This window comes from Panthera leo, chromosome C1 (genome assembly GCF_018350215.1).
Source record: "Panthera leo isolate Ple1 chromosome C1, P.leo_Ple1_pat1.1, whole genome shotgun sequence".
NCBI classification, from domain to species: Eukaryota; Metazoa; Chordata; class Mammalia; order Carnivora; family Felidae; genus Panthera; species Panthera leo.
In genome coordinates, this window is record NC_056686.1 from 211,664,602 (window position 1) to 211,808,083 (window position 143,482).

The 143,482-nt window shown below is 44.9% G+C and overlaps 3 protein-coding genes across 8 annotated transcripts in view; 2 read left to right on the forward strand and 1 right to left on the reverse strand.

Moving 5' to 3' along the window:
* Window positions 1-6,931: 6,931 nt before the first annotated feature.
* LOC122226091 (translation initiation factor IF-2-like) lies at window positions 6,932-55,454 on the reverse strand. Its single transcript, XM_042948716.1, has 4 exons — window positions 55,387-55,454; window positions 17,708-18,675; window positions 10,850-10,994; window positions 6,932-7,255 (listed from the first exon to the last, which is right to left on the reverse strand). Exons 1-3 carry the CDS (start codon window positions 55,452-55,454, stop codon window positions 10,885-10,887), a joined length of 1,146 nt encoding a protein of 381 aa, XP_042804650.1. The 3' UTR covers window positions 6,932-7,255; window positions 10,850-10,884.
* Window positions 18,142-105,777, forward strand: CAB39 (calcium binding protein 39). Of its 6 annotated transcripts, none has more exons than XM_042950454.1 (9): window positions 18,142-18,271; window positions 55,411-55,566; window positions 80,923-81,087; window positions 83,231-83,349; window positions 88,276-88,444; window positions 95,522-95,581; window positions 98,409-98,474; window positions 102,462-102,605; window positions 103,206-105,777. In XM_042950454.1, exons 2-9 carry the CDS (start codon window positions 55,453-55,455, stop codon window positions 103,392-103,394), a joined length of 1,026 nt encoding a protein of 341 aa, XP_042806388.1. In that variant the 5' UTR covers window positions 18,142-18,271; window positions 55,411-55,452; the 3' UTR covers window positions 103,395-105,777. The 6 variants fall into 6 exon arrangements, with proteins under 6 accessions (XP_042806388.1, XP_042806389.1, XP_042806390.1 ...); XM_042950455.1 differs by lacking the exon at window positions 18,142-18,271 and adding an exon at window positions 26,073-27,589; XM_042950456.1 differs by lacking the exon at window positions 18,142-18,271 and adding an exon at window positions 36,891-37,042.
* Window positions 105,778-134,143: 28,366 nt separating this feature from the next.
* Window positions 134,144-143,482, forward strand: part of ITM2C (integral membrane protein 2C) — a 13,602-nt gene continuing 4,263 nt past the window's right edge. Inside the window, exons 1-2 of the mRNA XM_042950461.1 lie at window positions 134,144-134,355; window positions 142,029-142,169. Coding sequence (XP_042806395.1) covers window positions 134,230-134,355; window positions 142,029-142,169 — 267 coding nt within the window. The 5' untranslated portion in view covers window positions 134,144-134,229. The remainder of the gene's footprint in view (window positions 134,356-142,028; window positions 142,170-143,482) is intronic.

A 143,482-nucleotide genomic window follows, 5' to 3' on the forward strand; every position in this document is an offset into this window, starting at 1 on the left:
AGGCTGTGTGTATCAAAACGCAGAGGCATGAGGCATCACGCCATGTGCTGGGAAGCCCAGAGGGTCTGGAATGACTAGGCAGGGAGTAAGACAAAAGAAAGAGCAGGAACTGAGACCCGAGGGCACATATGTCATCCCGAGGAACTTGGCTTTGGTGGCCAGCCATGCGGCCATGTTCATGGGCAGCTAGAGATATAATCTACAGGTGATAGAATAATTTTTTAAACCTTAGAAGCAGTAAGTATCAGGGCTGAAGATATATATCAAAGCACTGACACCAAAGAGGTCATAGAAATTCTAACGTGGATGAGAAAGGAGGCAGGGTGTGAAAGAAAAGAGTACCACACTGAACACAGAACCCTGAGGAGTCAAGACTCAGGTCTCAAGACCCTGAGCCTCCATGAAGGAGTCTCAGAAGCACCGGTTAATGAGTAGAAGGACTGCCAGACAAGAGAGAGGCTATCTTGGAAGCCAAGGAAGTGGGAAGCCCCAAGAATGAGATCATGGTCACCATGTCGAATCAACAAAGCAGTCCAGAGAGAGAGGGAATGAAATGTGTCCAGTGGGCTTGATAATCTGGAACTCATTGGAGACTTCTGTAAACAGTCATAGAGGCAGAGTGGATGGGGAGCGACTGAGTGGTGAGGGACTTCTACCCAGTGAAGATGGCTGTTCTATTAAGCTCAGGGCAAAAGGAGAGGAAAGAGGAAGTACAAGGTCAAAGGAAGGTGCTTGTGGGGGGTGGGCGGGGGCTTGGGCCTGTTTCCAGGTGGAGGGTAAGTGGGGAGAGGTTGAAGACATCAGAGGGCAATAAGAGTGGATGGGGTAAATTCTGGAGGCACCAGAGGAAACAGGATCGAGTGTGTTGGTAGAAGGGCTGGACTTGACCAGAGACAAGGGGGGGGGGGGGGGGGCCTGTGTGAAACACAGGGGAAACACATAGTTCATAGTAGGGTGAACACCAGAGAGAAATATTAATAAGAACTGGCCTGAAGAACCTGACCCTTTCCACAAGGAGCCCAAAATAACTGCCCAATTCCAAATCAATGGCTCCCTCTTACCATCACCCCAGGAATGAGGAAGGATCAGGGTTGGGCTCAGAATATGAGCAGTTTGTATCAGATATTTCAGGCATGGAATAGTTCTAGGTGACGACCAGATATTTGGGGCATGGACAGTTCTAGGCCCAAGCTTTGGAGATGGTATGGTGCTGAAATGGGGCAGAGGTAAGTGTCATTGGAATTGAGGAGATCAAAGAAATCTGAGGCTAGGCTCCTGAATAGGCGTACCGGGTAGGAATGATATTCAGCTGCAAGCAATAGAAAATGACTACAGAGGCTTACGTGAATACAGGATATACATAACAGGAAGTCCAGAAATGGACAGTTGTTAATGATGACAGGGTGATCTTGGTCATTTATTTCCTCATGGTTCAAAGGTGGCTGCCCCTGCCCCAGCCTTCACATGTGCAGTCAAGAAGAGAAGAAAGAGAAAAGGTGGTACCAGCCATAACAATGATAGGTGTTCCCTGTTATTAGGAAAGCAAAAGCATTTCCAGAAGACATTGCTTCACCCCACCCCACCCCCGCCCCCCGGAGATCCCCGCCTAGCTCTCCTTGAGAAAACAGTCACATGGTCTTCCCTGGCTACAAGAGAACTGAGCCAACTGGGAATGAGACTGCCATGATAGATTTAAATCCTGGGGGCTGGGCACACGGCTGCATGGAACTAAATTCAAGGAAGAAGCAGGGACTGGATATTGGTTAGGCAAGGGTGAGCTCCGTTGCAACGGGTCTCGTCCTGCTCCAGAGGGGTAGGACTCAGGCCAGTGAGGGGCAGGATCAGAAGGAGAGTAACAGGAAGGTAGTCAGAGGCCAGAGCTTCAGGGTCCTTGGACTCCATGCCCAAGTTTACTTTGTGCTCGAGGGGGAGCTCTCAGCAGGTGCACTCAGGGAGATGGACGAGCCAGCCTCGGTAGATGTAGTGGGGTGGGGGAGGGGGGTGGGAACGATCATGGCACCAGTTTGGGTGCCAAACTGCCCTGTCCCCCGTACTCTCTTTAGGCCTCTGGGCCCCCCAGAGATGGGCAACCCAGGATGCGTGTTATACTGCTCTGTGCGTGAGCGAAGTCAAGACCCTGTGGCATACCATGGGAGGGGGCTCGGGTCAGATCAGTCCTCCGCAGGCTTCAGCGTCCCATCCCTCCAGCCTCTTCTGCATGCCTTGTGGTCCTCACCATGGTCCTCTCATTGGATGCTGGGCTTCTTGCCCAGCTACCCTGAGGCTCCTGTAACAGTATTCAGGTTCCATGCCCTAGCAATGCTGAGTAAGAGCTTCCCAGGACTCCTGCCTCCACCCCGTCCCCGGGGCCCTCGGGTCCCACTAGAAGAATAGACACAGCAACAGAGGGAAAGACCACGGGCGAGACACTGGCCATGAGGGGCCAACGAGGGTGGGAGGGCAAAGCTGACCCCGTTTCCAGCCTGGGTGACCCATCCTGCAGGCCATGGCAGTCCAGGGGAGTTGGGAAGCGTTGGCATCCCAGTGTGTGGCCTGGACGTGAGGCTTTGTCTCAGATCAGCCTGATAGCGAGTAGATGAGCCCCTCTTACTGAGCTCCTCCTGCCCCTCTGCCCTGTATCCATTTCACCAAATGTGTCCTGCACCCTCTAGCCACAGGACCTTTGTACAAGCTGTCTGTCAGTCTTCCTGGAATACTCCTCCCCACACTGTTTTCCAAGTTAACTCCCACTCTTCCTTTTGACCCTGCTTAAATATCTCTTCCTAAGAATGTCTCTCCTGACCCTTTGATCAGTTCTTTCTCTGTTTTCCCTCATAGGAACATGTGATTCTATATTGGTTAAGGGAATTACCATCAGCTGCTGAGTCAAATCTGAGGTCTCAGTGAGCAAGCACAACAGAGATTTATTTCTCCTAACCATAAAGTTCCATGTGGGGCGGGTAGCCCTCCTTGATCCTGTAGCTATGCCATTTGGAACACCCGGTGCCCAAGGTCATCAAGCAGAGCAAAGAGAGTTGAAACTGACATCCCAGCTCTCAAAGTCTTTCCACGGAGGCCCCACACAGCACATCTATTGAAGGTTCTTGACCAGCATTAATCACATGGCCCCAACCTAAACTGTAAAGGGGCTGGGAAAAGGAGGGGAAAACACAGAATATTTGGTGAACACTGTCTCTGTGCAGCTTTTTCTGAGAAGCATTTTTTTAATGTTTATTTATTTTTGAGAGAGAGAGAGAGAGAGAGAGAGAGAGAGACGGAGCATGAGTGGGGGAGGGGCAGAGAGAGAGGAAAACACAATCCGAAGCAGGATCCAGGCTCTGAGCTGCCTGCACAGAGCCCGACGCGGGGCTCAAACCCACAAACCATGAAATCATGACCTGAGCCGAAGTCAGATGCTTAACGGAATGAACTACCCAGGTGCTCCTTCCTGAGAAATTTTTATTTATTATTTTTATTTTTTTAATCCTTATTTATTTGACAGAGAGAAAGAGAGCAAGCACATAGGGGAGGGGCAGAGAGAGAGGGAGAGAGAGAATCCCAAGCAAGCTCTGCACTTCAAGCCCAACACGGGGCTCGAACTCACGAACTGTGAGATCATGACCGAGCCGAATTCAAGAGTCGGACGCTTACCTGACTGAGCCATCCCCCAAAATTCCTGAGAATCTTTTATTACCGTTGTCATTTCACATCTGGCTGCAAGCTTCTGAGATGCCATCGGTGGCCCTTGCTAGGCTATGAACCCCACGAAGGCAGGAACTGTGTGTGTTGATTGCCGTTCGTCTTCAGAGCACCTGGACAGAGTAGCTGTTCACTAAATACGAATGAACAAATGGATGAATAAAGCCAGACAAGCAGACGACGTGCGCCGCAGATGGGCGTTCGCATCTGGAGACACTGAGCCTCGGCTCGCAGGGGTGAAGTTGAGGTAGGGAGCGGAGCAGCAGCTCATTGAGACAGAGAGGAGCAGGGAGATCTGATAAGCAGAGGCGTGAGTAGATTATCCCGGCAGCTTCCAGCTCCCTAAATCCGATTTGGTTAATCTCCTTGCTGTGCTGTGGCCCCTGGCTGCCTGGGAGCTGGGAAAGTTTGCGTGGCCTTTGCCGACACCCACTCCTTCCCCTCCGACCCAACGCCACCAAAAATAATGTAGCCACGGCCGCGGAATGGTCTCTATAATTAGGCTCCATGCAGAGGGGAAGCGGTCACCGAAAGCCGGTTAGTTGTTTCAGCTCAGTTAGCTGTCAGGCCAACTTAAAGGGGAGACTCTGTTTTCCAGGACAGGTGGCTTAGACCCCGGTCCCTGACTACTGGCAGGCAGGGGTTGGGGGGAGGAAACTGCTCAGGGAAACAAAGCCTGCAAACCTCTGGAGAGGCAGTGAACCCTAGAACAATCTGAACTCAGCTCTGCCTCTTGTTAGCTCTGTGGTTCTGGCCACCTTACCCATCGTCTCTGAAAAATTCTTTGTCATCAGTTTGAACATGTACTCCTCCCCTCCCCCCGCCCCACACTTTAACACCTCTGAAATTCAGATGCAATTTGCAATCAGTGACAGGTTACCCTAGAGTTGATTGTGGGTTGTTCTTTTTTTTTTTTTTTTAATGTTACATAAAGTAATGGTGAGTCTAACGACCGAAGTGTGCTGGATTTAATGAAATATGGTATTTCCGTTTTATTTTTGGATCAACAAGCACATAGGTAAAGCCTCTGGCACGGGACCTGAACATACTAGAGACTCAAGAAAAATTTGCTATTTTAACCCTATTACTTCAACATCTGTAAAACGTCTTCGGGGGCACCTGCGTGGCTCAGTCGGTTAACTCTTGATTTTGGCTCAGGTCGTGATCTTGCAGTTCATGAGATCAAGTCCCACGTCGGGTTCTGTGCTGACAGTGCAGAGCCTGCTTGGGATTCTCTCTCTTCCTCTCTCTGCCCTTCTCTCACTCTCTCTCTCTCTCAAAATAAATTAACTTAAAAAAAAAAGTCTTCCAAGTCTCTGTGAATTGTTTGACTCCTAGCCTCAGGCCCTGTATGAGCCTTAGGAGGTATCCTTGCAAGACTTGGGTGATGTGCTCTGACTTTGCAGGTGAGACTAGAGTAAAGGCTGGAAGATTGAGGGAGGGGAAGGGCAGAGAGAATTTAGCAAGAGGAAATACTAAAGGTGAAATATTAATCAATCCCCTCATTGAAACCCTACAATGGCAATTTAAATGTAAAAGATGCTGGTTCCAAGCCCGGGAATGGCAAAGAATGAAGCCTGGTGACTGACTCAGCCAGGGGCAAAGAACATCTAGAACAATAATCCTCAGCCTCAGAGAGCCAGTCCTGAAAGAATCAAGAAACCATGAACTTTGATTATTGTAAAGTTGGCAGCTGAAAACATACGACCTTTTCTTTTCTTGTTTCCTTTTAATGGGAAAGCTAGAGCCCATTGCTTGGTACAAAGCTCCCGACTGATTCTCAAAGAAATGAAAAAACACTGTTAGGTTTATAGCAGTAGATCTGGAAAGAATGCCTGAATTTACCTCAGCTTAGAATCCAGCCGGTTCCCCCACTTACTGCCACCCCACCCCCCTCCACAAGTGATTTGTTCAATTTGGGTTGTATCAATTTTATTGTTTTAATGTTTATTTATTTTTGCGAAAGAGTGAGAGAGAGGGCACACGTGGGTTAGGGGCAGAGAAGGAGACACAGAATCCGAAGCAGGCTCCAGGTTCTGAACTGTCAGCACAGAGCGCGACGCGGGGCTTGAACCCACGAATGTGAGATCGTGACCTGAGCCGAAGTCCAACGCTCAACCGAGCCACTCAGGTGCCCCTGTATCAATTCTGTTAAAATTTTGTTAGTGTGTGAATAGCTGGGTATTTGTACTTGAGTTGAACGTTTGAACGTTTCATTTGGTTTTTGAAACGCTTTTTACAAAAAGATTTCATTTCTTAATGCGGTGGGGTAATATTTAGAGTAAAATCAAGGTCTGATCTGTATGCATCTGGAGAAGTTCTCTGCAGGATGCAAAGTGTTTACGGTTTTGCAGGTCTCAGTTACAAGAATCAGGGGAGGACGTTAGAATATCAAGATAAATAAGCTTACCAAGAAATTCGTGTAAGTAGTGACTCAGGATGCTCATTATTTGGAGGAAAGGGAATTATTAATGAATCACTCTAGGGGTAGAACTGCCAATTGTTACGTTACCTTTGTGGCTGAACAGAGCCCAGTGAAAATGCTCGGTTTTGTACATAATTCACCATACAGTTATGTAAGTGGGGCCAATTCTGCTCAAGGAAAGTATAAAGTTGTATGACAGGATGATACTCAGAAAAGACAGATCACACAAAAATGCAGAACTGAGTTTCTGATCATAAGATAGCTTGGCAAGTAACAACATGTTTATAAATATTTTCTATGATGTAACATGTGCTTTAATTTAATCAAGATGCCTTTTCTTTGGAGATAATTTGTGTTAAAACAGTCAGGCATGGAACTTACGTTTGAAATGCTGAGATGGAAAATGGGCTGTTTTAATGTAATTTTAATTGAAAACATTCCATGTTAGGGTTAATTTCCTTGGTAACTTTGATGGGCACACGCAATGATTATTGGTGAACTCAATGGGATTTTACGTTTTTAGCTGTATCTCATCTACCCACAACCTGGCCTGTCTTCTGGGGTGGTTTGTGGTGAAATCACCATAAAATAGGCCAGGCCATCTGAACCCTTGGGATCAACCCAAGCTTACAAACAGACAACAGACACTTTTTAAAAACATTTTTTAACGTTTATTTATTTTTTGAGCGAGAGACAGAGTGTGAGCGGGGGAGGGGCAGAGAGAGAGGGAGACACAGAATCCGAAGCAGACTCCAAGCTCTGAGCTGTCAGTACAGAGCCCGATGCGGGGTTCGAACTCACGAACTGCAAGACCATGACCTGAGCCAAAGTCTGCTACTTAACCGACTGAGCCACCCAGACGCCCCGACAATAGACACTTTTAATGAACATGTTACATTGTTGATACTTTATATATTTTGAAAGTAATTTTTATCTCCTTTAATCTGAAACTTGCTTCCTGCTTAGTCAGTAGCTCTCCCTCAGCTGGTTCCTGTAATGGCTGGAAATGTACTGGCGAGATCCTGGGGGTGGCTGGGAAAGCGCGCAGAGAATTTGGAATTGCTCGGGCTGGATGCGCTGGGGTGTGCAGAAGCTGCGTGGAGACTGTGACTATATACGTGGATCCTCAGCCTGGAAGAAATCAAGCTCCAGTTTGATCAGTTTGATCTGGGCCATCTCCAGCGCATTTTACGCACCTTATATACTGTTACGTCCTCTTCCTCAGCCACTGTGGCGATCCAAATAACATCTCCTGCATGATCTTAAAATAGCTGAAGAGATTCCGCTCCCTCTTGGGGGTCCTGCTGGCAGGTGGGGGCCGGATGCCAAGTCTATGAGCTGCGTCCTCACTGCACCAATCCAGGCATGTGCCACGGTGCACTGTCATCCAGACTGCCTGAATGGGGAAGAGCCTGTCTTCTGCACCATTCTAGGTCTGAACGATCCTTTCTGGAAGAAGTGAGCCTAACCCACAGTGGCTGGCAGCTTCCCCGGGCTCTCTCCCTGAGAAGGCTGAACTCCAGCCAAGGCTTCTGCTTGAGTGTGGGCCTGGATGGCCCTGATCCCTGATGCTTCTTCTCCTTCCAGAAGGTAAGCCAGGACTCACACTGGGAGAAGTCACTGATCGCCCTTCCATGGGAGGTCGGGTATGCCTCCACTGGGGCTTGCCTCACCTGACACACTCAACTCATTGTTTTTGGTAGGGGATGGACGAGGCGGAAGACGGCAGGTTGATGGAGAGCTACACCTTCTTGCATTCCTGACCAGCCCAGCATGAACTGGCTGGGAAGGGGCAGTGTTTTCTTACGGAAGTATTATAGGCCACCTCCTGCTGTACCTTGCTCACATTTCCACACATTCACGCTTACTCTCACACATGCTCATTCACCTGTATGCGCTGCACACTCACACGTCCTCACCACCGAATGGGCAAGCCGCCCAAGGGAACCACGCATGGCACATTCCTCAGCTTAATAGATGCTCCTTTGCATCGATCCCCTGTTAGCCCCCAAGGATAATATCATTCGTCAGGCATTAAGACCCATCCCTCTAACCTTAAAACCCAGGGCAGAAAGGATCTGGCTACCTCTGGAATTGCAGGTAACTATAATCTTTGTCGTGACGGATGGCAGGGTGTCAAAGAGACTTCTGAACTCTGGTCCACACCAATACGGGCAGACAGACAGCACAGATGAGTCCTTGCGACTGGAGGCCCCACTGCTCCTGGCCCCATCTAACCATGAACCCCTGGCCAGTGCCCTCTCCCCCACATATATATTCAAAATACTTGAGGTCACCACAACCAGGTTTCTTCAGGCAAATAGCAAACCCAGGAATAATAAAAATTCTCTGTTTACTATAGGTATCCAAAAACCCACTTTTCCATTACCACCCTGTCAATGGACCTTCTCAAAATAAAAGGAAAATTATTTGGACCCCAAAGTGAGCCAAAATTCCTCAGGAAACCATGAGCCTGCTCTCCTCTGTCCTCAAGACTGCCCCAACTCAGGGGTGCCTGGGTGGCTCAGTCCGTTAAGCATCCGACTTTGGCTCAGGTCATGACCTCATGGTTTATGGGTTCGAGCCCCCACGTGGGGCTCTGTGCTGACAGCTCAGAGCCTGGAACATGCTTGGGATTCTGTATCTCCCTCTCTCTCTGCCCCTCCCCTGCTTGTGCTCTGTCTTTCTCTCTCTCCTTCTCTCTCTCTCTCTCTCTCAAAAATAAATAACCATTAAAAAAATAAAAAAAGACGGTCCTAACTCAGCCCACCCATGTCTGCCTGACTTAGAAGCTTCCCAACCATGTATTTGGGGCCACCATGTTGCTAGAGAACTTTTGCTCTTATGCCTGTTTTTTGAAGACTCTAGTTCTATACGTGCAGCCAATTTGTGTCCTGGGGCTTTACGGCTTGGAGAGGTGAACTCAGTGGAAACTGGCATTGGTGGGCCTTGAAGGCTGACCACTGTGGCTTGAAACAACTCTAAGAGGCAGGCAAACTTAGCCCTGGCCACTTGGAGTGGGCACATGACTTTCAGTGATGGGCAAACAACTAGCCTAGGCTATCACTCAACGAAAACCTTGTGGTACCATCCCAAACAACAGGAACCAGCTGAGGGTACCCTAACTTGAAAAGATCCTCTGTTGTGGAAAAAAAAGTTGTGGCTAAGCACTCTTAGAACATGATCAGGCACCAGCAACAGAGTGTTGCCTTCAGCAGCCCCTGGACAAGGTCCTGCAATACAGAATTCCAAGGTGCAGGGGATATGGGAAGTTTCCTCTGCCATTGCTACCCTTCCAGCATGTTCCTTGGGGAACAGAGCACAAGTATGTGTTGCTGCCAGGACACCATCCCAGAAGGACCCAGATGTCAGGTCTTCTGGCAGAATATACTTAGGTCAAGGTGAGGCCCAGAAAGCCCCTAAAGCCTCCTTTATCCATCTCAGATGCCACAGGCCCCAAAAACCTGAACCCCCATAATGTCTCAGGCTCTTGAATTGCTGGTGTTATGGGTGACATCATCAAATAATGAGCACAATCTCTAGGACCAGAGCCCCATTTCCAGCCATCATAGCCCTGCTCATCAAGGTTGAGTTCCAGTCCACGGGGCCTCAGTGGGCACCTCAATTCTGGAGGCATAGGTCAAAGCCTAATATGTGCCAATCCATTCCTCTGTCCCTCACTTTTGTTAAAAGAATAAGTGAGCCAGACCCCAGAGAGGTCCTACCATTGTTCTATACAGGCCTGATTTTCAGCCAGATTCCATTCTGCTCAGTGTGTGTTTGTGTGGTTCTAGTTATTAAATAGTTTTAATATGACCACTGGCTACATGTCATATGGTCAAGCATGACCCATTCTCCTACCCTGCCTCTGGTGAGTTTTCTGGCTCTGCCTGTCTCTATATAATACAGAACACACTCTGCCCAGTGAGTATAGATTCTCTAGTACTGTGAGATGCCTCCTGAGCACAAAGAATATGCAAGGGCCCCGAAAATTCTCAGGGGCTCCCTGGATATCACTGGCCCCGGGACCTCACTCCAGACATGCTCCCTTCACTGAGGGGAGTCCGATATCTGACACGTCAAAGAAAAAACCACCATACATGTCTAGAGCCTTCAGGCTACTAGAGAGATGATTCCAGAACGGTGGCTTCTAACCCTTCTCTGCGACATGCCCCTGCTGAAATTGGGAAGGCCACTTTCTGATTCCTGTAAAGTTGCAGAGGTGGCGAATCCTGTCGCATGCTGCCTTCAAACACCCCTGACTATGCACATTCTACCCAGGGAAGTGGAGCCTTCCCCGCCTGCCCCCATCCCCCAACAAGAAGAGGAATGGGAGGGGTTGGGGCTTGTTAAAGGCTTGCATTTTATTTACTTTTTTGGCCAGTCTTATCCCCTGGACTTTCCCTCTTTGGGGCTTCCACTCCCCCCAGCTTATAGAGCTGCCCCCTGGTATTTGTGTGTTTCAGGGTCACCCCTGACCTTCATACTGGCCACCATGACAGCTTCCCAGACTCGAGTGGCTCTGCGCTCTGTCGGGCACCTGTCTGGACTGCGACCTCAGCTGCCTCAATGTCATTTCCTCTTTCCTTTAAAGGCGTAACTGGGTGTGTCTGCCCCTGGCTCAGCTCAGAAGCATGTCAAACTGATTTCTTTCTGTCTCCCTTCTACAACTCCACCGGGACCCAAAGTATCTAGGGCCATGCATCCTTTTCTCAGCTTACTCACATCTTGAACTGTTGAAAGGGTGGTTGTCAACAGGGTTAAGTCACAGTGGGGCTGAGTAGAGTCTCGGGGGTAGTCGCAGTAGTTGCTTCAGTGGGACAGTCAGGGGTAAGGCGCAGGCTGCCACCAAAGGGAGGTCTTCCTGGGGCTGCAACAGAGAGAAGTCACCTGATAATTAAGAAGATGTTTTTTATTCTGGCTATTGCAGTAAAAAGCACATTAACGAGGAACATCTCAAAGAAAAGGAAGGAGGCCTAGAATTTTATAGAGACAGGCAAAAGAGGGGTCATCTTGGAATCTTATGGGAATCACAAGGAAGGATGGAGATGAGACCCTTTTGGAAATTCTGAGGGGAGTGTGGCCCTTTGTGGTCAGCTGGTTCGCCATTTCCAAAACACAAAAGGTTGGGGGGTGGGGTGGGGGCAGGGATCTCTTAACCATCATGGCTGAGGGTACACCCGGGCTCAGATAAAGTTCAACCTTGTCAGAACCACCTTTTGATCAAGATGAAAGTCATTTGGCACTGAATAACTCAGTAATCATACACCTCCCAAGCGGGATGAAGCAAGGCCTAAGAAATAGTTCCTCCGAGACTCTTGCCGGGGTTGTTCCTGTAAAATCAGTGAGCCGTCTCTTGAGAGGTGGGGCAAATTGGGTCAATGGTTTTAGAGTCCTAGAGATCAGACATCTTCAAAGAGGGATGCCCCCAAAAGAGAAATAATACTATAGTAGTCCTATTAGAGTTAGGAGCCAGGAGTTAAATCTTGAGAATTAACCAGTCCAGTGGACTCCGGGGGTCAACAGAAGAAAATCTAGCAATATCCCTTCTTGAGTTTCTCAAAGCTAAGATGTTCATAGTCTTCAAAAGCACATGGGACCCAAGCGTTTTGTCAGACTTCCCTCGCGGCTCAGCAGCAGCTTGTCAAGGGACAATTCCAGCCCGGGCATGGTCTGCTGCGGTGTGCTGGACCCCTTGAGGTTGATGCCAAGTTATGGGGCTTTAGCTCACAGGCCTTCTTCAGATTCTGGAGGAAAGGCCAGCTACAAGGCAACCTAACGTGCCTCGAGGACATTCGCCCTACAATGCAGCTGATTGCAAGTACTTTCGGGGAAGCATCAGAGAAAACAAAAAACAAAAAACTATCTGCGATGACAAAATAAAATGTCTGTAGTTAACCTATTACTGACAATTTTCAAAAGTGTACTATCTCTTGGGAGTTCATAACAAGAACAGTACAACAGACAAGGACATTGGCTGTTGATGTGGCATGCAAACCAAAATAATAAACTCAATCCAGACAAACTTGTAGACAAAATATGTCAATTAACATAATGCCTTACTGTATTTTCAAAAAGGAGCAGATGTTGTATCTAATTCATAAAAATGGAAGACCATCATCTTCACAGAGAAAATAAATCTTCAGATATAACACTGAATAATCCTGACATAATATTCCATGAGTTTACTCAACATACAGATAGAATACACTAAGAACATATAAAGAATGTCAAGTAGAGATACTCTGGAAATCTGGAATAAGTTCTAAACACTGGCCTGCGAATATAACTCCACAGTTAAGTGATGTGAGTTCCTGTTGGAAACCGCCACCAGAAGAGATACTAGATTCAAATTAAGCAAGTTGTAAGCAAATCACCATTTGGAGAAATATCTGAAATTGTAACTGACCACATCGACCTTGGTTGTCTACTATCAGCTACAGCAGCACCAAAAATGTCAGGGCCAGCAAGGCCGTGGGTAAAGCTCTGGGAATTTCCCGCACAACATACGGTTCTAGAAATCTGACCATACCGATTTAACCCAGGACAGGCTAAGCAGCATCTCTTCCTATACAACTCATCAAGAGCAAGCATCAAGTAAACCCAACTCTCCCTAGCATCTCTCTTCTTAAGAACAAATAGAAGAACAAATCATTTGTGATTTTTCCCTTGGGAAAGCTCAAAAGACCGTTTTAGGTGCAAAAGGTATCACTTAGATTCAACTTGGGGAAGGCAAAATATTAAACGTCGTCAGGAGATTTGAACACCTGAATAAGGTAGGATCATGCATTCCTAAGAAATAAGACCGTGGTGATCATTTTGCCACATGCACATGTATCTAATCACATTGTACCCCTTAAACTTATGTATATGTCAATAATATCTTAATAAAGCTGAGGAAAAATCGCAGTGAAAAAATTCTCTTCTAAACCTCTAAGCTCTTGCTAAGTGAAATTAGTCAGAGAAAGACAAATATCATATGACTTCACTCATATGAGGACTTGAAGATACAAAACAGATGAACATAAGGGAAGGGAAGCAAAACTAATATAAAAACAGGGAGGGGGACAAAACAGAAGAGACTCTTAAATATAGAGAACAAACAGGGTTGCTGGAGGGGTTGTAGGAGGGGGGATGGGCTAAATGGATAAGGGGCATTAAGGAATGAATCTACCCCTGAAATCATTGTTGCACCATATGCTAACTAATCTGCATGTAAATTTTTAAAAAAGCATAAAAAAGTAAAACTCTAAGCTCTGTATACTGAGCTATTCATATGCACTTCCCCAAATTCACTGTGCTTTCCTGCTTTCATGGTATTTGCATGATTTTCCTGGAACATTCACCCCCATCTTCAACTGCCTAGATCTTATTTATGCTTCAGGTCTCAGCCTACTGTAATTGCCAGTTTTCTTGTGTGTCTCTCCTGGACTATAAGCTCATTGAGAGCAGGGACCATGGATGGTTCAGTGTTTCATTCCCATTGCTTATGCTCAGTAATTATATGCTTCCAAAAAGTCTTTGTTGAATAACTAAGGTTTCATTGAGATTTAGAGCAGGTTTTCTGGGTGTGAGGGTGTGGAGAGGGTGGGTGGATGGGAGGAGCAGTTACCCAGGAAAGTCACAGAGTTCAAGTCTCAAAGGGAGAGTCTGGCCGCTGCAGAGACTATGGTAGGGCCAATCAAGCAGTTGTTGAAGTGGAAGGGAAGTGAAGGTCACCGGGGCGGACCATACGAGGAGACTATGATCCAACATATTTAGATGAGTGGCACTTATGTTGCCCAGGAGAAGTCAGGCATGGGGTGGGGTGGAGAGGAAGCTGTGAGTCAGGCTCCAAAGTCCTTTCACAGATGATATGATGAAGGCTAGGGAGGTGCCTTCATCTGATGGCCCAGCTTCAACAGAGAGGAAGGGAAATGAAAGTGACAAGACATTTACACAGGACCATCACTGACTGATTCTCCTTGAACATGATGACCCTGCCTTATGATCCTGAGATCTGTAGACACTGCACAGGAAGGTAGGGGTGGGGAGGGGGAGGGGAGGGGGGGGGCTGTGAACAGGGTTTCAAGATGAAGACATAGAAGAATTTCCCAGAAAGAGGTTGTGCCTACAAAGAAATATATTCATAGAAAGGGCTTTCCAGAAGGCTCTATGGAAGGATTGAGAAGGTGTCTCCCAGCTAAATTCAAGCAGTCAAATGACATGACTCCTTCCACCTGGGCTTCAGAATTTGTTACAAACCCCTGCTCCAGAAATATGTGCCATCTTGCCACTGCAGTGGGTTTATTCCAGTTAAGAGATTAATCCGGAACCCTGCTCTGACCCTTGAAACAAAGGAATCAAACCCCTTCATATGGGATTATCCACCCCCCTACATTCTTTTATTCTGTGGGAAGTTGGGTCTTGAGTTGTTTTTGCAGAATGTGAGGACACCAAAGGCCTTCCTTTGGGACTACAGTTAAAAACGCAAACAAACAAACAAATAAAAATGCTATGGGGGTAAAGTCCTCATGCAACAAAGTTTCAAAATTAGATAAAACTTGAGACTGCTGGATACCTCCCTCCCACTGTTACCAGAGCAAAGCAAAGAGAGAGCTCCGGGCACCGGCCACTCCCCAGGTCCAGGGCTTGCTCTGGACTGCTTGTCAGCTTATTTCTCTGTGAGCAGAGACAGTCCCTAGACAGCTATGGCCTTTCTAAGGGCTTCTCAATTGTCTTTGGTTGGTGTGGACTTTGCTTTTAACATACTGTCATTGTACTTCTATTTCATAGCTCTTTGTTTAGATTTTTCATATATATTTTTCACTAGCAAGATTAGTATAGTTTTCGTGTGTGTGTGTGTGTGTGTGTGTGTGTGTGTGTGTGTGTTGCATTAACGGAGGTTTGGGTATCAAGACTATGAACAAGAGTAAAAATAATCGGCATCTTCACCCATTCTACCCCCAACTTGTTTGAAATGTAGGCTCATGGTCCCCACCCTAGACCAATGGAATCAGTGTGCATTTTGCCAAGATCTCCTGAGAATGCGCGTGGACATTACTGTTTGAGAAGCTGTCCCAGGCCTTTTGCATGTACTCAAAATTGTCCCTCACACGATCTCAGTGCAAGCAATCTGGCTTCTCAACCAGTACCTCCTTCTTTCCGGTTCACTCCCCTTACTGTGCTGATTCCAACAATCCTTTCATCCATCATTCCATTGATCCGACCACTTTTACAGGGTCCCTCCCCTACCACTGCCCCTGCCACCCCCACCCCAGTTTTCTCACTCCCCTCTTATCTGGTTTGGATTCAACGGCTGGCCATTGTCGCTATTACTTCTTTACATATATCCTCTCCTTTCTCTCCCTTTCTCTCTCCATGGAGTTAGCTGACGAAAACAACCCTGGTTGAATCCTACTCCCCACCTTCCTGTGCCTGCACCTTCCCAGCACAACGTGGCTGGTGAAAAACACAGAATAACCCTGCCGTCTGATCCTTGTTTACACCTTCTCCTCTTCCCTCCAGTTTCCAACACCTCCTCCCTCTCCACACTCCAAGCTGATGACCTTGCTTCCTGTTTCCCTGAGAAAAGAGAAGCTCTTAGAAGGACAAGTCCACATGTTCTGGCACTTTGTCCAACTGGCTCCCTGCCCTTGGGCCCACACTCTGCCTGCCCTCTGTTACTGCCAGTGAACACCTGTCTCGCTGGGATCCAAGGCCAGAACTTCTCTTCTTGCTCGCTCAAGAAAGCTCTCCAGAAAATGCCCCCTGTCCCACATACTTGCATTACCAAGTTTTCCCTCACTACCAAATCATTCCCATCAGCACGCAAACAGGTTAAATGAATTATGCAAAATGAAATAAAACAACAACAAAATCTGCTTTGATCCTGTATTCCCTTCCAACTATCACCCTAATTCTCTGCTCATCCTCGGGGGAAAAACTTCATGGAAAAGTTGTCTATACGCGTGATCCCTTTCTACAGTCCCATTCTTTCTAGAGATCTTCCTAGATCTCATTCTTCCTGGAAACCACTCCAGTCAGACTTTCCCACCCATCTCTGCTTCAAGAGTGCTTACCAAGGCCACTAGTTACCTCTGTGGTGCTGATACCCATGTCCAAATCACCAACACTAACCTTACTTGAACCATTAGCTGCTATGGCAGCATTAATCCGTCCTCTATCCTTGGACTTCTAGCACATGATGCTTTCCTCAGTCTCCCATGGCACCCTTGCTCCTTTCTTCAGAATCCTTTGCTGGTTCCTTGTTATCTCCCCGACTGACCTCTCAGCGTTGGGGGCCTCAGGCTCATCCCTGACCTTACGCTTCATTAACACTTCCCAAATGTTCTCATTGAGTCCTCAGATTTTACCTATTCCGAGGACTCCCAAAATTCTATTTCCAGCCTGGACCTCTCCCCCAGGCCCCAGACTTCTATATCCGGTTCCAACTTGGGTGTCTAACAGGCAGCTCAAAGTTAACATGCCCCCAAATGGATTCCCAAGTTCCTCCCTTCCCGTCTGCTTTTATTTAAGTCTTCCTCACTTTACCAATTGCATCTTCCAGTTGCTTGAGAAAAGAAAAAAACTTTAGGAATCAGCAAATATCTGTCAGTGCTCCCTTCTAAATGTGTCTAGAACCGGACTACTTTATTTTTTCAGTGCTACCACCCTGGACTGAGCCTGTCTTCTCTCTCTCTCTTAATATTTATTAATTTTCAGAGAGAGAGAGAGAGAGAGAGAGAGAGAGAGAGAGAGAATCCCAAGCAGGCTCTGTGCTGTCAGCACAGAGACTGGATGCAGGGCTCCAACCCACAAACCGTGAGATCATGACCTGAGCCAAAATCAAGAGTCAGATGCTTAACCGACCCAGCCACCCAGGTGCCCCCTGTCTTCTCTTGACTAGACTATTTCAAAAGCCTTCTAACCAGTCTCTTGAAGTGCGCAAAATGAAATAAAACTTAAAAAAAAAAATCTGCTTTGGCCCTATCAACTATCACCCCAATTCAGTCTCTTGGCTGAAACCCTCGGGCCCTTTAGGCTAGTCTCTACAGCCGTCTGAAATGTCAGATCATGACTTTCTCTGCTGAAAACCCTTCAAATAGTTTCACATCTCCAGTAGAGTAAAAACCAAAGTCCTCACTGTGTTCTATTTGGCCCCCATTCTCTCCTTCTCTCTCCCCTGTCCCCTCCCTCAGTGCATTTGCCTTGCTGGACTCCCTGTTGTCCCACCTCAGGGCCTTCATCCTTGCTGTTCCCTCTGCCTTTCCATAACACGAAGCCCACAGCACGCTCTTTCTTCAAGCAGCTTCTCCTTGCAGGAGTGCTGTAACAACATCTTCCGTTCTCTCCCCTCCTTAGCTTCTCCATAGCACTGGAAACATCCAATGACATATATGTGCTGGTTTCTTTGTTTATTGGTTGTCTCAGGAGCAGGGACTGTTTCGTTCACTGGCCACCACCGAGAATAGCGAGTAACAAAAATAAAGCTTTTAGCAGAAACAAGGCTTTGTGAAGAGTTGAGGAAGTGGTCGTAGAAAGCAGACGTAGGGTTCCTCCGGGAAGAGAGCCGAGACCGACAAAGAAGGGCTGAGCACCAACATTTAAAGTGGCAGGGGCAAGACCTCGCGTCCTCCGCTGCTGCTGTTTTTTCTCGGCGTCCCCCTCTGCTTCGGCCTAGGGGCCGACTCCGGTGGCTCGAGTCCGCCCGGCCGCCCGGGGGCGCCCGAGGCTGAAGGGGGCGTTGCGGCACCGCCCGACGTCGCGCCCTCGGCGGCTGCGCAGTGCGTACGTCAAAGCCGGGCTCGGGCCGGGAGCGGGGAGCGGCGCGGCCTGGGAGAGACTGAGCTTCCAGAAGCCGGCTGAAAGGCGAAGGCGAAGGCGGCGCCGGGCCCCGCAGCAGCAGCCGCAGCCGCAGCCCGAGCGAGCGAGCGCAGCAGTGCGGCGGCCGCCGCGGGAGCCCCTGGGCCGCCGTCCGCCCGCTCAGCCGCCGCCGCCGCTGCCGCGGGAGCCCGTCGCCGGGAGCAGGAGCAGGCGGAAGACAACGGAGGGGCCGAGCGCCCGTGCCACCCCGCGGGGACCGAGCGAGCAGCCCGAGGCGGCGGCGGCCGAGGACGGGGACGGCGACGACGCGGAGGCGGAGAGGGAGCCGCCCGGCCCAGCCCCGTGAGTGACCCCCGGCCCGGCCCTGCTCGCGGCGCGGACGCCCGCCCGGCTTCCGCCTGCCCCGGCCCGTCACCGGCCCCGGGCTGCCTCCATTTTCTCGGGTGGCGGAGGCGGCGGGCCCGGCTCGGCCCGCCCTCCCGGCTGGGCTCGGCTCGGCTCGGCCCGGCCCGGCCCGGGCCCCTCGCGGAGCCTTCCCTCCCTTGCTCTCGCCGTCGCCGGCGCGGCGCCCAGAGGCCTGCGGCCGGAGCTCTGGGAGCCCGGTGCTCTCCTGCCACCCCTCCGCGGTTCTCTGGCAGGGATGGCGGGTGGGGGCGGCCGCGGCCGGAGTCGGGAGGGCAGGGAGGTGCGGGCCGGGCCAGCTGTCACTCCCACCGCGCACGGGCTCCTGGCCCCTGGTAAACTTCCTGTTATGGGGCGGCAGGCAGCATCTTTGTGATCTTCATTTCGGGAAAATGCCTAACTGACTTCTGGTTAGGAATTGTGCGGCCAGAGCGTTCCCGAGTTCGGTCGAACCAGGCTGACCGCTGCACTGCGTGCAGGTGCCTTAGTCGGTCCGCGCCGGAGGGATTCAAAGGTGAACAGGGGCCCACGGTCCCCTCCCCCGAGGAGCTCACTTTCTGGTGTGGGAGATAAGACCAGTACACAAATAACCTCGGTACCAGGAAGGAGGTGATAAGTCCTGTGAAAGAACTACAAAGTGCTAGGAAGGCACCCAGGGATGACCGAACCGATCGATCACTTCCGCCTAGCAGAAATCTGGAAGGCTTCCTGGGCGAGGTGGTGCTAAGCGGAGTCTTGAAGGCTTATGGGGTTTAGGAGAGGACGGCTGGGCAAGAGACGGTATGTGGAGGGGCAGCAAACTAGAGGACAAAGATAAAAAGGCATAGTCTAGAAGTAGTGGATAATTAAGTTGCCTATGACCATGTTGGGCAGTTAAGGGTAGGCTAAAGAGGTATTTGGGGGCCAGATCCATGAATACTGTAGAGGAGCTGTTTGAACGGCATTCTAAGGTAAACCTGGAGCTCATTTCTCAGTGACTCATGGGCCCGGAAATGTAAGCTAGGAGATACTAAAGGCGTTCTTGTGAAAGAAAGAGGAGGCCCAGTAAAGAGTTGACATTCTGCGCCTTGAATATAATGCAGTTTGAGATCGATTTTGACAGCTACAAATAAATTCATGTTCAAGCTAAGAGAAGTACCTTTTGCAAAAAGCTTCACTAGATATCAGGTGCTTAAGAGGTATTGGAAAGATGTGTATAAAATAAGGTTGTCTGCACCTAGGCATTTCTGTAGGCAGTTCACTAAGATGCATCAAAACTTCTTCCACTGTGTATTATGAGGTGGCTACGCTTTGGAATTACTGAGCTGATCATAACGTCTTTGAAGTGGCATTTGTGTAAAGCAATCTAAATTGATATTTAAAAAAAAAATCAGATTGTTACTAATATTCTGGGATGGCAAGTTGGACATAGAACCTATTTAGAAAAAGGTAAACATTCCTTTATTAGTTTTTAGTTATGAAAATGTAGGAGAGTGAGACGTGAAAATCTAGTGTGATTGTGTACATTTTTTTCCCAAATTACTGGCAAATAGCTGTATTTGAAGTCTGGAATATGATCTGTTGAAGAAGCTTAGGACCCGTGTTGGTTTTGTAAACACTTACTTGTTTGCTTATATGACAATTGAATGTCAACTTTTTCAGTTAAAAAAACTTGTAAAATGCAGTTAAGTACTAGAAAATTTTTTAAAATTATCTTCTGTAATCTTAACCATTTAGATTTGGTTACTGTTAACATTTTTGCATATTTTCTTTTCAGTCTTTTTGTGCTTGTTTTTTCTTTGTGTGATGAAATAAAAACTGCATATATATATATAGAGAGAGAGAGACAGAGAGAGATTTTATTAAAATTTTTTGTCATTAAATATCTTTATGTAAAAATATTTTTACCCAAGTAAGGGAAGTCTTAAATGTATTTTTTTTTTTTTCTGACAAGTTTCATTATTTATCTCAGATCAAATGCAGTAGTCATGCTTAATAACTGCTACTGTGGGCAGAACTTTTTCTAAAGGCGTTTTGTTTGGAGTATATTTATTAACTTCTTTGTAGGATTTGGATCCTATTGTTGAATAAAGAAAGATTTTATTATTTGGGGTGTGTGTTGTCGTCAGATATGGAAGAGATCACACATTTCTGCTGTATGAGTGTATGAATTTTTTTAAAAGGCACTATAAAAAGATTATTTTCTTAGCTGGTATAATATCTCCCTTACACAGTGATACACTCCCCATCCCAGCACTGCCCCCCCCCCAATAGTCTTTATGCTAGGTGTGTCCATATAAGTTAACTACTTTTTGATCATGATATCACAGAGATTTAGTCTGTATATATTTAGTTCTTCTGTTGGTGTTCTTTAGTAAAATACAGAATTTGGTGAAATAATTTGCTGCTATAACAAAAGGGACTTTTTTTTTTTTTTTTTTTTTTTTTTCAAGACCCTTCAAGTTAGTTCCTTTGCATTTCAGACTGCAGGTTCTCATTTAAAACAGTTTTTTTTTTTCCCCCTTTTGCTTTACATTCTAAAATGTATTAATGAGGACTCTGCTTCTGTTTCATATAAAGTGAGATGTTGAGTTGGGTTTTATAAATTTTCATAAAGTTAATATAAAAATAGTTTAAAAAGTCTAATGTAAGTATGGGGTTTTGTTTTATAACTTGGTTTTATTTGAATCTTTATTTTTATATTCCAAATGTATATACCACAAAGCACCCTTTATTACTTTTGAATATTTACTAAAGTTTTTTTCTTTTGATCAACTTTGGTAAGTTGCAGATTTCTGTAATTACTGCCACGCTTACCAAAGAGTCTTTTTTCCAGGAGGGATTGATTTCTGATCATTCCCGGTTTTGCCATCTGCCGTAAAAATACAGACAAATCCAAATCCACACCCAGCACACAGAATATAAAATCCAGTATAGGGTAAAATTTCACTTCAGGAAGTGTCTTCTGGTTACCTTTCTGGTGGTATTTCTGTTTTAAAAATCCATTTTCTTTTTTTCCATGGCTCCTTTTGATTTGGAATTTCATGGATGTTGTCTGGTGTTACAGAAATAGGAATGTGTTAGGTGGATTAGTATGGATCATAGCAAAATGGTAAAACTTTGTTGTGTTATCAGATTGTGGGAAAGAGCAAATCTCTGAACCTCCAGGTGAGGTTGCTTGTGACTTGTTTTATTATTACTGAGGTGTGAAGATCTTGTATTTGTGTGAATGCAGATCAAGCCAAGTAGCCTAAAAATGGCATAAAGATTTAGTCATCAGTCTATAGTTTGGTTGTTACTGGAGAGAAGCCTGGTGTCGGGGCCATCCTTAATTAAAGGAGGAACTGAGCTGTACGAGCGCTCTTCCTTTGTGTGTCTCACCCTTCGATGCTATCTGACTGGACCCTCGTCACTGCCTTTATCAGTCCAGAGCATGGCGGCAGAGCAAAGTGAGTCAAGCGTTTCCACCGCCAGCGTTTGTGGAGTAGACCCGTCCGGTGGTAAGCGTGAAATGTTTGTTCTGCTTCTGGTTCTCAGGCCTTCCAAGGATTGGGAGCAGAGTTACTATAGAATGGGTGACAGATGCTAGACTGATAGTGATAAAATGAAGCTTAACAGGTGGTTGCCATTAGCATTTTGTTTTGGGATTTGTGTGTGTGCATATGTGTATGCGTCCTTCTCTACCTTCCTGAGCTTCCTGGCTCCACTGTGCTGTTAACTTCTCTCTTGAGATACAAGGGGTGAGGGGATGGAGGAGTTGTGCCTTATTAGCATCTGTGATGTTAAGCTGGCAGAGGAAGGAAGAATGGCATGCGGAGAATTGCAAGAGGTCAGTCAGGTGTAAAGTGGCCCCAGAGGAGGGAGGTAGACGCTCTGGCCATTTAATTGGCAGCGTCCGGTACATACCTATTTGCATGATTCTTAATACACAGTGTCTAACTTCACACTTTGATACTGAAAGTATAGTGTTGTATATTTGGGTTTGTTTGTTTGTATGTATATATGCATTTCCATATGCGTAGTTACAAAGACTGAGAAAATCTAGTTAACCAATGTTTAGTGGCAGTCTCATTTTTTTTTTTTTTTAGAATTGTTCCCTGTGAACATTACTCAGAAGATCAATTGTTGATGACTAAGGAAGTATGATCATGTTAAAGCATCACATTGCTTTGACTATTTTGATGAAATGTTTGAGAAACAAAATATACATTTTGTTGCTTGATCTTAATTAAGTTGCTACTTTATAACTTCGTCTAATAGCTTGGTCTTATAGTACCGTTAACGTGTTACTCATGGTTCTCTCCCTCCACAGTGGGTTCTGTATCAGCTGTATCTGGGCATGAGGAAGAAATAGCATGAGCACATTTCTTTTTACATGCCTATAGTTAAGGCCCACTCTGGGATTTATGGAATTCTGAGAGGCGGTATTACTAGTGGTTAAAAGCACTAACAGACTCCCTGCAACCAGACTCCCTGGATTGTTGAACCCTCGCCCATCCTGCGGGCTCTGTAACTTTAGGCAAGTTCCTTGACTTCTCTGTAGCTTAGATTTCTTGGACAGGTGTAATATAGCCCATGCGTGAGAAAACCATAGGGGGATTAAATTAGGTACTGCATCTCAAGTGCTCAGAACAGGGCCTGGCGAATAAAAAGCACTGGACACAATAAGTTTTGTGATGATGCTGATGCCAAACTTGTTGCAGGGGGAAGAAACCTGAGCATTTTAGAGACCCTGCGGTCAGAATAGTTCTTTCTGCAGACGGGAACACAGGCCCACTATAACTAGAGTCGTGTGTGGCTAACTTTGAGCAGTAACCCGTGGGGCTTTCTGCAAAGTGGAGTCACTTGCTCAGGGTCCTGTGACTTACTAGACACAGGGCTGATCCTGGAGCCTGGCTCTGTTCATTCTTTATCCAGTTTGCTTGAAAGAAACTAAGTTTTATACTTTATGCAGCACTGTCTTCTTTAAACCTTTTCACTAACATTTACAAAGATTGTATTCACATATTACATGCTCTTTGGCACGTAATCCCTTTTAAAAGGTGTGTGTTCATGTTTAAAATTGTGATGCAGCTGGCAAGTCTTAGGGGGTGGTTGTATGAAGTTAAAAGTTGGAATAGACGACGAATCAAGGGAGATGGACAAAATAGATCAGGGGAGAAAATTACCATTTGAGTACCATTGAGTGTTGCACAAACCTCTGAGGTAGGTAGTGTTGTCCCCTAGCATCATTACAGATGGGAAGTGAAAGTTGAGGGCCTTGTCCAAGGTCGCACAGGCACTGCACAGTTGAGCTAGCATTCAAACCTAGATTTGCCTCACTTCAAAATGTGTGCTCCTTGGAATGCGGTATGACTCTCAGTTTTATTTTCTTCTACAGAGTCTTAGTTTTTTTGCTGACCATTCTTGATTTAGTACTTTAGAATTAAGTTTGTAAATATAGCCTAATGAGGCTTTTAATAGGTTTCCAGACAGTAGCCACCTGTTATAATACAAAATGAGATGGTTTGTTCTACATGCTCTGGTTGTATGGAGTTGTGAGTTGATTAGTGGTTTCTAGTTTTAGTTAGGCCAGTAGGTGGTGTTTATTTTTCATGGTAGCCTTGTAGAGAGATGGGAGGCCCTTGTTACAGCGGGCAACACAGAAGCCTGGGCATTGGAAGGCCTGGGCTGGGTCCTGACTCAGTGTCTAATCAGTTCACTCTGGGCAAGTGATTCCACCTCTCGGCCTTTCCAGTCATGCCATTGTTACGCTAAGAGGATCAGACTGAGAACCCCTTGTCTCTTTTGCTCTTTTTTTTTTTTCCCCCCTCTTCATTTTAGTGAGAGGGTGGTAGGGAGCGGGGCAGAGGGACAGGGAGAGAGAGAGACAGAGAATGAGAATGTTAAGCAGGCTCCACACTGAGCGTGGAGCTTGATCCCGCAAAATCAGATGGATACTCAACCGACTGAGACACCCAGGTGCCCCTCTTTGGCCCTTATTTTCAGTGATCCTATGTGTAAACTTTCTGACTTGCCTTTTTTTCCTGTACCAGGTACCTCTCCTTTTGCCTTTGGTCTTGAAGTCGGTTTCTTTATGAGGGCTTTATGGCATGTAACCACGCTTTAACATTTTTCTCTTCTGGTTGGTCAGGTGCCTAGTGTTATTTCACAGTACGGTAGTTCTCTGCTTCAGGTAATGTAACATCACAATATGTGTTTTCAAATTTTCTACTTTTGTACTTACAAATAAATGGCTGAGAACTAATGTTATCTGGTGGTAAAATACAAACTTAATAAGTCTAACTAATGATTAACAAATTCTCAAGCGCTTCACATCAGATTTTATAGTCAGCTTTTAAATATATATGCTGTGGAGTTCTAGGAGCTCTTTGCTTTGGGAAAAAGAAAAATATTAGTCAGAGACCATGGAGGTGGAAAAGAAAGGACCAAAATGTAGAATCAAATTTGAAGATGTGAAGAACATGCTTAAGATAGTATTCTTTGGCTATAATTGATACTAAAGATAATATTCTTTGGCTATAATTGATACTAATCCTCTACGAAAGGTGGTGTGCCGGTTTAGATCAGGGGATTACTTCCAGCCCAGGGTTCTATCATTGGCAGGAGATGGCAGACATATTTGCCACCCCTGAGCATTCATAACTCCTGAACATCTGTTATGAACTAATTTGTTCCACAAGAAGTTTCTGTAGCCCATTATGCTGGGTCCTGTTCTATATACCAGTCTCAAAGTGTTCCTAGTCTAGGTAAACAACTCTTCCCCTCTTTGCTGGCATGTTATCAGCCAGTTCGTTTACTTCCAGATTCTCTAAGTCGTGAGACAGAAACTCAGGTCACTATCAAGACTTTTGCAGATCTGGGCTGTGTCTTCACAGTATGGTTTTATTCTCTACTCGGTGTTCGTGTGTGAGTTTTAAGTTTTTCCTATGTATGTAAGTTTTGTACAATAGATTGTAATTTATTTGAATTGCAGATTTTTAAAATCTCTTTTCATATCTCGTTTCTTCCTTCTTCCCCCACCCTGTGTTTTCATAGTGTAACACATTATTTGGTAATGTTTATTAAATGATACAGCTGTGTGATATTCTGATAAAACTGCTCAGAGAAGAAAGATTAACCAAAACACAATTTTCTGTGTGTTTTATTTATCTCTGCTATATTTGTGCTTATTTTTGAAGGTTTATGTACTATAACAACTGAACTTTCTTAGAGATCGATCTCCCTTTTCCAGATCAGCTCACTTAAAACAGCGTTTCCCAAATTCTGTTTTGTAGAACACTAGTCTTATGAGAGAGTAGTAGTTGGGAGAAGTTTCAGAATGAAGTTTAAGTTTGGGAAAACACCAGGTTAAAAACAGTTATTCGGATTTTAATTTTTGGTAGTAATTGTGTTACTGTTTTCTGCAGAGCTTGTCAGAGTTTTTAGTAATGTGCATTGTGGCTGTCCACAAAGGAAATATAATGTGCAGTATTTCCCAATTTGCCAAATTTGTTTACAAGAACACCCCCCCCCCCCCACCTCCTAGGAAATACTCCCCTCAAAGTCTTGAAGGAGGGTTCTTTTGGAACACAATTTGAGAAAGCTTCTTATTTACATACTTTTTACATATCCATACATAGTATGGAATTCAAAGCATTTACTTTTTGATTGGGATGATTACTTATATCAGGTTTGGAATCCAACTAAGATTGGAATAATTTGATTTTCAGTTTTGTTAAGTAAAAGAATGAACACTCTAGATAAGTTTTTTTTTTTTTTTTTTAAACCTCAACCCATGTGAGAAATTACATGTTCAATCAGTGACCCAGCATCATACATGAACACACTGTCAAAACTGAGAAGGAAGTTTCATGAAACAATACTTAGGCCTTCCTGTGTATGATGTGTTCGAATACTTCTCATTCTGCTTTGTTTTTTAATGTATGCTATGAGCTACTAAAATAATGCACCATGTAATTTGAGAAACACTGTGAAATTACATGAGTTTATAAATGCCTCAGATGCTATTGTGAGAAGGCAGTGGAGAGACTTAAAACACTAAAGCTCGGCGTAGAGATAAGAAGAGGGTCTCTAGCCTTGGAATTCCTGGGTTGAGATTCTGGTTGTGTTTTCTTGGGCGGGTGTTTAATCCCCATGCCGCTTCAGCTTTCTCCTCTGTAAAGTAGCGAGAATAGAACGAACCTGTGCATTCAGTAGTTGTGAAGATTCAGGGAGAAATGCTCCGCATCATGAGTTTGATGTGCTCCGAGCGCCCAGTCCATTTAGCTTTTATGATGACCAAAGCTCTGAGACTCTGCTACAACATGCGCGTTCTCACAAATATTTTAAGCCTTTGAACGTGTTAAAGCGGACTCTATGTGAACATCGACTCTTTTGATCTGTAGCTAGATGTATCATTCATTGTGATATCAACCTTCTGGAATAGTTTTAAAGTAGTCAAAAGGACCCACTTAGAGTTGTTTTGTCTCATAGTTGCAAATGGACTCATAATTGCTGAACTTTATGCTATATTACTGTTATTGTTTAAACCATTCTTTTTAAACAATATCTTAAAGGTAGAATAATTTCTCTTTATAACAGGTCATCAAATAGAAATATGTACATACCCACATCAATGATTAATTTAGCATTCCTGTAATTTTGGTCACTAAAGGAAGAACAAGGCAAGGCAAAAGTTGCCTTTTCTTGTTTTATGCCAGTTTTTAAAATTCTCCATCCTCGATATTTTACATTGCTATTGGGAGTTTAATTTTGTGTCCTGACCTAAGAAAAGGGGCATTTATAGGAGATTAACAATGGTGGGTGCCAGATCTAGTTTGCAGACTGTTCACTGTTCTTAACATAGCTGGCTGCCTCCTACATTTATGTAACCTGCTGAGACATCTGCATTGTCTGTCCCTGTTTCTTTTATTGCCTATTTGTCCTGAGTAGGGCCTGGAGTTGCTGAAATGAGAGGTTCTGATTGGCGTCGTTGAGGTATACCACCAGTTCAGTGTTAGGCAGCATAAAGATTATCTACTTGTGTAAGCAAAAACGAAGTAAAAAGAATAAATAATTGCTAACATAACACACTTATGTTACCTGCTGCTATCACGTTGACCTCTCTGTTAACCTAATTTAATCCCGTAATAACCCTGTTTTCATCCCCATATTTTCAGGTGAGTAAATGGAGAAAAAAGAAGCTAGATAATTGACCTGAAGTCCTACATCTAGGTTTGAAACCCTGGTCCCAGAGTGTGCACTTGTAACCCACCACTATGTTGCCTCCACCACAAGGTACTGGAATGTAGAATTATCCTGGAACACAGGAAATTTCTGTAACAGAAACATGAGGTCAAATCTTCTGGTCAGGATGTGTGAGATCCTAGGACGCTGAGAGAATGTTCACATCACTGATTGGCTGTCAGTTGTCTTTTTTTTTTTTTTTTTTTTTTATGTTTTATTTATTGAGAGAGAGAAAGAGAGAGGCAGAGGCAGAGAGAATCCCAGGCTGGCTCCAGGCTGTCAGCACAGAGCCTGACACAGGGCTCAATGACCTGAGCTGAAGTCAAGAGTCGGATGCTTAACTGACTGAACCACGCAGGTGCCCCTGCCTGTCAGTGACCTTTGAGGGAGTCACTCAAGGTCAAGACTCACTCAAGACAGGGAGATTAGAGAGAGGAAGATTAGAGACACTAATGTACTGTTTTTCCAAAAAAGGGAAAGGTGGAATCCACAAATCATAGAGACTGAAATTGATGTTGATTGCTGACATATTCCAGAAGGGAGTGAGTCATTAGCAAAGTGTTGATTTCTAGAAGCTACAAAACAGTTTATTAACTATTTCCTTTTGTAATAGAATTCTAAGTGTCTTGGATAAGGATGTAGGCAGGATACAGATGTCTGTAAAGATAGTTTCATTCATATTTGAGATTATCTGAAAAATGTACAAGTGTGTAAGTTGGAATATTTTCTAGGATTTGAAGTCATTTTGATGTTTTTCCAAGATCATTTTACTTCTGTTCGTTGCATTGGAATGTAAGCTGTATATTATGCTCTTCCGAAGTACTGTAGAGCACATTAGACACAAATTCAGTGGCCCACATCCTCTGTGCCTTGCCTTCTCAAGTAGACACAAAGGAGCTAGAACTGGTAGCAGCTTCCTGGGATGTGCACACAGCAAAGTAAATACTTTCTAGCTTTATATTGTTAAAATTATTCATCCCTGTTCTTTACAGTTGGTCATAACCCATTTGTTTACTCAAGAGCTTGTCTTGCCCTTATTCCTGAACACTAACTACATGGTGTGTGATTAGAAGCTGCCTCCTTGGGAAGAGGGCTGGACAATAGAGTGCATTCCTCCTCCACACAAGGCAAAACCTTATGGGGGATGGTGGTGAGGGTGAGGCATGTTAGTTTTTCCTTGTTTATCTTATTTTACACTTAAATATAGTGAAAGGAAGACAGAGAGATGAGGGTGCTTAGCATAGGATGTTGTATACAGACGCTCTGTGGGTGTGTGCAAAGGGCAAAACTCTCTTCTACAGAGGCTTTCGTTGTTAAGAGGAGGAAGAAATAAATAGGAGAAACAAGACAGAGGAGTGCCTCCAGAAAGAATTGACCAGAGAAACACTGGCTCTCAGTGAATGTGTCATGTATGACTTTGAAAGATCTAACGATGAAGGTGGAACTGGTTGCTTTTCAGAACTGTCTTGAGAAGTAGAGCACTTGAAAAGGTTATTAACCATGGAATGTATTAGATACAGGTTAAAAGGCCATGGCCTCCGAACCAAAAAAGTGAGTGGAGCTCTGGACCTGGATGATACAGAAAGTATAAGTTCTCTTTAAAATTTTAAAGAGATTTTTCAATAAATGATCTCATTTATTCTAGATCCTAGAAGAATAATACCAAAAGATAAAGAAGTCATGTTTCAAAACTGGCAAAAACTCTTACAAACCTGATAGAATATAAGAATGGCAACTTGGTAAGACATTACAAAGGAAGGATACTATGTTTCAATTTCACCTAGGAAAGTAGTCATGAAAATCCTAAGTAAAACACCAGCAAATAATTAAATAGGCAGTTCTCTTCCTTTAAGAAGATAGGTAACAGGTAACGCTTGCTATTTACTGCGCGCCAGGCATTTTTCTAATTATTTCAGTCCTCCCAACAGCCCTGACAAAGAGGTGGTTATTAGTGTTATTAGCCTCATTTTACAGATGAAGGAATTTAGACCAAGAGGTAAAATAATCTGCCCGAGGATAAATGGGTAGTAAGTCACACGGCCTGGGGTTTCAAACCCTCGGGGTACGTTGGGGTCCAGCACCAGTGTATATGGCACCCTTGTGCTGTGTCATCTCAGTATGCGCCAAGATAACAGTGCTAATTTACCAGTTCTTGATTATGAGCTCTTCAAAAGCTGGTAGGAGATTAAAGAGTATCTGTCTTAAACCAACAGCAAACAACCTGCCAATGGGAAAACTGTGGTAGAATTCCCCTTGAAATAAGAAGGTGAAATAGGCATGTCCAGTAACACTTCTGATGCTCAGTATCAACCTGGCCGATGCTAGAAAACATCAAGTAGAATGTATAACTGTTAGGAAAAACCGGCAGAAAATAGCAATACGTGCAGATGTTACAGTCTTAAACCTAGGAAAACCAGAATCAACTGAAAAACTAAGTTTGGTAAGGTAGCCATATACCACATAAAGGTATTTAAAATTGGTAGCATTTGTTTTTCTTTCCTGCAGTATCCAGTTGTAAAAATATTAGGGGGCTCCTGGGTGGCTCAGTCGCTTAAGCATCCGACTCTTGATCTTGGCTCAAGTCATGATCTCATGGTTGCGGGATTGAGCCCAGTATCGGGCTCCACACTGGGCATGGATTGCTTAGGATTTGCTTAGGATTCTCTCTCCTTCTGCCCCTCCCCTTCTTGTGTATATTATATATTAGGAGAAAAATCTCATACAACAAACAATGAAATGCCTAAGATGGGCAGGATCTCTATGAAGAAAACTACAAACTTAATTGAGTGGAAAGAAGATGTAAGAATGGAGAGTTACCATGTTTTTGAATGTGAAGACTGAATGAATGTTAGGAAGCAAGAAAATTGCCCAAGTTAGCTTACTGTTGGCCAGAGAGTAAAGTCATATTTAAAAAGTTAACTTAGGGAGCTTAGTGAAAGGTATATATGTACCTACTAGGTGAGTGAGATCACACATCAGTGGGGAAAGAGGAAGGATTATTTAGCAGAAGATTTTTCGATAATTGGTTATTCTTTGGGAAAATCAATTCAGAAAATTAATTTGATGGAAGAATGAGTTTAAAAACATAAATTAGAAGAACATTTATGTGAATATTTATAGACCTTTGGATGAGGAAGTAGGCTTATTTCCATTGCTATCAAGTGATCAAAAGGCAAAAAAGCAAACAAACAAACAAAAAAGATAAATGTGTGAAAAAAAGTTTGCATGATCATAGACAAAGGGTTAATATTTAGCTCAGTATAGCAAAAGCTTGTTCAAACTGGCAACTGCTGTTTATTAGTAAATGCTACCTTGGATGTTTAATCATGTTAAAATTTTAAGTCATGCTATCATTTTATAATCAGGTAAATGTTTTGCCCAAGAGGTATATACCTCTCTTCTAAATGGCAGAACTGGGGTTCCAACTTGGGTCTGGTAAGAGCTTATCCTCTTAACCCTTGAAACGTGCTGTTTTTCAAACATGTCAAAGACTCAAACACTGGATAAATAAACAGCCAATTCAGGTAGTGGCTAAATAAAAGAAATACAAATAAACAATGAGGGGGATGTTAATTGAGATTTTTTTTTTAAGTGGTAATGCTTATGTTAGTAGGGATGCATTGAGAGGGAGAGTAAGGCAATTTCATATGCTGCCCATTTGGCTTTTCTGTGAAATATTTTGGTCCAGCATATATCCAGATTCTTAAGATATTCCTTTCATGTAAGCCAGAAGATAAAATAACACGCATTTGTTTTTCATCCTCACGGCAAGTGATCTCCAGCGTCTCAAAACAAACAAAAAAATCCAGGTTATTTTATTGGTTGTGGTGATGGCTGCACAACTCTGAACTATTGAAACTATTGAATTGTATACTTCAAGCGAATTGTGTGGTATGTAAATTATTGTCAGTAAAGCTGTTATTTTAAATTAGCTATTGGGTGAAGGAAGAAAATGGAGTTTGCTTCTCTGAATCATTGAATTGTTAAAGATATTCAAAATTAGATTCTTCCAGTTGATGTTGCACGGATTTATTGGAATGCCCTATCTGATGCAGCACCATAAACCTAAAGAAGGTGAAATTAGTGCTGAGGATATCCTCCTAGTGGTCAAAGTAGAGACAGCTGGAAGCCTAGTGAAGTCATCTCTTAGCAGGGAGCTCAGAAGGTTTATGGTTTCAGGTTTATCAAAGTCATTCCTAAGATCACGTGCTTGGATGTTAGGAGACACATTACACCCAACCTTTATTTAAAACTCATGTGTGTGCACAAACGCACCTCTCACTGTTGATTTTCCTTTAGTATCCTACCTTGTGAAGATGGTGTGAAGATGGCCCTTGTTCCGTAGGGGCAAACATGAAATGTATTTCTTGTAATTTTCCAATACAAGGGTACATAAGCCAGGGTAAAATAGCTCAGAGGTTTGGGCAAGGGTATGGAGATGGGGAGCTGGGCTCTTGCGGAAATTAGATCAGTTAGATCAGCCTGTTGTGATCCCTTCAGCAATGACAGCATGGTGGGGTGAATCAGACTAATATTTCAGCTTATAAGGGAACTGGCAACTTGTTGACCACCTGGCCTGGAGCCAAGAGTGTTTGGTGGGAAGTGGAGAGTTACAGTTACTCTGTGCCATGGGCGTATTCCTTCATCAACCTAGTGAATTTTGACGTTTACTGATTTCAAATACCAAATATTGCCAAGGGAGACATATTTTTATCACCACTAATAAATTATTTATGTGCAGGTGACTCTGCTAAGCCCTGCTGTAAGTGGAGGGTGCTTTCCTTAATCGGGGGAAATGAAATAGAAAAGTTGGGTGGTCATAGGGGAGGCACGGTAGCCACAATTTAGTATTTGGTGACCAAATGTCCTGTTCGCCAGGGAAAGTCCAGGTTTATGCCTCTGGTCCCCACATAATTATTCATTGCATCCCCCTTCATTCCCCAAATTGTCCTGGTTTGGATGATAAATTATGTCATCTAACATATAGCAGTTGCAAAAGTAGTTGTTTCTTGACACACCCCCCCCCCCCCCCCCCCCATTTTTGGTGCTTAGAGTACAAGGCTGTCCATCAGATCCTTAAATAGCTTGATTTCGAAGCACTAGTTCTGGAGCATAGCAGCTACGTAGTCCCTCTGGAACCCAGAGGACTTTTCACTGGATTGGCTTGGCTTCTCTTTGAATGAGAGCTGTGATGTTCTAACTCTAAAATGTTCTGCTTTGCCTCAGGTCAGACACTGAGACACTCGAAATGTAAACACCTTGTTTTCACCCAGATTCCCTCATCTGCTCTCCCTCCAGTTCTCAGGAACTGCTCAATAAGAAGAGAAGGTGTGGAGTCCTAGTTTTTAAATGGTTGTTCTTGGGTGCCATATAACAGTTTAGGGGGATGATATACCACTATTCATACACTTTAATTTATGTAATTTTGTAGTCTTTATACCTGTCCGTATTTCTTCCAAGTTTTAGAGCATCAGTACCTGAAGGGAAAGATCAGGAGTTTTGCAAGATCATCCTGAGAGTTCAGTTTAGGATGGCTGGGAAAAAAAACTGCATTTCATTTACATTTGCTTGTATAATCTTGAGCTTTATTCTCAATTTGTGATAATAAACAGACCTATTTTCACATTTTTTCATGTTTCTTCCACTGTCATTTAATGACGCATTTCAGATATTCAGCTCTGAATGGAGGTGTGTAGGGTACATACAGGAATAAAAGTGCCACTCTCAGTCTTCACTAGGTGGGTTCCGGTCCAGTTAAGAGGAGAAATGTCTGAGCCCTCCCTCTGTTAGAGCTGCCTTTTTGGGGCACAGGACTGGAGCAGCGATACCTAGGAGGTAGCCCCTATGCTACTTGGAACTCTCTTGTTTCTTCCAACAAGGCAGGGATTCGGTGGAAGCTTATTTCAGGAGGAGTATGGGAAAAGGCAGTAACGCACCCGGGCCTTCAGCAGTCGGAACCTGGAACGCAGACTTTATTATGAGTCTCCATTTGCTGCTGCGTTTCTCTGCTCTGCTTGCTCACCACATCCTCTGCGCAGACCAGCCTTCTCCACCTGAGAGCCTGGCCACCTGCACTTCGTAAAAGTCCTTTCACGGAGCTTCAGCCCTGCAGTTGAGATTTTCACTGAGAGGTCTGCCTGCCCCTCTACGTTACTTTGCTAGGGCCAGGGGGAGTATGGTTCTTCCAGCACTTGGAGCACCTCCCCTTGGAGCCGTGTTAATGGTGGGGGCGGAGAGGGGGAGCAGTTGCCAGAAGGAGATGGGGGGGGCATCTTCAGAGTGACCCTGTGACCTTCCCAGCCAGGAGGATTGTTAGGGCTCTTATCCTCCTGTCTGCTTTGTTCAGGTGACCAAGAATAAGTTCAGGTGAACTGCTTGGTTATTTGTCTGCCCTGAGGCCACATAACCCCTTCCTGTTCTCATTTTGTCCTCACATTTTAGTCTGAAAAGCAGGCTCCTTTGTAGCTCCTCTGCCCTTAGATATCCTCAGGGCCCAGAGGAGTCTATAAAGGACTGGATCACAGAATCCCAAAGGAATTCCAGCCCTGACTGAAAGCTACTGCACTGACACTCAGCAGTCCCAGAAATACACAAGGAGGGACTGGAATGTTTGCTCCCCAAGGGTGGAATGTTCCGCTTTGTTAATCTGCTTTAGTCTAAAACACCAGTATTTGACTAGGTGGCGTTTTGCTTTCTCTCCTTATTTGCAGTTTGTTTACATTTTTACCTTGTGCCCTTTGCCTGTCCCCTCCCCGCAAGTTGTAATCTTACTGCTTTTACTAATTTATGTGAGAAGAGAGTGGAATAGAGTATAAAAGTTTGAAAGTACAGCTCACCCATTTAAGTGGTATTTTATACACTAGTTGAATAGAATACATTTTGTATAAGTGGTTTTAAAAAGTATTTTTCTAGAAAGGCAGCCACTTAGACCTTAATGTCTGCGATGCCTCACACATAATAGAGACTTGAAAAATATGTCGAATAAACTTGGAAATATTTTTATTCATCCTTACTTCCCAGAAAGGAGAATGACAGGGCCTAAATAGGCGTTGCACACCGGAGAAGGTGCTGTTTGAGAGATGAGCTTGTTCCGACCACCTCTCGAATTACAGGGACGCCTGGGCCATTGTAATCACAGATAGGAATTATTTGACTCTGAAGAAAAATGATACGAGTACCTTATTTTAACGTACCCCATACCCGTTGATTGCCTTGATACACTTTACCTGTTTGACTTAATTTAGTCATCTCTCCCAGACAGGATGTCCCCTTAGCAGCCTTACCTATTTTCACTTGAACGAGAAAATCGACACACTAGATCTTGCAGTATTTACCCAAATTATCCTGTTGTTGGTAAGGTTAAAAGCCACACCCTCGTGCTAAAATTAGCTGTTCTTTCATGTTCCTTGCCTTCTAATTTAGGGAAATGGAAAAAGTTAGGGGTGTGTTTTCTTCTCTTTTCTTTCCCCTCGTGTCCCTTCCCCCTCCTCCACCATCACCCAAAGATTTACATAAGGAGCCAAGGAAAAATAAAGAAAGGCAAATAGAATGATTCTTGGGGCAGGGTAAGTACACAAATAAGTGCATGTCTTTTACACTACGTACTTAGGCACCAGACCTGTGGCTCTTAAGTTTTAGTGGCCAGAACAAAGAAGAAAACAAGATCAATTGCAAGACTGTTCCTGAGATAAAAAACAAACCAGCTGCTTAGGACAAGTGTAATCTTTCCAGGAATGGAGACCCTGTGGATCCTTTATTAGCAGGCTCTGAGTCCATACTACATTTCTCTCAATTCTCTACAGTGTCTGTAAAACCCAAGTTCAAGTTTAACGTATCTTAGTATAAAAACATAAAGAATAATATTAGGCCAGAGTACAGTTCAGTTAAATCATTATTTTTCTGATGCTCTGGAGCTTTGGGAGCAGCCCTCTGTAATCGTTCATACCACTGAACTTTTTATTAAAATTGGGTAGCAGAGAAGTCCAAGGTTGTAACTTTCTAGTAACCACTCTGCCTTAACAGTTGGCTAAGCTGGCCAGCAGTACCAGTATCAGCCTTTGAAAATTAAAGAGCTTACGGGCACCTGGGTGGCTTAGTCAGTTAAGCTTCCGACTTTGGCTCAGGTCATGATCTCCTGGTTCACAAGTTCAGGCCCTGCGTTGGGCTCTGTGCTGACAGCTCAGAGCCTGGAGTCCACTTCAGATTCTGTGCCACCCCCCACTCTGCCCCTCTCGCACCCTGTCGCTCTCTCTCAAAAATAAATAAACGTTAAAACATTTTTTTAAGTAAAAGTGAAAAAAAGAAAGCTTAACCGGGACTTGATTTCAAATCTAGTTATATAAATTGACTTGGAGGCTAGGTCAGTGTTTTTTCTCAGAAAATAGTTCTGTGTTCAACGTGCAGACATGTTTATTATAAAGTAGTAGTTTAAAAATTTTTGTTAAATTTCTGACACTGAAGTTCCGTATAAAAAGCCGATAGGAATGAGGTGTTTGGGCTGGAGAAGAGATGGCCCGTCACCTGCCTTCCTTGGACCTTAGAGTTAGGTTTAGAAGCCACTGTCCGACTCATGACTAATGTCATTTTAGTCTGGAAAAATTAAAAAGCCTGCATCGTCAAGCACCCACCGGAATAGGCTCACCCTGTGCAACCTCCTACTCCCAGGAACACCTGTGGAAAGCCCAGTTTTCATTAACATTAACTTCCTGTTTGAACCACTAAAATTTTGACAGATTGGCGATATGGTTAGCAATAATCTAAGCATTTGGGAGATAAAGTTAAAAACCGGGAATGTTAGGGTATCTGGTGGCTCAGTTGGTTAAACGTCCAACTCTTGATTTCGGCTCAGATCATGATCTCACGGTTCGTGGGATCGAGCCCCATGTCAGACACTGCGCTACAAGTGAGGAGCCTGCTTGGGATATTCTCTCTCTCTCTGTCCCCCTCTCCCGCCCCTCCTCCTGCCTCCACCCTCTCCCTCTGCCCCTCTTGCATGCACGGGAATCTCTCTCAAATAAACATTAAAAACAAACAAACAAACAAACAAAAAACCCAAGAAAGTAGCTTTTGAAGCTTGCACAGAAGGGATAATCTCCGTATGGGTTTTTTTGCAGATTGTATAGCACTTAAACGAATACTTTAGTCTCCACATTCACTTGAGTTAGTAGATTCTTCTGCTGAAATAGTAAAGGAAACATGGAATCCCATATTCAGAACTTTTGTAGAAGAAAATATGTTTTCAGTGTTAAGTAATTGCATCCATCATAGCTCTTCCTGGATGCGTGGGATCTCTACCTAAAACTTAACTTTTTGTACTCCCTTGGATATAAGATGTTTTTGTTGTGTATTTTAGATACAGCTTTCAGATTAAAAAGCAGTTTTCCATTGTGACTGTATTGTGATGTCAACACTCACCTGGAAAGCACCACTCCATCAAGTGTGGAATGTTCTTTGGGCAATAAAAGAAGGCATGTGATTACTCTGTAAACAGCACTTGGGTTTACCGTGAGTTTTTTACCTTCTGCCTTCCTCTTCACTTGATACTTTATTTCCTGTCAGAGCTTGATGAAATTACAAAATAATTTTTGTTTTCTTACCATAATTCAGATTGCTGCATAAAGCCTTCCAGTATATTGTAATACATTTTCTGACTCTTACCCAATTTTATCCTGTCTACAGAACACAGCTCAAGAAACATCCCCTCAGTTGAAGTCTGAGGTCTTCAGCACAGGGTGCTGTGTCTGTCCTCTGAACTTGCTGCTCATGTCACGTATCTGGGTTTTTCATACAGGGTCTGATGGTGTCTGTTAGTCCTCCATAGGTTTCGGTCATCCCATGTGGGTGTGCCGTGGCTCCCCAGTGGTAAACGGAGTCCTGGAACAACAACTAGTGAATGTGCACCACAGGAGGAGGCATGACTACATCTTTTGGTCCATGAGCTGAGTCTGGGCTCTAGGATCAGGAGCTTTTTCCCAAGAGTTTTTCTAGTTCATCGTGCCAGTCAGTTGACAAATGACCTCCAGTTACTTCCTCTGAAATGAATTGTTTTTTAGCTTCATTATCTCACCTAGAATTTTTCTCCCAACCCAGGATCAGACATCTGCGTGCCAGCCACTTAGTATGTTGATATGGAGGGCTGGAAGGGATCTGCTGACTGGTTCGGAGAGATCCTCCTTGAGTATAAAATGTCCTACACCATCCTCTGAAGGGCCATGGAACTATATATTCTGTGGCTCCAAATACTTGTGCTGGAAAAAGCCTGTTTACACTAAATACCACTATACGGTGGTTTAAAAAGGAAATAAACCTTCAAATCCCCAACTATGGTGCTTCGGCTCAGGCTGGTTTTGTGGCATGTTTGTGCTTTCATGGGCATTTGGCCAGAACAAAAATAGCAGTGCTGGACCCTGAAGGAAAGTGATTTTCCAGGTTTATATCTGATCCTTTAGATAGAAGTTTGAAGGGTGTAAATTTTCAAAAGGAAATTGTTTTTTTCGAAATATAGGAAATTGTTTTCTCAAAAGAGAAAAATGAACATTTCACCCCTCTCAGGTATACCTTTTTAGAACCACAGCATTTTTTAAATTTTTTTTAAAAAATCTCTCTTTTCTTTGACACAAAAATAATTTTCTAAAAGGCTTTTTTCTTCATATTTGAACTTTGTTTCATATTCTCCCACTTGTTTACAGTTCCAGTTTGAATTATACATTCTTTTTAAGGAATTGCCAGCTTTTTAAAAGAGCAGGATTGGCTGTTTGCTTTTCTCGTTTACTAAAATATGGGTGAAGCCATGATGTTTGCCCATGATCAGATGGACTATATTTACACAACCCTGCAGCAAAGGGAGTAGTAAATTTAACTAGAAGAAAAATGGATTTGTGATTTCATGCTTGAGGACGAGTGGTGTCACATTTTAAAACGTGAACATTGATTAACCTCTATTATTGAAATACAGTGCTAGGTTGTAAAGAAATAGTTGTGCAGTTCACATTTTCTGGAACGAATTCTCAAACTGTAACAATGTAACTCCTAATTCCTTAAGACTATCTGTAAATGAGGGGTGCCTGGGTGGCTCAGTTGGTTAAGCGTCTGACTCTTGGTTTAAGCTCAGGTACATGATCTCCTGGTTCTTGAGATCTAGCCCTGCGTCTGGCTCTGTGCTGAGTGCGGAGCCTGCTTAGGATTCTCTGTCTCTCTCTCTCTCTGCTCCTCCCCCACTAGCACACCTTCTCTCTCTCTCTCTCTCTCTCTCTCTCTCTCAATAAGTAAACGTTAAAAAAAAAACAAAGCAGGCTAACATTAAAAAAAAAGACTATCTGTATATGAATCAATGTAGATAAAATTAAAGATAACAGATCATATTGATAAAAGGCCTTTAACATATTCATGGAATCAGTCATGTATTACAGATGTTTCTAGATAAGGCTTTGTAATATGTAATTGTAATTTCAAGTCTTAAACCAAGTCATGAAATCTTTTTGCCATATTATGATAATTTGAGAAGTTCAACATTGTAAATAAGTTAGCTGTCATTAGTAAAAGAGTGACCCTAATTGATTAGAAGTCTGTTTTACAGACTGCAGGTTCCATCCTGTCATTTGTTTGTGAAATCGGCTCAGAGGGCTCTGAGTAGCATTTTAAAGGGAGGAAGGGAGCAAGGGACTAGGATGGAATGAAATAGAAGAGAGAATATCATTGCAATCTTAGTTCTTAAGGATAAGTACTGTTCGCTCATACTGTGTGTGTGATACTTTTTTAACGTGTGAATATATGTGTGTTATAAGGTCAGAGAAATCTGTAAGCCATCACCACTAGTGGTAATACAGTTAGGTGGCCTGATGGCCTGGTGGTTGTTTAAACTTATAATGCAGTTTGGTGGCCTGCTTTATTTGGAAAGCTTCAGTATACGTACTTTTAATAAGTAAAGAAAGACCTGTGTGACTTACTGATCAGGTTTGTAGTTGACAGGAATCTGGTAGGGAGAAGTAATAAGATGGGGAACATGTGGAGAAGACCTAGGTCAATTAAATTGCTTAATAGAAAACAGCCATGTATGTTACTATCAAAGCTCTTCATGGAGTCCAAGATTATGTTTATGAAATACATGGCTGGGTGATGTTAGCCAGTCAGAGCACATGTGGAATGCAGGGTTCAGTCTGAAACACTGCATTTTTTGTGGGTGAAATTTTGTTTCAAATTTTTATTTAAATTCTAGTTAACATATAGTGCAATACTGGTTTCAGGTATAGAATTTAGTGATTCATCACTTCCATATAACACCCAGTGCTCAGCAGAACAAGTGCCCTCCTTAGTACACATCACCCATTTAGCCCATCCCCCTCCCACCTCCTTCCGTCCACTCTCAGTTCTCTATCATTAAGAGTCTCTTATGGTTTGCTTCCCTGTCTCTCTCTTCCTTTTTCTTCTCCTTCCCATATGTTCCTCTGATTTGTGAAACACTGCACTGTTAAGGACAGTGACAGGCTGGAATGCTGGAGAATACCTGAGGGGGTCCTCTGAGTCACCTCCCCCACAGTTCTCTGTAACAAAACCAAAACCGGATAAATTTTATAGGAATTTGATTGCCACCTGTGCTTAATGTAGTGCAGATTGGACGTGGATCTATGGCTTTTGCACACATACAGCTCACAGGCTAGTGTGGTGATGGTAATTTACATAGCAACATGTCTGATTAGGCTGCTCAAAAAGCTTTGAGTTTCTTCTACAGGAATCTCTCACTTTCCTTTTACTCTAGTCCTGGATGCGTCAGTCCCTAGGACACGAGGATACATGTCTACTACAAAATATTCCTACCTGGTGCTCACTGAAATTGCTACCGCGGTTTGATGGCATATTGTCAATTTCCTTCTAATCCTGGTATTTGCCTCGGGCTTGCTTAGACTGGGATAAAGTGTAGGAAAAGGAAGTTCATCACATCATGTTGGAATCCATGTCTAAAAGGCATGTCTATAGATTCATCTTAAAATATTCTCAAGCCATACATCTATAATTTTGAAAAATACCAACTTTCGTGTTTATTTAACATTGTACTTAACATGCGTTTTAGTATAGTTATGTATAAAGAATGCATTCTGTGCGCCCTCCCTCCCAACTAACTTAATTAGTTGGTGATTAACTGGAGAAAGGTCATGAATTCATGTTATAGTAGATTTCTTGACCTTTTCCCCACTGCTAAGCAGTGCTAATGTAAAAGTTAACATGCCTTGTCAAACTGGATAATGTAGTGAGGTTTGTCAGATTAGATTCTCATAGAACATTATTTCAGAAAAGGATATTCATTGTTTAATGTCTGATACCTGTAAATATGGAATCTTACATTCGTATTCAGCATGCAGTTATAAGTCTGGTAGAAGCTCTGGAATTCATAAAGAGAAAGGTTGTCGATAAAGCTGTAAGAAAATGATTTGTGCATTAAATTTAAAAAGTTAAAATGAAAATGACAAAGTAGGATAACATATTTGCAAAAAAATAACAGCCAAAGGGATAATATTCATAATTATACACTATCCTACAAATCAGTAGGAAAAAGACATACTCCGTACCCAGTAGACTGACGGGCAGTAGAGATGTACAGTTTTACTAAGAAAGTACACGTGGACAGTAGGCATGCAAATGTGTTCATTGTTATCAGTTATCAGCAATTCAAATAAAAAGAATTGCACTGATGAGAGGGGAAGGGAGAGGAGGAGGTCAAGAAAATAGCATTTTCAATCTGACAAAAGAAATCAGAAGGATTACTAGAGCCTGCTGTCAGTGAGCTGGTACACTGTTGATGGCAGTGTAAATTGGCATCCGCTTTTGGTACAAGTTAACAATCTTCATGTTTTGACTCAGACTGCTGCCTTACCTGAGTCCCTCAGAATCTCCTTGGCTTGTTTTACTCTGGTACAGAACATTGTGTGGTCTTTTTGTGGCCAGAGAAACCCATTATTTACTTGTTCTTTATGAGACATCGCCTTCTTTTTTTGGTAACTTTTTGTTAATGCTTTTATTTATTTTTGAGACAGGGAGAGACAGAGCATGAGCAGGGAAGGGGCAGAGAGAGAGAGGAAGACACAGAATGCGAAGCAGGCTCCAGGCTCTGAGCTGTCAGCACAGAGCCCAACGCGGGGCTCGAGCTCACGGACTGTGAGATCATGACCTGAGCTGAAGTCGGCCACTTAACCGACTGAGCCACCCAGGCGCCCCATATGAGACATTGCCTTCTAAGGTGGGTAGGTCAAGGATCATTTCTTCAGAGTTGATAAAGATGAAGAACTGACACTTAATGCTCAGTGTCAGTCCTGAGTCCAGTACGTCTGGCTAGGAGAGGGAAGACAAGGAGTTTCTTTACCGTCACTCGTTTTACGTGACTTCCAGGGACAACTGGCCCCGGTACCTTAATACAAAGTAAAGCTGGGCAGATCTGAACACAATGGGGGGGACATACAGGTGCCCAATAGAAATAAGACCTAAAGGCTGTGACATGAGTATTTCTGCTGAAATAGTTACAAACCAGCCTGTCCTTTGGAGAAATGCGACAGTGGCACCCTGCTGACTCAGTAAAGAGTGTGTTGATCGAACAATTTCAGCTTTGAAATGTGTGTTTACTTTCATGATGAATTTAAAAGACATTGTTAAAGGTGTATTTTGCATGGAATTATTTATATAAAATATTAAGTTTTGCGAAGCTGTGTTCATGCAGAAAATTGAAACAAAAAGACATGGACCTTAATTTTTAAAACTCAACTTTATTTGTAATATTACTAAGCTGAGTTAGAATTTGATATTCATTTAGTCACAAGTAGAAGAAAAACATTTTTTTTCACTCTTTATTTTTGAGAGAGAGAGGGAGAGAGCATGAACAGGGGAGGGGCAGAGAGAGAGAGAGAGAGAGAGAGGGAGACAGAGAGGGAGATGCAGGGCTTGAGCTCAGGAGCTGTGAGATCATGACCTGAGCTGAAATCAAGAGTTGACACTCAACCAACTGAGCAACCCAGGCGCCTCTAGAAAAAAAAACGTTAAAAAAAAATTTTTTTTTTGTTTAAGTTTATTTTGAGAGAGAGAGGAAAGCAGGGAGGGTCAGAGAGAGAGGAAAAAAGAGAGGAGAGAGAGAAAGAGAAGAGAGAATCCCAAGCAGGCTCTACACTGTCAGTGCAGAGCCTGACATGGGGCTTCAACCCACGAACCATGAGGCCATGACCTAAGCGGAAACCAAGAGTCAGATGCTTAACTGACTGAGCCCCCCCGCCCCCCCAGGCATCTAAGGAAGAAAACCATTTTTAAGAATACTCCCATTCATGGCATCTTGCTTTAGTCCTGAGCAAACCACGTTTCTTTTAATCAACAAAAGACATTTGAAAACTGCTACTGAGGCCAATATTCAACTGGGGCAAAGAACAAATATGTATTCAAAGAGCAAACTTTTTTCTGCAGAAGTGAAGTTACTAGTGTGTGTGCTGAAGGAAGTCCCAGAGCTCTGATCCGTGATACATTCTTAACTCCTAAGAGTTAATTTAGCTGTGTTCAGTTAAAATACTTCCCACTCTTTTAAGTGAATCCTGGAACTGTTTGAGTGATGTTCCTATATGCCCCGCCTTTGTTTCAGAAAGGATTTAGCTTGAAATATTCTATTGTACTTAGTTGTCTTACTTTAGTTATCTTATTTTAGTCTTGAAAGTCCATGTTGACTGTATGCTACTCTGGAATTACCACAGTACAACTTAACACAAGTAGTATGATTCTTTCAAGAAGTGTTTGAAATTTACCATGAGGTTCCTCTTTGCAAAATTAACACAGAGCTCTGTTGTTTTGTTTTTTTTTTTTAAATAAGATCTCATACTTTAAAGCAAGTTCTTGTAAAATTACTTTTCTAAAAATCAGCTACTTAAAGCAGAGCCCTCTCCTAGAAGTACGTGTCTCTTGCTTTGTTACTCAAATATAGGATGAATTTTACCATTAGAGAATATTTCATAAGCATTCATAATTTGACATTTCCATGTTTAGTATAAAAGAAATTCTCAAGGATTAACAGCCTGTTTTAGAAGAACACAAAAGTGAAATTATTCCTAAACATCACTTTTACTAAGCCCATTTCATTAAGTACTCATTGTATAATTTACTTAGAATGAAGGATGAGTGGATGGAGAAGCACGTGATCACTCAGACGGATGCATGTGTTTGAGATACTAGTTCAAACTGGAGAGGAGTATACAGTTTTCATAGCCTGGCTCTCTATGCAGTGCATTTCTGATATTTAATAGAAAAGGAACTTGGGTTTTCAGTAACGAGTAGTAAAAATCTTTTCCAAACCAAGTGATACAGAGATATGGACCAGTTTTCATTTTGTGTGTTTTTTAGGGCTAGGGGACATTCAGGGGTATTCTTTTCACATTTATTTAACTCCATAATCTTAGAGATTGCCTTTTGCCTATTTGATCAGAATTTTAAAAATCAATATTTTGTAAAAAGTGACTTGGTGAACATTTATTTCTAGATACTTATTAATTTATTACCGTTATGTTGTACATTTTTGTAATACTTCATCTGTATGTAAGATGAAAGGACAGATAGGGGTGCCTAGGTGGCTCAGTCAGTTAAGCGTCCGACTGGCTCAGGTTGTGATCTCATGGTTCATGAGTTCAAGCCCCAAGTGCTGATAGCTCAGAGCCTGGAGCCTGCTTCGGATTCTATGTCTACCTCTCTCACTGCCACTCCCCTGCTCATGCTCGCTCTCTCTCTCTCTCTCACTCACTCTCTCTCTCAAATAAATAAACATTAACAAAAATTTTTTAAAGATGAAAGGACAGGTAAATACAAAGAGAATTTGGAGTCAAGACACTTGCCTTGTATCCTGACTGACACACTCATTATAGGATCTCAGGGATAGCCTTTTCTGTGACTCGAAAGATGTATAAAAGTATTTACCGTAGGATTCAAGAAGGTGGGAATGGATAAAGTGTTTGTAGTAAGAATACAAAAACACTGATTCGAAGGAATAGATGCACCCCTGTTTATTGCAGTGTTGTTTACAATAGCCAAATTATGGAAGCAGCACAAGTTTCCATTGATAGATGAATGGATAAAGATCTGGTATATATGTACAATGGAATATTATTCAGCCATAAAAAAGAATGAAATCTTGCCACTTGCAACGATATGGATGGAGCTAGAGAGTATAATGCTAAAGCAAAATGCTTAAGCCAGTCAGAGAAAGACAAATACCATATGATTTTACCCATATGTGGAATTTAAGAAACAAAACAATTGAACAAAGGGGAAAGGAGAGAAAAACCAAAAACCAGACCCTTAACTATACAAACTGGTGGTTACCAGAGAGGAGGTTGGTGGGGGGATGGGGGTAATTAGGCGAAGGGGATTAAGAGTACACTTGATGAGCAGTGAGTAATACATGAAATTGTTGAATTGCTATCTTGTACACCTGATATAACACTGCATGTTAACTACACTTGAATTAAGGAAAAAAATGTTTTGGAGAGCCTGGCTGGCTCAGTCGGTTAAGCATCCAGCTTCAGCCCGGGTCATAATCTTGCAGTTCGTGAGTTCGAGCCCCATATCAGGCTCTGTGCTGATTAGCTCAGAGCCTGGAGCTGCTTCTGATTCTGTGTCTCCCTCTCTCTCTGCCCCTCCCCTACTGGCCCTCTGTCTCTGTCTCCCAAAAATAAATAAACATGAAAAAAAAGTGTAGACATTGGATTAGAGAATATATATACATCACAGTATAATGCACAAGTGATCAGTGCTGTTAAGTTCATTCTAGTTTAATGTTAAAGAAGCAATCCATGCAAAAAAAGTTGTGCGAATCAAAACAAGATAGTTCTACAGTTGTATCACCATCTTGGGAACCCAGCAGTATTCCATGTTGGTTAATTATACCTTAATCCGTCACACTTTAATCAGAATTTTGCCATGTTTATATGGTAAATTAGAGTTGCTCAGTAAGTAGGGGTCCAGCTTTGTGCATAGCAACAGGTAAATTATAGGGACTTTCCTAGGATTTCCTGCTCACTTGACCTCCCAAACTATTTAGGTGGTGGCCCCTAACCCCTTTCAGGCTGGGTTTCAAATTAAAATTTTTTAGTTAACTCCTGGTTATTTATGTATCAGTCATTTCTGTGGCCTTATTTGTTTTTGTTTTGAGAAGTGTTTTTTCGGTTCCCTGTCAATAAATTTATCTGGAGTCTTGTACAAAGCATGTAACATGATGGGTAATACTCAGTTGGCCACCACAGGGGTTCCTGACTCTTTGGAGGTGATACATATATAAATAACAACAGCACAGCATCATCCGGATTTTAAAAGCTTAGAGTGTGAGAAGGGTGGGGACCTCTACTGTGGGATCTTCCTGGAGCGACTGGCATTTATCTGTGGTAGGGGGAGGGGCCAGGTTTGGGGCAAGTAGAGAAGTAACTGTGCTCCCAAGGAGGGACTGCCCATGGTGGTATCGCTGTAGTTTTCCAAGGATTATTTCAAGGAAGGACACTGCATGTCAGCTTTTGAAGTCATTGCCCATGTACTTACTCTCTGTGAATGTTCTTCCTCCTCCTAGCTGCCTTCAACAGGAAAGTTTACTTATTGAACTGCAGGGGACAAAATGAACACGTGTAGATGGGAACAGTGCAGTAAGAGAGCTCTGAGGCTCTGTAAAGGAGAATGTGTTGTTTTTAAGTCAGAAACATGGATTAAGGTGGTCGTCTGCAGTTAACACATACGTTTTGGATGTTTTGGCAAATAAGAGGGGAAAAGCAAAGCACAGTAGACAGGCCAGTTCTTCAGAATAGGAACTTTTCCTTATTACTCATCTTTTTAAAATTATGAAAATGTTCAAGCATATACAAATAGGCTGTAGTATAATGAATCTCCTGTTTCAACAGTGATTAATACTTCGCTAGCCTTGTTTCCTCTATCTGCCCCCCCCCCCCCACCTTACTCTTAGGGAATATTTTAAAGGAAATCTCAAATCACTCAAACTTTGGTATGTGTGTCTAACTGAGGATATTTTTTCCTATCTACTCTTGTCTACTGTACACAAACAAGATGAGCCTGGGACATGTTGGTTAGACTGTCTACTATAGTCCAGTATGATACCTGACAGAATTAACAGTGATTCCTTAATTATGTCCAGTGTATAATTTTTCTGATTGCCAATATATCATTTTTAAAAGTTGGTTTATTTGAATCAGGGTCCAGAGAAGGTCCATATATTTGACGATGTCTTGTGAGTGTCTCACTATTTAATATTCTCTGCTTCTCACCTCACCCTGCCTTATGCCCTTTGATCTGTTGGAGAAAACCAGTTATTTGACTTGTCCCTTGTTCTGGGCTTGACTTACTGCTTCCTAGTGATGTTGTTCAACTTGTTCCTTTAGGCTGGTAGCTCTAGAAACTTGGTTATTCAGATTTTTTGTTTCTAGTAGGGGAAAGGAAATCAGATTTTTATAGATGGAACTTTGTATTTCCTATTGCATTATGTCATGAGACAGATTGATGTCTGGTTGTCCTATTTTTAGCAATAGATGAGTGTTTTCCAGTGTATCCATTATGAAGTTCTCCCTCACCCTTTCACTTGTGATTTTAATGGCCATTGATGTTTGTTGCCTAGATCCATTATTTCATAAGGATTACAAAATGGTAATTTTCAATTTTTCTTCCTACATTTAGTACGTTTATGTGAATCTTCTATAAAGAACTTTTCCTTGCCACCTATTTGGTTACCCTCAAATACAGGCTATATAGAAGAGACAGGATAAATGCGCCGTTCCCTTCATTTACCAGTTTTGAGGGTATTGTGGTGTTGCTCTCACAGGCTCTAAGGTGACTACTAAATTTTCTTTTTTAGTACCATAATTTTCATAGATTTTAATGTTTTACTTCTATTAATTATATATACTTATATTACTACTAAATATATACGCAAAGGTTCAATTTGTGTGCCAATTCATTGTAGTCATTTTCCCTTTTTATGCCCCAATTGTATCATCTTTGGCCTGTGGAAGCCTACTCAGATTGGCTCCTGTGTCTTTTTTTGTATGAACCCATTCATTCATCTATGCTTTCTGAAGTAACTAACATGTCCCAGGCTCCTCTTGTGTATTTCCTGCTCCTTCATGGAGACCTGATTCCTCTATGAGAAATGATCTTGTATTAATTTTTTTTTTTTTTTTTAATTTTAGAGAGCGTAAGTGAGGGAAAAAGGGCAGAGCGGGGAGAGAGAGAGAGAATCTTAAGCAGGCTCTATTCTCACTGCAGAGCCCAATGTGGGGCTCGATCCCACAACCCCGGGATCATGACCTGAGCTGAAATCAAGAGTTTCTGGGTATACAGCAATGAATGAGTGAAACCAGTGAAGTCCTTGTTTTCATAGGACTTATTTTAACAGAAAGGAGCAGATAAACATATGTCAGTTTATGGTGATAAGTACTGGAAGAGCAATGAAGCAAGATAAGGAGATGAAAGTAGGGGAGAGGTGCTATTTTGGAAACAGTGGTCTGGGAAGGCCCTATTCATATGGTGTCATTTGAGTAGAAGTGTGGGTAAAATGAGGGAGAGAGCCACAGGGATTTGAGCTGAAAGCTCTCCTTAGACAGTGTGGGGAATGTACATAGGCCTGGCCCAGGAATTGAAGCCAGGGAGTGTAGCTAACGTCTGGGGTGTAAGAGACAAGAATAGAAAGGCGTGGATCACAATGAGCCTTATATGCCTTGGTCAGGAGTTTGGATTTTATTCTGAGTGAAATGGGAAGTCATCGGGGGAGGTATTGAACAGAGAAGCGACAGTGCTTTATAAACTGTGACGTGCATGAGAGATCATACAAATAATTTAAATACTACTATTACAACTACAACCCTCTGGTTTACCATCTAGGCTATAAAAGAGTATCAGTTTGACTCCTGAATAGTACCCAGTTTTGAACACTGTTGGCCCCTGCAAGGTATATTAATTGCAAAACACACTCCAAAGTCTTGTATCTCTTGGACACTTAATTTTGGTTTTGATATAGTTAATGATGATCTATGTATGTATTTGGTGGCTTTGGTAATTAACCAAAGGTCCAAATGCTTCTTAAAGCTATTCATGGTTTATTTTAATGGAGGTAAGTTATTGCATCTTATTTACAGCTAAGAAGGGCATGTAGCCTTTTCATCCAAAAGCTGAATTAAAACTTGGAAGATGCAGGTTTAAAAAGACGAATAAGGGGGCGCCTGGGTGGCTTGGTCGGTTGAGCGTCCGACTTCGGCTCAGGTCATGATCTCACGGTCTGTGAGTTCGAGCCCCGCGTCGGGCTCTGTGCTGACAGCTCAGAGCCTGGAGCCTGTTTCAGATTCTGTGTCTCCCTCTCTCTTTGCTCCTCCCCTGTTCATGCTCTGTCTCTCTCTGTCTCAAAAATAAATAAACGTTAAAAAAAAAAAAAATTAAAAAGACGAATAAGATCACTCATTTTATATTGCTGTCCAATCTGTGTAGATACCTTTTTTTTTTTTTTACCCATTTTTCATTCTAGAAATGATCACAAATCAGATTTTATTTATTTTTAAATTTTTTTAAAAATGTTTGTTTATTTTTGGCGGGGGGGGGGGGGGGGGGGGGGGGGAGACACAGAATCCAAAGCAGGCTCCAGGCTCTGAGCTGTCAGCACAGAGCCTGATGCAGGGCTCAAACTCATGAACTGCGAGATCATGACCCGAGCCCAAGTCAGACACTTAACCAACTAAGCCACCCAGACACCCCACAAATCAGATGTTAGGAGAAACAAAAAACCCCGCATAACTATCCTTTATTACTATTTATTCAAATTTTACCATATGCAGATGCTGTGCTAATAAGCATGTTCAAACATATAATTTAATTCTTGTGCTAAGTTGTAAGGTAAGCTATTTTTCTCATTTTAGAGATGTGGAAAAGGGTCTCAAAAGTCTAAGCTAAGGCATGAGGCAGTCAGGATCTGAACCCAGGTTATCTTTAAAGCTGTGTAATTATGCAAGCTGGTGCAGCCACTTTAGAAAACAGTGTGGAGGTTCTTCAAAAAATTAAAAATAGGGGCGCCTGGGTGGCTCAGTCGGTTAAGCGTCTGACTTCGGCTCAGGTCACGATCTCGCGGTCCGTGAGTTCGAGCCCCGCGTCAGGCTCTGGGCAGATGGCTCAGAGCCTGGAGCCTGTTTCCAATTCTGTGTCTCCCTCTCTCTCTGCCCCTCCCCCGTTCATGCTCTGTCTCTCTCTGTCTCAAAAATAAATAAACGTTAAAAAAAAAATTAAAAAAAAAAAAATTAAAAATAGAACCAACTACCCTACGACCCCAGCAATAACACTAATAGGAATTTATCCAAGGGATACAGGAGTGCTGGTTCATAGGGGCACGTGTACCCCAATGTTTGTAGCAGCACTTTCAACAATAGCCAAAGTATGGAAAGAGCCTAAATATCCATCAGCTGATAAATGAATAAAGCAGATGTGGTTTATATATACAAGGGAATACTACTTGGCAGTGAGAAAGAATGAAATCATGCCATTTGCAGCAACATGGATGGAACTGGAAGGTACTATGCTGAGTGAAATAAGTCAGAGAAGGACGGATATCGTATGTTCTCAATTCATATGTGGATCTTGAGAAACTTAACAGAAGACCATGGGGGAAGGGAAGGGGGGAAAAAGTTACAACAGAGAGGGAGGGAGGCAAACCGTAAGAGACTCTTGAATACAGAGAACAAACTGAGGGTGAATGTAGGGGTGGGGGAGAGGGGAAAATGAGTGATGGGCATTGAAGAGGGCACTTGTTGTTGGGATGAGCACTGGGCATTGTAGGTAAGCAGTGAACCACGGGAATCTACCCCAAAACCAAGAGCACACCTTACACACTATATGTTAGCCAATTTGACAATAAATTATGTTAAAAAATTAAAAAAAAATAAAGCTGTGTAATTAACCACTGTGCTTTATATACTTGCCCCACACTACTATATGGATAGTCTGGCATGTTTTAGATATTGAGTATTAATTTGAAGTAAGTCACACTAACTGTAGAAGCAGGAGGTGAGGTCTCAGAGCCAGCTGTCTAAAAATGGGTTTAAGTGTGCAGTACATTCCACACTTCTCATGACTGCTTGATTTACCTTAGCAGCCGTGTGTGCAAGTCTTATTATTGTATGTGGGACTATTTGTCAATTTTCAGTTTTTGCATTTGACCACCAAGTGTTTATGAGTCAGATCTAACAGTATGTTAGTATAGAATCCCATTAACTCAGCTGTCTAGGAATGTGTTGTCATTCAGCAGCTTCTCATTATTGTCTCTAAACACATACACCCACATCCATACACACCAGAATGCTGTCTTCTGTAGAGCAGGTGCCCTTGATGCCTTTAGCTTGTGGCATATTGTGAGTGCATAGTTGGTATTTAAATGAATGGATGTCCTAATCAGTGGCTTATGGACCATTTGACTACTTTTCGGTATTTGTCAATACACAGGTGAATAGAGTTAGCTACAGTTAGGAGGGTGTCCGCACAAGCCAAAACAGATTGCCTAAGAAGGGCAGTGCCCAGCAATGCTAACTCTAATTATGTTAGACTTTTATTTTCCCAGTAGGTGTTCTGTATGTTCTCCAGCACTTTCTTGGGGGTGGAACATTGTACTTTTCAGAGCATTCACATAACAGAACAGTGATGTGCAGTTTTTGTTCTTTGTAAGAAATTAAGTGACCGTTTCTAGTATCACCTGGTCTCTGTTTGAAGAAGAGAATAGACTCCCAGTACGAACGACCACAGACATGGAGCAAGTAATAAAAAGGAGAATGTACGACAGACTGTTAATACCTGTTGTCTCTATAGGCTTTGCAGGTGATTTTCACTGTCTGCCTTGTGTAGTGCTTCAGTGTTTGCATTTTGCTAATGAATAATGTAACCATTTCTTAAAAACTATTAAGTTTGACTCTCGGTGGCTGACATAGATGCAGAAGTAGATAGAAAGACTTTCATTATTCTGATCCCTAGCCGAACCCCACAGCCCCAAGAATATATAGAATCTAGCTGAAGGCTATGCTTATGTGAACAACAGCACAGAAATTGTTTTTGGTTTTGTTTTTTTTTTGTTGTTGTTGTTATTTTGTGTGTGTGTGTGTGTGTGTGTGAGAGAGAGAGAGAGAGAGAGTGATTTGTGGTCCCAATCATTGTGTGAACGAGATTTCCCAAAACATCCCCTAAAAGTCATATATTGGCCCCATTGACAACCACTGCCCTATGTGGAGAATAGTGAAGATCCACATTTGGTGTCTGTAGGATAGAGATTTAGAAAGTAGAATTGACCGAAACTGTGAATTGATCACATATGGAAGAGTTAACAAGTGGAAAGAGGGGTATGATGACTGGGTTTTGTGATTGGGTGAACGATGGATTCATTCACTGTGAAGGGGAACTTAGAAACAGGACTTGGGGTGAGGTTTGAGTTGCCTGGAAGACATTTATAGAGAATAGTAGTTGGAAATGTAGTCCATTTGGTTGGAGCAGGAAATGGGTTTCAGGTTATTGAAACCATGGGTAGGTGAGATCAATCAGAGAATGCAGAGTAAGAACACAGCTGAGGGTGGAACCCTGAAGGACATCAACATTGGAGTAGAGATGAGGCACTGAATTAAATGCAGAAAGAAAGGGCATTCGGAGAGAAAGGAAAACAACAACTAAGGGAGAGCAGTGCATGGAAGCTAAGGGGTATGCAGTGCTACATGTTCACATAGATTCCTTTCGTGCAGCTTTAGTGTGCAATTCCATAAATGTTAATTTTAATATGAAACTAGTATGTTTCATTATTTCCCACCCCACCCTTCCCCCAATCCCTCAAAATTTCAAGCTAAATTTCCCCTCCAAGTCTTCTTTATCTTTGGGATTCAAGCATATACTGCTGTTTGTTTACCATCAGGAGCAGACTTATCTCCACTTTGAGATTTGTAGGTATGGGTTTCCACAGCCCTCTTTAGAATCCTAACAGTGGTCGGTTTTCTCCCAATCGCAATAATAATTTTGACTCAGTCCAAAGAATCCTGCTGAGGTATATTATGAGCCAAAAACATACATACACATATATATGTATTTTTTTTTTTTGAGGGACAGAGGAAATTTGTATTTGAAAGCTAAATGATTTTTCAATTGTAATATATATTTTTGTCTATCTTGTTCATGATCTCCAGTTATGTCCAAAACATAGTTTAGGCAGTTTTGAAACAGTATTAAGAAATACTTTGAACATACACAAAAGCTGAGTAACAATGAAAATCCATATATCCACCATCTAGATTTAAAAATTAAGATTCTTACCATATTTGCAAATGTGGCACTCGGGCTTAGTAGTAGTTGGCATCTTCTGGGAACAGAAAGGACCTCAGTGTGGCTGGACCTCTATGATAAAGGTCGGGATGCTGGGCCATGTGTTGGAGATGGGCAAAGTCTAGGAGGGCCATGGTAGGAATTTGTATTTTATTATAAGCGCGGTGAAGAGTTATCGAAGGGCCTTCGCCAGTGGGCTCTTGTTATTAGTCCCTAAAACTCCCTCAGATATTTGTAATGAAATACTGCTGATGATAAAGGAGGAAGAAGGAAAACAGGGAAGATAGGTAGATTGTTATGGTGAAAGGTGTCTCTTAACCATGTTAATGCTTGTTTAACCATTGCTGCTTCCAGCCTGGTTATGTCCATACTCTTGGGATTGTCAGTTCCAAAACTCAGACATACGCCTGTGTGTTTCACATCCTTCAAGGATCTTGCTGAGGAGTGTCCACTTCTTGTTTTTAGTACAGGAAATACTAACTGTATTTCCTCAAAGCACAGTCTTACTAGTATATATGTTCTGCAAAATCTTGGCTGCATAGGTATACTAATTAAAAAAGGAATGATTGTGTCATGCTTCCTCTTTCCCTCACAGAAGCACTTTATATGTGTTATCTTCACCAGCTGTACTCTTTCTGCTATGACGAGTATCTGGTTTATGGTAGAACCTTTTAAAACCCCCTTTGCCCTGGAAAGTCACTTCTTCCACCATTGAGCCCAAGCTGAAAATATCTCTGTTGCATAGCACCATAACACTTCCTGCAAAATACCATTAAACTCTTCCCACCCTCCACCCAACATTGACTTGTAGCATCGTTGCTATTATTTGCAGAGTACAAATAGGAAAGATTGCATTTTCAGAGGATTTACTGTGATTCTGAGTCCACTGTGTTTATGGAAAAGCATCTGCATTACTCCCTACCCCCTCAAAAAACAAAAGGTTAAAAAGAAAATAATGGAAAAGAGTGACCACGATTTATGTACCATCTAGCCAGGTAATCAGATAATGTAACAGCCACTTGGGATAACTCACCTATAAAATCCAAACTTCTTATCATAGAAAAGATATTTAGAAACGAATGTATTCATCTTTGGTTTTTGAAAACCTGTGTTTGAGGACATATCTCTTTTGTTAATGGAGATGTGGTTTTAATGCGATCAAAGAAGGATTTACAGTCTAGTAGGAAGTGAGCTATATAGGTGATATTTGGGTGTAAAGATTGGTCAGGACAGATCATATCAAAACATGTCAAGAATTAACATACATGCTCATGATTTAATTGTAGGCTTAACATTGACCTTCATTTGCATGCTGTTTCCCCCTATATGTTTATTTGTAAACAGGTCACTGTATCTCAAACCCTGGAGAAAAAACCTTTAAATACTTTATTCAAATAAAGTCTTAGGCAAAGCTCAAAAGAAGTGTTACTGATGCTGTGCAGTGGAGATATTTCATGTTCACATGTGGGAAAAAAAGTTATCTTTTGGTATCTCCATGAGGTCGTTTAATGTCTGTGAATATAGCTTCTTTCCATTTAGTAAAAGAAGTTGTAAGTTCTGACTGGTTCCCGAGTTACTTTCCATTGTTTGTCTTGTTAACTTTGTTTTTTCATGGTGACTTCTAGTGGATGTCCTCCTTTTACATGATATAATATTGTGGTTTATGTGGTTGGAATGTTGTTTTCTGCTGCCCATAAGAAATTAAGAACTTCCAGAAGTTCATTACCCCAAGGGTTTTATCCAGTGAGTTCCTTCACAGGAGATAGTCCTATCCAGGCAGAAAGAGTACATGATGAAACTGTCACATAAGGGACTTGAGGATCCGCTGGGAGCTTTGCCCAAGGCTCTGTCCAAGATTCTCCAACTCAGAGACCCTGACTGACTGAAGAGAAGGTGGTGGGTGCCCCCGGGGTGCTTAGGAGGAAACAGCATGAACACAGGCCAGGGCATATCTGGAGAGACTTAGATAGTGAGCCTGTTGCTAGTGCTGTTTGGCTAAGCTCCTTACCTAGCTCTTTGCCTCAGTTTCCTCAACCGTAAGAGATACCTGTTAATTAGAGGTACCGTGTGGTAATTAAGGACACTTTGGATTGAGATAGACCTGAGCTGGTTTTACAGCTTGGTACCTTGAGCCAGTTTCTTGACCTCATTAAAGTTCACCTGTAAATGGGAGTAATAATGTCCCTCGGGGAATTGTTTGAAAAGATCCCATAAGATGATGAATTAAAGTGCTTAGCGTGGGGCCTGGCAGTGCGAGTTGCCCTGCTCACCAGCACCAGCATGTTCCTCCTCAAATGGGTGGTTAGGGGTGCAGGTGATAAAAAAGGTGTTTCGAGAGGTACGAAACATTCTGTAATTCTAAGATCTCTCTGCATTATCATTTCCTGTGTATATTTGTAGGTTTCCTCGTTCCTACTCACTTTGCAAGTCTTGTCATAAAATGACTCTCTCAGACAGTGGGTTTCTTCCCAGATTAGGGTTTAGAAAGTATGTCTTCTGTTGACCCCACTTCTTCTCACTTGTGCCTTGTGCTGTGCCCCCAGGTGAAGCAGGCAGAGCGCAGCGAGGCATCTGTCGCTGCCGCCATGCCGTTCCCATTTGGGAAGTCTCACAAATCCCCAGCAGACATTGTGAAGAACCTGAAGGAGAGCATGGCTGTTCTGGAAAAGCAAGACATTTCTGACAAAAAAGCAGAAAAGGTATGCATTTGGTTTTATGTTATATTTTCAATCTTTTGATTAGGAGCAAATGTAAGACAGATTATGAAGTGATTTTAAAAGATCAGTAAATCCCAATTTGGGTTTATTTGGGGTTTTAAAATAGAGTCCTCAAATGGCATTTGCTGCTGCCTAGACACCACATACTTTCTTCCATACTGCCATCCAACAGATCGCTTTCTCACTTTTCTCTCAGTTTTTCATTTCAGGTTCTCAAATTTATTTAATTTGGTGGGGAGGGGGGTTCATTGTTGAAGTGGTTTATCTGATCAGTGTTTCCACCTGTGGTCTTCTTGGAGTGGCATCTCTCCCAGTTTCCTTTCTGTGTTCCTTGTATCAATGACAAGTGTCTCCCTCTGTCCAGTCACCATAGTCCAAAACCTGGCTTTCATCCTGATCTGTCTCCTTCCTTTTTTTTTTTTTTTTTTTTTTTATGTTTGTTTATTTTTGAGAGAGAGAGAGACAGAGCACGAGCCGGGGATGGGCAGAGAGAGAGGGAGACACAGAATCTGAAGCAGGATCCAGGCTCTGAGCTGTCAGCACAGAGTCCGATGTGGTACTTGAACTCACAGACCATGAGATCATGACCTGAGCCGAAGTCAGATAAACCAACTGAGTCACCCAGGCACCCCTTCTCCTCCTTCTTTAAAATGTCATCTTCGTGAAATACTATGAATCCTACTTCCTAAGGGATTAGGAATTGATCCTGACTGCCATTCCCACTTGATGAAGATCCTCATGACCTCTCTTATGGATCTTAGCAGTAGCCTCCTTAATGCTCTTTCTAAAATATCTCCCCTGCTTTAAACCTTCAGTGCAGACTCCTCACATAGCACACAAGACCCTTCATGACCTGGTCTCTGCTTTTCTAGGCAGTTTTCAACCCTTCTCCCCACTATTCTGTGAGCTCTAGCAATCTCAGCTTGCCTCTGTCCACTAGAGCAACTAAAGCAAATGATCAGCTATACCATTTTTAATGCCTTTGTCTTGTCCACCCCCTTGGATTTTCACCCCAGCCCCCATTCATCTTTCAGAACCACCCCATACCTCTCTTTTTCCTAGATGGCTTCCCAGAATACTCCCTTTGCTTCCTCATGCTTGCCCCCTAAAACAAATCTCTACCTTTTGGTCACCTCCTTTGGAAATGCCAGCACTGCCTCCATCTTTGAACATGATTTTATTTGTGTTGGATTTTTTCTCTCTTATTAGAACATGAGCTCTTTGATTCCAGTGTTATTTCTGGCCCACCTGTGCCCTCCACAGTACCTGTCTACCATGGGCTGGATACCTGCTGTCTCTTGAATGAGTATTTGACTGGAATGACCACTTCCACCCTATTGTTTACTTTAGGAGGTTGTTTCCTCTCTTGGGTTGAATAGTAGACTGCTTAACTACTACCATCTTTTTAAGATGTGGTTTACCTGTGTTCCTATAAAAAAACGAAGTTCACACCCATGGGATTAAGATTTGTTACAGGCTATTGAATTAATCTATCTTTCTGTCATTGGAAGCAATCTAGGAGTGCCTGGGTGGCTCAGTCAGTTAAGCATCTGACTTGGGCTCAAGTCATGATCTCATGGTTCATGAGTTTGAGCCCTGCATCGGGCTCTGTGCTGTCAGTGCAGAGCCTGCTTCAGATCCTCTGTCTCTCTCAACCCTTGCCCCCACCCCCAAATAAATATTTAAAACCAAAGAAGCAATCTAAAATTAGTAAAATTTTTTTATAATTCAACTTTAGATCTTTCATGGAAATTCTAGAGTTTCTTGCATTCCCGTTGTAAGATAATAGATAAATGTTTATGATATGATAAAACTTTTTAAAAAATTTGGGTATAACAGATGATAGCTAGATTTTCATATTTGTGTTTGCATTCACTCTGATGTCATATGTTCCTTGGTTGAAGTTATAAAGTCTGGCCTTATACAGATGTATGGGTGGAAAAAGGAGGTGTGTTTTAATAGCCTTTCAGATAATTCTGAATATTTTTGATAGCCACACCAAAATTCAACAATTGATAGTTCCTTGGGGCACCTGGGTGGCCTAGTTGGTTAAGCTTACGATTCTTGGTTTCATCTCAGATCATGATCTCACGGTTTCATGAGTTCAAGCCCCACCTCAGGCTCTGAACTGGCAGCACAGAGCCTGCTTGGGATTCTCTCTCTCCCTCTGTCTCTTCCCCTCCCCCACACGTGCTGTCTCTGTCTCTCTCAAAATAAATAAACAAAAATCTTTAATAAAAAAGGAAAAAAGCCCAATTGATAGCTCCTTGATTGTAATAGAATCTGAGAGTATATAAATAAACTTTTCATACTCTGCATTTTGAAAAGATTTTTTTTTTTTGAGAGAGGGCGCAAGTGAGCAAGGGGCAGAGAGAGAGAGAGGGAGAATTCCAGGAGAGAAAGAGAGAGGGGGGAGTGGGAGACAGAAGCAGGGCTCACCCTAAGCTGGGTTTGAGCTCACCGGAAGCAGGGCTCACCCACTGTGGGACTCGAACTCAGGAACCGTGGGATCATGACCTAAGCCAAAGTCAGATGTTTCACTGAGCCACTCAGGCACCCTGAAAAGATCTTTTATCCATGCATGATGTTGTAACATGCATTGATCATTTAGAAAGTGTTGGATCACTGATGTATACACATCTTCCAAATATTGACACATTATACAATTTCAAAAATTCACATTTTTAAGTATTACCACTAATCCCATCAGAAAAGTCTGGAAGTACTGGGAAGTGGTCAGACTTATGCAAGTTGTATTCAGATTTCAGAATTCAAATTGGGCAGCAGATACTATAGGGTGTTTTCCTTAAAGTGACAAGCTCTCACTTCATTCATTTTTGAGAAAATGTCTGCCAAATATCTAAGCCTGAATGATTCGTCAGTTTTTCTTTCACGTTAAAATGATGTTCCATTAAAAAAGTGGCTTATTCAGCTTGTAGCTCTGTCATACAATTACTTTTCCTTAAGACAACCCATTTACTTTAATAAGGGGCAGAAGGTGTTTTACGTATACCCCCTGTATTTATCACACCAAATGTTAAAAAGATGTGTACTCAAATATCAAAATATAATAAAATGAATATTTTTTTCTGCTTTCCCATGACATTCTTAAGCAAAATGGCATTTTTTTTTTTTTTTTTTTAAACTGAGTACACGGTGATGAAGATGGCAATGATGGCCGGTACAGTTTGTTGTCCCCGCCTTGACTCAGGCTAGAGGGTCAGCACTGTCAGTGCAAATGGCAATTCGGCAGAAAAAGGCAAATGTGTTTGTATTGATTGAAAACAGTTCTGACCTCCTGGGCCTCTTGAAAGGGTCTCAAGGGTCCACAGGAGTCCATGCTTTGACATCTGTGGTAGTCGACTGAAGGTGTGTGGGTGTGTGGGGGGTGGCAGCAGGTAGGGGGAGTGTCCTAACTTAGATGGGCTATATGAGGAGGTGGCACTGGAGGTGAGTCCTGTAAGTTATAGAAAGCATGCTTAGTCTCCGTTAGAATCCATATCATCTACTTGACTAAACCAGTGGTTGTCAACCAGGGGCAGTTTGCCTTCTGTGGGACATTTGGCAATGTCTAAAGACATTGTTGGTTTTAATCTGTGTTGGAGCACAGGCTGCTACTGGCATCTAGTTAGGAAAGGCCAGAGATGCTGCTAAACGTGGGACAGCCTCCCACAACAAGGAGTTACCTGGCCCCAGATATCCATAACACCAAGGTTGAGAGCTATTTCTTTAAACCTTAGCAAGAATAGACCTCCTGCTATTAGGGTAAACAAAGCAAAGGAAAATAGTTGAATTTATGAAAAATAAATTTCATTTCAGTGGAAAGGGACAACTCTGAAAGGCAACTTGTAGAAATTACTTTTTCTGAAATAGATTAAGAAGAGGGAGGAGAACCCTGCAATTTCCCAATTCACCTTGTTATCAACATTCAAAAGGTAGTAGCAACTGATGCAAATGGCAAAAAAGGGAACAGAGACCTGAAAATACATGGAAAGGTGAAAATCTAACCACTAAATTAAAAACCGTGAAAAACAACTTTGACCTCATACTTAAGACTGAAAGCTTGAAGGTAGTCCCATAAAACCAGAGTGCTTGCTATGACTTATTTAGCCTTGTTCTGGAAATCCAGCCAGTGCATAAAGAAATGGTTTAGAAAAAGAAAGGAAGGAAGGAAGGAAGGAAGAAATGGTTTAGAAATAAAAAATACAGCTATTGCAAATAAACAGGGAGAATTACATTATTGACATTCTCATATATCTGTACAAAACACAAGCAAATCAACGTAAAAATGAGTTTATTTACAAGGCAGCTAAATCCATAGCCTCCCTAAATACCAATCAAAACTATCTAGAAATTGTAGTTTTTTTAAGCAAGTATTTCATTTACAATAACAACAACAACAAATAAGATGTTTGAGAATACTTTCATCAGGAAGGATGCAGAACCTGTTTGAAGAAAACTATAAAACCTTGTTCAGAGGCACCAAAGAATACCTGGTCCACTCTATCAGATGGAATATAGTTAAGATGTCGTTTCTTTTCAAATTAATGTTTAAGCTTAAAGTGATTTCATTCAAATCAGAGCAGGATCTTTTTGTAAGTTGACAAGTAATTAATTATTCTGAAGCTTTAGAAGAATAAATAAATGAGCCACAAAGTTGTAGCCGGATTGAAGAAATATAAATTCTACTTTGGAAGCAAAACACCCACTTCACACATCCATTCACAGTCTTTCCAAGCATGGTTAATGAAATTTGGTCCTTCTGTCCTTGTTGTTCAGGCCAAAAGTCTTGTGTTATCCATGACTCCTTTCACACTTCCCAAATCCAATTCATGAGCAAATCCATTCACTTTGGTTGGGGGGATTTAAAAGCCAGACTCTAACCGTGTCTCCCATTTTGCTACACACTCTGGTGTGGTCTCCCCTTGTCTTCTGCTCTGAAATACCATAGTGTCCTTTGAACTGGTGTCTCTTGCCTCCCTACGGCCATATTCGTTCCTTCAAAACATGACTCAAATGGGACACCTGGGTGGCTCAGTTGGTCAAGTGTCCACCTGTTGATTTTGGCTCAGGTCATGATCCCAGGGTTGTGGGATTGAACCTTGCATCGGGCTCTGCACTGAGCATGGAGGCTGCTTAAGATTCTTTCTCTCTCTGCTCCCTTTCCCCTGGTTGCGCGCGCACTCTCTCTCTCTCTCTCTCTCTAAAAAATAAAAACGAAATTAAAAAAAAAACATGAGTCAAACAATATTTCCCTTAGAGTAAAAGTCAGAGTCCTTACAAGGACCTGAACTAAGTTCTACAGACCAAATCTTTGCTTAGGCCTGTTTTTGTAAGGCTCGTGAGCTAAGAATGATTTTTACTGGGACGCCTGGGTGGCTCAGTCGGTTGGGTGTCCAGCTTCAGCTCGGGTCGTGATCTCACTGTTCATGAGTTCGAGCCCTGCATTGGGCTCTGTGCCGACAGCTGGGAACCTGGAGCTTGCTTCAGATTCTGTGGTCTCCCTCTCTCTCTGCCCCTCCTCCATTCATATCCTGTCTCTCTCTCTTTCTCAAAAATAAACATTAAAAAAAAAATGGTCTTTACATTTTTAAAGGGTTGGTTTAAAAAGCAAATAAGAATATGCAGCAGAGACCTTATGTGGCCTGCGAAGCTTAAAATATTTACTATCTGCCCTTCAGCAAAAAAATAAACAATGACCCTTGCCCTGGACAGTCAGACCCAGGGCTTCAATGGGCCTTTCTCCAAGTGCTCCCCCCACATCGACTTCCTTTCCTGATATACTTCAGTCATGCTTTTGCCTTTAGGCCTTTGCATTTGGCTGTTGCTTTTGCCTAGAATGTTCTTCCCCCAGCTCTCTGCTTGGCTTACTCCCTTATCACCTTCAAATCTTTGCTCAAATGTCACTTTTCACCCAACCGCCTGTTTAAAATGCAGCTCTCCTCCCTGGCTTTCCTGTTCCCCTTGATCTTATTCTATTTTCCTTTGTAGCACTTAACATTTTTAATATACTAATGATGTTTGTTTACTTTTTCTTCCTCCTGTTAGAATATAAACCTTCCAAAGACAGCTCAATAACTATTTGGATTTATTGAAAATGGAATACAAAGCAGAGTTCACTTGAAATACTGTCACCTTATGACTCTTCTGAACTCTTAATTCCTACTTAATAGGATAAAACAGGTATTACTGAGAGTATGTAACAATTTGTATTTTGAGTTTGTGACCGATAAGAGGGTATAATAGCCAGGTATCTTATAGATTTTATGATGGTGGCCAAGGATCACATTCCCTTTAAAGCTACCACACACAGAAGTAGTGAGATAAATGACCCTTCTTGGGAGATCTACCCTGTTGGGCCTAGTATCTTCCACATAGGTTTATGTTCATTAATTAGTTCAGGATACTCAGAGGACATTTTTAATGATTGGATGAATAATTATACCTAGTACATGATTAGTGGATCACTCTAAGCTTCTAGGCAGGGTTCTAGTGATCTGTTGTAAGATACTGTCCTCAACTCTAAACTGTGACATTTATTGTTACTGATTTATATGAAGAGAATTAAAGGGATTATTAGCAGAGTCTGTGAATTACAAATATTGTAGAAGGATAGTAAACTCTATAGGTAACTGAATCAGGCACCAGAGGGTTAGCTGTTAGGGTCGGTAGGGTAAGGCTTGAAGGAAGGGCGTGATCCTAACTGATAAAATGCAGTACAGATCAAAGTATAGCTTTGTACTAGAATCTTAAAAACAACAACAACAATACAACAGACTAGATTCCAAAGGAGAAAATAAAATATTTGATTAAGCCAAAAAAAGGCAGAAAAAGAGGAAAAGATTAAAGAACAGATGGGACAAATGGAAAACAAACAGTAAGTTGATAGACTCAGATGTACCATATCAATAATCACATTAAATATAAATGGGCTGAATAACCTAGTTAAAAGGCAGAGATCATCAGATTGAATGAAAAAGCCCTAACTTTATGTGCCTATGTGAAATGAACTTTAAAGATAATGACACATTTAGATTACAAAGATGAAAAAAGATATACCATGCTAATACTTGTGAAAAGAAAGCTGGAGTGCCTCTATTAATATCAGACACAAGTAGATTTTAGAACAATGAATATCACCAGGGATAAAATCATTTCATGATAAAATAGAGTTCAACTAATCCAAGGGACATAACAATCCTAAATATTTATGCACCTGGTAACAGAGCCTTAAAGCAAAATAAAACAAAGCAAAAACTGATAAAACTGCAAGATGAAACTGTCAAATCCACAATTATAATTGGAGATTTTAGTGCCCCAATCTCAATAATTGATAGAACAAAACAGAAAATCAGCAAGGATCTTCTAGTAGGCCAGAATGATACTGTCAACCAATTTGACCTAATTGATATTTATAGAACACTGTATCCAACAACAGCAGAACACTCCTACACCCTTTTGACATATGACACATTGTTAGTAAATGTAGACTATATTTTGGGCCTTAAAAGAAGGTCCAATACTTTAAAAAGATAAATTTACATAACATATGTTCTGTGACTACAATAGAATTAAATTAGACATCGATAACAGAGCCTGGGAAAAATTCCTAAATATTTGGAAACTAAACATCATACTTCTGAATAATGCATGGATCAGAGAAATTAGAAAATTATTTGAGTGAAATAAAAATAACACAACATCTGAATCAGTGTGATGTTGCTAAAGCATTACTTGGGGAAATTTTATAGCACTAAGTGCAAATACTAGAAGAGAAGAAAAGTCTTAGTGTTTACCTTAAGACACTAGAAAAAAAAAAGCAAATTAAACATCAAGAAATAAAGATCAAAGCAGAAATCTGTCAAATAAAAATCAGGAAAACCAAAACCAAACAAAACAATCAGAACCAAAACTGGTTCTTTGAGGTGAATAAAATTTGTAAACTCTAGCTAGGACTGATCAGGAGAAAAGACAAATGACCAGTATGTGGAACAAAAGAGTTGACATCACTACAGATTCTACAGATATTAAAAGGGTAATAAAAGGATATTGTGAGTTGAGCATCGTTATACCAATAAATTTGACAACTAGATGAAATGGGCAAATTTTTTGAAAGACACAGCATCCTGAAACTCACTCAAGAAAAAAGTGTGTAACTTTAGTAGCCGTATATCCATTAAAATAATTCAAAATTTAGTTAACAGTTTTCTCACAAAGAAAAATCTAGGCACAGATGGTTTCACTAACGATCTCTACCAAACATTTAAAGAGGAAATGACACAATTTCTGCACAAACTTTTTTAGAAAAGTTAAGAAGAAATAGTTCTTAACTCATTCTGTGAGGCCAGGATTATCCTGATACCAAAGGCAAAGACATTACAAGAAAACTATAGACTAATATCCCTTATGAGCATAGATGCATAAATTATAAACTAAATTTTAGCAAATTGAATCTAATAGTAGGACAATGCATCATGACCAGGCGATGTATTATTTCCAGAACCCATGGCTGGTTTAACATTCAAAAAACAATCAGTGTAATTCATTGTATTGACAAACTCATGTCAGTACATGAAAAGAAAGAAAAAGAGGAAGAGGGAAAAACAAAAAAACCAGCCTCTGATCCTGATAAAACTCTCAGCGAATTAGGAATAGAAATTCCACAGTCTACAAAGGGCATCCACGAAAACCCTCCAGCTAGCACTACATATAATGGCGAAAGGCTGAATCATGTATGTCTAAGATCAAAAATAAGAAAGGAGTAAAAAAAGAAAACAGGATGTCTGTTTAGTTTCTGTTAAATAAAAGTACCACTTCTGTTTAACTTTGTGCTTGGAGTTTTTAGCCTATAAGTCAGGTAAGAAAAAAATAAAAAGCATGGAAAGGAAGAAGTAAAACTGTCTTTATGTATGGATGACACAACCTAGAAAAGCTGAAGGAATTTACAAAAATGCTAGTAGAACTAATACATAAGTTCAGCAAAGTTACAGGTTACAAAATCAAAATGAAAAAAATCATTTGGAGTAGTATCAAAAATATGAAACACTAGGGATAATCTTACAAATCAAATGAAAGATCTGTGCATTTGAAAACTACAGTATATTGCTAAGAGTTGAAAGACCTAAATAAGTGAGAGATATATACCTTGTTCATGGAAGCCTCAGTATTGTTAAAATGTCAGTTCTTCCCAAATTGATTTATAGATTCATTGCAATCCTAACAGGCTTTTTATAGAAATTGGCAGCCTGGTTCTAAATTTGTGTGGAAAGTAAAGGACTTCGAATAATCAAAACAAGTTGGAACAAAAACAAAGTTGGAAGGTTCACACCATCTAATACCAATAATTCTAAAGATACAATAATCAAAATAGTGTAGCATCAACATAGACAAATAGGACAAGGAAGCAGAACAGGATCTAGAAATAAATCTACACATATGGAAAGTTTTTGACAAAGGAGCAAATGCAGTTCAATGGAGAAAGGGTTGTTGTTTCAACAGTTGGTACTGAAACAATTTGATAGCCACATATGCAAAAAAATGTTGAACCCATAACCTATGCCATATACAAAAATTAACTCAAGATGGATCACACAACTAAATGTAAAACCTAAAACCATAAAGCTTCTAAACGAAAACAAAATCTTTGTGACCTTGAGCTAGGCACAGCATTCTTAGATGTGACACCAAAAGCATACTCTATTAAAAGAAAAAATAAATTGAAATTTATCAACATGAAAACTTTTTGCTCTTCAAAGGACACTGTTAAAAGACTGAAAAGCCACAGAATGGTGGAAGATCTTTGCAAAGCATATATCTGATGAAAGATTGCATCCGGAATATGTAAAGAACTCTGAAAACTTAACAATATGGAAACAAACAATCCAGTAAAAACCAGGCAAGAAATCTGAATATACACTTCATCAAAGAAAATATACAGATTTCAGATAAGCACTTGAAAAGATGTTTATCATTAGGGAATTGCAAAGTAAAACCATGAGAAGATGCCACTACACACCTATTAAAATGGCAAAAATTGAAAACTTGGGCTGTAGCAAATGTAGATTATTATGTAGAACATCTGGAAGTGGTGAGAATGTAAGATGATAAACCACTTCTGAAAGCAGTTTGACGGTTTCTTAAAAAGCTAAACTTACATCTAGCCATCCCGTTCGTAGGTATTTGCGCAAGAGAACAAGAAATCTACGTCCACACAAAGACTTGTGTCTAACTGTTCATAGCGACGTTATCTGTAATAGTCTAAAACAGGAAACAGCCTAGGTGTGTAAATAAGCCAGTTGTGGTGCTTCCATACAATGGAATACTACTCAGCAACAAAAAAGAAGGAACTGTTGCTGTATACAACAACATGAACAAATCTCAAAATAATGAGGTCGAGTGAAAGAAACCAGACTATAAAGAGTACATAATGTATGCTTCTATTTATACAATACTCTATGGATAGCCATAATGACAGAAAGCAGATCAGTGGTTGCTTTGGGATTGGCAGGGATGTGGAGGGTTAGAGTGAGGTTGGCAAAGTATGGGACTACAGAGGAATCTTAGTGGTGATGGATATGTTTACTGTCTTGATGGTTTCATGGGTGTATACGTAAGTCCAAACTTACCAAATTGTACACTTTAAATCTTTGTGGTTTGTTGCATGTCAGTTATAAGTCAGTAAAGAGTAAGAAAAGACTATCCATGGACCAACTGAGATAGAGTTGGCTTACAAACCACATATGTTTGCCCTGAGCATAGATCATGTCATAGAATACCCAGAAAGACTGTTGAAAGCCTAGGTGGCAATAATAGAAATACACTGTTTAAATTCAAAGTGATCATCTGCTCTGAGTAGACAAATCCTTACTTGAAAATGTAGAGAAACTAGAATGTGTTGAGAGAGGAGTGACCAGCTGACACAGAAATTGAGAACTCTGCCATGAGGAATAATCGAATGAACTGGAGATGTGAAGTAGAGAAAGAATAAAATGTGGGCCCTAGGCTCTTAGTAAAATGTTTTTAAGGGAATATCTCGTATGAGGAAAGGGAAGGTTCTAGATGGTCGCAGGAGATAGAACTAAGACCTGTAAGTGGAAGTAAAACAGGGAGTCCAATTTCATCTTGCCGTGAGGAAAAATAATAGGTGGAAATTGTCTTCCTTATGAGATAGCAGATTTCTGTCTCCTAAGGAATGGGAAAGGGTATGTATTTGGTGTGGGCTAAGAGCCCACTTAGTTCTTGTAAAAGGAATACAGGCTTTCATGGTTGACACATCCTTATGTGCATACAGCACTGTATTTTGCAACGTGCCTTCGTAAGAATAGGCATCCATCTTATTTCGAGGTAGAGCAGTTTCCTGTTGTTATTCTCATGATCCACATGAAGAAAGCTATTGTTTCTAATACAACCCATTGTATTGGAGTCAGAGATGGAATTCACTCCCAGTTCTGCCAAACCCATTGTGAAATTATGCCTGTTTCTGATTTACTCATTACATCCATGTGCATTTTCTCATTCATTTCTTGTGATCTTGTGGACAAAAGATAAATACAACATTTGAGTGCTTATTCCCTATTTGTAACATGTTGGTATTTTATAATATGTACACAGTTGCCATATTATGAATTGTGTATAATACAAATAGATTAATCCCTTAGGACCCGTGTCACACCTTTTTAAAAGAATTTAAAAACTACTCTCCTTATACCTTTAGGAAAAAAATGGTTTATCTTACCATCCTTATTTTTAGGTAACTAGGGCATGGGGGTGGAGTGGGATGGAGTGGAATTTTTTCTTTCATTGCTAACAGCCACATAAATCTGTGTATGTAATGACTATTTACATACTCTTTGCCCACAGCATGCTATATAAAGAAGGTATGACTGCCTCGTTCAGCTTATACTTGGGTCCCTTCATCGCTGTGAATGCATGTGTTCACGGTGTTGAATAGCTATATTCACTCATTTCATGAGAGGAATAAGTTTGCTCTATGTTGGCATATTTAAGAGGGGCAGAGGGAGTAGCCTTTCCTAGCATGGCCATTTAATAGTGACTCATGGTTACTAAACTTGTTTAGAGTAATCTTTGACACCATAAGGTTATTAATAGGTTATTCTTAGCCCATGATCTTTCCGCTTAGAAGACTCAGACATTTTCTTTAGTAGAGAGGTGCATGTGTGTGTGTGTGTGTTTATAGGAGTTTTTTTTTTTTAATTAACACAAGAATTACTGTGAAAATAGAATTGCTTTTATCAATGGCATCAACATGTTTCAGTTTACTTTTAGATTTCATCTCATCCTTTATCTTAATTTACTTTGCTTTAAGAACTTACTGTTTTTCAATGAGGTCATTTAATAGATCCCTTTTTGAGAATGAATTGATATTTAAGGTATTAAATATAGATTGCTACGTGTTTAGAAGACTCTGGTTTGCTAAATGATTTTTTTTTTTTTTTTTGCTAAAATGGGTATAAAGAAATGCAAAAATATAAAAATATAAGACAAAATAATAAACTATTTAAGCCTCCCTCCCCAGTCCCCCAAAAATCTGGGCTCTTTTGAGACATTTCTCAATAAAAACTAGTCACATGTAAATTATAATAAACTCGATTATATAAACTAATGGTGAACAGAAGCATGGAAAATTCTGCTTAATAGATCATTTCAAAATTGTTTCTAAAAAAGAATGCTTTATAAACAATGATTCCCATCTGAATTATGTTTCCTTATGCCAAGTTTCATGTGCACAGTGGTTGGAAGGACAGTCTCTGGCAAAAGGTGACTTCATTACCTCCATTGTCATCTTCTGCAAAAGATGATTCCCAACTTGATTGAATCCACAGACATTTTAGTGCCCTCATATATGTGGGCAGATAGATGGGCACATGGATCAAATTTTATCCCCATTCTTAAGGAGTTTATAATCTACTAGATGAAATAGGTATATAAATATTATAGTATACAGAGGCTTGGAGGTAGGAATGAAGTTCTGTGGGAACCAAGGGGATAAAGCAGTTATGGCCTCTGTCAGGGAGAGGTACGTGTAGAAAGTTAGGTTTGAAGTGGTATTTGAACTGGATTTTAGGGCGTTGCCAGGCAAAGTGTGAGAGGGAATGGAATGTCCAGAACATGGTTGCAAGTTCAGGGTGACATGATAGGGGGGACTGGATAGAGGATTGTGGTGGGAAGTGAGGCTACAGATGTAGGTTGTGGTGGTTTGAAAAAGGCCTTTTGTACAACCTAAAGATATACCGAGGGAGCTGGAGAAATCTTTGTTGTCGTTGTTTTGCTCTGTTTTAAATTTATTTTTAAATAATTACTTATTTACGAAAGTTGCAAAAACGTATACGGGGTGATGCCATGTGCCTTTCTTCTAGTTTCCCCCAGTGGTAACATGGCACATGACTGTGTCCAGTATCAGGACCAGGACATTGACATTGGTGGGGTCCACAGGCCTAGTTCACATTTCACCAATTTTGTCTGTGTAGCTATGTGGTTATTTTGTAACCACCACCACAATCGAGACACAGAACTGTTCCATCACCGCAGTGGCCCCCCTTGCTACCCCTTTATAGCCACACCCATCTCCTCTCCCCCTTTCCCTAACCCTTGCTGGCAACCACAAATCTGTGATCTTGTTATTTCAAGAATATTTTATAAATAGAATCATGCAGTGTATATAACCTTTTGAGACTGGCTTTTTTCCATTCAGCTTAATTCCCACGAGATCAATGCAGGTAGTTTTGAGTAACAGTAATGCCTCCGGATTGTTGAGTTTCAGTCCATTCTGTGGATATACCCCAGTGCGTTTAGTCATTCACCCATTGAGGGACATCTAGACTGTTTCCAGTCTTTGGCTGTTACAGATAAAGCTGTGAACATTTTTGTACGGGTTTTGTGTGAACATAGGTTTTCATTCCTCTGGGATAAGTGCCCAAGAGTACAAGAGTCATAAGGTAACCGTTACGTTTGGTTTTGCAAGAATCCGCCAAACTCTTTTCCAGAGTTGCCGTACCACTTCCCATTCCCACCAGCTGCGTTTCAGTCAGAGATGGGGCGAGATGGGAAGTGTGTTGGAGAAGACGGACGTAATGGCAGAAGATGCACTTCGTAAGAGTACTCCGGCGAGAGGGAACATGAAAGGATAAGGAGGATTGAGATAGGAGACTAGATTTCTGAGGGAGAATTGAGAGGATGTGGTGCTTGCCTGTAGCCAACTCTAGGGTCAAGTGCCCTTTGGCCTATTTTCTACCCACCAGATATTTTCCAGAGCATGAGTCAATAACTACAGCCCAGGATGGCCCCTTACCTGGTTTAATAAATAAAGTAGTAGTATTAAACACATGCCCATCCATTGACACGGTCTGGCTGCTTTCCTGCTGCAGCGGCAGAGTTGAGTAGTTGTGACAGAGACTATATGACCCACAAAAAGTTTGCTACCTGCTTCTCTAGAGGAGCTTGATACTTCTAATGAGACAGATTATAGCAGGGAGTTTTAGTGTGGTTAGAAGTGGGGGCAGGTGGAAATGTGTGTTTTGTGTGTGTGTTTGCTTTTAAGCCTGACGTTCCAAGGGTGTGTGCTCGAGATCGAGAAACAGGCTCTGGTGTCAGGCGCTCCTCTCTTTGTACATTTTTTTAGTTTTCCTTTATCCTCATTTGTATATTGGGATTCTACGTAAGATTTTTATTTTGAAAAAATGATTATGGACAGAGTAGAGAACAGAATATCAGTGGCCCAAAAGGATTTAAAAGCCACTTACTTGGAGGATTGCTGATGTCTCTTTCAACACTTAAGGTGCTCTGATTGCATACTGCAGCATCACTCAAACTTAACAGTTCATTTCATGATTCATTTTCTCTGAGAGGATTGGTCCCTCTCCTCCTGACTGACTGGTTTAAGAAATGTTGCCTTGGGGTGCCTGGCTGGCTCAGTCAGTGGAACATGCGACTCTTGGTCTCAGGGCTGTAAGTTTGAGCTCCACATTGGGCGTAAAGTTTACTTAAAAATAAAATCTTTAGAAAGAGAGAGAGAGAGAGAACGGAAGAGAGGACGAAAGAGAAAAAGAAAGAAAGAAAGAAAGAAAGAAAGAAAGAAAGAAAGAAAGAAAGAGAAAAGAAAAGAAAAGAAAAGAAAAGAAAAAGAAAGAAAGAAAGAAAAGAAAAGGAAAGAAAAAGAAATGTTGCCTTTGTATTCATGGCTCACAACCTTAGTCATCAGATTCTTTCTCCTTACTTTAGCATCTATCTGCCACAGTCCTGTTCATTTGAAATCATTTGGTGGGGCAAGAGGAGGCTGACATCGGCACCTTCTGTTTTCTCTTTTCTGAAACACTCTGTGGGTAACATGAGAGGAGAGAGCTGTGCTCCTTTCGTTATGTCTAATAGTTGTGATTGATTTCCATATGTGTATCTTTGTCTTTAGGAGCTTTATCCTCCTAATTCCACCATACATGAAATAACTAGTGTTGACATGGTGGGATATCCTTCTAGATTCTCATTCTTGTTCTAGTGTCCTCCCTCTCACTCTGTCTCTGGGGCAAATAAGTAAATGAATGTGGGATCATACTGTTCTGTAACCCGGTTTATGTTTTCATTTTAATGTTAACATCTTTGCATGTCAGTAGAGATCTACTTATTTTTAAAGCTTGCCATGGTCTTCTGTTTTATGGGTACATTATAATTTAACCGGGTCAGTGGGATAACTTTTCTAATTCTTTGCTATTGTAAATCACACTGCTTATACTTACATCTTTGCATAATTCTCTATTTCCCTTGGATAGATTCCTAGAGGTGTAATGTGGGATTCATAGAGATTGCACCTTTTAAAACTTTCTGCTACATTTTGCCAAATTGCCATCTAGTGTGTTGTTTCATTTTATTTTCCACCCCCCCCCCCCCCCCCGCCCAGTGTATCTTTTAGAAGTCTTTGCCTCTGGTAGGAGGGAAAACATATTGGACCATTTTAACTTAATTATCGTTATGAAGTAGAATATCTTTTTTTAAAGGGTTTTTTACCTTTTAATTTTGCAATCAGGCATATCTGTACTTTAAACATACTACTTTAGCTGTGTTTATTTTTCAGTGTGCTTTGTATCTTAACATTAGGCTTACCTAGTAACAGTATTAAAAACTGGGGGTAAGAGAGCGGACAGACCCAGTCTTACACCCCACCAGATACAACCCTGTGCCTGCACCTATGAGTAGCTACCTTGTCACCTCGCATTCCTGCTGTGAGGCCACTTTGAGATCTACTGAGTATTTGGGCCTGGGTCCAAACGAGGAGGGTGAAAAGGGACATGAGCACTTTAGGGACATGGTCTGCAAGCACTAATGAGTGAGTGAGTCTCTCCTCTTCTAAAATGGTATTTTTGTATCACTACTTTGTGCCTAGTGGTTGCCCCTAATGACAGTAAAATAGTACAGTGATGGGTGCTGTGGGAACATTGGGCTAAGGCAAGAGATTTCACACGAAACCTTCTGAGTTGGTGGTGGTCTTGAGATAGGCCATTCTCACCAATGTTTGGCTTACCAATTATTTTGCCACTTCACTGTATTTTTTTAATGGGAAACCAGGTGGTGCAGAGGCTCCCAGCCTTAGTTCTAATTGGAGAGGTTATCATATGGATACTACACTGAAAAATTTGAAGTAGTTCCTGTGTCCTCACGCTGGGAGGGAAAGAGGTATGGATCTGATATCGTTACTAGTGAAGTGAGTGTGGGAGGTGAACTTCGGAGTGTTGGTGGTTACTGCTTTAGGTTGATCCTGTAACTTACATTGTTAAATTTTAAAATATTTCTTGAAGATACTAATTGGAAATGAAGTTGTTACCAGTAAGCTGTAGGTGGAAGTCAGCGAGGCTTCTGGCATAGGATTAATATGCCTCACCTCTGGCAGTTAGCAGCAAGGCTTCTCACCTTGGAGCCTTGATTCCAAGAAGCTTTACCAAGCCCCGGACTCTTGTGCCTGTGACTCTGCTCTGTGGGGTATCCCCAAATTCCCACTGTGTGTGGCTCAAAAGCCTCAAGAAAACAACTAAGAACTTACAGTTCTGTGCTTCTCACCCAGACAGGGCAGCAGCACGATTAGTGAGGCATGATCCACATCGTTTTCCAGTCACGTGAGTGGCTGGTCATGAGGGGTGCTAATTGTTCCGCATGGTTTTCTTCATGACCATGTATTTGTAAAACAATTGGCTGCTGTTAGTAGTCTGTGCCCATGAAACTTAATGTGATGCTCAGTGGACACCCAAGGGTAACATCTGTGTCCCACAACACCGAGTTCGACTAACTAAAAGGCTTGGTTTAGTCAGTTAACAAAATCATGAAGTCAGGCCACGTGTAAGTCACCATCTCAGACATTGGAGAGGGGAGGGGATAAAAAAGTGTAAGCAAGCCCTTTCCATAGCCCGAGGGTAAGTTAGGGAAATGCGAGGTAGAGAGGAGAAGATCTAAGGCTACAAGGCCAGGGGCCGAAACAGCGTAGCAACTGCTGTGGCATCAGAGGACGAGAGGGGGAAGTGAGGGAAGGCTTTGTGAATGGTGGAGAGGAGTAGTGTGAGCATTCAGGGTCACTTGAGGAGACACAAAGATATCAGGGCAGGAAGGTGAGGAGAGGAGAGGGCAGTAGAGAATAGGGAGGACCTTTATTTGGAGTCTCAGGTCTGAAGGTATGGAATCTACACCTTCCACAAGGCCACACAACTGGCAAAATGGCACATGGGGGGACTTGAGGAAAGACCAGACTCTCTGTTTAGGGGCCTTTTCTCCAGCACACATATATTGAGCCATCAGCCTTGGAACTAAGGAGAGATGCCTCTCACCTGTGAAGAAAAAGCAAAATAAGAGAGTAGATGAACTTTTTATTCTTACAAAATGATTGCAGAGAGACTGCCTTTCACCCAGCCTCCCTAAATGTTAACATTTTACATAACCACAGTCTAATGATCAGAATCCGGAAACTGACGTTTATAGGATACTATTAACTAATCCATGGATCTTTTTCAAATTCCATCAGTTGTCCTACTCATGTCCTTTTTCTGGACCAGGATGCAGTTCAGGATGTCACTTTGCATTTAGTTGTGACGTCTCCTTGCTCTCCTTTAATCTGGAACAGTGTCTCAGTCTTCTGTTGACTTCTGTGACCTTGACACTTCTGAAAAGTACTGGCCAGTTATTTTGTAGACTGTCTCTTTGTTTGGGTTTGGCCGATGTTTCCTTATGATTCAATGCAGGTGAGGCCTTTTTGGCAAGAAAATCACAGAATGCTGTACCCTTTGCAGCGCCTCCTCAGGAGGCTATGAGCTCAATGGTCTCGTTGCCATTTACTTTGATCTCATGTATGATGGTGTCTGCATGTGAAAGTACTATTTTTCCTTTTGTCATTAGTAAGTCTCTCGGGGGGATGGGGCATCTTTTTTCAAGGCCCCAAGTGATTATGGTGTGTGTCCAGAGTTGAGATGGAGCATGGCAGAAATACATCAAGATGGATGGAGGAAGTCAGGGATGTTTTCATGATGAAGTCTTATCTCAGCATGGAAGGTGTGAAGCTAGATGTTCAGATAGGGAGCAGAGAGAAAGACTGAAGTCTCTTGAGGAAAGTAGAGCAGTTTTGAAACATCTGCTGCTAGGAGTTACTGGTTAGAAGTAATCCAGTTTGTAGAAATGTTTCTGACTGGATTGAAGGCAATTGAACAGCATGAACTTCGGCAAACCAAGTGTCCGCAGGTTCCGGCCCTTTCTCTACAGTGCTCAGAACCCTGGTTGCTGAAATAGAGAAAGTTCCAGTGAAGAACATCCAACGTTTAGGGGGGCAAGAGACCTGGAGCTGTGGGCACGGGCAGCACTAAAACATGCAGTCTTAGCAGGATAGGCCACGTGGTCATTAAGGAGCCCAGTGGCTTAGGTGACATGATGATCTCAGCAGTTTGAAAGGGTATAGGGCTTGGAGAAACGCAGGTGTGAGTAGCTTACTCATGAGGTGTGAAGGGACGGACAAGGAGGTGCAGGTAAGGAGGATGTGGTCAGAGAGGCAGAGAACATGTTGACTTAATGCAAGCAGGTCAGAGATGGGGGGGCTAGGTGGGGTCACCACTGTGAATGCTGATGAAGGGAACCAAGCCAAATCTACACAAGAACAGGCGAGGGTATCTGTTCTCTCTTGTATCTTCATTCAGTAAACACCCGCCACATCACCTTTTCAGGTGAAATACTTCTTAAGGTTTTCTGATCATGTTTTAGTAAAATTTGGACAGGTTTCTTCTTCTTCTTTTTTTTTTTTTAAGTTGTAGTTTAATCAGCTTACAATTATCCATGTCATATGGAACAGACATCACAGAAACAGTTGAAATATGCATAAAATTAAAAGTCCTCAATTGAAATATGCACCTAATCTCTCATTTATCAGGACTGCTAGTAAATAACAAGGTTGATGAGGTTTAGTTTTTTCATATCATGCTGCTGATTATCTTCTGTAGATGCTAACTAACCATGGATTTCCTCATTATGAAGTCTTATCTCAATATGGCAGGAGTGAAGCTAGATGTTCAGATACAGAGAGAGCACGATATGCCCAGGTTTGGAAGTCTCCTGTCCCCAGTGCCACTCTCTGTTTCTGATGAGTTCAAGTTAGCCTTTTATTGTTAAACTCATTCCAGTCTTTAGCTTTTCATTTGGCATTGTTTGTGGCCCTGTTGATTTTCAAGGTGTGATTAGTTACTACTTACATATGTAAACTACTTACATATGTAATACTAGTATTTGTTTGAAGTTTTAGAAATTCAGAGGGGATATCTTCTGGGGAGGAGTGAAAAAAGTGAACAGAAGCAGAGATAAGATAAATCAGGAGCACCTGGGTAGCTCAGTCGGTTGGGTGTCCGACTTCGGCTCAGGTCGTGTTTCAACCTCACGGTTTATGGAGTTAAGCCCCACATTTGGCTCACCGCGTCAGCACAGAGCCCACTTTAGATCCTTTGTCTCCATCTCTCTGTCCCTCCTCTGCTCACACTCTCTCTCCCTCTCTCAAATACACATAAACATTAAAAAAAAAATTTTTTTAAAGAAGATAAATCAGCACCAGTGTAGTAGCACTTTGATCTATTTATCTCATTCCCTTTATTTTTTTTGCTCCTTTAAAAAAAAATAAAATGTGAATTGTAAAATATACAGATCTGAAATAGAGCAAGTGAAAAGTGAAAATATTCTCCTTGGGGTGCTCAGTTGGGTAAGCATCCAACTCTTGATCTCAGCTCAGGTTGTGATCTCACAGTTTGTGAGATCGAGCCCCGAGTCAGTCTCTACGCTGACAGCACAGAGCCTGCTTGGGATTCTCTCTCCCTCTCTCTGCCCCACCCCTGCTCTCACACATGTGTGCACACTCTCTCCCTTGATATCTCTCTCTCTCTCTCTCTCTCTCTCTCTCTCTCTCTCTCTGTGTCAAAATAAATAAACTTCAAATACATATATATATATATATATATATATATATATATATATATATATATATATATATTCTTCTTACCTGTTGCCATAGGCAGACTATACTCAGTTTGGGGTGTCTTCTTCCAGATTGTTCTCTGTGATGGCACAGGGATTTATGTTCATTGCTCACTGATGTAGCTCTGTCAGGTAGATTACCTTTCTTGGATGCACTATGTCTTAGGAATTCGTTGGCTTCATGGTGTGATAACATCATATTTCCCTATGTTCGGTTTTCATTTGGATTTTTTTTACATCCCGATGATCATGATGCAGATGTTGAGCCATTCATCGACCGTGTATAGCACACTTGCAAGCACTGGGCTCCTGACAGAGCAGAAGAAAACATGTTAATTAGAAATCACAAGGAAAAGCAGAATTACATGCAACCGTGAGAAAAGAAGTACGTGGTGGTGGTGAATGTATGATGGAATTTACCTAGAAAGATCACCTCTGAGGAAGCGAGCATTAGTTGAGCAATGAAGGAAGAATGTGAGGTGGCCGGGAGGTGGGGGCAGGGCATGGGCCTGGCAGACCACATGCGCAGGGATCCTGAAAGAATTCCGGTGTGACCAGAGTATTGACGTAGAGATAGTGGGGGAGAAATTGTAGCCCAGGGTAAGGTAAGATGGGGTCAGACCATGCAGGGTTTTACAGGCCAAGTTAAGAAATTTTCTCCATCCCGAGAGCAGTAGGTAATTGGAGCATTTGAAGCAAAGGTAATGACAATCTTATTTGTGCTAAGAAAGGATCGTTCTAGGGGCGCCCTGGTGGCTCAGTCAGTTAAACATCTGACTCTTGATCTCAATTCAGGTCATGATCTCACGGTCTGTGAGTTCAAGCCCTGCGTTGAGCTCTGCGCTGACAACACGGAGCCTGTTTAAAATTGTCTCTCCCTCTCTCCCTCTGTCCCTACCCAACTCATGCTCTCTCTCTCTCTCAAATTAAATAAATAGAGTTTAAAAAAAAAAAAAAAGGATCATTCTAGTTGTGATACGGAGAATGGATTATAAGGAATTCAAGAAAATTAGTCAGTAAACTATAGTCCAGGCAAGAATTATGGGAACTCTGATGTGGGTGGTGGTGGTACGGGGATAAATGGATGGATTGGGGAGACACGGTGTTGAATTAGGTATTGGGATGGGGTGAGAAAGAGGAAAGGGTTGAAGATGGCTTCTGAGTTTCTGACATTCACAAGAGCAGCGGGAGTGGTATCATCCCCTGAAATAGAGAACAAGAGAAAAATGTGTCAGGCATCAGGGCAAGATCAGGAGTTCTGTTTTTGGTAGCATTGGGTTTGTGGTACCTCAAGACATTCAAGTGGAGACATTTCAAGTAGGCTGCGGAATGTACTAGTAAGAGAACTGGATTAGAGATAGGAATCTGTGAGGCATCTGCATTTAGGTGTTAATTAAAGCTGTGGGTGTAGATGACAATCACCGGGGGAGAGATGATAGAACGAGAAGAAGAGGCCTTGTACCCTGCCTTGAGGAATTCCCAATATTTAAATGGCCTCTTCAAGAGGGACGAGCCAAGAAGGAGCAACCAGGGAGACAGGCAGGAAAAATTAGGGTGGTGGTGAGTCACAGAGGACAGGGGAGGAGCAGTTTTAAAAGAAGGGTGTAATCAACACCTTTAAATGCTGCCAAGAGCTGACATGTACTAAAGACTGAGAATTGTGTTTCCTGGCAGGCGGGCCATTGGTGACTGGCTAAAAGCTGTAATGTACTCAGTGGAGAAGCCACGTGGGATTGGGCTGGAAGTGACTAGGAAGGAGATGTGGACTGTAGCACTCACAGGTAGATGCTTTTTAGAGGCTTAATTACGGGTGGGCAGTAGCCGGGAAGGTTCTGTGTGGTTGGTGAAAGGAGAGCTTATTTGATTTTGTTAATGATTCTGGTCATATTTAAAACCTGATTGGGGGAAAAACAAGTGAGACGGAGTTGACTAGAGAAGGAGGTGAGAAAATAGACATGTTGAGTTCCTGAGAAAGCCAGACAGTGAGTGGAATCCAGAAGGATCAGCATAAGCAGATGAGTACAGTGGTTAGCAGATGTGGGAAGGCCATTGGTGCCCCCCGCCGGCCCCCCGCATCCCGCCACCACCCGTAATACAGGTGACAGTGTTGTCTTCTGAGAGGGAAGAAGAGTGGGCCTAGGTTGCCTTTCATCTCAGAAATACTGTAAGTTGCTTTCTGTTTCCTTGCTTCTCTCCTCCCTATTCTTTTAAGTAGCATTATTGAGGTAACTCACACAGTTCCGTGGTTTTTAGTTTATTCACAGTGTGCAACCATAACCACAGTCGATTTTAGGACATTTCATCGCCTCAGAAAGAAACTTCATACCTTTTAACTATCACCCCCCTCCTTCTTATTTGTCTTTTGCTGTCGGAAGACAGCACAGAGTATGGTCTGGATTCAGATCTAAACTCGTGACTTCAAAGAAGAGCATTTGTAAGCTGAGGCATGTGAAAGGTTACCAAGAGCCTCACAACGGTAAGCTAGCCAGAGAAGCACAGGGGGCTGAGGCCTACTACTTAGGGTCACTGGTATAAAACCCACAGATAATACACTCCGAAAACCTGCTGAATGTCAGGTTCCTCCCTGTCAAAGAAAATCATCTGAAGAATAAAGATGAATAAAATGAAATTACAGAGGTAACACATGTACTTAGTTTGTAAGAGAACATGGACTATTGATAAATGATTTTACCTACTGGCCCCCAAAAAGTACATTTTGGGATGCTTAAAATTGATGTATTGGATGATGAACTGCGATCAGAAATCTAAGGCGTTAACAGAACAGGGTAGTAACAGCAGACTGGAAAAGTTAGAGATTCTGTTTATCATTGGTACTGAATAAGGTTTTGTATGGGATTAATAGGATGATTTTAAACATTTAGAAAAGAAAGTAGTAGTCCTTAGAAATCAGCATAGGCCTAATAAAAAGATCATACCAAATTAACTTTATCTCGTTTTCTTATGTTCAGGAAATGTGGAAGAAATAGTATCCAGTTGACCCTTGAACAACACGGGGATAAGGCCACTGCCTTCCCCCCCACACACAGTCAAAAATCCATATACAACCTTGGACTCCCCCAGAACTTAACTACTAATAGCCTGCTGTTGACCAGAAGCCTTACCAATAAAATAAACAGTTAACACGTTTTGTGTGTTATATATGTTGGATGCTGTATTCTTAAAGTAAGCTAGAGAAAAGAAAATGCTACTAAGAAAATCATAAGAGAGAACACATTTATAGTACTGTCCTATAAAAGATGCGTGTGAGTGGACTAGCACAGTTCAAACCCTTTTGTGGTTCATGGGTCAAATGTTTTCGTATTTTATCAAAGTATTTAACAGAAAGTCGTTTGCATATGATTTGGAAATAAGTTTATATGTAAGTCACTGAGGACCATGCCCAAAGATTATTAGTAGATTGTTAACTGAAAAGAGTATGATGATTCAAAGGCATAACGGTGGGTTCCATTCAGTTATTTCCTTTTCAGTGTTGTGGTTAACGATGGAGGCCATGGGAGGTGGCCGTGTCAGATCCACGGATGATTGCAAATATGAGAGTGATAGCTGATATGTTGGATGCCCTTCACAGTCTAGAGCTACCTCCACAGAGTTGAATGATGGGCTGTTAATGAGGCCAAATGAAAGCCTTCATTGCAGTGTCATTCAGAGACCTGGCTTCAAATGAATTCTCTGATTTAGTTGCAGAAATTCTTGATGGTAGCCTCAGGGTACATTAACATTTGTGACATTTACAGGGAGGTTGTGGTCTAGTGTCTTCTGCATCATTCCATTCTAGATGGGATTGGGACATTAGGCACCCCCCCCCCCCTTTCTTAAAGAACAGTTACAGAACCTGACAGGGGGTTTTCTGGAGAAGACCAGAGAAGGGCAGGCTGCCTGGAAAGAGCTCCATGGCTGTTCCCTGACTTTGGGTGTGTTCCTCCCATGCACCTGCTTATCAGTACTCCACTACAGAAGCTAATCTCTCTCCTCTCTGGTACCCTGCCCTGCAGTTTCCCAGCTGTCTCCTCAACTTGTGGAGATGGCTGGTTCTGCCTGCCTTCTCCCTCCCTGTGATGTGGCCTGGAAACCCTCTCCAGGCAATAAGCTGGGGCAGGTGTGAGCCTCACTTCATTCGTTTCCCTCCTCTCAAGGATCACTGCCCTGTGCTGTCCAAAGTTCAGGGTTTAAAATTTATTGTTTCATATAATTTCTATTTTTTCATCTTTTTCATGGAGGAAGGTAAATTGGCCGCTTGTTCCTCCGTCTTGGCCAGAAGTGGAGGCTCTTTAGTGATTTTTTATTTATTCCTAACATTTTAACTCTACGTTCAAAGCCCCCTTCTGTGTCATTCCCTTATTTCCCCCATGCCTTTTCTTGGACAGACCCTGTGCTCTTCCCGCTCCCTCATCGGCACCTCATGCGTCTCCTTTGTCCTCAGTCTCCTTTTCCCTCATTCTTGCTTGTCAGTGTTCCCCGTTCTCCGGTCAGCTCAGGTGCCTCTTCCGTGTTGTTTCCCTGCCAGGTGGGGCGGATTAAACTTTCCCTCCCTGTTCTGTTCCTGCTACAGTACCACTGTCGGCAGTATTCAAGGGTGCATGTTGTAACCTGCCGGCCCCTCCTCGAACACGTGTGTCGGGGCCCACGTGTACACACGTCCACAGTGCTCAGCTCCCAGGTCAGGCACAGGGCTTGCACACCTCTGTGTCTTTTACGTAGCTTTCTGGGTAGGTACTGTAGAGAGAAGGTGTTTAACAAGTGTAGGTATGTTTTTTATATATATATACATACATATATATATATATATTTTTTTAATGAGTTATTTCTCTCCTCTCCCCCCAAATCTAGGCTACAGAAGAAGTTTCCAAAAATCTGGTTGCCATGAAAGAAATTCTGTATGGCACGAATGAGAAAGAGCCACAAACAGAGGCAGTGGCGCAGCTCGCTCAAGAACTCTACAACAGCGGGCTCCTGAGCACCCTGGTAGCAGATTTACAGCTCATTGACTTTGAGGTCAGAAATCAGTTTCTTATTTTTCAAAAACAGTACCTTATTCACGGTCCTTTTCCTTGTGTTCCGTCCTTTGAAACATCCTAAGATTCCTGTCGAGCTCTTGGCCCAGGGGTTACTGACCTGTAAGCGAGCCCAGGCTGCCCACCTAATTAGCAGAGCTGGGCAGGAGCTCAGGGGCGCCCCAGGCTTGGGCCAGGTCTCTCTTCTCCTGTTCCACCACGTCGTGTACGAAGCTTCTTAGGTATTCATTGTGCCCTTTTGTTTACATCGTAGTTAATAAACACCTGCTGTTTCACCTAATTCACTGGCCTTTCGTTCTCAGAGTATAAATCTAAAGACTGTGGAATGTTAGAATTTTAGAGGTAGAAGAGATTTTAGAAGACATCCAGTTATGTATTTGTGTTTTTTGTTTTTTTTAACCTGTTGAGAACTCATTACAGCAGAGATCATGCGTTTTGTTCGCTTGGCACTACTTTTAAATGTTTAAATTAGGATAATGGTTAAATAGCAGGAGATTTTATGCACAGTTTTGAATTTCTGGCTTCCCTTGAAAATTTTAGCTCTGGCAACGTTGAGCCTGTGGGCCCACCCGGCCCCTCAGCTGGAACAGAGCAGCCACTACACCATGACATGCTTGGGTGTGCTGCACACAGCAGCTTGCTGTTCTGTCTCAAGGCCTGCTGGGCCCATATGCATCTCCTGCCTGGCCCTGGGAGGCACTTGCTATTACTGCCCAAGCTTATGCAGCTGAATCCTGCCATTTAGCTAGTGAATTTAACGGTGAGAATAATGGTCCTTGACAGCAGTCTGAAAAGTAGTCTGAGAAGTATATATGGTAATGAAGGGCTGTGGCATGGTTATGAGCAGGTTCCTCTGAGTCTTTGTCACGGGTGGGCTTTGTTTTAAGCCCCAGTGTTTATCATCCTGAGTGGTCGATCAGATGTCTGTGCAGGTGCCTGAAAAACCAGGGGAAAGAATGGCAGATACATAGCCAGATTCAGTTTTGAAGAGTCATGAGAGAGTGTGGTTCGTAGGTTGCTTGAATAATATTGGTAATAAAGGACAATAGAAAGTATTGCTCTCCTGTAGAACACATAAAAATGATATTTCCATTTAGGGAGCCGATTTCATGTATTTTTAATAGTGTATCAAATTCCACCAACAACAGTTTTTATTGCCTGCAAAGTGGGGAACGCACTGGAACGTCCAGTTCCTTCTCCTTTGTCCACACGTCTCATTCCCCAACGTGGTCACTGAATTTAATGTTCACTTGGGACTTTAGTGACTTAAATTTACCAAGAAGTGTGTGCCCTTGAGATGGGTTCTTCGAGACTGCCGTTGCCGCTCCTGATCTAGCACAGGCCCCGGGATGATCTCTGGCACTGGAAAGCTAGCATTTCACTCAGTGCCCTGCAGGCTCGTCAGCCTCGTAACAAGTGGCCCTTCTGAAACCTCTCCTGGGGTTCAGTTCTCCGTTTGTTAATTTCTTGTGCAGTTTTCTTATTATAAGGTTCACTGTATAGCAGTCACGTCCTTCTATTGCGTTTTGTAAAGCACAGTTACATAATTCTGGTCTCTGAACTGCTACATCATGTGGTACTTAGAACCTTCATGATTAATCAAAGAAAATCTCTCCTGAACAGACCTAACTAAATAGGGGGATGTGTCTACTTGCCATGAAAGCTCAGCTTCTTACAGAATTCTTTCATTTTTATTATACTAGCAGCGTGCAGCTTCTCCTCATCCATCAGTATAAGAGGAAATTACGTGTATTGTTTACAACACGAGCATTTTATTTGAGGCTGTTTGTTCCCTATGGGTGGGAATCAGATCCCTGAACATTGTAAGCATATAGCAAGGTTTTATTTTTCATATCTGAGTCTGCATGATTTTAAGGGTTAGAAATTATATGTAGTAACATTTCACTTTGAATACATTGCTCATGGTAAATACAGTATACTATTAAGACTTAGAATTTGAAATTATAAATAAAGAAAATTTAGTATCTATGAGCACTTTAAAGTCAGCTATTCAGTCATAATTATATAAATATGCAATGCCTTAATTTGAGTTTATTTGGGAGGGTGGCTGGGCTTTTTGGTGGTTAGTCGGGTAAATATTTTAATGATTGTATTCCTAATAGGGCAAAAAAGACGTGGCTCAAATTTTCAACAATATTCTCAGAAGACAAATTGGTACAAGAACTCCTACTGTTGAATACATCTGCACTCAACAGAATATTTTGTTCATGTTATTGAAAGGGTATGTACAATATAACAAAATTTATATTCTCAGTTGAAAAATAAAAAGGAAAGATGGTCTTAGGCAAAAACACGATGGTGAATGTGGGAAAGTATTCTCTCTGTAGTTCAGCCATTTCATTTTCCCATAGATCTTGAACACATTTCCCTCTTTTTTTTTTTTTTTTTTTTTTTTTTGTTTATTTAGAGAGAGAGAGGAAAAAAAAAAATGAGCGGGGGAGGGGCAAAGAGAGGGAGAGAGAGAATCCCAAGCAGGCCCCACACTGTCAGCACAGAGCCTGACACAGGGCCTGAACCCATGAACTGTTGAGATCATGACCTGAGCCTGTATCAAGAACTGGACGCTCAACCGACTGAGCCACCCAGGTGCCCTGAACACACTTCCCTCTTAAAATTCAGCCAGTGAGTTAAATTGAGTTTGCAAATACCTATGGGAGTTTAAAGGTGGATGAATCGTGAGCCCTTAAATTCTCAGCTCCTATGCAACTGAAGAAAAAAGTCTTCTGTGGTCTTCTTTCTGTTCTCTAGATTTTAGAAGTTTATTTATATGAAATATCAGTTAAATCGTGTGCTTAAAGACATCTTTGGGCAGACATGCACACTGTGAGGCTGTGAAAGCTGCCTAGTAAATGGAGCTTGGATGCTACATAGCTTGACTCTGTTCGGTCAACAAAGAACATGCTTATGAAGTAGTGCTCTTTGCTTTGTACCTGTTTGTGTCCACTCACCAACCGACGTGGCTGGTAATTGACAGCGCATTTAACTACTGGACTAGTAAGCAGGCATTTGTGGTAGTCTGTCAGTATGAAAAAAACAAACAAACAAAAACCAGAAAAGCCTAAAAACCGAAACCTCAAAAGAAGACCAGTCCTCTTCTCCCTCATCAGTGAGCCTCCCCGATCGGCAGGGTCACCGTATTGCTTCACACAGGAGTTGTTCGCCAGCTCTGGGTCTGGTGTGTATCTGTTTGTCCCAGTGTTGGTGCTGTTCTATTAACTTGGCGGACAGGCGTTTTACTGGCACGACTGTTGGCGTGAATCAGCTTGCTCTCCTACCGCTCGCATCGTAGCTTGCCTCCCTCTGATTCACATCTCTGTGGTTTAACACTTCCCCCAAGTTCAAACTTGTTTAGACAAAGCATGAGTCAGTGCATGTGTTTGATGCCAGCATTCTGTTTCCTTCATTCTGTTTCTAAATCTCTGTTGGTTGCTTCTTCAGATGTTGCCATACAGAACTTTTGGCATCTCATTTTTTGTTGTTACCAATCCAGAGTTGTGTGTGTAAGCATGTAGTGAGTAGTTTGAAATTTTGGTGTTTTTAGAGCACCTTCCAGATGCCTTTGTGTATTTTTAAACTGAGTATTTCCTTTTCCGTAGAAAGCAGTGGTGGTTAAAAATCATAAATTAGTTGGCCTGTGTTTTCGCTTAAGAGTAGCCAAAAGAACGATATAAACGTTGTTAAAGTAAGAATTTTAAGGTACAGTTTATCTTTAAATTATCTTTTTCTTAAAAGTTGACAGCTCTCACGTGAGTGGCTGCAGCAGAAACGTCCGCCAGGGAGGCGAGGAGAAGCCCGGGCGGTGCAGCTGGTGCCGGTGCCCGTGCCCGCCAGCGCCTGTCTCCCCGTCCCGCGTAGCCCTTAGAGTGGAAACTGCGCAGAGAACTGGAGGGAATAAAATAGCCATTTCCTACCCGTCACCCAGTGCGGACGGTTGTTGACATTCTGTCGTTATTACTTCACACGCTTTGCCTCCTTTTTTCCCTCCTCACACATAAGATTCCTTCAGCGTGCGTCCCCAGTACATAGTGCACCCCAGGATTTTTTTTTTCCCCTAGCATACTCGCCATACCATTTACAGACCTAACATTGTCTTGTACCCAGTGTTCAGATGTCCCTGATTTTCACACACAAAAATGTCACTTTTCAGTTAGTTTGTTTAAATCCAGTTCCATGCGAGGTGCACAAACTGAATTTGGTTAATATGACTCTTACACCTTTTTTTTTTTTTTTTTTTTTTTTTTTTATGCCATTTACTTGTTGAAGCAACGGGGTCATATCTTTGTAGAAAAATCACATATTTTGAATTTTACATCCCTGTGGTTTCATTTAACATGTTCCTTTGTCCTCTTTTCTCTTAAATTGGTGATCAGGTCGTTATGAACTCCAGTTGTGGGGTTTTTAAAAATATACTTGGTGTGTTTCAATCCATCACAGTCACGATGTCCAAATTTTTATATCCAAATTGCGTCATCTTGGGCCATCGGGAAGCTCCTTCAGATTGGCTCTTGTGTCCTTTTGGCAGGACCCCATCAGTCTTTGATAGCTTCCTTGCTTTCTGGCACAAGACGTCCCGTGCTGATTTTGTACAGATTCCCGCCTCAGACCTGGAAACAGCCATTTCTTCAAGGAGCCTTGTGAGCTACCTTTTAAGGTTTTTGTACTTCACTTAACGAGTCTAGACTCCTCTCCTGCAGTGTGACCACTGTGTAGGCCGTAAGTGCTTTGACGTTAGCCATCCGGCGGAGTCACTGTGCGTTTCAACATAGGCTTGTCGCTAGTGTTAGGCTGCATCTGGAGGCAGCAGTTTTTTCCCCCGGTGACTTAAATGTGAATGTGCTCTCCACTCTGGTGCTAACAGGTTGTACAGCATAACTGTTTGCCTTGTACTCGATAGTTTATGGCTTAGTCATTTAAGACAAGCTTGAAAAACCACTCAAAACCTGCCCAACTTGTTGTACCAAACTGTCTTACTCTTGTCTTTCCGGTCTCCTGCTTGTTAAATTCAGATCAGCGAAGGTGAATTGTTTGACCAGCCACTTTGTGGGCAGACACTGTAGTCACCCAAGCGCCAGTCAGCCTGCTAGAAGCTGTGCCATAAGTGATCCAAAGGAGTCATTTCTTGAGGCTCTGTGATGAACCTGTGTGTAACAGAAGGATAACACTGCAGATAACGATTAGGACTGTGGGATAACAGGGGGTGCGGTGTGGGTTTAGTCAATAAGGCAAGGGTTGGTGGAAGAGGTGAGACTAAGGATTGAAGTTCCAGAGGGTTTAGAATTCTAGTAGAAAAAAGGAGAGTGGGTCCAGGGACAGGAATGAACATGGTGATTGGCAGCAATAGGGAGATAACTGGAGTGCTTGATGGCAGAATGGGCGGTGACGTTTTCCTGAAGGAGCGGATCTCATGAGCCTGGACGTTTAAGCCCGGAAGTTTGTCTTTATTTGATGGGCAGGAGAAATCATTTTGAACTCCTCAACTGGAAATGCTCTTGATCTACTTGTGTGCTGGGTAAATTCGTTAAGACAGAGCTTAAGCAAAGATGCTGGTTAGGGAGCACTTACCTTTCTCTAGGTGTGGGTTAATGCAGCCGTGGGAATGGATGAAAGGAAATGAAACTAAAATGTTTCAAAGAAGTCTTCCCGAGGACCAGTGGTGGCTCTAAAGATGGAAGCTTTGAGAAGAGACGAAGGCGGGAGGTTTGAACTGTTCTGTCCAGTGCAGTTCTTCCAAGCTGCAGGCGGTCATTTCATTTTGCGTTAACTTAACACGTAAAATTCAGTCCCTCGGTCAAACTAGCCAGATTTGGAGTGCTCAGTAGCCACGTGTGGCTAGTAGTAACTGCAGCTCTAGGACGCTTCCGTTATCGGACGAGGAGGTTCTGCAAGACCTTAGACCCGGTTTCTGAAACCACATCACGGTGCCAGAAAACAGAAATGAGGAAGCAGGGGAGGGCGGCTGTTCTGTGGAGGGAGAAGAGATACGAATTTTGAGATGTAGTGCTGCGGTAGACCTTTCACTGAAAGTGTCCAGTGGCAACAGAAAATGCCTGACTAGGGTCCAGGAGCAGACCTGAGCAGGGATTTAGGAGTCGCGGGGGGGGGGGGAGGGGGCATGCCCCACCACCAGCAGGCTGGCGGCACCGGAGGGATGCCCTCGGCCAGGCAAGAAAGAGGAACAGTCCGAGGGGTGGAAAGGAGAACTGAGAGAGCTTTTTCTTTCCTTTTCCAAAGACAGAGATGCAGAGGTCAGCACCATTGGGACACTAAGTAGTGGAATTTATGTCATGAGAGAAGTCTGTTTCGGCCAGGAGGAGGTCCTTGCTAGTTGGATGTGGGGAAATGCAACGAGCACGGGAGGGTAGAGGGGACGCCGCGTGGGAAGGACACGTGGCCAGCACGTGCAGCCCAAGAGGCAGTGGGGGGGTTGGGGGCGGTGGGGCTGAGAGGAAAACGGGGCTCCTTCCTGACAGAGGGGAGACGCAGCCATGGGTGCCGAACAGATGCCAGGGCGTCCCCAGTACCCACTGCGAAGTCCCGCAGGGCCTCCTCGACAAGCGCTCTGTGACCGCAGGGTCAGGCCTTCGGCTTCGTAGGCTTGGCATTGCCAAGAGCCTTGGAGGCGCTGTTTTGAGTATTGACTTGAAACAACGAAGTAAAAATGCTGCATGTTTGATAGACCTATGTAGATACTCTGAGTTTGGGAAACGATTTTGTTTGTTTCCTGTTGTGTTTTTTTAATTCAGCTTTTGGGTTTTCTGAAGTCTTGACGGCACCCCACGTAAAACGAATTCGTTTGGGGGTGTGACCCCGAATACTTCTCCTCAAATCTTTTAGCTTCAATAAGGAATGTTTATTTATGTGATCACTCCCATGCCTTTTATTTTTCTTTGGGTTGAAGCAGTTGTTGCCAGCTAGGTGTGTGTGTGTATGTGTGCGTGTGTGCACACACGTGCGTGCGCACACCCTCTGGGGTAAACCCACTTGAGCTCACCACACCTGCTGTGACAGAGATGCCTTTTGTAACCCACTCTGGTCACTTAATTAAGACACATCTCAACTTCCTGTTCTAAAAATGTGAACGGTTAGTGATAGGGGTTTTGAAACAGCAATCACGGTTGGTTTGTTGTTGTTTTTTTTCGTTTTGCAGGTATGAATCTCCAGAAATAGCTCTAAATTGTGGGATAATGTTAAGAGAATGCATCAGACATGAACCACTTGCAAAAATCATTCTGTGGTCGGAACAATTCTATGACTTCTTCAGATATGTCGAAATGTCAACGTTTGACATAGCTTCAGATGCATTTGCCACATTCAAGGTAACATAAAAACTGTAGAATTCTAAATATACTTGTGAGATTAACCAGTTTGCTGTTCTTTCCTAAACGTCTAACCTCTGAGTCTATACCCGTCTGCCCTCTAGCGGCAAGAGAGAAGATCTGCGTTCTGTGTGTATGTATGACTTAGGTGTGTGCAGTAGAGTCACAGCTTCGACAGGGTGGGAGGGTTAGATTGCAAACTCTGTCTAAAAGTACGGGCAGTATGGTCACAAGTACACTTTTCTGTGAACATACTCATCAGCCGTGGTATGTTGATACACAGTGTGTGGGACAAACGAGTTTTTCTCCTGTGTTGGAACGTACTGTCGCAGTTGCTTTGGTTAAACACCAAGCCGTTGTCTTCTGTTCAGGGCCATGCTAATTTGGGGTATGCGTGTCTTGAAATATTAGAAGCACAACCAGGGCAGAAGTTTCCACACTGTGGACAGGCCCTGGGGAACAACGGACTTAGCTCTCCGTCCCATGTTCATGCCAAAGCTTATTTATTGAACGCTCGGGGCAAGGGGAGCAGAATTGCCTGCCCTGTTCACGTTTTTATGTGGCCTCCCTTCCCAGGACACCCTATCGCCCTGTTCTATATTTGTATAAATTAAACGCACCTAGGATTCAATAGCACTGTACAACATGCAGATTTTTGTTTTGAATTGCAAGGTTCTGTGCTGTTTACGGTAAATAAAGCGGTAATATTTGTTAGTGTTCCTCACAATGAAAGTACGCCTTTATATGTTACGTTCCCTTATATAAAATGTCTGACCTCATAGGTGACTATTTAGAACCTCTACTTTAATCAGGATTTAACATACTAACCTGCAGACAGCTATGCTCAGGAACCATGGACACTCTTAGGGTGAGAAGTAGCCACTTCCTCGTGAGGGTCAGTTTTATGAGGGTAAAGAGCCCTTGAGATAATGAGCATCCGCCTTGGTCTCTAGGTAAAATATGTCCCTCACAGTGAATGAACACCCTTAAAACAGGATGAAAACCTGGGGACCTGGCCATTAGGGTTTCACCTGGAATGAGAATAAGGTAATAGCGTGAGAAGTACCCGAGGATTTATTTTCCTGAAACTATTAAAGAGGATGTCAGAAGCCTTAGGTAAGATCTCAGATATTTATATGTCAATTTATAAAGCAGAATGAAATGAATTCGAGATTATAACATAAAGTGACAAATCTGATGTCTTTGTGTCACTGCATTTTGGGGCTAGGACTCATAATCAGGATATATTGGTGGAAGGGGATGCTCCATTGAAAAGCAGCAGGCCTGTTATGAAGGGAGGTGTGGTAATACCACCTGTTGGGAAGAGATCCTGTGTAGAAAGCAAGCCATGAGCTGCGAGCGGCCACTCTGGGAGAGGTGGGGGTGGGGTGGGAAGGAGAGGAGTGGGGGGGGGGCACAGTCGTACCTCCCGGCCCAGCGGAGTGCTCGATGCCATGCGCCTGGCGCAGGTGGCACGGCTGGCTGACGGGAAGGGAGACGTGTTAACACTGTGCCAGAAATGTGATTCACAGAATCTGACAGTCTCGATTGGCCTTGCTGATAATTTCATTATCAGCCCTCAGTTAGGGCTGCTTCTTTGAATTCCATTCTCCCCAAGGAGAAAATGGTGGTGATGGAATCACTGTGGGTAAATCAACCCTGTCAGCTCATGTTAAGCCAGAGAGGAAAAGACTGGGCAGAGCCAGGCAGGTAGTGTCTCCCTGAAGAAGGGAAGCTTTCAAAGATGGTTCAGGATTCGAAGGATGGACTCTGGAAGAGACCGTGTTTGTTGGGAAGCTGGCTTGGCTTCTGTATCTCAGCCACTCCTGATTACATAGAAAGGGCAGCACTCCCTAAAGAGGCCCCTGAACAGAGAGCTGCCCAAGACAAAATCAAGCAGAGCCCAGACCAAGACGACATGTGAGAGAGAGAGGCACGGGACCTATCAGAACACACCTTCCCTCCCCATCCTTCCGAGAGGGAACCCGGTCAGAGCGGTGAGAGTCTGATAGCCTCACGCCAAAGGTGCTTAGGGGGAGGAAGAACTCTCCTGTCCTGGTTTGCTGGCGTCCTTTTTGAGAGAATATTTGCATAACGGAAAAGGAGGGTAGATCCGGGGCTCGCACTCTCCTTGAAGAATGTGACCAGACCCGTCTCCCCAGAAACTGCACTGTGCACAAAAAAATTTGAAGAAATGCAGCTCATCCATAAACTTGAATTTACAAATCTGTGGAATGGGTGCTGGGTCTCAAAAGGAAATTAAAACTACCCCCTCTGAATTAAAACTAACGAGATCCGTAGCTTGAATGAATGTGTACTGAGATAGTAACTCAGTGGCCAAATATTGTTCGTGATTTCTTTTTTGAGGACTTGAGACGGGAGGGGCATCAGAAGGCCAACAAATATATTTCCAATTTTTCCAGAGTAAAAGAAGGTAGATTCCCCAGAGAGGCTGGTGGAGCTTGGAGCTTGATGTTTTACCTGTGTAAGGTTCTAGAAAGTGTTTCTAAAGAGATGATATCTGAGCATTTTGGAAAGGAAACCGTGTACCCACAGCCAGCATGGATTCACGAAGAGTAAGTTCAGTCATATTAATCTCATAGTTGCCAGTAGATGAGGGTACTCAGAGTGTGGCTGCCTGGGTTCGGTTCCCGGCCCTGCTGCGGATTTAATCTCAAGCTCTTCATCTGTTAAAATGGAGGTAAGAATACTAGGATGTCAGGGCACACACTATGTGTGGAGCAAACAGCAGCTATTAGAATTACTCCTTTATAACTATGAGGATATACTGGATGTTAAATAATTGTACAGATCTGTTTCGATGGAATCAATGAAAAGACAGGAGCTAGGTAGAATTTCAGTGTAGTGATTTACATCTAACTAAAGGTCATATGCATAAGGTGCTGCAAAATGGATTGCCATCACCCTGGAGAGAAATTTCTAGTGGATTTCCAGTGGGCTTTGTCTCAGTCCAGCTGAACATTTTTATTAATGACTTAGATAAAATGTGACAAGACCTACAACTTCTCAAAGGTATAGGTGAGAACTACAAAGGGAAAGACAGCAGACCGCGGTAATCCTAAAATAAGGCTTCAGAATGATCCAGAGAGGCCAGAATGGAACAGAACAAACTGACGTCTTCCACTTGAAGACCCAACTCTATAAATAAGGGATGTGGGAATAAGGCATAATAATATAGTCAATACTAAATATAATAATTGCTAAGTATAACAATTACTAAAGTGCAGGCAATTCCATACCCTACTCAACCAACTCTCTGGGGGAGGTATTTTTACTATCTCCTTTACAGAGAAGGAAACTGAAGCCTAGAAGTATTGGGTGAGGTCAGGCAAAAAATGGGAGGCCAGAATTTGAACCCAGGCAGTCTGCCTACAGAGCCCACTCTGAGTACACAGAATTCTGAATACGTGCAGTAAAAATTAAACAGTATGATGATGCTGCCCCAGAGCTACATGTGACCATGTAGTGTGTGACCTAAGGAGCTGTTGACGGTCTGGCCCCACTATGAGCCATTAAGGTAACAGCACATAAATGTGTTCCGTTCCAGGCGCTACACTGTAAGAGGCACATAGACAAATAGATGGCTTTCAGAAGACAGTAGATGGTGAGGGGGACTCAGATCCTGTCTTTCGAGGAGTGGTTAAAGGAAGTTGGACGTATTTAGCCTGGAGAAGAGAAGACTCGGTAGGGACTTGCCGTGAGAGCACTTCATGTATGTGGAGTTGGGGTCCTATAGAAAGTGGGTTGAACCTATTTCTGTCGGCTCTGACAGTTTCTGGAAATAACCTGGGGACAGGTTTGACTCTAGCACAGGGAGAACTTTCTGTTAAGAGCTCCAAAAGTGAACCACACACATTTGGTAGAGTTGAGTCTCTCGTCCTGGTACATGGTCAAGCATCAAGGAAGAAATTGGGCCAAACAACTTGCCAGGGCTCTGTGAAATCGAGCCCCGGGGTCAACAGCATTTCTTCAGGGATCCCAGGACTGTCCTTGCAACATGCTGTTTGAGTCCCAGACCCACTTTTAGGAATCTTTCTAAATTCAGTGTACCCAGAAGTTGGTGCTCAATCTGCTGGGCTCAGGAGATGACCCCTGTCTGCCAGTGCTACCAGAGCCTTGGATGTACTGGAATTTAGGGAGGTGGGAAATTAGATCCTGCTTCTCCTCCCCACTGCTAGCCGACCCAGCAGTTCGTGGTCTGGGACCATGTGGCACGCTGGAAATTTTGCAGCTCACTTACCACTGACTGCATGACCTTTCCCCCTCATCTTCTCTTCTGTCGGTTTCTGTCCCCGACCCTGGGGGAGCCCTCCAAAGCACGTGGCTCCAGCTCCTAGGGTGAGATTCCTTCTCATCGCTCAGTAGGTAGAGGCTCTGCCCAAGTCCCCACCTCCTCTCTTCCCAGCTTGGAATCAGCCTTTTTCTCTGTGCTGGCTCTCGGCAGTTCTTCTCTCCTACCAGTGTTTCACTCTCCTCTCCAGGCCCTGGTGTGGCCCTCTTAACAAGGGGCTTTCGTCCTGCTGTGCATTGGGGTCCGTCTCCTATGTTAGCCATCTCAGAGCGCCCCTTCGGTCTCTCCTACTCCAAGGCCATTGAGATTTGGTTCCTACATTGGCAGTGGTTTCCTGAGATTCCTGGTCTCTTTAAACCAGATGATAATGAAGAAAATCTTTCCTAGTTGGGGAAACGTTGGAGGTCCCCTTTTCGTGTGTGGCCCAGCTGCGAGGCTCTTGTTCCTACTTGAGATCTATCCTTCAGAGTAGTTTTCTTACTCAAAACTTCACTAAAAATGTATGCACAACGTGTCTAGGAATTTTGCTTTCTAGAGCAATATCTTCTACCTTCCTGTTTCTGAAATTCAACCGTAGTTGAGAGCCATTGTCTCTAAGATCCCCTCCTTTGGCATTCTCTTCTGTCAGATTATGGCAGAGCAGTGAACACCAAGTTCTTTTCTCTGTACTTCCTTCTAGTGGTCTCCAGAATGATTTAGCCACAAAAAAAGTAGAAATGACACAGTCTTATATGGATCCTGACACACTAATCCCTTAATCCGTTTACTCATTTGTTCATTCGGCTCATTCCACGAGTCTGCCTACCCTGTGTCAGGCACTGTTCTTTAGGTGCTGGGGTTCAACAGTGAACCAGACAAACCCCTGCCCTTGAGGTTCCTACACCGGGGGGACCACCATAAGCAGATCGCAGTAGCTATAGAAGGAGGAGGTGCCTTTAATAAGCATGCCTCGTATATTGCCCTCAAGTTCTCATGTCCCTGTCTCCCTAATAGCTGACCCTGTGGGCCAGGACACTAATGTAAATTCTCCTCTCCCCGCCCCCGTCTCCTCCCCCATACTGGGAAGCTTCATGGCATTTCTCTTCCAGCTTCTTGAGGATGCTCAAACTCCAGGTTTTCTAATTTTGTCTATTGAGTCCCCAAGGGGGATTTGGAAAAAATGGCCCAAGAAAGGCATACGATGCGTACCCTATCCAGCAGTTTGAACACCGGTAAATCTTTGGGGTGGAGTTAGAAACCTTCTTAAAAGCATGCTTTAAGGATTGCTTGATGTGATGTTTTCCCAAACCTGTTTCCTGATTTTGTTGGTTCATTCATTTATGTATTAAATATCACACTCTTCTATGTGCTGGGCACTGCATCGGTGCTGGGGGTTCAAAGATTCGTAAAAATAGACATGAACGTGGTATTTATAAAACTTATAGTCTAGCATGGGAGATGGCAGTCATGTAATCTCACAGACGTAAAGACAACTTTGTCCATGCTGGTGACCAGTCTGGAAGCTATGGCAGTGATGTGGGGGCGAGATCCGAAGGTGATCAGTAGGTCAGCAGGCCAAGGGGAAAGCCTGTGTGAGGAAGGCCTTTTGGGAAGGGCAGTAACAAAGTACATGACAGAAGAGCTCCCTGTAGGGTCTCTCGAGACCTGCCAGCTCCCCACAAGGGAACCAGAGCTATAGCATTTTCCACGTGCATTTGGCCATGGGACGTTTCCTCGAACGTTTCTCAGGACCGATCTTACACTTGGACATACCTCAGGAAACAATGGTTCGTTGTGACCTGGGCCACTCAAACACAAACAGCTAAGAGAACAAGGAAAGTTGGTTCGGAGAAAGGGGATTATTGGCACTAACCTCTCCAGTAGGCCGCTCTAAAGGAATTTTATTCCACAATTCACCAAATATTGACCATTGATGCTGTCCTGAGTTCCCATTCTCTTTCCCACGTGGTGAGACCCAGGCTAGTCATTGCTAACTTTTAGGTCCTTGAAGGCAGGGACCACATCTTTTTGTCTTTGGAGCCCCAGCGCCTAGAACTTTACCTGGCACATAGTATATGTTTTCTGAATGAGTGATCCTGGAGTTGTTTTCTGGGAAAGCCACGTGGTGAGGAAGGCAGCTGTACTCCAGGTCACTCTGATGTCTGACCCTACGCTTCGGCAGCCGTGTGCTTACTTAGGAGCTAATGTTCATAACACAATGGGGCTTTTTTGAAACAGTCTGTCTCCGGCAGCTCTTTCTGCCCACGGGTCCTGTCCCTGTGCTTTAGGAAAATCCCCTTTTTGCATCCAAAAAAAAAAGACTTCATTAGATATGAAACTAAATATAACAGAAGTTAGGAGGAAGAAAATGGAACCTCCAGTACTTTTTCTAATGAAAGAAATTCCCTCTTTCCCCTCCAGAAGCAGTATTCTCTTTGATACTTTACCACAATCATTTACTTTTCTTTCACTTTATTGCCATGTTCCCTTTCTTTGAATTTGTATTTCTCTTGCCTTATGTGTTTGTTTTTAAATTTTTCCTTCTAAGAGCTGTAGACCCGTGACCAATCATCACCATCACGATCACAGTTGCCAGTTATTAACGATTTTATTTGTTCTTCCGTAGAATCCACATTTTCAGTACAACTCATGTGCAAATGTTTTTAAGTATAGTGAGTTTAACAACAGTTTTTATCAGGTAAAATGGCGTGGCATGTTTTAGGATTCTCTTTCTAAAAGAACTTAAATGCAGAACCGCTGTAAAATAGTGTATTTTCTTTCTCTAGGATTTACTTACAAGACATAAATTGCTCAGTGCAGAATTTTTGGAACAGCATTATGATAAAGTAAGTATATGAAATTCTACTTTAAAATTGTAAGTTTTGTACCAGAAATGAAAGATTGAAATTAGATTGTATCCCAGATACTTATTTTGCATATGTAATGGTTTTAGACGGTGCTGTAATCATTTCTCTACTGAACTAAGGTATTGACTGTTACTTGGTCAGAAGCAGAATTTTTATCTTTTGATTGACACGCTACCCTTCTTTTCTTGCTTTAGGGGAGGAAGTAAAAGCCCTTTGCTGCCAAAGGACAGTATACATTTTTTTTAATATGAAATTTATTGTCAAATTGGTTTCCATACAACACCCAGTGCTCATCCCAACAGGTGCCCTCCTCAATGCCCGTCACCCACCCTCCCCGCATCTCCCACCCCCCATCGACCCTCAGTTAATACATTTAAGATAAAAAGAAAATTATTATCAAACTTGAAGTTTCCCTTCCTTTCCGTCGGCTGCCCACACTGCTGCCACCTCCGGGAGAGAGAGGGGGGCGGCAGCTGCGAGGGCGAGCAGAGCACTTGCCTGGGGAAGCCCTGCTCCTGCCGCTGGCTCCTCGGGGCCATGGCCGAGGCCATTACCCCGGGGATTCAGAAGTCCGTCCTCTTTGTAAAGTGAGGACACTGGACTAGTCCAGCAGTTTGAGTTGCTGTCCGACATCCTGAGCGACATAGACAATTTTGAGTGCCCTTGGCCCGCACAGCAGCCTTCAGGTCCCAGGGTCAGGTGCTCGCCCCCACCTCGCACCAGCTCTGCCCCCGCCGTGCCCAGGGGCGCATCCTTAGGCCGGACCGGCCTGACTTACACGCTTCCCACAGCCCGATGGGTGTTCTTGGAGAAGTCAGGATAGTAACAGTCCGCTTGAAATTCCCGTCTGACCCGCGAGATTTGGCGTGGGTTTTCATTGTTCACTTGTCGTTTGAATTTTTGAAATCTTAGGCACTGCTGATACTTCGTTGTTCACTTTACTCTTCAACTAAATTTCAGTTGTAAGGTTCTCAGAGGCAGAATCTACGCTTTCGAACTGTGTGTTCGCCTCTCCCTCCCACTCGGTAGCATGCAGTGCTGAGTGCATCCCGGTCCCTCGGAGGCAGTCTCAGGAGGGGCTTAAACGTTGCCGGTCAGGTTTTTTTGATTTTCCACCGGGATGTGGTGTGTGTCTTTGTGCGTTGGTTTCAGACGGCAGCACAGTCACCTCACGGGTGCCTTTCTGCAGCAATTAGAAGTGTGGGCTTCGGGCGCCAGCCCCACCTTGTGCTGCCAGACCTTGGGCGGCTGCCTTCGTTCACCCTCTGCCTTCAGGATCTTCAGCCCTAAAAGAAGGCTCGTGATCGCACCTAAGCGTTGTGGCGGGTTGTTGTGAGGATTAAGTAAGAATGTGTGTCGAGTGCCTGAGGGCACTGCCGGAACTCGGTGAGCGGCAGTAAACGTCAGCTCAGTCGGATTGTTTGTGCTACGACATGGCCTCAAAGATTCGAAAGAATCCGACATACCAGTATCTTAGTTTAAAGCCTACCAAAGATACAAACCAATTTCCAAGAAATTTAACTTCGGGCATTGACGTCAGTTTGCTAGTAGTTAATATTACTACAATTATTAACCTTCAGCCAGGTTATCAATAGATGACATTGGTCAACAAAATTTCAGGAATATTTATGTGAGGCAACTAACAGAAATGTGTAGATAATGCAGTCAGATCTGAGGGAGGGAGAAGGAAAGTGAGGAGGCAGGTAATTTAAATTAAACCGGGAGGATTGCTTTTACACAAAATTACAAAATCACACGATCTCAAATCCTGTACACTTCGGCCCTGAGCTTTCTAATAACCGAAAGCACTCAGGGGAACAAAATCAACCGAAAGATGACAACATCTGTAAAACAAAACACATTCTCCCAGGGGCGTTCTCAGGGGGATCTGATCGTGGTGGCCTGTAGCGGATGCAGCCCTCGAGGTGAGGTGACAGAAGTGCAGTTCCCTGAGAGCAGCTCCTCGAGGAGTCCCTGCTCTGCATCACAGCTGAGTGGCTGAGCAGGACCCCTCATGAAGCATAGGCCCCGTGTTAGCAACTGTGGCCTTGGACCCTGTGTCCCTCCTGTCCATTTCCTACCTCCTGCTTTGATCGGCTGCCACGCCTCACCATGCCAGTGACACCGTGCTTGTTAGTGAGCAGCACTGTGTAAATCTGGTGGACATGTGTCACTTCCTAAGTGTGTCACGTTGTGCATTCTCCAGCCTTCACTCATGCTGTGTCCTTCCCATTTTATCTCCTCCCCTTTTCTAAATGAAATCCCTGCTATTATTCAAGATTGAGCCCAAGTCCCACCTTTTCTAGGACACCTACCTATTTGAGAGTGTTGAATTTCTCCTCTTGTCTGGTTTTAATTATTTTCTCCTCTTGCCTGATGCATTGAAAGAATAGGTGACTTTCTCTTTGTCTATATGCTTTGGACTCACTGAACTATAAAAAAAAAATAGGAAATCTTCTAACCTAAAACCAAGAAATGAGACCAGACTCCACCTTGAGCAGACAGCTGGAGGGTAGGAGTTCTGTTTTATGCACGTGGAGTTTGGATGACAGAGGAGGACCAGGTTCCAGCTGTGTGGGCCTGGCCGGCACTGGGCGGGACTCGGTCCCAGGAGCCCCCACTCCTGGAGGTAATCCTCGGGGCGGGGGCCTGAGGGTCTCTGAGCGCCACTGAGGAAGGCTGTGTGAGACAGATGGGCGGGCAGTGGTTGGCCTTCGTGGTGTTAGAAGTTTGTGCTCAAGCTTTTTAAGGTCCTCTGCCAGTCTTTAAGAAAATACTTCCTGATACATGTTTTCTTGTCTTTTAGTTCTTCAGTGAATATGAGAAGTTACTTCATTCAGAAAACTATGTGACAAAAAGACAGTCACTCAAGGTATGGCTGATTATTTTATGTATTTTACTTCTCTTCACCCTGCGCGTGAAATTTGTGTTTGGGGAATGGGAGATATGCTGGTGTGGGTCTTAGACCTTTGAGAGGAAAATACATTTGTCCTTGGTCAGGATTTTTGTGGAAACGAAGTCCAGCTGTGGTCGGCACAGGGCACCTGCCCACCTGCTTGTAAGTGGAGAAATCAACATAGAATATGCAGAATTTTGAAGAGGTCTCTACCTCTTAGCAATGCAGTATTTTAGATTTGGAAGCCTGTTTTTGAAACTTAGACTCATACCAACTAGATGAAGTCTTGGTAGCTGTTGTGCTTCCGGGATGACGCAGGCTGTTGCATGAGGAGGGGGCGGGGCGGCCATGAGCAGTGAAACCTTCAACCGCAGGCAGGTTTGGCCGCTTTGTATCAGACCAGGACATGCATACTTCCATTTGAAATTTAAATTCAAGGGGCGCCTGGGTGGCCTAGTAAGTGCCGGCTCTTGATTTCAGTTCAGGTCATGATCTCACGGTTCGTGAGCTTGAGCCCTGTGTTGGCCTGGTCCATGCGCTGACAGCACGGAGCCTGCTTGGGCAAACTCTCTCTCTCCCTTTCTCTCTGCTCCTCCCCTGCTCATGCACACGCGTACACTTTCTCTCTCTCTCTCTCTCTCTCTCTCTCAATGTATAAACTTAAAAAAAAAAAGTTAAAACTCAGGAACAGGGATTGGCAAACTAGGGCTCATGAGCCAAATCCAGCCCAATGCCTGTTTTTGTAAATAAAGGTTCATTGGCACGTAGATACATTCATTTACTTCTATATCATATAAGACTTCTTTAGAGTATAACAGCAGATTTGAATGGTGGCCACAGAGACTCTATGGGCCTGCCAAGTCTGAAACGTTGACTGTCTCTGGTCCATTACGGAAAGTTTGCTGACCTCTGCTCTAGAAGATTCTCATTGCAGTTAACAAAAGCATACCCCTCACTCTGTCAGTAAGTGGTGCTGACAGGAACTGTAGGTACAGCTCACGAAGGATTGGGGGTGGAAGGCGCAACCCTAACTCGACCTGTACTTTTTGCTGGGTCCACTTCAAATTCTGTCCTGCTCCGAGTCGTTCCTCTCAGAGGTGTCCAAATTCGTTTTGATCGGGACTCCATTCCTGCTTGCCCTCCTGCCAGAGGGAGAGCACTCTTCAAGACCTTGCCTTTCTCTGGGGATTGACTAAAGGACCTCAGGAGCCTCTTTTAGACTTTGTATCCTTTGACTAGAACACTCTCTACCACCCAAATGTCCAAAAGAATCCTTTCCATCTGGCCAGATACTTCCTTCTTTTCTCTTAAGACTAACTCCTACAGTTGGGGACCAGTAATAGACACAGCTTGGAAATATATCACGGCCGAAATGGCCCTTCAGGCTGGGGTGCTTTCTGCTCATTGCCGCTGTTGGGGCCTCGCCACCCAGCCCATCCTGTCATCTCTCCAGGTGCGCTGGCTGGGCGACGGCCGCCGGTAAGGCCAGTCCTTTCATCCTCAGGGGTGGGTGTGGAAATTCTGGCAGCTGTTTCAGGAATTTGTCTTCCCTGTACATCAGTGTACTATAATGTCATATATACTTGTAATATTTATAGTGTAATGTAGGCTCCCCTGTGATTCTCAACACAGTAAAGTGACCTCTTCATATCTGAGGGCCAGGATGCCCTGTCTCCCCAGCAGTCACACGGGGATGAGCAGCTGGATGGAGCCAGTGTCTTCCAAGGCCAAGGAGGCCAGGCAGGACTACCTAGGATAGTAGCTTCCAGGGCCAATACCTCTCACGAGAGGGGGAGGAAGGTAGTGCGTCCGCAAATCAAATTCTGAATCTTGGGGTTGCTTCGATAAGGAGAAGGGCATTCAAGACCTTCTGGCCACTTTGGAATTGCCAACCTGAAAAGGACGGTTAAGACCGCTGTGTGCGAGCCCTCGGTCACGGACATGGGGCCGGTCCCCAGCTCCCGCGGCTCTGTGACACCTCAGGACGCATGCAGCAATTGTGAGAACCAGTGGTACTTTAAACATGGATTTTTACTTGTGCTCTTTTTTTCCAGCTACACAGGCATCAAGTATTCCTATATTTATTTTACCAGCAAATGTGTATTCCCTGTGCAAGACCTCCAACTTTTTTGTTTAGGTCTCAAGAAATTTAAAGAATTACCAGTTATCCTCCTCCAGATAACCAAGTGAGCCATGCTTGGTATTTCTTTGGTTTCTGTGATAGAAAATGAACACCAGGAAAGCTGTACCCCTTCACATGCTTAATAGTAACTTTTGAGTCTTTGTAAGAGTAAATACTTGTTGCTTCTTACCTTGAAAGTTGTATATTTTGGGTTTGTGGGGTTTTTTTTTTAAAGTTTATTTTGAGAGAGTGCATGTGCGCTCACACATGCTGGGGAAGAGCAGAGAGACGGGGTGGGGGTGGGGGGGCGGGTAGAATCTCAAGCAGGCTCTGAGTTGTCAGCGCAGAGCCAGACGCAGGGCTCGAACTGATGAACCGTGAGATCACGTCCTGAGCTGAAATCAAGAGTCGGACACTCAGCCGACTGAGCCACCAGGTGCCCTGATAGTTGTACATTTTGTGATTCAGATTGATGTGAAACCTGAGCTTGAGCTTTTGAATTCTTTCTAGAATTTCATTATAAATCCTAAGTAGAATAGATTTGTTCTCCTGCACATCAGGTTATTTTTTATTTAATATTACATATTACTTATCTAGAGATAGTTGTCTGGAAATTTTCAACTATCTAGGACACAGTCAAGAATCCAGAAAGGAATTAACCAGAGCAATTAATCCAGGGCAGAATAACTCTACTCATGCATTTTCCTTCCCTTAGAGCTCAGTCCATGTCTCTATGTAGACTCCAGTCCCACGGGCCTTGCACATATTCGTGCTTTTATTTCCCACTATGCATGTATCTCAGGAGGTATAGGTACTGTCATCCACTCCCGCTGTGGATGATGAAACTGGGGCACCAGGAAATTAATGTGCTCAAGGTTGCATAGCTTACAGGCAGTGGGGAGCCAGGATTCAAGCCCAGGTGGGCTGATGCAGGGGCCCAGCTTCTGCCTCTGCCTCTTCCTCTGCCCCTGCCCCTGCCCCTGCCCCAGCCCCAAGGACTGCAACTCTACTCCTCCTCCACGGCGGGCATGCTAGACCTCACCTAGAAGCTGACTCACTGACATGAGGAGGTGACTACTGGTTTCAGACGAAGACAGCTAGAGCGAGCAGGGACGGTTGGAAAATCAAGCACCGATGTGGTATATAATGACTCTAGAACTCAGTAAGCCCTGGAGACACAGACATTTTTTTAGCTTAATGTCATTAGTGATGATGAATCATTAAGAAAAAACTAGAGTATCTTCAGGATAGTTTGCTAAAGAAAGAATGAACAGAGAAATACTCATAAACTTTCCTGAATCAGGTATGATAAAAGCATAACTTTGGCGAGTTCAAGGGTAAGTGTGTGGAAACCTTTGGCCCTGAAACACTCTTTCCTGGGAAATCCAAGTAAATAAAATAATTTTAATTAATTACACTAAGATTTGTAGTTAAGTCAAACTTAAAGAATTATCAATAACCTATCTTCTAACCATTTTCTTTGATAGTTTTTTGTTTCCGTTTTTGTTTTTTAATGAGACAACAGGAATGCTTATGTGAAAAGTAGGCTGTGACAGTTTCAGATTCTGGGCCAAATGTGCGCTGGCACGTGTCAAGACCAGGGAGCGGTGTTGGACTCCGCATAGGTTAAGCCCCCAGAAGAACGGTGTACGTGGTCGGGTGGCAGGTGGTGGGCTCTCGGTAGCTTGTAGGTCGTAATTCGGTTCCACTCATCGGTCTTTTGAGTGCCTACTGCCCTGGGCTTAACAGTGATGATTATAAAGTGAATTATTTTTTTAAACTTTGGATTTACTTGAAATCTCGATGATAATGTAAGAGTAATTGTTTAAATGTCTTCTCAGCTTCTGGGTGAACTACTGTTAGACAGACACAACTTCACAATTATGACAAAATACATCAGTAAACCAGAGAACCTCAAGTTGATGATGAATCTCCTCCGAGACAAGAGTCGTAACATCCAGTTTGAGGCCTTCCACGTGTTTAAGGTACAGCATGGGAGCCACAGACAGGATTTCCTTCTCCAGTTGTTCATCTCACTTCATTTACCACTAGCTGTGGTTTTACTAGCTTCGTGTTGGTCATCTGAGCTCCTATTTGTGTAGCACAACATTTGACAAAAACAGACCCAGAAAGGTACACCATCTGCACTGGGGGACAAGGGGAGAATCATTCATTTCTGATGTAGACTACTACTAATCACAAAGTAAAGCATTTTTTAGTGCATTTTTTAATGCTTTTCATGGAGGTTTTAGTACTTGGAATCCATTCTGACTTTCCTTGCCCAGAAATAATTTCTGCCCATTTTATTCTAAAATCAGTCTATATTTTAATACCAAGCTGCAGAATTTCAGAGCATGAATGAATCTGTCAGTCCTTTTCTGTGCTGAAACATGTAATTCTCCACCTCACCACCCCCCCCCCCCCACTTGTAAAATGCAGTCTTCCAAAACAAAATCCTCTGAACCATGACTTGACCACAGGCCCCGGGGAAGCATCGGGCGTGTGCCACGCGTGCCCTGCTGGCTGTGGGCGGACATCTGGGTCTCATCCCTTCCTGCGACTGATGCTGCTTTCTCTCCGTGCAGGTGTTCGTAGCCAATCCTAACAAGACGCAGCCCATCCTAGACATCCTCCTCAAGAACCAGACCAAACTCATAGAGTTCCTCAGCAAGTTTCAGAATGACAGGACCGAGGACGAACAATTTAACGATGAGAAGACCTATTTAGTTAAACAGATCAGGGATTTGAAGAGACCAGCTCAGCAAGAAGCCTAATTTCCAATCAACACCTAAACTAGTAAATCCAGATTCAGCGTTTGCTGTTAGCTATTCAGCATCAGGCACTCTTCTCGGTTCATGAGGAACATTACTGCTAACCTGCTGTTAAGTGAACGGTTTTTCATTTTACCTTTTTTGTTTTTTTTTAGTCCAAGTTGGAGAACGTAGCTGCTGCTTTCTTGCCCACTAGAGCACACGTGGACTTTTTCTTGATCTGTGTGTCGCTTCAGAATTCGAGGACTCTGTTTGCTGTGAGAGTTCTGAACGTGGCTGGCTAGGCTCCTGCAGGCAGATGTGTAGATGACGGTGTGGTTTAGGGAAGAAGGGGGTTGGTGTTTTCAGATTCAACCTGCGTGCTTGCTTTGATCTCTGTTAAAGATCTGAGCGTGGGTTCGTGGTGAGGTTGTACGCCTTCGCTGAAGGAAGATCGAGCAGAGCTGTGTTTGAGATCAGAGGGGAGCTGTATCCAAGGTAGGAGCTTTTGGGGTGGATAAAGTTGGCGTGCGAATGAATCGATAGCAACTTTTCAAAGGCATGAAGCTTCATAAGGTCATGAGGAAATTGTATATATGCTTTTCACAGCTTTCTAGAATTTTTTGACATTTGATTTTCTTGAGACTTGTAAACCTGGATATGTTGAAGGGTATTTGTTAATTTTACTTTTTGGAAGGTATTTTAAACCAGTAGAGCTAACAGTGACACCTTGCGTTTCATTTCAACAATGCTTACAGGTTTCTTTTGTATATAATTCTTAGAATGCTCCTTTCTTTTAAATGATTTAATTTGTACAGCAGAGGAATGTTACTGTATTAGTATGTAACTATTACCTAATATTGAGTTTTTGCAAAAAAAAAAAAAAATGAATGCTCATATGTAATTGAAAGACTTCCGATCACATGAAAATGCTGATTTAACTTTTAAGTATCACAGCATTAAAAGACAAAATGGAAACCAATCCTTTGTATTCAGCTATCTACTGGGGTGCCGTTCGGTAGGCCTGGCACTCAGCCAGCCACGCTTCCCTGCGCAGTATCGGCCTTATTCATTTCATTGAGTCATGAGCTCGCCAGACATGAATGATGCTGATTATGCTAAGTTCATGCTGATTCTTCGTGGGGTTGGGGGGAACCTCTGTAGAGCACCTTTTCTTTCTTAGAGTAAGTAATCCAGTACAATAGTTGTGAAACTGAATAATTAAAACTTTGGCTTCTCTTAGGAAAAGAAGAGCCCCTAGTCATAGGTGTCCTATGGGGAAACTTATTTTGTTTTAATGTCCTGTTCTTTAATGCTGCAAATTATCAGTATTTATAAAGTAACTGATTTTGCACCACTTTGTTACTGTGACCACGGCAGAACGTCTCCTAGAACATATCTATGTCAAGTTCTTAGAATGGTATCTGTTCATCTTAGTGATACGAAGATCACAACTAACAACTTAACAAATCAGAGTTTGCCAGTTTGAATTCAGCATGGCTGTAGCTGATTAAGAAATTTATATAATTACTCTTTGCTAGCCTCTCTTACTAATTGAATTATTTATCAGCCAGCAACATGAGACTCCCAGTTGATGTTTTAAGCATCGGCAGGTTTTCAGACCTCCTGGGAATACCGGCGAGGAAAATAGCTCCAGAAGATATAAATGTGTTTTATCCTATCTCAGTCAAAAGGCAGTCTGCATTATAATTGCTTTTCCTGAGGCTGTCTTTTCCAAAATCTGTGTAAAATAAGTCACGTTTTTCTACTGGAAGTCGGGAAAGCGATCCAAACTCCCGGAAATGAAAAATACCCAAGATACTTAGGAAGGGAACGGGGGACTCGACCGTGAGGAGACGTTCTGGGTCTCGCGGTCCAGTGCTTGGTGTCTGGATTTGGTGCGAAAACATCAGTTACACCAAGTGGCAGAAAAGTTTCCCCGCCAAGCTGGCTCTTAGAACTTGAAACAACAAAACAGCTTCCACTTGGGCGGTGGCACCTGCACTTGTGTGTGGGACACAGCGAGGGTGCAGCACGTCCCGGAGATCGGCGATGTGCCACCATTGCGTTGGGAGCCGGGGATAGTTAAGACCCGTTCTGTTTTTGTTTTCTAACAGAAATGTGAAAACCTTCAAAGGTGAAAAGTTACGATCATTTAATATATTCATATCACCAAAACTATTATACTGGAAGTGGTTTCTTTTTGTGTTACAAAGGTTTAATTTTACATGAGTCAGGTACAGTTACTCAATGTGATTTTTAACCCTTAAAAAAAAAAGGTGGAGATGTATACAGTTGTTAACAGTGCCCTGAAAGCATTTCCTTTCTCCTGAGGAAACGTAAATTTCTTATCAGAATATCTGGCTGGCCCTGTAATTTAAATTAAAAATAAAATTTTGGAGAAACAGCGCTTCCGTTTTTATGGTGTCTTCCAGAGAGTTGCACTTGTGTCTCTGTGAACAGCCCCGTCAGGAGACACCCCGGCCCACATTTTGTCACAAACTAACGGGAAACAGCTAACACACATGCCTTTCTAAGTCCTTTTTCCTATTCAGGGTTTGATTTTGGGTGTCTGGTGCGACTTTCCCTTAAAAGTTACACGACTTTTGGAGTGTTATGCGACCGGGCTCCCAGCTCCCTCGCCCTGCCTTTCACGTGCACGATATTACTCCTTGTTTGATCGCTTTTTTAGACCCTAGCGTTTGGGGAGCGGACCCTTTGCCCATGGCTCTGTGACCCTTTATTATTAACGTTCGAGGGTAAAACTGTACATTCGGCAGGAGGATTAGAAGTTCCAAGGGTGAGATCACAGTGAGGGCGAGAGAGCCCTCTGTCCCCGGGCCGCCTGTGCTGTGGGGTGCACAGCCCTGTCCTCGCTTTTTAATTTAACCCTTGTCTGTAAATGGGATCGCCGCTCTCTGGGGCCGTGGCCTGGGACGTGTCCTTGCCACAACCCCGCATCCGAACACATCTTACTCGTTGCCTATTTCTTCCGGGTAGTTCAGTCCCTCGTCTCCAGAGATGACACGGCCCCGTGAGGTCACACCTTGTGACTTGGCCCTTTCTCTGATCAGACAGGAAGTGGCCACGCTGAGGGCTGGACTTGTGCGTTAGCTCACGTTCTACTTCCCACCGGTCACCTGTCGGTGTCACTTCCCCGCACCAAGAAAAAGCGAGTCTCGGGCTGCTCGGGGGTCAACGTGTAGCCCTTACCCTGCCCTCCTTATTTATATATATTATTTGTAAGGGCCAAAGAAGATCATGACTCTCCAAGCTCTGTGAGGGCTCAGTGCCCGATGGCTTTTTCTGCCATTCCGAGGTCATGAATGAGCGATCCCCTGAGAATTTGCCAGAAATGCCCCCAGACACACTGCCCTTCAGCTACTGCTCGGTTTACAAGCAGCATTCTTCCTCCCCGGCCCTTTGCGGCCTTCCCGCCACTTTCAGAGCCTCGTGCCCTCTCTCCGGCCGTTTTGTTTCTGGAAGGTGTGAGGGACGAGGCCAGACACCCCACACACTACAATCTCAAAGGCCTGTGCGCTGGATCCCAGGAACTAACCCCACAGGGAAGCCTCCCTCAGGAGCCGTCTGAACACCTCTCCACGCTGATGGTCAGCGCCCGCCCGCCTGACCGCTTGTGGTCAGCCTGCGATCCTCCGCGGGGTCTAGAACCCAAGACACGGTCAGTAGGGACAAAGGCCTTCACCGCCTGTCGTGGAGACTCGTCCCTGCCCCGGTTCACGCCGACCGAAGAGGTGGTGATCTTCGCACAAAGCTGTGTCCCCTCACGAGTGGCGTGACGCCTCCGCACGGCGTTTGTTCACAGCGACCGCCGCGGCCCCGCTGGTGTGTGGTTGCCTGCGTGATGGTCCGGTGGGAGCCGACGACCTCGGGCCCCGAGGGCTAGTGCTGGGCTCGTCCCCGGGGACCTGGGGCTCCCAGTACAGGGACAGCCAGGTTTCTAGGTAGGAGGTCGTGTCCTCTATAACGTGCAGTACTTTTTTCTAGGTAGCCCTTCCGGAAGACAGCCACTAGAGATTTAGGGGGAAGATTTCAACTTTTCAGCATTCTCTACCAGACGAACTTCAGCTCCTCAGGACTCCTGTTCCTCGGTAACAAATTTTTATCACCTACGTACTTGGTGATCTGTGGAAATAACACGGTCCTGTTCTGTTCGTCAGCACCTGGGTCTTCGGTTCGGTGGAGATGAAGCGGGGGCAGCGGACAAGGCTGTAGGGGGAGCCACGGGGCCAGCCCAGGGGAAGCTTCCAGACGAGGCCGCGCCCCAGCCGGTTTCCTCTCCTTCCTCCCTGGTGAGCTGCCCCACACACCCCCTTCCACGCTTGAGAGAGATTGACATCTCCCCACCTGACGGTGTCACCTGTGTGGAGAAGGGATGAGGGTCCCCTCGTCCCGGCCCCACTCCTAACCCAAATAGTACCTTCTTGTGCTCTGTTGACTCTGCGAGGGGTCCTCTCCCCGGCCCTCGGGCAGCCCCGCCGTGGACCTCTCCCCGTGGGGAATGAGGCGGGCGGGGTAGGGTCGAGTGCCAGCCCTCAACACATGAACACACAGAGGACCGAGCGGTGCCCCGAGCCTCCCCGTAGCACCCGCTTCTGCCCTCTAGAAGCTACTTACCCTGGGCCAGGGCACCAGAAGGGTGGCAGTTAAGAGTCCCTGGAAGCAGCCCTCGCCCCAGCGTCCTCAGCCGTCAGCTGGGATGGGCGGGGGGAGGGGGGGCTTCCCAGCAGGGCGGAGCCCCAAAACCACAATGTTAGTGGTGTAATGACATACCCTGTATCCGATCTTTTCCCTCCCCTGGCTCCCGTCCCACTCTGTACAGGGGCTTGCTGGGATCAAGTTCCGAATAAATGACCAGTGTTCGAACCCTTGTCCCGGGCTCTGCTGCTGGGGAAACCCAGACTAAGGCACACTCTGTTCCTTTTCCTAACCCTGAGGCACGAGCAGCCACGCCTGTGGTCAGCCGCTTCATGGGTGGGGCCCCTCTTAGAAGAGCAGGACGTGGAACAACCAAGCTGTGCCGCCCGCCCTTCAGGTCACACGCTTCCCGTCCCTCTCGCCTCCATATTCAGGAGGCGCCGTGGCCACAGCGTGTGTGGCAAAGCCGGACACCAGGTACCTGTGGCCCCAGACAGGCCGCAGACCTGGGCCTCCCGTCGGTGCCCCGGGGCCCCCCCAAGCCCCGTCAGCCGACGCCCCTGCCCCCAGACACTTCTCTTTCCAAAGCAGCTGGACAGGCCCTGCCACTGCTCCGAAATTGTTCTTCCTGGTCATCAAAAATACTAGCAGAACTGGAAAGAAGACTCCCGGTTCCCTCATGCTCTACCTCCTTCCAGAAAAGACTTTTTTGAAAAGTGTAGTACGCATAACCTTACGAAATGGCTGCGCCATTGGGAACTGGGGCCGGAGTTGGCAGACGTCCGGGTCTAGGCTAGAACTGGCCAAGGGGTCAGGGGTCCTGCCTTGGCCCCCAGCCAGAGGGGCTCCCTGCCTTGCTGGGCCTCCTCAGCTGGCCCTCAACCACTCAACTTTCATTTCTCTAAGTATCCATTGGGTGACAGTAGAGTTCTTTGTTTCCAGCTACAGCCGAGGCTGGGGACGGGGCATTCCTAGAGCGTACCAGACTCGGAGACCCGGAGAGCTGGAGACCCCGAGACCCCGTGGCATTGAGAGCCCACCTGTCCCAGCTTCCCACGTGCCGTCTTGAGCAAAAAAGAGAGGGCAGTCAAGAGAGGTAAACAGAGACGGATAGATGCGTGATACACACGTAATGTCTGATGTGGACAGTAAAGTGTGAAGGGCAGAATTTAGGTGGTGGGTATATGGCTGTTTGGTTTTGAAGCAGCTTTATTGTCTGAAAGAATTTTAGAGTTGCAGAAAAAAAGGCAAAGATGATACAGGGAGTTTCCATATCCACCCTGCACCTGGTTTCTCCTATTATTAACGTCGTAAATTAGCGTGGTGTATTTGTCATAATTAATGGACGAATATTGATGTCCTACTATTAATATGTGAAAGTATTATTAATACTTAAAGCGCATCCATTACTCAGATGTCCCTAGTTTTCCCTTTCCCTGTGCCGGATCCCATCCAGGACCCCACGATGACACTTACTAGCCCTCCTGTGTCGGTAGGCTCCTCTTGGCTGGGCAGTGTCTCAGACTCTGCGTGTTTTCCATGACAGGCACTTGGTAGAATCCCCCACAGGTGGGATCTGATTATTTCTCTCCTGATTAGGAGACCACCCAGAGAGAGCGCTGCCCTCATCACAGCTCATCAAGGGTGCGCGCAGCCCCGTGACTCAATCCCTTGATGTTGACCTTGATCACCTGGTGGAGACGGCATGGTCTGGTTTCTCTGCAGTAAAGCTGCTCGTTCGCTTTCCCTCTTTCGAGTCTGTCCCCAGGAAACAGTTGCTATGTCTGCCCACACTCAGGGAGTGGGGATTAGGCTCCACTTCCTTGAGAGCAAGTATCTACGTCGATTATTTGGAATTTTTCTGCATGAGATATCTGTCTCTTCTCCCCATCAGATCATTTTCCCCTGTAAAATTCCCTCGTAGTATCTTCTGAACACTTGAAATGTTTTGTAATACAATGGTGGCAACAAAATAAATGATCCAAAAATATTGCCCCGGGGAGGGGGATATACGCCCAGCAGATACCGCTGAACCCCAGGGCCACGTGGCTTTGAGGGATGTGAGGGGACCCAGCAGCACCCACGACCCGTCCTCCGGAGTTCACTCTCCAGCTGCAGCCACCCACGGCCCATGGGCGTCCAACAGCAGTCCCGGATGAGGCGGGCCCAACCCGGAACTCACGTCAGCCCACCTGCCAGGGCACCCCACCCCCCCAGCCCCTCCAGCCCTGGTTCCTTAAGTCAACAATCATCCTGGACTTCCTGCCTCATCGGCTACCCCCTCCTCCCATCCAGTCGACAGCAAATCCTGCTTGGCTCCGCCTTGAGATGTGTTGGTCTGGGACTTGCAAATCAGTCATCCTTACGATAATTATAACAAGCATTCTCAAATCGGGAAAACTCTCTTCCCTCCTTAGGAAACAGACTTAGAAATTCGATTGCGTGATGATGCAATACGGAAGAAGTATTGATGCGGCACCTGGGTGGCTCAGTCAGTTGGGCATCGGACTTTGGCTCAGGTCGTGATCTCCCGATTCATGAGTTCGAGCTGTCCGCGCGGAGCCTGCTTCTGGATCCTCTGTCCCCCCTCTCTCTCTGCCCCTCCCTTGCTTGTGCTCTCCCAAAAACAAATTATTTGTTTTTTTAAAAGAATGAGTATTGATTTAATTTCTGTTTTGTGGTAACTGGCAGGTAAATATTTGCTGACCTCCATGTGCTAAATCCTCCGAAACCACCCATGTCAACAGAGCCCCACTCTTTCAAGGTTCTCTGTTAACCGCCTACAACCCTCATTAATATTGACTGAGTGATTACCAAGTGTCTACAAGGGCTAACTCAATCCTCAGGACACTCCGATAAGTGGGTCCTCTGGGATCCTGATTTGACAGATGAGGAAACAGGCACAGAGAGAGGTCAAGCAACTTGGCCAAGGCCACACAGCAGCAGGCAGCAGAGCCAGGAGTGGACCCGGCAGGCAGTACCTCTTCTTTAGTCCGACATTCCACACGCTCTTCCAGCTGCCTGCCTTCCTCCAAAAATCATCAGTAAGCAGATAATTGAGGCCCAGTTGTCACCAGCTGCAGCCCAACACCTAACCTTTACTGCTCACCTGCTTATACCCATCAGCCTCTCTCCCACATGTTTGCCTTGAGCCCTTCTTTCCAGTTTATCTCTTAACTCAGGCAAAGGACCAGACGGGCACAGCATCCTCTGATGGAAACCCACACTACCCTTCAAGCCATAACCGCCCGGACGGACCGAGAGCTCAAGCGGCCCAGACGGCCCAGACCAGTTTGAGCTCAAGCCCTGACTTCCACCTGCGCAGATGGACCGTGGAATGGCCCACGAGTGACCCAGTTACCTGTACCTCATGACGATACTGAAGTCCCCACCCGAAGATAAACACGAGCCTCACTTACATCACACTGTGTGAATAGGCACGTTTCCTCACGGTGCATGCGCGGCCCTACGCCCTCCACATACGATGACGCCCTCCCCTTTCTAAATATTCATCCTAACCCTAAATAAAGGAAACCCACTCACCCCTGCCGGGGAGTCAGAGCTTCAGAAGTTATTCCCTGTGATTTCTGTATCTGCTTTGCGAGACAACTCACCTGGTGTACTTTCTACCTGTGACCCCCCCACCCCAGGAGCAAAATGAACAGTAGCAAAGGGGGGGGGGTGTCTCAGAATCCCTCCCACTCTGATCGCCTGTTTAACAGCAAAGCAGCTATTCGTCTGGCACTCTCCTTGTACGTTAGACTGGAGTGTTTTACCGTCATAGGCTCCTGGAGCCCTGTGACGCTCCCAGCCCCGAGGTGCTCCCACCTCCGTGGTTCTCCCAGCCCCGAGGTGCTCCCACCTCCGAGGTGCTGCCCGGTCTCAGTGATGTGCTTGCTGCTCACGTAGGGGTTTTGATAAAAAGCTAGTTCTGGTCCGGAGGGTCTGGGATGGGGCCTGAGATTCTGCTCTTCTAACCAGCCCCCAGGTGCTGCGGCCCAGGGGCCACACCTGGAGAAGCAAGAGAGGGCAGGTGACATCAACCGCTGGTTATCCGGCTTCCATGCAAAGGAATAAGGAGCAGCCCCCAGGCACAGGCTGGGGATTGAGGGGGTTGAGGTAGATGGGCCTCTCCAGGATGAGGATGGGCCCCGGGCGCAGGGCAGGGCTGTGATGCCACCCACGATGGCCATGGTCACCAGAGAGACCAGGGGGGCTGGGTGTGGTGCGGACCAGCCTGGGGGCCAGAGGACTGAGCCAGGCCTGGACACACACCCGGAAGTGCGGCCACCCAAGAAAGGGTGTGGGTCTGAGCTGGACCCCCACAGTTGGTTGTCCATCCTTCTCCTGCATATCACACCTTCTGTTTCTGTTTCTGGGTCTGTCCCTGTCCCCCTAGACCATGAGCTTCCCCCGATTGGGGAGCTCAGGGGTCGGGCATCACTCAAGCTCAGCTCGAGAGCTACATCCCAACAGGGGACCACACTGCACGCCTCTAGGGGCACCATCACCTTCCTATCATATCCAAGTCTGTCTATTCAACCTGACAGCTTTCCAGCAGATGGCAGGGGAGCGCGTCTTGGGGACAAATGCCCACAAACCACCATCAGGGCTGCCGCTCAGTGATGGAACAAAATAACATGAACCCAAGCTGGGCTGGTGGCTTAGGTTCTTAGGGGCCAGGAGCTCAGACTTGCTGAAGGCAGGGAGGCGACTGTCCACCCCAGGCTGGGAACCTGAGCGTTCCTGGGTCTTCAAGCCCAGGAAGCAACCGGAAGACTGGCCCAAGTTCTTGTTGAGGAGGGGCGGGCACCCACCCTCCCATTGGACCTTCCAAGAGGGCCTCTGCCCCGTGGCCTGCCACTGCTCAGGAACGAGGCATGTGAGGAGGACATTCCCGAGCTGTCACCGGGGTGGTGGCTCTGAGTCTGGCTGGGGGAAGCATCACCAACTAACATGGTGGCAGTGATCTCTGTGTCCCATCCGAGATGCAGGCAGACGAGGCATAAGGCAGGAGCACGTGTTCCTCCAGGCTTGGTGGGGATCCTGGGGGCCTGGTTCATCCTCATTCCACAGCAGCCTGTCTGGGGGCAGTGCAGAGGGGATGCCAAGAATTGAGGCCCTCGGGAGGTGCTTCCGGAAGAGCAAGCTGCTGGCTGAGGGTGGCGTCCCAGGAGGGGTGGGGACATCCGGTAGCTTCAGGGTGTTCCTCTCCAACTCATGGTGATGCTGGGTCCAGGCTGGCAGGCACAGGGGAGCCTTGATGAACTAGTTCCTAAGAGGACTGAGGCTCTCGTGGGTGAGCTGAGGGGAGCTTCCACGGGGAGGTGCTGCGAGGTCTGGATAAGAGCAGTCCTGCCATGGATGGAGAAACTTTGCAAGGGTAAGAGGAAATCGGGCAGAGCTTAGAAAATGGAGAGGGTTCCTAAGACAGACGGGAGTCTGGAAGAGCCCCAAACACAAGAACAGTTCACTCGACCCAGAAATCCCCTCCACTGAGTTTGGTCAAGAAAACAGCAGTAGGGGTAGGGGATGGTGAGTAGAAAGAAAGGGTATAATCCCAGCCACTCGGGCGGCGACTGGTTCCGGGGGCTCTTCCAGAGTCTAAACAAAGATCTTTCACCCTTCATAAAAAATTAACTCGAAATGGATATAGACCTGAGTGTAAAAAGCAAAATTATGAAACTCCCAGAGGATAACATAGGAGACATGACCTTGGACATGGTGATGACCTTTTCTTTACAACCAAATGGATAACCCACGAAAGAAATGACTGATAGGCAGGACTTCGTTGAAAATTTTTGGGACACCTGTGTGGCTCAGTCGGTTGAGCGCCCGACTCTTGATTTCAGCTCAGGTCATGATCCCAGGGTCATGGGGTGGTCGAGCCCGCGTTGGGCTCTAAGCTGAGTGTGGAACCTGCTTCAGATTCTCTCTCTTCTTCCCTCTGCCCTGCTCTCTGGCTCAAGAGCTCTCTCTTTCTAAGAAAGAAAAGAAAAGAAAAGAAAAGAAAAGAAAAGAAAAGAAAAGAAAAGAAAAGAAAAGAAAGAAAAGAAAAACTAAAAATTTCTGCTCTGCAAGTGACATTATCAAGAGAAAGAAAAGATAAGCCACCGACTAGGAGAAATATTTGCAAAAGACACATCTGACAAAGTGCTATTATCCAAAATATACAAAGAGTTCTTAAAACTCAACAATAAGAAAGCAAACAACCTGATTTAAAAATGGGCCATTATTAACAGACACCTCACCAAAGAAAATATTCCAATGGCAAAGAAGCATATGAAAAGATGCCGTACATCAGAGATCATCAGAGAAATACAAATTGAAACATCAAGGCAACACCACCACATACTTACTAAAATGGCCAGGATCTTCAGGGAAGTGAAAAAAACCTTATAGATACGTGTCATTGTACATGTGCCCAGACTCACAGAATGTACAACACCAGGGAGGAAGCCTAGTGTAGACCATAAGGCTGGGTCTTAAGACCATGGGTGATAAGGACACGTCAATGCAGGTTTATCAACTGTAACAATGCCCCACTCTGGTGGAGGAGGTTGATGATGGGGGAGGCTGTGCATGAGTGGAGGCAGATGGGATATGGGAAGTCTCTGTGCCTTCCTCTCGATTTTACTGTGACTTCAAGATGTTTCTTTAAAAAAGATAGTCTTTTTGGGGGCACCTGGGTGGCTCAGTCAGCTAAGCGTCTGACTTCAGCTCAGATCATGATCTCACAGTCCGTGAGTTCGAGCCCCGCGTCGGGCTCTATGCTGACAGCTCAGAGCCTGGAGCCTGCTTTGGATTCTGTGTCTCCCTCTCTCTCCTCCCTTCCTCTACTCGCATGCTCTCTCTCTCAAAAATAAACATTAAAAAAATTTTTTAAAAAAAGATAGTCTTTTTAAAAACCTGGGTACCATTAATAAAGAGCTGGAAACCACCGACTCTTCTTGGACTTAAAATAGAGGCTTTCAGAAAAGGACGTGTCAAAGGGAAATCTGAACATTCAGAACAGGTGGAGCGGGCAGCCAGCATCATAAGAAACCTTCAGTCTTCAGAAGATGTGTCAGAACACATCGCTGTCACGTACCTGCAGCCAGAACAATCTTCAAAATACATCAGAAGGAAAAAAAGGACAGCTTGGGACGACGGTAGAGACGCTTTGGATGAAAATGATGACCTTCAGGGATGCACGAAGTTGATTTCACAAGAAGCCAAAGAAGGGAATAGGAGGGTCAGTGGACAGATGAAACAAAGTGGAATGTTAGAAAACTCGGAAGAGGGGCGCCTGGGTGGCTCAGTCGATTAAGCGTCCGACTTCGGCTCAGGTCATGATCTCACGGTCCGTGAGTTTGAGCCCCATGTCGGGCTCTGTGCTGACAGCTCAGAGCCTGGAGCCTGTTTCAGATTCTGTGTCTCCCTCTCTCTGACCCTCCCCCATTCATGCTCTGTCTCTCTCTGTCTCAAAAATAAGTAAACGTTAAAAAAAAATTAAAAAAAAAAAAAAGAAAACTTGGAAGAAAATCAGATGACGCCTCTAGGTGACCGCTCACCAAGGAGGAGCGCCTGGGTGGTGGTCTCGGGGGAAGATAGCCTGGATGGTGGGGCCGGGGACCCGGCGTAAGGAACACAGGAGCAAACAGACGCTTCCTGGACAAATCGAAGCACTTTTGAAGAAACTGGTTGATGCCACTGAGTTAAAAGCGTTATTTCAAAACACTTGAAATCAGATGCACACTAAATCAGCCGAGGAAGACGAAGTATAACCCCGCAGATGTAGAGTCTTCAAACTGCGAAAGCTTCGCCGAGGTCAGGAAAACACAGAAAGGGCGAGGCAATAACACCAGCAGAAATTTTGAGTCCTTCCTGAATTACAGCGAGACAGACAAACGAACGCTCAGCAAATAGCCAACTGGAAGGAATCTGCCCTTTAACGGGAGAGGAGAATCTTTCCAAAGCAGATGGCAGGACCGGCCGTGCTGGACAACTGCGGAACAGGAGCCAAAATTCCATCGGGAAAATTCAAAAGGATCGTGGGCCGTTACCGAAGCCGGTTTATTTCCCACGAGAGAAAAAACACTCTCGGTGATGGGCGGAGAGCACTGGCGGCTGGGAAAGAAACGCTTGGAACGTTGAGAACATTCCTACATCCAGATGTAAGTCACTGGGGAAGAATGTATGTATTTGGAAGAGTATTCTTACATCCCCGATGTTCCATGGGGACATTTGGCAGAGGCCAGGAGGACCCCTGGAGAGGGTTGCCCGATAAAAGGCAGGATGCCCGGGTAAACTGACCAGTGTCTCCTCAGCCTGGTGGTCAGCAGCATCAGGGGTGAGGCATGTTGACAATACGTAGCTCTGACATGACGCGGTAAGAATGACGCTTCACCTCTGGTCCTCCTCCCCCAACCCCCTAACCCCCATCTACTCGTAACAAGCACATCAGACAAATCCCCCAGTGGGACTTTCTACAAAATACCTCAACACTGTCAAGGTCATCAAAAACAAGGAAAGTCAGGGGTGCCTGGGTGGCTCAGTCGGTTGAGCGTCCGACTTTGGCTCAGGTCATGATCTCACGGTTCATGAGTTCAAGCCCCGTGTCGGGATCTGGGCTGACAGCTCAGAGCCTGGAGCCTGCTTCGGATTCTGTGTCTCCCTCTCTCTCTCTGCCCCTCCCCTGCTCATGCTCTGTCTCTCTCTGTCTCAAAAATAAATAAAAACATTAAAAAAAAATTTTTTTTTAATAATAATAAAAAAAAAGACAAGGAAAGTCTGAGAAAATATCACAGCCAAGGGAAGCCTAAGGAAATGTAATTACCACCGTGTGGGATCCTGGGTAAGATCCTGGAACAGAAAAGTCACATTAGCTAAAAACTAAGGAAATCTGAATAAAGCATGAACTGTAGTTAATAATAGTATATCCATATGGATTCCTGATGTGAATAAAACATCTACATGTAAGATGTTAATTGTGAGGGAAATTGGATGTGAGGCATCTGGGAACTGTCTGTCCTTTATATGTAATTTTTCTGTAAATCTAAAACTGTTCTAATAAATGAAGTTAATTTTTTTTAATTTAATGTTTGTTTATTTTGAGAGAGCGGGGGAAGGGCAGACAGAGAAGAGAGAGAGAGAATCCCAAGCCAGCTCCACACTCAGCGAGGAGCTCAACGTGGGGCTCAAACTCACAAAACATGAGATCATGACCTGAGCTGGGATCAAGAGTCAGACGTTTAACCAACAGAGCCACCCAGGAGCCCCTGAAGTTAAGTTTTTAAAAAGTTACTGGGGAGGGGCGCCTGGGTGGCTCAGTCAGTTAAGCGTCTGACTTCGGCTCAGGTCATGATCTTCCGGCTCGTGAGTTCAAGCCCCGCATCGGGCTCTGTGCTGACAGCTCACAGCCTGGAGCCCGCTTCGGATTCTGTGTCTCCCTCTCTCTCTGCCCCTCCCCCACTCATGCTCACTCTCTCTCTCTCTCTCTCTCTCTCTCCCTCAAAAATAAATAAAAACTTAAAAATCATAAAATAAAACAAAAAGTTACTGAGGATACAGGAGATTCGAATACTACCAACCAACCTGCCGTAATCGACATTTGTAGAACTTAAAACCCCAAACTGCACAAAACACACAGTTTTTTCAAGTGCACGTGGAACGTGTGTCAAGATCAACTGTATACAGGATCACCAAGTGAGGCTCAACAAATCTGAAAGAAAAAGTATTTAAATTATTTGGGGTCCGTTCTCTGACCACAGTGGAAATAAATTAGAAATCAATTACATAAAGACAGCTTTCAAATCCCCCAAATATCTAGGAATTAAAAAACACTTTTCACAATAATCCTGTGTCAAAAAAGAAGAAAAAGAAAGAAAGAAAGAAAGAAAGAAAGAAAGAAAGAAAGAAGGAAATGAGAAAGTATTTTAATGTAAATGAAAATAAAAACCTAATATATCAAAAGTCATCCTGGCCTCCGGCTTCTTTATCCAGGTGACTTGACCTTGTCCCATGACTTTAAATTCTGTCTGCAAACTGCCGAATCCCACATTTTTAGCTCCGGCCCAACCTGCTTGCAGAGTTCACAAATCGAGCTGCTGTTTGGTATCTCCTGGATGCATAAAGAGCATCTAAAACCCCAGATGCCTAAGAAAATTCTAGATTCCCCTTCCATTTCCCCATCATGCATCCTATTCCTTGGCCCTCCAACCCAGGAATCATCCTTAGGAATTCTCTTTCCTTCCCACCTCCCCATGGATCCAATCCCTCCCCACATTCTTCTGACTCTACTTCCAGCCAATCTTGAATCCACCCACTTCTCTCCGTATCCAGAATACAAAGCCTCCCTTTTCGGGGACCCTGTCAACCCCCCGCTGTGTATCTCTAGTGCCTGGCACAAAGCAGGTCCTCAACATATAAAACTTGGCCGGGGTGGGGGGGGGGTGGCGAGGGGAGGGGTGGGGGTGGCGAAGGGAGGGGATATCTCTTTCCCAGTCAGGGGACGTGGAAAGCTCAGTTGGAAACCGGAAGGTTGTTTGGTGAGCGTCCAGCAGGGCAGAAGGGTGGGTGACGACAGGGCAGAGCTGAGGGGCTATCTCAGCAGATTCTGGAAAAACCTGATGACATCTCCTTGACTCACCAGCGCATCTCTCTGTTGTCTTGTTTGCCCCCAAGTTCACGCGTCCCTTCCTTAGCTTTGATTCACTGCCATCCCCTGGCCGGTAGGTGACCCTGACTCAGTGTCGGCTGAATGAGTGAGTTTCTACAAGCTGCCTGGTCCCCACCCTCTGAGCATCCACGTTCTACCTTCTTCCCGCTAACACATTCCCTCCTCACCCCAGGGCCAGCAGGATCCGTCAGGTCTCCGCTTCCTTCGGCTTCACCGCATTCCCACCTCGTGGTTCCCCACTTGTAGGTGCTCCTAAACCTTCTAAGCTCGTGTTTACAAACATTTCTTAGAGTAAGCCCTTCATTTCAACCATCATCAAGTTTCATTTCAACGAAACCATTAAGTTTCGTTCTAAAGAGAACATTCATCTACATGGATTCGTCCCCTAGAGCTGCCCTAACAAGTACCGTAGCCTGTCTGGCTTACACCGTAGGAAATTACTTTCTGGCAATTCTGGAGGCTGGAGGTCCAAGATCAAGTTGTGGTCAGTGTTGGTTCCAACTGAGGCCTCTCCCCTTGGCTCGCAGGGGCCGCCCCCTCCCTGTCTTCACGTGGTCTTCCCTCTGTGTGTGCCTGTGTCCTGATCTCCCCTTCTTATAAGGACTCCGGTCGTATTGGATGAGGACCCACCCCCAAGCCCGCATTAACTTAATTACCTCCTCAAACATGCTGTTTCCAAATGCCATCGCGTTCTGAGGTAGTGGGGTCAGGACTTCAACTTGGGAAGGGGGGGGGGGACCCAATTTAGCCCAGGACGCTATGTGTCATCGATTCCTAGACTTGCTCTTTCGTATCGACAACAATAATTACAGCCTAAAAAGATGTCATTAAGCCAGCCCGAAAGACAGCTCAAAGCCAAAAGAGAAATGCCTCCCACACCCAGGCCAAAGCCCCGACAGCCACATTCCGGGAACAAGAGTCACTTTCTGGGCCTGCAGACCCCACTTCCCCACGTGATGAATAGGAACTGTGCTCTTTCTTGTGGGTGAAACATAACAGCATTGTAAACTATGGCTATGAAGGAAGGGACAAGGCAGCAAGAACGTATATATTCCACTTTTCTCCTAACTGAATTTCCACTTCTGTAAAGAAAAGACGGGCTCCGGACTGGACAAGAGTGAGTCGTATCTAGCTCACCCGTCTCCACGCGTGGACCTCTCGTTCCCCTGTCCCTCCATGGGACACCTCTTCACCTGCCCTGGCCGCTAGCCAGTGCTGGCCACGCCCACCGCCTCTGTTCCTGCTTTCTTTTCTTCAAATTATTTATTTCTCTTGGAAATAATCACATTGACTTATTTGATTATCTGTGTCTCCTTTCACTAGAATACACTGTGCAGGGGAACAGTGGGGCCCTTGTCTGTCTCGGTTCGCGTTTGTGTTGCGGCGGCCTGGCCCCTAAGATCCGTTGCATCAGCCGATTCGGAGTGAATACATAAATAGCTGCTACATTTTCAAGCGGCGGTTTGGCTTTAGGGTGACTTTTTCATATTCATCTTCCGAGGTGTATTTTGCTGAATCCAAAATGTTGAAAATCGTTTGCCTTCCTTCATGGGGAGGTGACTCAACAGTCTAGCCGGGAAGGTGATGCCTGCGTGGCATTGAAAGGCAGCAGAAGCGCCACACTGGTAACGGCCACCAGGGGGCGCCACCGAATCGCCGTGGCAGGCAGCGGAGGCGGCAGCTCGGAACCGCGGGGCTGCGGACGGAACTGGGAGTTCCAGTTGTCCGCGGCGCCGGTGCGCTCTCGCCCTCCAGGTATCCCAGGGGCAGCAGGAGGGGCCCGGCCTGCTACGGGGTCCCCAGGAAAAGAGTCGGCCCCGAAAGCATTCCCTTCGCGAGAACAACTACGAATATACAATACTTGGGTAAAGATGAGCCACAAGGGGCACCTAGGTGGCTCAGTCAGTGGGGCGTCCGACTCTGATCAGGTCATGATCTCACCGTTCGCGAGTTTGAGCCCCGCGTTGGCTCTGTGCTGACTGCTCAGATCCTGGAGCTCGTTTTGGATTCGGTGTTTGCCTCTCCCCCACTCACACTCTGTCTCTATCAAAAAATGAATAAAAATTTTTTAAAAAGTCACAAAATTGTACTGGGGGCCCTAAAGCTTAAAATAAATGGAGAGACAAACCAAACTCCTGGATAGGAATACGCATTCTCCCCCAAATTAAAGCACCCCCCAACAAAAATCCCAGTAGGGTTTTGCAGACAACTAAGAAAATTCATTCTAAAATTTGTCTTGAGAAGCCAATACATTACAACTGTCAAGAACTTTTTTTTTTAAGCAGTGAGTAATGTTTTCGATGTTCTATATATAACAATGCTAGAAGGAAATATTGGTGAATATATAAGTTTAAAGAGGAGAGAGTCTTTCTAAGTGTACAGGCAAGGAAGAAATCCTAATGGAAAATGTGATGAATTTACATATCAAAACAGTCCATGAATGCGATAAAAAGGCAGATGTCCAAATGGGAAAAACACCAGTGACTTCTGGTGGACGGAACTAATAATCTTAATATGCAAAGGAGTCTTCTCTGTGTTTTTATGAGATAAACACGGGAATGGAAAAACGGGGAAAGGACACAGGCAGGGCCTCACGGAATAGGATCTGGAGCCCCCTGGCTAGGGCCTTGCGGTTTATTCTGGCAAGTCCCAGAAGAGGCGGGCTGGGTCTGATTTGCGTTTTAAGGTGCGCCCTCTGGCGGCTGTAGGGAGAACAGACTTTGAGGGGGCGGGGCAGACCCCGGTCAGGTCAAGGTGAGAGACCAGGGAGATGGTCCACGTGAGAAGATGATGTGCACCAAGGTGGGAGAAGCGGTCCGATTGGATAGACTTTGGGGACAGAGCTCAGGGAACCTGCTGAGAGCTTCAGTGCGAGGTGTGAGGCAAAAAGGCAACAAGGATGACTTCAAGATTTGACCTCGGGGCGCCTGGGTGGCTCGGTGGGTTAGGCGTCCAACTTCGGCTCATGTCATGATCCCCGGGGCTGAGCCCCACATGGGGCTCCGTGCTGACAGCTCAGAGCCTGGAGCCCGCTTCAGATTCTGGGTCTCCCTCTCTCTCTGCCCCTCCACCACTCACGCTCTGTCTCTCTTTCTCTCAAAAATAAGTAAGCATGATAACAAAATTAAAAACAAAAAAGGTTTGACCCCGGCTGCTAGAACGGAGCTGTCCTCGCTGCAGTACGGAAGGCTGGGGAGAAGCAGGTATGGAGGAGAAAGGGTTTTGGCGGCGGGAGTGTGAAGGGTCACCTCCGCGTCTCTGGAGGGCAGGTTGTCAATATGTGTCAAAATATTTTGCAAGACACGGGCCATTTTAAACCAGCGGACCCGCTTGCAGCTAGGAATCCAGAGAGCGCTCTGCATATGGGCATCTTCGTGGCTGCTCTGCTTGAAGGGCAAACGTGGAAAAACGAACATTTCTCAGATCCATAAAACATGGCTCATCAAAGCATAGAATTCTATACACCCATTTAAATATCATCTGTGTCTGGTCACGTGGAAAGGTGTTCAGAACATTGTGTCCAGTGGGAAAAAAAAAAGCAAATTAGAGAACTGTATGATTCCATGTTTTACAAAATAAATTGCGCGAGTGTTCGTATGCGTGTAGAGCAAACCTGGAAGAAAATACACCAAGTGCACGGTGATGGCAAGACCAGCAGTCATCCTGGGGAAGGGTGACTATGAACAAGGCCGCTGTTACGCGTCGAACCGCGCCCCCGAGAATTCATATGTTGAAGTCCTAAGCCTCACAGGACCTTAGAATTTGACCTTATTTGAAAATAGAGTCAATGCCAAGGTAATTAGTTAAGATGAGGTCATTAGGATGGGCCTTAATCCAATATAAAAGATGTCCTTGCAAAAAGGGGAAATTTGGAAGCACACACACACACACGCACACACAGAACACCTTGTGAAGAAGAAGACAGACATCAGGGTGGTGCTCTACGTACCGAGGAGCAGCAGAGATGACCAGGAAACCAGCAGAAGCCAGGGCAGAGGCCTGGGTCAGACTTCCCCTCACAGCCTCAGAAGGAACCATCTGTGGCAACAGTGTGACCTTAACTCCTAGCCTCCCAAACTGAGAAACCCTACATTTCCGTTGTTTGAGCTACTCAGTTTGTGGGACTTTCTTCATTAAGGCAGCCCCAGCTAACTAATACAGCTGACTTTCTCTACTGTCTGAAGTTTCTGCAATGTGCAGGTACTGAATTTATCCTCAGAAAAAGAAAGCATCTCCCTTTTAACTAAATTTTCATTGAAAATTAAGTCTCTGATGTCATGTGATAAGACAGGTAGAAACAATTTGCCTCGAAATCTATTTTTTTTTAACGTTTATTTATTTATTTTTGAGAGACAGAGGTAGAGAGCGAGCAGAGGAGGGGCAGAGAGAGGGAGACACAGGATCCGAAGCAGGCTCCAGGCTCTGAGCTGTCAGGACAGAGCCCGACGCAGGGCTCAAACTCACAGACCGCGAGATCATGACCTGAGCCAAAGGTGGACGCTTAACAGACTGAGCCACCCAGGCGCCCCAAGCCTAATATTATGATTTAGTCATTAATACCTATGAAATGGGATTACTTATTTCCCCGAATCTGAACATCAGGAAAAGAAAGTTCATCTTCAGTTGCAATTAAAAGAAAAGAAAGGGAAGGGAAGGGAAGGGAAGGGAAGGGAAGGGAAAGAGAAGAGAAGAGAAGAGAAGAGAAGAGAAGAGAAGAGAAGAGAACAGAAGAGAAGAAAAGAAGAGAAGAGAAAAGAGAAGAAAAGAAAAGAAAAGAAAGGAAAAGAAAAGAAAGGAAAGGAAAAGAAAGGAAAGGAAAGGAAAGGAAAGGAAAGGAAAGGAAAGGAAAGGAGGAGAAAGAAAAGAATACACATGAAGAAAAGAGAAGGAAATTAATTTTTTAAGGCAGAAATAATTAGAAAACAGGGGAAAAAACAGAACTGATAGACCCAAGAGGTAATTCTTTTTAAAAAGTACATAATTAGCAAATATCTGGCACTTTAATTATGTTAATGAAAAAATTGACAAATTCTTATTATATCAAAGTATACGTTTTTACTTATCAAATTAAAGGGTACGTCTTATGTGACTTCCCTAAATGTTGGTAAGAGCAAGATGTAGCCATTTCTCTCCAGTATGGCTGATGATGAATTGAAAGCACATTTCCAGAGAGAAACCGGGCGACATTTATAAAAAGCCCATGAGATGGGGCCAAAGATCTACATACACAGATGTTCGCGAATACGGTGGAATTGTTCATCGTGCCAGATGTATTTGTTTTCTATTGCTGCGGGAACCTTATCGTAAATTTCGCGGCCACACAATTCGCCATCTCAGGGTTCTGCTGGTCAACAGTGTAGGCAGACTCTGCCGTTTGCTCTGCTCCTGGGCTCACAAGGTCAAAAGCAAGGTGCCGGCCAGCTGGAGCTCCAAATCTGGAGGGTCTGGCTGGGGAGGGGGGGAAGGCACTACCCGGGTTCGTTCAGGTTGTTGGCAGAACTCAGTTCCGTGAGGTGCCTGGACTGAGGTCCCTGTCTTCTTGCCCTCAGCCGGGAGTCTCTCTCTGCACCCGAGGGCCACCTGCATTCTTGTCACGTTGCCCCTGCCCCATCCCCAATCGGCGACATCACCCCTGTCTTTCCATGCTTCAAGTCTGTCGGCATTCTTCTGCCTCGCCTGTCTCACTGGAGCCAGAGAAAGTTCCCTGATTCTAAGGGCTCGTTTGATTTGATGAGAGTGGGACCACGCACATCATCCAGGATGTGCTCCCTACCTTCAGGTTCCTACCGGAGTTATTTCTGTGAAGTTCTTTTCACAATGTGAGGTGACAAATTCACAGGTTCTGGGCAAGGTGGGCGAGGTGGGGTGGGGGGATTCTGCCCACCTCTGAGAAAATGCTGACTTTTTTTATAATAACTGCTTTTATTTTTAAGTTTATTTATTTATTTGGGGAGAGAGAGAGAGAGAGAGAGAGAGAGAGAGAGTCCCAAGCAGGCTCTGCACTGTCAGCACAGAGCTCAATACAGGACTCAAACTCACAAACCCTGAGATTGTGACCTGAGCTGAAACCAAGAGTCCATTGCTTAACCGACTGAGCCACCCAGGCGCCCCTGAAATTATTTTAAAGAGAAAAAAAGCAAGATATTAATCAGGGTTTCCCAACCTTGGCACTATTGGTATTTTAGACTGGATAATTAATTCTTTGTTGTGGGGAGTAAAAAATATTGGGTGAAAAGTAGCAAAGTATTCACAGTGGTTATTGTGGGTTTTGTCGTAATAGTTGTTTTATTCTCTTATGCTTTTCTACACTTTTCAAGTTTGAATGGCCATTACTTTTAAGCACTATTTTCCAGAGCAATTTCTCCTCAGATAGGTTTTCAAACATGAAATCTGTGTCTTTCTTCTCGGGAGAAGTTCTACTTGATGGCACTTCAATGCCCTCCTCCTGTACTGTTGCATTTTTTGTATATTCATATATTTTTGTATATTCATAGCTAAAATTCTATTTTTCTTGTTTATTTTGTCAGATTTTTGTGTCAGAATATATCATCTGTGCCTAAAATAAATAGAAGCATCCATAGAAGTAGCCGTTCCTTCATTAAGAAAGAACTATCTCGTTAAGGGGTCTGCCTGTTCAGACCATTTTTTGAGATCATTTCTTTGAGAACTTTCTTCAGTAGCTTCCTTGATTACAGGGCATTATGATATTCTAATTCTTCTTTAGTTCATGTTGGCCATTTGCACTTTCCCATAAACTCGTCTAATTCAAAATATTTATATTGATTAGATATGATTGTATATAAAATAATTTATAACATCCACCTTATCTATAATTATATCTTTCTCACTGAATTAATATTTTCTCTCTTATTTATTACTAAGATGGTCTATAGATTTGTCTCTTTCCACTGATTTTTCCAGAAGAACTCTCTCTTCATATACTCATCAGGTATAGCAATTATGGAAAACAGTATGGAAATTCCTAGAAAATAAAAAACAGACCTGTCATATGACTGAACAATTCCACTACTGGGTATATACCCAAAGGGAATGAAATCAATGTCTCAAAAAAGATACCTGCGCCTCTGTGTTCCGTGCAACATTATTCACAATAGCCAAGACTTGGAAACAACCCAAGGGTCTGTCGACGGATGCATGGATAAGGAAAACTAGTTATATAATGGAATACTGTTCAGCCATAAAAAAGAAGAAAACCCTGACACCTGGGACAACATGGACGAACCTGGAGGACATCATGCTAAGTGAAATAAACCAGAGGGAGAAAGACTGTACGATCTCATTTACATGTGGAGTCTGACATAGTCAAACTCATAGAACCAAAGAGTAGAATGGTGTTTACCACAGGCTGGGGGGGGCGGGGGGGGGGGGGAGGCTGGTCAAAAGGTACACATTTTTAGTTCTAAGGTGACTAAGTCCTAGGGCTCTAAAGTGCAGCGTGGAGACTAGTTAATCGTACTGTGCCGTATACTTTAAATTCGCCAATGGAGGAGACCTCGAATGGTCTCATCACACAAACACGAGATAGCAACGACGTAAGGTGGTGCATGATGTGTTAAGTAACTTAATTATAGTGATCACTTCACAATGTATACCTACATCAAACCATCACACTGTACCCCTGAAGTACATACACAATTTTCGTTAGTCAATTTTACCTCCATAAAGCGGGGGGGGGGGGGGGGGGGGGGGGGGGGGGAGATAGTTCAGAAAAAAGAAAAACAATATATATACTTACCAGTTCTTCCATTTTTCCATTTTTTCATTAATTCATTCCCTTTCTTCTCGTCGGATTTGTTTTGCTGTTCCCTCCCTCGGTTCTTGGTGTCCATACTTAAGTCATTCACTTCATCTTCATTTCTCGTATTATTAATTTGTTGAGGTTTGGTTTACTTTTTTTTTTAGTAATCTCTACACCCAACGCACGCTCCTCTGACTAGTTCTGGAAATAACCAGAACGTTTCCCGTTTGACATCCGCCTCTCCGTTTCATACATGGTATTTTCATATATGTAAATATATCAAAATTTCCATCACGATTTCTTGCCTCGTGTAGTTAGAAAATTGTCCACACCAGTATCTTCTTCTTCTAAATTTCAGCACACCATTTGTTAGGTTGAAACTGTAGTCATTTTTTTCTTTCTTTTAAAGTTCTTGGCGATTGCAATGACCAATTTGAGAATAGTATTTCTACTTGTCTGCAAAAGGCTGTTAGGATTTTAATTGGATTTGCTTCGATTTGGAGGGGAATCAACATTTTCGTCATCTTCCCGTCCAGGAATACCGTTCGGTTCGCCTCTCCGTTCTTCTTACGCTTTCTGCCTTCAGGAAAACGTTGTGCCTTTCTCTACACAGGTCATCAAGTTTATTCCCAGGAATGTGACGTTTGTGGTTTCGCTCTCTTGAAGGGAATGTCTCACCCATCCCAGCGCCGACGGCCTGTGCCAAAGCTGCTAGGTTGATGTGACAGTTTGCAGGAAGCCTTTTTAGTGGGGTCACTGCGGGAGAGTCCCCTGTCCCTGCGCTCCCAAGACCTGGAGAGAGTGAGAAGCCCCTGGAGTTAGCAAGGGGTGGGGGTGGAGATTCAGTCCCAAGGGCTGTATGGCCGCAACCCAGTCGCCATCCCACTTCTCTTCCAAAGTGACACTTTCCACCAAAATACTTTCACGGCACCGATCCAGCTTTGCGGGTCACACCGACGGCCCTGGGGTGTGGCACGAGGATAAAAGAAAGGGCTGGCGGAAGATTCCAAGGGGATAACCGAGAGCTTTGTATCCCCCCACCTCGGCCAGGGTGGCTCTGGTGGAACGCGCTCGCTGCCGTGAAAGTCTCACCTTCTGGTCTGTGGCCTGACGACGACACACTAAAAAGGAAACCCGGCCCCCAGTATGTACCCAACAGTAACGGGTGGAACGTTCCCGGAGGACGCTGTAAGAATGTGCACAGAAGCTCTGTTGGTAAGAGCCCCACCCTGGAGACAACGCAAGGGTCTACCAGCAGGAGAGCGGATGAGCACATGGGGGTGCGCTCGAGGCTGAGCCAGCCCCCAGCACCCTCCCCGCGGGCCATCCTCACGGTCGTGACCTTAAAGATGCCAGAGGGTGGGGCGCCTGGGGGGCTCAGTCCGTTAAGCATCTGACTTCAGGTCAGGTCATGATCTCGTGGTCCGGGGGGTCGGGCCTCGTGTCAGGCTCCGCGACAGTTTGGAGCCTGGAGCCTGCTTGGGATTCTGTGTCTCCCTCTCTCTCTGTCCCTCCCGCACTCATGCTCAGTCTCTCCATCTCTCAAAAATGAATAAACATTAAAAAATTTTTTTCTTAAGATGCTGGGTAGAAAAGAGCACATACTGTGAGATTCATGTGTAGGTAAATTTTTTTTTCAATAGACAAAGCTCCTCACTGGGCGGGGAAATAATGGTTACTCTTGGGTCCGGAGTGGGGACAAAAGGGAATGTTCGTGTTCTGTTTCTGTCGCTGCTAGTTACATGCGTGCGAATATTTCCGTTTTGGTTTGGTTTGTGAATATTCCTTGAGCTGCACGCTTATAATCTAAGAACATTTCTGTATATATATTATACTTCCATAAAATGTATTCCTCTCCCTCCCCCCCCCCAAAAAAAACTGTCTAAATCAGCAGTTCTCAAATTTTTTGGACTCAAGACCCCTTTAAACTCTTAAAAACATCAAGGAGCCTAAAGATCTTTTGTTTATGTGGGATATACATTTAATGGTATTTAACATATTGAAAATTAAAACTGAGACATATATGGGATATTTATCAAGTCATATAAAAGTAACAGCACAAACCTATTACATGTTAATATATATAACATTTTGATTTTTAAAAACCGTGTTTTTCAAAGCAAAAAAAAAATCGGACGAGCAGTGGAGCCTTTTACTTTTTTGCAAATATCTTTAATATCTAGCTTCAGAGGAGAGAGCTGCGTTCTCCTACTTGCTTCTGCTGCCAATCTGTTATGACACCGCATGTCATGTAACCTCTCAATTACTCCACTGTACTCTCATGAGAGAATGAGGTTGAAAAAGGCAAATAACATCTTAGTGTTATTAGAAAAATAGCTTTGGCCTCCACATCCTCACAAAGAGTTGTGGACATGCCCAGGTGTCCCCAAAACACACTTTGAGAACCAGTGATCTAAATAGATTAAAATTTGGGGAGGGGGGTGTCCAGGCTCCTACAACTTTAAGCCAAACTTACGTGCACCTCACCGCTCCCTTATGAGAATTTTCTGGTGGTGAGTCCACTCCCAAGAATGTTTCACCTGTTCTTCCTTCACAAATGGCACGTGATCACCAGGCCAGCTTTATTGTATTCTCTCTGTAGTGTGCTGAAAGAGCCCAGGCAAAGGCCTTGGTCTGGAGTTCTCTCTTCTGGCCTGCTGAGGTCCCGAACTTCCACACTGACCTCTCCACTCAAAATGTCACCACCTTGATGATTTAGATGGCATGGGTAAATTCCTTCCAAGACACAATTTACTAAAACTGACTAAGAAGAAATAGAAAATCTGAATAGCCCCATGTTTCTTAAAGAAAATGAATTCATAATCAAATGCCCACCCATAATAAAGATGCTGGATCCCCATGCCTTTATTGGTGAATTACATCAAACATTTTAAAGAAGAAATAACATCGATCTCAAACTTTCTCAGAAAACAAAACAAAACAACAAAAAAAACGGAGGCCGGGAAATTCCCTAACTTATTTTATGATGTCAGCATAACCCTGATACCAAGAACCGGCGTTACAGAAAAGAGAGACTGATCGCCCTCATGAACATAGATGAAAACAAAACAAACAAAAAACTTAATGAAATATCAACCAATTGACTCCAGTAATGTATAAAAAGATCAATACAAGTGAGGTTTATTCCAGGAATGCAAGACTTTTTTGATATTCAAGAATCAATTAGTAAATTCATAATAAGAGACAAAACCCATATGGTGAAGATAATATATTTGACCGAACATAATACCCATTCATGATTAAAACTCTCCGCAAACTACGAAAAAAAGAGAATTTGCTCAGTCTTATTAAGGATGTTACAGGTTGAATTGTGTCCTCCAAAAAGATATGTTGAAATTCTAACACCCTGTACATGTGACTGTATTTGGATATAGGGTCTTTTCAGATATAAGAAAGTTAAGATGAGGTCATTATTGTGGGCTCTAATCCAACATGACTGGTGTTATTATAAAAAGAGGAAAATGCCATGTGAAAACAGAGACACAGGCAGAAGCGAGCCATGTGATGATGGAGGCAAAGATTGGGGTGATGTGTCTGTAAGTCAATAATGCCAAGGTTGCCAGCAAATGCCAGAAGCTAGAAGAGGCAAGGAAGGATTCTCCCCTACAAGTGGAAGAGGGAGCATAACCCTACTGAAACCATGATTTTGAACTTTAGAGCTTCCAGAAACTTGAAACAATAAATTTCTTGTTTTAAGCCACCCAAGTTGCGATGTCAGCCTGTATGTCAGCCCTAGGAAACTAATACAAAGGACATCTATGCAAAACCTATAACTAAATTACATTCCTGGTGAAATAATGAACATTTTCCCTCCTAAGATAGAAACGAGGTGAAGATGTCTACTCTCACCATTTTTATTCAACATTGTACTCGAGTCCTAACCAATATGGCTAGGGGAAAAAAGGCACAAAGATTGAGAAAAAGAGTAAAACTGTCTTTGTTCTCACATGGCATGAGTATATTTTAGAAAACCCGGGGAATCTATAAAAATACCGTGACAAAGAAATATATTAAATTTGCTAAATATAAGATTAATTTTCCAAAATCAATTGTATGCCTATATACTACCAGTAAAGAATTTGAAAATAACATAAATGGTAAGTGCAATAACATCAAAAACATAAAACACTTAGGAATAACTCCATCAAAAAATATGCAAAACCTCTGCACTGAAACCTACAAAATATTGGTGAGAGGAATTAAAGAGCTTAAAAAAAAAGGAGATCTTGGGGCGCCTGGGTGGCTCAGTCGGTTAAGCGTCCAACTTCAGCTCAGGTCACGATCTTGCGGTCCGCGAGTTCGAGCCCTGTGTCGGTCTCTGGGATGATGGCTCAGAGCCTGGAGCTTGCTTCCGATTCTGTGTCTCCCTCTCTCTCTGCCCCTCCCCCGTTCATGCTGTGTCTCTCTCTGTCTCAAAAATAAATAAACGTTAAAAAAAAAAATTAAAAAAAAAAAAAAGGAGATCTACCACGTTCATGGGCTTAAATTCAATACTGTTAAGACCTCAGTTTTCCCCAAATTGCTCTCTAGATTCAACTCAAACCCAATTTATATTTAACAGGTTTTGTTTTGTAGAAATTGATAAGCCAATTCTAAGGTTGTATGGATCTAGAAGGGCCAGAATTATCTTGAAAAAGAAGAAAAAGATTTACACCACCTGATTTAAGACTTAATAGAGATCTACAGTTAAGATAATGTGAAGTAGCATAAGGATAGAAAAAAAATAGAGGAACGTAACAGAACAGAGTGCAGAAATAAGCCAATATATAAAGTGTCAATTGATTTTGAAAAAAGTGCCAAGGGCAATCCAATAGAAAAAGGAGCTTCTTAAATGAACGATCCTGGAACATCTAGACAACTGTATAGAAAACAAAACAAAACAAAACAAAACCTCTACTCCTATACACAAAAAAACAACTAAAAATAGATCATAGACTTATATGTAAAGCCTAAATCTACAAAGTTCCTAGAAGAAAACATACTCAAATAGCTTCACAATTTCAGGGTGGACAACGAGTTTTTAGCCAAAACCCTGAAAGTGCTAACCATAAAATTAAAAACCGATACATTGAACTGTATCAAAACTATAAACTTCTGCTCGCCGTAAGACAAAGTTAAGAAAACGAAAAGCCCAGCCACAATCTGGGAGGAAATATTCACAATAAATATATATGCCGAAGGACTTGTCTTCAGAATATACAATGAACTCCTACGAATCAATCGTAAAAAAGATAATCCAACTTCTAAAATGACCGAAAGACTTCAGCAGACGGTTCACAAAAGAAGTTATACGAAGGATCAATACCGTAAGAAAACATACTCAACATCATTCGTCATCAGGGAAAGGCAAATCAAAATCACAATAAGATATAACTTGTTATATCAACTAAAATTGCCAAAATTAGACCGGCTGACAGCACCAAATGTTGGTGAAATTGTGGAGCCACTGGAACTCTCATACCTTGCGGGTGGAAGTGTAAAGCGATACAATCCCATTCCTAGGCAGTAGGATACCAAGGTGGGGGCAGGGCCGTGTGACTGGTCTGGCCCAGGTCAGGCCGCAAGGGGGTGCAATATCTGTGGAGAATTTAAAAACAATAATAAGATGAAACCAACTAAACTTGGCTCACTTTATATTATTTCTAAACAATGTCATGGGATAAAGTATGCCTGTCTGCTGGAGTGGACCATTCCCACCTCACCCTTTGTGATGTTCTTTATTCAAGACAAGTGACAATAAATGTCAACCAAAAGTGCCGTGTACACAAATGTTCACAGCACCTTTATTCATTATAGCCAATGATGGAAAGCAACCCAAATATCCATAACCAGGAATTTGGATAGACGACTGCAGTCTGCTAACAAAATGGAATATTACTCAGCAATAAAAAAAAGAACAAAGTACGGGTAAATTTCATAAACATTGTGAGGATTTGGCAGGTGGAAGGTTTAATGTGATTAGGTCCTTGGTTGCAAAGTTGCATCTTAGGGCTTTCTGTTTTCTGCCACAGGGATTAATATAATGCTTGATACACAGGGGCACTTAGGAAACTCTTTCTTTTTTTATTTTATTATTATTATTATTTTAATTTTTAGAAAGAGAGTGTGAATTGGGGAGAGGGGCAGAGGGAAAGAGAGAGAGAGAGAGAATGAGAATCTCAAACAGGTTCCATGCTCAGCACAGAACCCGATCCCACAATCCTGGCATCGTGACCTGAGCCAAAATCAAGAGTTGGTTGTTCAACCTACTGAGCCAACCAGGCTCCCTGAAAAACACTTTCTGAATGGAGGAATGTATGTTGGGGATGCTGAGTGGGAATCTAACCAAGGGTTGGGACTTAACTTCTTCAAACACCAAGATTCATCTAGGAGTTCTTAGAGTTGGTTAACAAGAGTCCACAGCCCGTTCCTCTCTGGCTCTTGTCCAAACCAAATTTGTCCCCAAATTATCTTCTTCCACCTTCCCTTTCCCTCTCCCAGTTCCCCAGGACAGTGGCCTTAGCATCAGTTCAACCGTCCTTCTTAACATGTTTGTCCTCAAGTCTGATAAATTCATCCAAGACCTGAACCAGGATGGTGGAGTCTGGGATGTGGGTACCCAGGGCTCAACACAGCCACTCAAGACCTGACAGGTAGGACAGGTCAGTGGAGGGCTTCAGACTGTCCTCAGCAAGCTTTCAGACTCCTCTAACTTCCCCTATCACCCCAACTGCAGAGCCAAAAGCCAGTGTTCAGCCCAAGGCTGTGTGTGTGTGTGTGTGTGTGTGTGTGTGTGTGTGTGTGTGTTGCTGGGTGTTGTCTCCAGTCCAGTCTGGTCCAGGAACAGTAAGGAAAGATCCAGGGTTGGGGGGACAAGAGATGCTCCAGTAACACAAGCCCCTGGTCTTACACAATATCAGTGAGGCTTTGCAGGGGCAGTCTTGTCTGGGACCCAAGCCTCCAGACACCCGCCCTGCCCATCCTCCCACCACACTAGATCCTTCTGGATAGGGGAGAAATGGGCAACAGGGCTTGGCACTCACTAACCGACGCTGCAGGCTGCCCTTCTTTCTCTACTCCCAGCATCCTTAGCACGCATCCCCAGAGCCCCTCAGGAAGGTTCTACAGGAATGAAAAATGAAGGAAAAAGGATGATGGAGAATGAAAAGAGACGTGGATGGATGCAGGATGCAGGCAAGCAGTTGGGCACCTGGCCTTGAAGCCTCCTCCTGGGTCAGGACAGGTGGGGAGCAGTGGGGACAGGTGCAGTAGGGGCAGTCAGTGTTTCCAAAGAGGAGGATATGAAAGGGAGCAGGAGAGACGGGGCATTTGTGTAGAAGGCGCATTTGCTGGGCAAACATTCTTTTAACAAAGGCTGTGTTACGGGGATGCTGGTCTCGGAGAGGAAGCTAGAAGGAAAAAGTCTGCGAAAGGGGCTTAGTCCATGGGTGATTGGATGGATGGATGAATGGAGTGAGTGAGTGAGTGAGTGAATGAGCGAGTGTGTGAGTAAACCTCAGCCCTCCCTCGAACGGAGCAGAGCGCCCGGCAGGGGTCACTGCGCGCCCCAGGGGCTGGAAGGGGGCGCAGGCGCCGCCAGCGCCAAGACCCTCCTGTGGGGGGCGGGGCGGGGCGGGGCGGGGCGGACTGGGGGCGGGGCTAGGGGGAGGGACGCGAACACCGTCCAAACTTCCGGTGCCTGCGGAGCGCGGAGAGGCGGCTGCACAGATAGAGGCTGCACGGGCAGAGGCTGCAGGGCGGACGCGCGGCCGGGCGCAGCCATGGTGAAGATCAGCTTCCAGCCCGCCGTGGCCGGCATCAAGGGCGACAAGGCCGACAAGGCTTCGGCCTCGGCGTCGGCCGCGGCTCGGGCCCCGGCCGCTGAAATCCTGCTGACGCCGGCTCGGGTAAGAGGGGCCGGGGGTCGAGGCGCGCCCCGCCGGCCCCGGGAACTGCTCTAGGTGCATCGGGGTCCGGGAGCGGTGATCGGAGTGGAGTGAGGGTCCGCAATGGGCCATTCATCCCAGAGTGGGGAGGGGGCTTGGGTCCTCTCTTAAAACGGCAACCGAAAGCAAAAGTCCGAAGAGTGGGAGGGGTCCGAGTCACAGGTCCCCAAGGAGGGAAACGCTCGAGGTCTCTTCCAAAAGTGGAGGGGCTAGGCGGCTGGCCCCAAGACAGGGGAAGGGGCTGGTAGAAATAAGTTGGAGGAATGTTGGTGGGGGGTATGCGTCTGGTTCTAATCAAGGAGGAGGGGCCGAGAGAGTCGAGTCCCCGGTGGGGGATGGGAGAGGGGTTGGACTGGGTTTCCCCAAACTGGGGGTGGGTCATGATTGGTAGGGAATGGCGGGGCGGGGGGTGGGGGGAGTCTGGTGCCAACGAAGGAGGAGGGGCCATTGATTTCGTCCCTAATGGGGGGGATGCTGTGGGGGGCGGGGAATGTGCTGCTGGTCTGCACCTAAATTGGTGGACAAGAAAGTGAAGAAATGGAAATAAGCCAGAACCGGCCCGGCTGCACGTTTGGGATTCGAGGTTCGAAATTATGAGGCCAGGCGCCCTGATTTCCCCACCCCATGCCGTCTGGGTCTCCCTGCTCCCGGCTTCCTTCCTCTCCCGGCTCTCGTTCTGGGCGGCTCTCTCCATCCCGCCGGGAGGCTCCCCCACTGCCCCGGTGCCCTCCCGCATCCTGGAGGCTCTTTGTGGGGGCGGGCCTCGGTGCAGCCCGCCCCCTCCGGCGTCCTCCCCCTCCTCCCCCTTCCCTCCTGCCTGGGGGAGAGAAGGCATTTCCGCCAGTGGAAAACTGTCTGAGCTGCGTGGAGTCTGACCCGGAGAGGGCAGGACGCGTGGCGGGCAGGGAGGCGAGGGGAGGGAGAGCTGGTCCAGCCAGGCTGTATTGTGCCCCGGCAAAGGTGTCCACGTAACCGTCGGTAACCGTCGGCTGCGGCGGTCTTCGGGCGCGCCAAGCAGTCCCGTCGAGACTGGACTTGCGACGTCTTTGTCCACTCCCCTTCTCTTCCCCCTGCTGGCTTCTGAGGAGTCTTTCTCAGGGCAAGATCCCTCCCCAAGTTTTGTGGCTCAGACTCAACCCTGCCTGGAGTATTCTGGGGGCTGCGGGGCAGGGGGGGAAACCTGGGCCCTGCTGGAGGGCACGCTGGAGAGGGGCCTCAGGTGGGTGTCACAGCCCCAGCAGAGACCCTGAGTGTGAAATGCACGGAGCAGCCTCAGGCCAGCTCCCCTGCCCTGGTGTGGTCACTGCATCATCCAGGACCACCTGGGCTGGGTTGGGGGGTTGCTCTGCACCCCCAACCAGAGCAACTCAGTCTTTATCCGATGTTTAGATGGGAGGGGACATTCCATATTTGAAGACCATGGTCTGCAGCTTTAAAAGTTTGCAAGGGTCTCTTCAAGCTTCTTTCCTCCCTTCACCAAGGAGCCCGCCTCCTCCCCTCCTCCCAGCCCAGGGAGGGAGTGGGGATGGGACCTGGCTGGCCCCTCTCTTCTCCCAGGGCCTGCTGCCCAGCTCAGGCCTGGAATTCAGGACCCTGCTTCTGAGAGCTACAGGCTTCAAGCGGAAGGGGAAACCAGCCAGACAGTAGGAGGATGTAATTCAGACTCTGAGAAGGTCCACCAAATTTCACCGGAGTGGCACATTCTCCAGCAGCCTCCTGATGGTGCCGGGCTAGATGGCAGATGCCAGCATCCCCTTGGCAGTAACTGACAACCAGCTTCTGGCTCTGACATCGGGCATCGTCTTTTCCCCCTCACCCAGTGTGAAGTGGAAATCTCAACACCTTCCTGGTGCTGTTTGGAATGGCCTTGGGCCTGATGAGCCAGCCTCCTCTCCCAAACCTTGTTAGCTGGGCGGGTCCCCTAGCTGTCTTCATTGGCAAGGAGGAGCACTGGGGGCCCAGGAGGAGGATTAACCCCCCCCACCACCACCACCACTAGGACAGAAGTGCATAGCAGTAAACTATCGCAGCTTCCCGAGGCCCTGTTGGATGTTGCCTGTTGGCTCTGACAGTTGCCTGATGGAACTGGAGTGGGGAAGAGAGTTCACAACTCTGAGCCGATGTGCCCTCACCTGGCCAAGGGGCACACTTCTCACGTCCAATAACCAGGGGGCGTAGATCAAGTCCCCTCTCCTGTCTCTGGCAGCGAGCGCAGCAGGCACCCAGCATTCAGACACAGTGCCACCATTATTAGGGTACCATTTATTAGAAGGAGAAGGTGGGTGGGACAGGCAGGCAGACTGGGAGGCCCGGCCATCTGCTTTGTCAAGACAGAGCGTTTGAGGTTTGCCCCGTGCTGATGAGGATGCGGAAGAAAGCTTTGCAGAAGGTTTCCTCTGGCTGAGGGTGACCCGAGAACCCTCCTTGGCCACTGAACTGGACTCCAAAACCAGATTTAAAGCCCTAGAAGGACCGCTTGATGAACAGATGAGTTTGCGAACGCCCTCAGCAGTGAGCTCCCCCGTGGCCGTTAGAGCAAAACGTCCACCTGTGTACAGGCTTACAGGGCCAGGGTGAGACCTCAGCAGCACCCCCACAGCGGGGCTCCCCCTGCTTCTGAGCAAAAACTGAAATACAACGAGGATTCTGTCCCCAGACCTGCTGCTGGAAGGAAGTGCCTCAGTGGGCCGGGAAGGGATGGGGGTGGGGGCCCAGCTGGGCCTCCAGCTGCCCACCCTCCCCTTGGCGCTCGCCTCTGAGATAATGAGAAGCCTGCGCTGATGGGCGACTGGCCGGAAGCCAGCTTGGAAAGTGGGTTGGCCGGGAAGCACCCCCTCTTAGCACCCTCTGGCCAGCCCTGCACCTCTCAGCCTGGCTCCCCTCTCCCGTCCATCTGCTTGTGCTTGAGTGCACACGTACACACACACACGCGCACACACACACACAGCCAGGTGTGGGCGTGTACACACGGGACTGGGCTGGGGGGCTGCAAATGGTGGGGGGGGGGGCTGCAAGAGGAGAGAGACATGTTCAATACCATCATCTTCTCAGCCCCCGGTAATTTTCTCCTTGGCCTTGCCTTTGATTAATGGCTCCTGTGTCGCCCCCTCCCCCAGCTGCATACCTGGGGATCAGATTTCACTTTCCGAGTCCTGGCCTCGGGCCCTTGGCAGGCGGGAGCTGGGTCTCCCAGAGTGGTTGGGGGAGGGTCCCCTGCCAGCCTGGAGGGCGGTACTGGTGGGCGTGGAGTCTTCCTGCCCCAGTGCCCCAGTACCCGCTGGCCCTGCCCGCTGAGCTGAAAAAAAGGACCTTTGTGGACAGGTGGTCCTGTTCCTGGTCCTACCTCGTGGAGGGGTGGGGGCTTTGGTCCCCTTCGTGGTCTGTCCTGGGCCTTCCCAGAGGGGCTTTGGCTTTGGGGCACACACCACAGTGGTTTTTCTCTTCCCTCTCTATTTCCCTCTCTTTTCTATTTGCTTTTCTGGGCCGGTCCTTGCATGTTTCAAGGCTGTCAGTACCGCCAGGGAGGATGAGTTCCTCTTAGAAGAAAAAAAAATGTTTATGGTAAAATCACGGAAGCACAGCCTGGCTATCCCCCAACACACACACTCTCCAAGTTCTCTCTCCCCCAGGAGAGCTCTGTCAGCAGCCAGCTTTGCTTCTCATCCTTCGGAGCCTTTGTTCTCTAGAGTCTCATCTTGACCATCAGGACCGGAATAGATGAGAGAATGGGCCCAGCCTGGCCAAGCAAAGCAGAGGGTGGTGCAGGGGTCCACGCTGTGCTTACTCACCCGGCGTGTGTCCAAGCCGCTGAGCCACACGATAGGAATGGGGTTCCACTGAGAGCGAGTCCATGAGTCCCCGTGGGCATTTGTACATAAAACATAGCTCTCTGTGCTCCTGTGGACAGTGGGCATTTGCCCACTCCCCTCACCTTCACTAGGTCTCTCTCTCTCTCTGTCTCTGTCTTTGTCTCTCTGTCTCTCTGTCTCTCTCTCTCTCACACACACACACACACACACACACACACACACACGTTGGTGCCCTTGAATCTGTGGTCTGCAGCCTAGGAAAGAAAGATGCTGAAGAAGAATGATACCAAGGAGGCCGGGCAGGAACCCCTCCCTCTCCAGCTGTCAGCCTGGGCTACAGCAAGTGCATTTCTGACTCCCCTGCCAGCCTCCTCCCAGCAGCCTGCGACTGTAGTTTAATCTGCTTGCAGTTAATTTGGGCATTGTTACTGAGAGGCTCTAGCTGGGGGGATCTCCAGGAGCCATGGGAGTCCGCTGAGTTAATGCTCCAGTTGGCTGGGTTCCCCTTGACCGCTGTGGCCCTGGCTTTGCTAAATCATTTAATGAGCGCCATTGCGGGCCTTGGTGCCGTGGGCAGAGGAGGCCCGGGCCCCTCCAGGTCCCCGCACGGCTGGCTCACGTGCCCCACACGAGTGCACAGCAAAGCACTTTGCTCAGAAAGCCCAGTTGCCTTGGAGACAGTATGCAATGTTTTTCCACTTTCCAAGTGAAAGCCCCCCCAAATGTCTGGCTGCTCCATGCGGGGGTGGGGGGGTGGGGGGGCAGCATTTTCCTGAGTCTCCAGCATAAGCGAAGCAGCTCAGGGGTCTCAGGAAGCAAGCTTCTCCACAGTCCTTCCCGGTGAGCTGGACAGCCAGGAGTCCCCAGGTTCTCCATTGTGGAGCTCAGGGCCAGGCAAGCAATGGCAGCTTCGGGGCAGGATTCAGGGGTCCTTTCTCCTGCGGGGGGGGGGGGGGCGGGTAGGGGGGCTTGATGTCTGAAGTGCCTTTTGTCTCCAAGAAGGGACATCCATGGCTTCCAGTCTGCTTCCTGGCAAGCTCTGGTCCTGCTTTCCCTTCCTGCCTGCTGCTCAGCCCTGAATTTTCTGAGGTTTGGGCCCTGCAGGCAGGAGGGGTGTGGGCTTAGGGAGGGGAGCAGGGCAGCTGAGCCTCAGGCACGCACTAGGGGGCGTCAGTAAAGGTGGGATAGGGAGCTCTGTGTTAGCCCCAGACACGTGAGGGGTATGTCCCCACACACCTAGGACAGCCGGGGATCCTCAACCTTCACAGTGACCCCCACAGAGTAGGGACGGAGAGTGGTATCCAGGGGGCCTGTTGGAGGCTGCGTTCTTCTCAGCCCTAGAGCCGCAGCCGTGCCCCAGGCACTGACCCAGCCAGAAGCAGAAAGGCTAGAAAGGCTGCTCTAAAACCAGCCTCCTTGTCTGTGAACTTCGTTGTGGAGCAGGCCCTCAGGCTCTCGCTTGTGGCCCATTGGCTTTGTTTTGTTTTGTTCTTTTTAAAAGCAGTTCTCACAAGCTGGCTTCTCTGGTTTTCTGACCGCATGGCCAGGGTGCAGTCTCTACAGCTGGCCCTGGCATTGGCCCTGAAAAGGAAAGTTTCAGCTGATAAAGATCTGCTATTTTTATCTAGCACTTCATCCTTGACAAAGGGCTCTCGGGTTCCTGGTCTCCTTCAATCCCTGCCTCTTCACACTTCCTGAGAGATGCTCCCCTCACGGGGGATCCCGGCCCCCGCTGAGGCCTCTCTCAACTTGGGGCCACCACTCACCCCACTGTCTGTGAACGTCCAGCCCCAGGGGCAGGATCCACAGCTGGCACGACAGCCTGACCTGTCTCCTGGGTCTGCCGCCGGTGGAAGAGCAGAGACGCCACGACCCTCCTCCACAGAGGCCCCCGGGTGGCGGGTGCCTCGTGGCACTTTGGCTGTCAGGCTGCCCCGTCCTGTGCTGCTCCTGGGAGCCCGTTGAAAGTCAAAACCATTATAATCCCCTGGCTCCTGTCGGACCTTGGTTAGAGGGCCCGAGCGTGTGGAGGAGATGCCAGCCAAGTGGGTGGTCTCATGAATTTACCTCTCTGGTCTGGATCACAGGACCCCTGCAGCAGGGCCGGGCTGGGGAGGGTCCCCAGGCCTGCAGAGGGGCTCAGCTAGTGAATTTGGCACAATGGGTTTGACCTCCCACCCGCGCCAGGCGACCTCCCCCGAGGGCAGACTGTGGTGTTGGGGAACAAGATGGGCCTGGGCACCTGTCCGTCCTGTGTCTGTCCCATGGTGCAGAGGCGGGGGACCAGCTGGTCTGGTGATGGGTGTGCCCAGTGAGGGGGAGGGTCCTCGTGGTATTTTTGTCCTTTTCCTGGGCTTTGAGGGTGTGTGGGAGAGCGGGAGGCATTTGCCCCATCTGATGGTTACCCCTCCACTCCCTGAGGCCTGGGCCCCATGCCCTGTATGCTGTAAGCCAGGAGGCCTCAGGGATTGGGGCCTGGGCATCACAACAGGCCGTGCCTCACCCCCACCAGGCCAGGCCCCCTGTGCTGGGCTAAGAGATAAGGGCTTCTCCAGGGTAACTTGGACCTGAACTGTGTCCCCAGTCCCCCAGCGTAAAGGGAGACAGGAAACCTGGCACAAAAGGGGCTAAGCAGACAGTTTGTGGCTTACGTGGAGACCGGAACTCCTTCCCTTCACCCACCCTGCCTCAGCTCCTGGAGGGTGGGGAGTCCTTGGGCCTGGACTCTGACCTCACCATGACTGTGCCTGGACACCATGGAGGAGGGTGTGAAGGGTGGACAGCGGAGGCCGAGACAGGCCTGGGCTTTTACAACATCTCCCAGGGTGGGTGAGGGCCCGGGTTAGGGCAGGGGTGCAAGGGAGGACGTGCACAAACAAGAGAGATGGCCAAGGCTCATTAAGAGCCTGAATCCTTAGACTCTCAGTCCAGTGCTCTGGGTAAAGCGGTGTCACTGAGATCTACGCACACACCTTCGTCCACCAGCCCAGACCCGTGTGCCCTAAAGTTCGGTCAGTTGAACTTGCTGCTTCTTGGCAGACCTGTGGCTACTGTTCTGAGCCCAAGTCTGGCTTCCCCAGAGCAGGTTTTGTCCAGGAGCCTCCAGACTTCGGCCTTCAGGCTTCACTCCTGACAGCCTATTTAACACTGCCAGCCGGTGCCTGTGTGGGGCCGTAGCTGAGCTGTGCCCAGCATGGATCGCAGGCTTAGGGCCGCCGGGTCCAAGGGAGACCAGCACCGTGCCCAGACCCCATGCGCCTCCTGGAGCCTCTGTTTCCATCAGCCGGTGACTACTGCCTGCCATGGGCTTCTGGGGGGAGCCCAGCAGGCACCTCCCGCTGCCCCAATTCCAGCCCACCCTGTGCACCCCAGCTTTCGGGTGGATCCAAAGCCTTCTCTGGCTCCCAGCCTGCCCAGTGCACCCCATTTCCTATAGGTTCCCAGGTCTGGTGCAGTTATTAAGGCCATATCTGTGCTTCCCCCATTCTGTGTTGAAGAGTATATATCGTGATCACAGCTGGCATAATAAAGAGTACTAATGGCATGGATAATCCAAACCTGCCCGCTTAATCCCAGTGGGTCGTTATGTATGGCTTTGATGCGGGTCTCAGTTTCTCTTTACCTGGGAGGAAGCTGGGAGGACCCTGGCGGGGCATCCCTTCCAGATGATGCTCGTGTGTCCCCGGCCCCGTTCTCCTCTCCCCTTTTTCCCAAGGCTCGCTCCCGGCCGGCAGGGTGAGATCTCACTTCCGGGAAGGGGGTGGGAGGGTCCCCAGAGGTGCGGGACCACCATCTCTCTGGCTGACCCAGCACTGCTGTCCACAGGAGGAGCGCCCCCCCCACCACCGCTACAAGAAGGGGGGCTCTGTGGGCGGCGTGTGCTACCTGTCGATGGGCATGGTCGTCTTGCTCATGGGCCTCGTGTTCGCCTCCGTCTACATCTACAGATACTTCTTCCTCGCACAGGTGAGGCCAGGCGGGAGGGAGGCACGGGGCTCGGGGAAAGGCTTGTGAGGAGGGGGGACAGCAGGTGACCTGCCCCCAGGTGGGAGTGAATGCCCAGCCAAGCACCAAAGACCCGCATCCTCCCTCCATGGGGCCTCCTTGGGCTCATGCCAGCCTCTTGCCTGGTCCCGGAGACAGAACTGGAGCCCCGCCCTCTGACCCCTACGGACCCTGGTAGAGTGTCCTTAGCCATGTCTTCAGACACGCCTGAGGCCACCCAGGAGCTCTCCCAGGAACACAGTTAGTGGCGGGCGAGCTGGGACTGGAATCCATCGCCCCTTCCCACAGTGTTACCCTGGAGTGTTACCACCAGAAACTCAGATCCAGAAGAAATCGGAACTCTGTGATCCCTCTAGAGCTGGACCCTGTGGCCGGGGGTCATGCCTTGGACGTTTGCTTGGGTCACAAAACAAGGAAGGCAGAGAGCCGGATAGTGGACGGATGCACCCCCACCTCCCGCAAGGGGTGGCCTCCGCCTGTGACAGCACCCCCGTTATCTACTCACACAGCCAAGGAGGGGCACGAAGCTGGGCGGGAGGACTGGTCATGGTCACGGTGACCTTGCGATCAGCCCAGATCTGGGGAGGGAGACAGTTGCCACCAAGGGAGTTAAATTAAAGCTCAAAAGAATAACCGTAAGTGCACTGAACAGGGAATTTCAGAGTGACAAAGAAGCTGAGAATTGCCAGTCATTTATGACCCAAGTGACCTCCCACCCTCAAGCATTGGCTTTTCGCTTTGTTACTTAGTTTTTCCATGATGGAAATTACTGAAGAGTTTTTGTATTCCATGTGACTTTCCCCTAGAAACCTCAGCTCCCACACACCTGCCGACTTCCCTTTTTTTTTTGGCTCCCCCCCGCCACCGCCTCCCCATCTTCCCCCTCCACGGCCAGCTCCCCGCGTGTTCCCGGTTCTCCCTTTCCCATGGGAGTCCTCCCCTGGGCCCTTTCCTGTGGCCCTTAGGAGCCTGCCTGGCTCCTGGCCCCCTCTGTCCCCAGCCCCAACTTGTGCCCTCCTGGGGCTTCTCACCCCACCCCAACTGCTGGGGACTAGGGGAACCTCAGAGCGGCCTCTGAGTCCGTGCCCTGGACAGTATGATTCATGTGCGATGATTCATGCTCTGGGAGAACTTACACTGCAACAGAAAGGGGAATTCTGCCCGTGACAGGCCAGGAGTCTGTACACAGATCTGGAGGAGCCCCGGAGAAGTGCACATGGGCACATCACTGGGCCTCGGTCAGGTCACACAGCCCCCCTGCCCTTGTTGATGGA

Excerpts from the sequence above, each read along its gene's own strand:
- CAB39 (XM_042950454.1), top strand. The coding sequence starts at position 55,453 with ATGCCGTTCCCATTTGGGAAGTCTCACAAATCCCCAGCAGACATTGTG. Across the intron at positions 55,567-80,922 it reads CTGACAAAAAAGCAGAAAAG|GCTACAGAAGAAGTTTCCAA; the intron begins GTATGCATTTGG and ends CCCCAAATCTAG. Across the intron at positions 88,445-95,521 it reads ATGCATTTGCCACATTCAAG|GATTTACTTACAAGACATAA; the intron begins GTAACATAAAAA and ends TTCTTTCTCTAG.
- LOC122226091 (XM_042948716.1), bottom strand. The coding sequence starts at position 55,454 with ATGGCGGCAGCGACAGATGCCTCGCTGCGCTCTGCCTGCTTCACCTGG. Across the intron at positions 18,676-55,386 it reads GGGCACAGCACAAGGCACAA|GAAGTTTACCAGGGGCCAGG; the intron begins GTGAGAAGAAGT and ends GCCCCATAACAG. Across the intron at positions 10,995-17,707 it reads TTGCCCCTGCCACTTTAAAT|CCCCAGGAAGACCTCCCTTT; the intron begins GTTGGTGCTCAG and ends TCTCTGTTGCAG.